The sequence below is a fragment of the Artibeus jamaicensis genome, unplaced genomic scaffold (assembly GCF_021234435.1).
Source record: "Artibeus jamaicensis isolate MK-2021 breed Jamaican fruit bat unplaced genomic scaffold, CSHL_Jam_final contig_473, whole genome shotgun sequence".
Classification (NCBI taxonomy): Eukaryota; Metazoa; Chordata; class Mammalia; order Chiroptera; family Phyllostomidae; genus Artibeus; species Artibeus jamaicensis.
The window spans coordinates 1,707,734-1,819,129 of NW_026521851.1; the positions used below are offsets into that span (position 1 = coordinate 1,707,734).

Consider the following 111,396-nt stretch of genomic DNA (forward strand, 5'->3'; position numbering starts at 1 on the left):
CGGCCAAAGATGGTCCCCAGGCCTGACCATCCCTGAGCCTGGAGGTGACCCAGCTGCAGGGCTGCCTTGCGGATGGCTGGACTTTCACCCAACACGATGCTGGTTTAGTTCTGCTTCTGTCCTTGCGGAAGTCCTTCAAGCCTTTGGGGAACACGTTCCACATAATGTAACACACAGTGTGCTTTGCACAAGGTTGCATTGCCGCATGAGCAGCTGGGGGCTCCACGCCTTCCCTTCCCGGGTTAGGTGGCTTCCTCCTACTCCAGGTTCTCCTCCACCGGGGCTTGGCCCCTCATTCACTTCCACGGGTCCTCCGGTAGCCTCCTGGCCCGGCCCAGCAGGCAGCGGGCGAGCTGGCCCTCCAGGGCCTGTGCAGCTGCTGCCATTCTGACTGCCGGCAGGAGGAGGCTGCAGTGACAGCGGGGAGCAGTTGGACCCTGCCTTCAGACTCCGCTTCCCTTCCTTAAATCCCAGTTACAAAGACAACCCACCCTGGGTCCCAGACAGACCGCCGTGGGCAAACTCAGTCCCGCCCCGGATTTTCTGGGTGCTGGCAGAAGCCAGTGACCAGTTTGACCCAGCTTCCTGAGCTGTGCCCCCAGCTCACGGGTGCGTGCAACATAGCTGGGCTCCTGCCTGAGCACTGCGCGCAGCCGCGGAGAGGAAAACGCAGGAGCTGGGCACCCCTTACTCCACGGCCAGGCGAGTGGGTGCCTCCTTCTCTTCTTGTAAAGCAAACAAGACATTGTATTGGGAGTTTCATCACTGCAGAGATAAGGGGGTCGAAAGGTATGAACTTCCTGTTATGAAATACTCTCTGGGGATGTAATGCACAGAAAGGTGAATACAGTTAATGACGCTGTACTGCATGAGGGAAAGTGGCTCAGAAAGTAGATCTTAAACGTTCTTACTGCAAGAGAAACGAATTTGTAACTGTGTGTGCTGATGGATGTTAACTGGACAACTGGACTCTTGCAGTGATCATTTCACAATATATAAAAATATCGGATCATTATGGTATACACCTGAAACTAATATAATGTATGTCAGTCAGATCTCAATGAAGAAAAGTTTTTAAATAGCTGTGAAGTTCTCACAGTAATATATAAGTACTGAGTGGATATTTGTGCAGTAATTGAATAAAATAACATGCAAAGCGAGTGTAATCACTCTCATCACTGAACCCACTCCCTGAGATGGTTTCTTTTATACTTTTCAAAGGAATTGTTAATAACGAGGTGATGATAAGCTGCCCTGGGGAACGGGGAGGTCAGTTTCATCTTTGCTTAAACTCCAGATGCGAAAGTCAATTCTATAAAAGCTAAGTGTGCAAGCAACAGCTTCTTGCTTTGCAAAACAGGGAAAGAATTCCTCCAAATTGGCAGGAAACCAAATATTAAAGAACTGAACTCTAGCTGGGATGATCGTAAAATCCAGCTGAAAACTTTACTGAAGTATCAGCTCTAAACACCGGGACCTGCTCCTGCCTGCCGAAGGGGCCATTGGATGACCTGAAGGCCCCCTCCCAGGTAGGGCCCTGGGCGGAGATACCCCAGGCAGCACCCCGCCCCACCCCCACCCCCAGCCCTGCCCCCAGCCGCCGCCCCTCCCCCCCCCCGGAAGTCCTTGGCACGATCGGATTTGTGGAAAGCTGCTTTGTTTCATTGTCCACTTTCCCCTTCCCGCCAGGGTCAAGGGACTGAATGTGAAAATGGCTACTAACATTTTCGACAAAGTCTTTGGGAACACCGCTCTCCTTACCATATAAAACCTCAATTTCCCTTAGGGTAAGGTCAACTGGCCCCCTTTCTTTTTGGAAGAGAGGTGAGGTATAAAATATATGATTTCATTAGATATAATTAATTGTCCCAGAAAAGCCTAAGTCAGCTTTCCTCTGGGCAGATGGTGACCCGTCTGTGTATTTAGGACCAGGATGTTTGCCAAGCAAAACACCGCTTGGTTGAACCGGCAGGAGCGAGGCCCTTCGCTTCCTGGGCAGTCACCCACACCAAGCTCTCAACTCCCAAGGCCACCAGGCTTTCTGCTAGGTCCTCTGCTGCATTTAGTCCATTGAGCTCGGTTGGGTGAGGAGGGTGTAATTTGGGAGGCTGCCAGCCCTCGGTGGCCTCCTCTGTACCTGTGGCCGGTCTGTTTTCCATTTAGTGATGCTTTGTCCACGGTGGCCCATGGCTGGCCACGCAGCAGTCGGCCACCACCCCTGGGCCCCCACTCAGCAGCTGCAGGACTGGAAGGGCTATTGCCTCAGGGTCCGGGATGGCCCGGCACCCCACACAGCCCTGAGAGATGGGGTCTCCTCAGAGACCTGCACCCAGCCCTGAAAGAGCAAAGTGGCCTCTCCTACGACGTCCCCTGGCCATCCACCCACCAGGGTTCTGCCGCCCGGCCCAGTCCTGTTTTGTCACACCCAATCCTCCTCCTGCTGCAGTCCCCTGCCCCAGCAGGCTGGGGCAGAAAGCAGGCAGGAGCCACAGCAGGGCTGGGAGGGAGGAGGGCTTTGTAGCCGAGACGTGAGCTGTTGCCCAGAGCTCTGCTGATCAGGCCGGGTCAGCTGGGTCCTGGAGGCTCCTCCAGGCCCAAGAGCCAACAACTGAGTCCAGCTGGCCCCGCAGTGGCCAGAACCCTAACCCACCTGTGGCGGGGCCTTTGTGCACAGACCCGCCCTGCGGTCAGGACCCAGAAGCAAGGCTGCCCGCACCCAGGTCTCAGCCAATGACCCAGCTCACCCAGAATTTCTTTCTGCTTCCTCTCACCTTCCCCATTCCTCCCTAGATGACTTAGTTCCAAGACTGTCCACCCAAGACTCCCGGGTTAGAATACAGTGGGTGCAGTTCCTCCTTCTTCCCCTCTAAGCTCACTCCAAGTCCAAGCCTTCCCTCAAGGAGACCGACTGAGCCTCGTCTCCGGTTCTGTCTGCCGCCGAGCAAACCTTGTCCTCTGTGGAAGACCTGCTGCCTCAGACGTTGCTTCTCTGTGGAGACAGGCAACAGACCTTCCTGCTCTGTTTGGTCACCAGCCTCTGCTGGGGGCTGCTGGGGGTCCCGACGCCAGTACTTAGAGTGGGAACGTGCTTGGAGGCAGGGTCTTTATAAAAGAGATCATGTAAAAATGAGGTCATCAGGGCCCAACTGGGGGCACAGACACCCACATGTGTGCCAGAGAATGCGCACCACCCTGAAGGTCTGCAGCCCCGGGAGGGAAGCTGCTCCCTCTCGCAGCCTCGGGAGGAGCCAGCCCTGCCGACACCTTAATCTCGGACTTCTAGGCTCCAGAACTGGGGGGAAATCCATTTCTGCTTCAACGGCCCCTGTTGTAGTTTTCCGTTCCAGCCGCTCCAGGACACGGTCCCATGTCCTCACGGACGAACCCAGCACTTTAACCTCCTGGCCCACAAGGAAACCTTGGATTTTGTGTTTCATTTTGTTTCGGACATTTCAGGACAGGCGTATGTGTGCAGCTCTAAACGTCGATGTCCCCTGTCACTGTCTCGTGTTAGTGTGGGACATCAGCGATAGCGGATGAGGCGATGCTCTGCTTTGTTCCGAAGTCCGCGGTTCCCGTCAGGGTTCACTGTAGGTGCCGTACATGCTGTGGGTTTGTCCAGTGTTTAAAAACCCCTTTACATCACCATACACAATAGCTTCACTGCCCTAAAAACCCTTGGTGCTCCACTCATTCATCCCTCTCTCCCCCCAAACCTGAAACCACTAATTTTTTTTTCACTGTCTCCTTGGTTTTTCCTTCTCAGAGACATAGAGTTGGAATCACACAACATGCAACCGGGTCAGATTGGCTTCTTTCACTTGGTAATATGCATATTTTCTCTCCTTGTCTTTTCATGGCTTGATAGGTCATTTCTTTTTAGTGCTGAATGATAGTCCCTTGTCTAGATGGACCATCATTCATCCATTTACCTACTGAAGGACATCTTGGCTGCTTCCAGGTTTTTTTTGCATGAACATGTTTTCAACTCCTGCGGGTAAGTTGAAATACCAAGGAGTGTGACCACCGGATTGTAAGAGTATTTGAAAGAAACTGCCAAAGTGCCTTCTGCAGCAGCTGCACCATTTTGCATCCGCACCGGGGTGAGGGTTCCTGCTGTTCCATGCCCTTGTCAGCACTTGGTGTTGTCGGGGGTCAGGATTTTGGCCATCCTCGTGTGTGTGTAGTGGTGGCTCATCATTGTTTTAATTTATAATTCTCTAATCATATATGATGTTGACCATCTTTTTCATATGCCATCTGCCATCTGTGTATTTTTTTTGGTGAGGTGTCTGTTTAGACTCTTTCCCCCCATATTTAAAATTGGGCAGTTTCCTTAGTGTTGAGTTTTAAGAGTTCTTTGTGCATGTTGGATACCAGTCCGTGATCAGATGGGTTTTACAAATATTTTCTCCCCGTCTGTGGCCCCTCTTTTCATTTTGGTAAGCCTGCTCTATTTTCAGACACTCAGGAGGGGCAGTGGGGACAGACACCTGGGTCTCCGGGCGGTGCTGTGTGTGAGCGGCGGGGCATGTCTCCTGGCCCACGCTCGCGGGGCAGCAGGCCGATCGTGGGCCACAGCTAGGCAGTGGGAGAGAGTTCCAACTGGAGGATCACTTATGTGAGGTGGGAGTGTGCTGGCTTCCGTTGCATTTGCTCCTTCCATCCATCTGTGCCTCCACTGACGTTTAAGGTGTGATGATACCCTGTATGATTCTAGGCATTGGGAGAGCAAAGATGAATGGGACAGAGCTCTTGGCTTCAAAATACTCACAGGCCAGTCTGGGAAGTGGACAAAGAAATGGGTCATTTCAGTGCAGGGTGAGAAGTCCCCCAGCAGAAGGAAGGCGGGTGAGTGGGGTTGGGGGTGGCTGGCCATTGGGTGGGTGGGTGGGGACAGGAGGAAGAAGGAGGGTCAGAGTGAAGGTCTCTTCCGTGGTCACCAGGGGCCCCTGGGGCGGCACCAGGGGCAGCCCCTGTCCTGCTGAGCCTTTGCCCAGGAGCGTCCCATCCCCGAAGGACAAAGGGGAGGTGGCCCTGTCCCTACCCCACTCTCGCTCTCACAGCCACAGCTTCCTCTCTGTCACTTTCATTGGGTGCCTTGGTCCCCAAACAGGAACTGCTGCAGGCCCAAGGGTGAAGCAGCTCTGGGGCTGGGACCAGTGGCCTGTGCGTACAGAGGGACAGCCCACAGTGTGACCCTGAGGGCAGCAGCCCCGCCCCCCTCACAGCCAGCCCCGCCGAGGGTCCGGGCACAGTAGGTGCGGGCCTGCCCCTTCAGCCTGTGTGTGTTCCTCCCCTGTCCCTCCCCTGAAAGGTGTGGCGTGTTCAGTGACCCCAGAGAAGTGGAACAACCCCACAGTCGCCACAGCTGTGAGAGGGAACCAAGGAACTTCCCACTTGTGAGGCTGTGCAATCAGCCATATGGGGACGATCTTTCCCCACTGTGTCTCAACCTGAAGTTCTTTTACCGGGAAAGGAGATGTGTCCTAATGGTCAGGGGCAGGGGGTCCTTCTCACCGACCCCTCCACGTCGCCATTGGCAGAGAGAAGCACGGGGAAGACACTGCGCTTCCTTCCCAGCCTCCCTGGGTGTAGAGGCTCGTGTCTTGGGTGTTTCAAGAATAGGCCGTAGGACAGTTTCTGCCGATTCCTTTTTCACTTACCTCTACATCCTTCTGAAGGTGACTGATCAGGTGAGCGACACACCTGAAGTTAGAAGTGGCTGGAGCCGCCAGTGCCTTCGTGGTGAGAAGGGACAGCAGAGTGGAGCAGGCCCCAAGGAGGCAGGCAAGCCCAAGTGCAGCGCGCTCCTGCCAGCGGCCCCTCTTTCTTGGCCTCCGCACCCGGCTCAGCTCAGGCTCCACGTCAGTGAAATGCAGGTTGGATGTGATGTAGGCAATGAGCCAGCTCATAACAGTGACTACAAAAATGTATCTCTTTTTTTGTCCTTCCTTCCTTTTTTCAGTCTTTTTTAATTAACATTTTTTTCAGTTACAGTTTACATTTGATATTATTTTATATTCATTTCAGGTGGACAGCATAGTGGTTAGACAATCATATCCTTTATTACAGTGTTCCCCCTGACATTTCCAGGGCCCACCCGGCAGAAAGCTGTGGTGCCCACATATGGTGGAACATTACTCAGCCCTGAAAAAAGAAATCTTACCATTTGTGACAACATGGAACGACCTAGCAGGTATTATGTGAAGGGAAATAAGTCAGACAGAGAAAGGCAAATACCAGATGCTTTCACTCACAGGTGGAATCTAAACAACAAAATAAAGGACAAGCAAAAGAGAAATAGACTCAGAGATAACAGGATGGACCCGTGCCAGAGGGGAGGGGATTTGGGGGGCTGGGGGAAGGGACAGGAAGTACAGGCTGGTGGTTACGGAATAGTCGTGGGGGTGCAAAGTGCAGTGCAGAGAATGCAGTCACTATTGTAATGTAACACAACACTACTGTGATGTAAATAAATGGAGAAACTGTCGCAGGTGGGCACGAGGAACCAGGTTCTTAGCGATCGAAACAAAGAATTGAACCGAACATACGGAGTTTATAGCAGAGAACATGGGAGCAGGCCAACTCCAAGCGGAGACTGACCTCAGGGGCTGGAGGGACTCTATTTTTATAGGGCGGATCCTCCCTGGCTAGTTTGGGGGGTTTTACTGCGCATGTACAAGTCGTAGCATTACTTTAAAGCTACTGCGCATGCGGTCTCCCACGATTTTCCTTGATTGGCCACCGAGAAGGGTCATACAAGGTTACCGAATGGACCCTCCCTTCTCCTGGGGTCCCCCTGTACTAGGTTCGCCTCGCTCACCCACCGCCAGGGGATTATAGCTCTCCATGTCAGAGAGTGATAAAAAGGAAAGGAATTATTTATTCAAGTTCTATAGATGTAAGAGTAATGACTTGATGTCTTCATTAAAATCCCAAAGTCCCTTAACACACCCACGAGCACACATAGTCCTTCCTTCCCCGCTTTGCCTGCTCTGGGGCGCACCGTATCTGAGGAAAAGAAACAGAAGTTCACGGCTCAGTCGGCCCTCAGTTCTTCCCAGTAGTCCATGCTTGGCTGGCAGGCCTCCCTCGGTTCCCAGCACCGTCAGCTGTGTCTCCGGGATCTCCAGTTCTCAATCCAAACCCACGTGGCACCTTCTCGTGGCCCACCAGCGAGAGTCCTTTCACCCCTTTCCTTCCCACAGTGTCTCTCCTGCATTCTTCCAAACTGCCAAGAGAGAGCTCTGCATGGCGCCTACATCTTGCTTTCCGGCTTCCTAAGCTGCGTGGCAAATGGAGACCCAAAGCTGCGTAGTTCTTCTTGTCATGGCTGCCACACCAGAGTTTAAATCCTAGCACCAATCTTCCTCTGCAGCCCCATTTTCCGACCTCTCCCACAATCGGCAACACCTGGCAGCATTCCCATGTTTTCCAGCTTTTCTGGGCCGCCATAATAAGTCTGGGCAGGCGTGGCCCCATGGCATGGAGCCAATCATCTCCAAGCTCTCACGCAGGCTCTGTAACCAGGGGGAGGTGCCTCCCAGTGACATCCTGGGTGGAAGTCACTTCCATCCCTCTGGCTCAAAGCATGGCCACAGCTATTTAACATATCCATGAATTACAGATATGTTAAAATGACTGGTCTAGAGGTCATTTGCGAAACTGGTGCTATCCAAAACAACTCTCAATGATCCTGCTCCATGAGTCCCATCCCCCAGTTCAGACTTGTGGGGGTGAGGACATCCCATATTTTTAATATTTCCTGGACACCCCGAGTTCTGGATCCCATTACAAATCCTTCTTTGGGGGGGCTCCCTGGCTGCAACTTCTTACAAAATGGTTCATGTTGATGGACAGGAAAAATCATTGTTACTAAGAGGGCAATTCTCCCCAAGCTGATCTACAGATGCAACCCAGTCCCAATCGAAACCCCATCAGATAATTTATTGTTCCGATGGCTCTCATTTCGCTGCACATTGGCCTCGCTTGTGGGGAAACCTGTGCCCAACCTCAGAACCCTGGTTGAAGGCCAGACTGACGCTGCCTGACTCAGGGCTGGTTCTGAGTTCTGACGAGGTCGGAGGCTCCTGGTCGGGGCCCCACACACCTGCAGCTAAGGTTGGTTTTCTTCTGAAACCCACGTGCTCTGTGATCCCAGGAATTCTCCGACTGGAAGAACTGGGGCAGAGCCTGCCACGTGTGTATTAGTAAACACGTCACATTCGGATCGGTTTCCTGAGGCTGTTGTAACAGAGTGCCACAAATTTAAACAGAAATGTATGGTCCCACAGGTCTGGGGGCCAGGCGTCCAAGATCCAGGTGCCTGCAGGGGCAGCTCCTTCTGAGGCTGTGAGGACGATTCCAATCCCTGATGAAAGGAACACAGGCTGAGGGATGCTGAGGCCCCGGTGTCACGGATGTCCTAAATGTGTGCAGAGTAAGAGATGACATTGGAAGGCCAAGTGCAGGGCTGTTTGGGGGAAATCTGCGTTGAAATGCAGAGGCTTGAATGCATTGGGGAAACTGGCATTGTGGGTCTCCTTTGTAACAGGTTAGGAAACTGACCCGTATTAAGAAAGTTCTTGAACAGGATGATAAGAAAGCCTGAGCAATGCAGCTTTTGGGGAAGTTATTGTAGCTGGGCCTCCTGAAGCATCAGCCCGTGACCCCACCCCCACCCAGCAGGCATTGAGCGGTCTCTCCTGCCCTCTAGTGTCCTCTGGTGGAACTGCAGCCGGGGAGAACCTCCCCGAATAAAAGCTGTCCCACCACCTGGAGAGCCCAGGCTGTCCCTGTTGCCTGGGCTCATCTCTCCCCACCTGTGCTTCAAGTAACCAGGAAGCCAGTCCTGGAGCCTGTCTTTCGAGCCTTTTTGGCCATTCTACTGTGTGTGTGTGTATCCTCACCAAAGGGCATGTTTTTATTGATGTTAGAGAGAGAGAAAAGGGTGTGGGGAGAAGAGAAAGAGACAGAAGCATCAATCTGTTGCCTCCTGTACGTGTCCCGACCAAGGATTGAACCTGCAACCTTCTGATGCTTTTGGTGCATGGGATGTCGCTCCAACCAACTGAACTACCCGGCCAGGCTTAATTGTGTGTTGTTTTAACAAAGGTCCTCGTAGGGGTTGTCTCCATGGAGGGGACTCTGATCCCTGGACCGGTAGCTTTAGGCAGTGTCCCGCACCCTGACTCACACGGAAGGGGGGCGGCCTGGGGACTTCAGAGCCACGGCCAGGCAGTAACCATCCTTCTGGCCCCGTCACCCCTCCTTTGCATCTTCAAGGTGATGCTTGAGTACCCACTGGAAGAAGTTTGCACAACCATGTTGCCTCTTACATTTTTATTTTCTTGCGGTTGCCTAGTTACAAAGAGATAGAACTGCAAGCGTTCCATGCTGGCATTTAAAACATAAGACTGTGCCCTGGCTGGTGTGGCTCAGTGGGCTGAGTGCCGGCCTGCAAACCAAAGGGTTGCTGGTTTGATTCCCAGTCAGGGCACATGTCTGGGCTGTAGGCCAAGTCCCCAGTAGGGGGCACATGAGAGGCAACCACACATTGATGTTTCTCTCCGTCACTCTTTCCCCTCCTCCTCTCTAAAAATGTTAAAGACTGTCAGACATGTGTCCAGCAAAACCCAAGTGCAGCAGTGATTTCACACCCATCACGGGGGGTTCGAAGAGGTGCAGTAAGTCCTTTCTCTCTCTGTCGTTGTATTCCCAGTCAACCACAAAATGCCACTGTAATGTGATGTGTCTTTGTCCTTGAAAGTCTTTGACTGCCCACCCTGGACTGATCAACCCAGACCTGAGGCAAAGGAAAGAGTCCCGGAGCCTGTCAGGTGGTGGAGACCACAGGGCTGGGTGTAGACGGGGCTGCAGGCAGGGCTGCTTCGGGGTGGCGGGGTCTGTCACCCTCATGCTGGGAGAGAAGAGAGGGGATCCGGGGGTGTCTGCAGCCCATGCTCTGCCCTCTCTCCCGAAACCCTCGAGGAGGAAGAGGCCCTGGGGACCAGAAAGAATCACAGACCCATCCCTGCTGCAGGCTGGACACACCAGAGGCGGCCCCTCCCGAGCACTAGGGCGGCCCCTCTCCTGCCTGGCACCAGGAGAGCCAGTCCGAGTGGACGTGAGCGGGCATCCCTTACCTGCCCTCTCACTGCTGGCGCAGCCATTTGCGTCGCTTCCTGCTCCCCGGCTCTTCAGGGGCAGCTGCTGCCTCCTGCTACACACCTGCCCCAGGTACAGCGCTGGGCCTGCCCAGGCCACCCTCAGACCCTGCTCCATCCATCGGAAATGATGAGACTGCTCATTTCACGTCAGGACGCCGAGTGCTCACATTGACGTTTTGGGTGTCAGGAGACTGAATCCATGGAGGTGAATTTTTATATTATATTATTTTATTTATTTTTAATTTGTTGATTTTAGAGAGAGGAACATTAATTTGTTGTTCCACTTATGCATTCCCTGGTTGATTCTTATATGTGCCCTGATTGGGGATCGAACCTGCAACCTTGGCTCTAACCAACTGAACTTCCTGGCCAGGGCTTTGGAGGTGGTGTTTTTAAACTAAGTCTGTGCGTGGGAACAGTGGAGGCCTCTTAGTGGGCAGGGCGGGGGATGAGCAATTGGACCTGTGCTCCTCAAGGGAGACAAGGTAGCCGCTGTGTTCAAGTTCTGGGGCGCCGGGACCCATGTGTGCACACAGCACGTCTGTCTGAGACCCAGCGCCTCCCTCTGAGAAGTGGTTTGGGCAGTTACGTCCCTGCTCCTTCTTTACTGGACTCTGTGTGTTTGTGTGTGTTAAACTGACCATGTGAGTCCTTTCTCTCAACCTGTCACCTGTGGCCTCTGCCTTTAGGACCACAGCACAGAGACTCCATTTGCTCCCAGGAGGGTGGTGGTTAGAATGACCTTGAACATGGGTGTGAGACAGCACAGCCTTGCCAGGCCGTGAGCACACAGAGGCCACCCGCCTCATGGCCCCCAGAGAAGCCTACAGCGGAGGGGAAGGCCGAGGGGGGAGGGGAAGGCAGAACTGCGCTGGGTCGGCAGCAAGCTCCTGCAGGGGAAGTGGAGCCTGCCAGTGGGCGGGGACCCCCCACATGTCCCCACGGGCCTCTGCAGGGCAGCCCTGCAGAAAGGGCAGCAGGAGGAGAGGGCATCCCACCGACTGCTTGTGCTGCTCAGGGGAAGACACTGCCTCTCCTATGTCACAGAGGGGTGTAAGGGGGCCGAAGGAGCAGCCGCAGGTCCCCATAGTCCAGGCAGCTAGGATGAGGAGGCAGGAGACCCTGATGGGACCACCAGGAGCAGGACCACCCTTGGAGGACCACCTGCTGTGGAAGGCCAGCCTGACCCCATGCAGTCGGGCTGCTGGGCAGTGGGGAAGGGAGTCTTAAGTAGCAGGTCTGCAACCCCAAAGGGTCAGATCTGGGACTGGGGGGGAACTCTGTGCAGGGATGGGGAGCTCACACTCCCGGATACAGCTGAGCCTGAGCCCTGAGTGACAAATTACCGAATGGAACCAGAATCCTCCGAGTGAGTGTGTTGCGCTGTCTGGCACCGAAGGCTCCCCAGCTGAAACCACAGTGAGTCGGCGAACCCAGCGGGGCTGTGCTGCACCTTTCTGTGCATCTGAACCCTGCACTGCACCTTTCTGTGCATCTGAACCCTGCACTGCACCTTTCTGTGCATGTGCGTGACTCATGCCTGCCAGTCACCTGTGACTAACATGCACCCCAACTGGACATGAGCATGTGCGATGTGATTATAAAACAGGTTTTTAAAAAACGAAGTTACAGGTATCTTCAAATATACTCAAAAGTAGAGGTCACAGGATTGCAGACTCATGTGGCAGCTAGAGTTTTCGCAACCCCGGTGTATTCACTTCAGGATGATTTGAGGCTAAAGGCTACGGCTGGGGTGTGGGGATCTCCTAGGAACAGAGCAGTCCAAGGGATGGCGCCAGGGACCGTCCTCCCGAGGCCCAGAGACCGGGGAGGCGGCAGCAGCTTCTGGGACTCTGGGGCGGCGGGGAGGGGACACCTCCAGGGAGGACCAGAATCTGTTGTCGCCCCTACTTTCTATTCCATGGGTGTAGCTGGGAGCAGAAACGCTGGGTCAGGTGGGAACTTCATTTTCAACTTTTTGAGGGACCACAACATGGTCGCCCGTGATGGCTGCACGACTTCATGCTCACTGGCAGCGTGGCTCCAGTTGTGCTCCGCGGTCCCAGCCCTCCCCTGCTCAACACGTGATTTTTCTAGCTAATCATGGGTTTGATTTGCACTTCCCTAAAGATCACTGGTGTTATTAGCATGTTGTCATGTGCTTATTGGCCATTTGTGTATCTTCTTGGAAAAAATGTCGATTCACACCCTTTGTCTGTCTTGAACTGGGTGTCTTTGTTATCCTTCAGTTGTAGTTCTTCACATACTTGGGGTACTAACGGCTTTCAGGTACAGGATTTGCAAATAGTTCTCTCCTGCTATGGGTTTTTTTTCACTTTCTCCATAGTGTCCTTGGATGCACAAACTTTAAAAATTTTGATGAAGACCAATTTGTCTGTTTTTCTTTTGTAGCTTGTACTTTCGGTGTCATACACAAGTGATCATTGCCAAATCCAAGGTCATGAAGATTTTCCCCTCTGTGCTGCCCCTCCCCTGGTGACCGAAAGCAGTAACCAGCAATCAGAACCCACAACCCTGATCTGCGAGGAGGTCCTCGTTGCCTTCCCGGCTCCAGCTTCGAGAAGTCACACTAGGAATGTGGGGCTGGGGGAGGGGCTGGTGGCCACAGCTAAGGCAAAGTTGAACTTGACCAAAATTTACTTGCATCCCCAAGCTCTCACCTGGGTGCTGGGAGACCTAAAGTCCCAGTGTCATCTGTTCAGACAGTTCCCACCACTCCCGCTGTGGCTTTAACAGAGGGGTGGGTTCACAGAGCCTCCCACTCTCCCTCTAGACTAGATTTTCTGACCCGAATCAAAGACTGGAGATTTCAGCCTACCTCTAAAGGTGTCCCCTTCCAGACTCTCGCCTGCATGCTGTGCTGCTCCCCCCGAGGGAGCCGTTTCACAGGGGGCACCTGTTCCCTCCCAGATGGCGATGGCGGCTCTGAGTCCCTCATCCTGCAGTGTCTAAGCACTACACACTCCCACCCGAATCAAAGGCCTGTTCACTGCACTGTCAGTGTGCCTGGCTCGGCTGGGGGCTCAGAGCTGACCTCCACGGGCAACTGCGTGTTCCTTCTGGATGGGGGAGGGGGCAACAGCTCACTTTCAGAACTGAACCAGGAGATGGAAATTTTTCTAAAAAATAAAAACAACACCCAAAAAGGTGGTTTGGGGTCTGTGACCGAGTTCACGTTCAAGTCCCTTACAAGGCCCTCAGACTTCTGTTGGCTTGCCTAGGAAACCGCGCAGCCCATGACACTAGGGTCCCAGGGGCTGGCCGGTGACTAAATGGTTCTTTCCACTGTGGACCAGCCTCCCAACGTTAAATTCCTTCAAGGAGGACAGAGGAAGGGATAGTAACAGTTTTTTTTATTTTCAGCACTATTTATACAGCTGTAAACTCGGGGAATTATCCACACTGGTATAACCTGGGGGAACAGTTAGTAAGCACCTTCAATGGTTTCCACAGTTTAAGAATTCACCATTAAAAAATGAAGTTATAAAAATCATACAAAATCATGACACACATTTGATATGGAGGGCTTGATATGGAATGATAAATACAAAAAGAAAGTGAAACTAACTTATGGGTTGGGCTATATAAACCACCCATGGGTTCCCCAAACCTTGTGATTCTCGGGGACATATTCGCCTCTGAGAAGACAAACTCCGATTATTCCCGGGAAGCCTCTCTCCCGATTCCGGTGCCCATGGGCTGTGGCCCTGGCTGGGATGTCAAGGAGCAAAATGGCGAGCGTGTCAGTGACGCTGAACTTGTAAGGCCACAGGGCGGGGCTTAGGGCGGGGCTCAGGCCTGGGAGGTTTGCGCACCCCTGGCGTGCTATGTTGGGGAACAGTTCCGGGGCTCTGAGGCGGGGCATACGACCCTTATTTGGGCTGCATATGCTCGTCTGAGGGTTTGGGGTGGCCAGGGGTGTTCTGCTTTTGTGTAGGTACAGACTTTCCCGTTCCAGAAGCTCAGGGCCGATGTTTTGGGGAACAGTGAGGGGCACATTGTTGAGGCTCAGGCTGGCGGTCACCCAGCCAGCAGGCCAGACAGTTTTTCATCTGGACCCTTTGACATAGGGTGTTGCTGCGAAATACTCGGTGAGGAACGAAGCACTCTCGTCTTCATTTGCGCTCGATGCAGTCAACTCCCAGGGTGTTGTCAGGGCAACGGCAGGTCCTGCCTCCCGGGGTGGCCAAGCAGAGGTGGGTGCAGCCACCATTGTTCACTGCGCAGTAGTTGTGACCTGGAAAAGGCGGCAATAGCAGGGAAGGCTGTGCCAAGCACCCAGCTAAGCTCGTGTCCTGGCTGTTTCCTCGTCCTCCAGGGTTTGCCAGGCAGGCCAGGGTCCCGCCCGCTGCTCTGGGGGCTGCGTGGGTCTCGGGGAGAATGCTCCTCCTCTGAGGGTAACACGGAGTCGGAGTTTCAAAGCACAGAGTGCCCTCCGTCTAGCTTGCCCGGCTGGCTTTGCCCTTGACTGGGGGAGCGGGGCAGCCTGGAGGAGAGTGTGTTAGGGGACAGGTCCTGAAGAGACAGCCCAGGCTGCGGAGCTGGGCTGCTTAGATGCCCCCAGCTCTGCCGCGGTCAGCTGGGCGCCTCTGGGCAAGTGGCTTCCGTTTTCCTTCCTTATCAAGTGAGCACAACTACAGTACCTCCCTCGTGGGCTGCTAAGAATTAAGTGAACTAAGGAACATGGAGCACTCGGAAGGCTGAGTGAGTCAGTCTATGTAAAGTGGCCAGCTCACAGGGAGGTGTTCACGTTTGTAATTGTTTTGATTATTAATTATTGTTGCTTTAGACTGAATAAATGGACTTTCCAAGCAGCAGAGACCCTAACACTGACATTCCTGTTTGGAACCTGAAGACCACCCGGCCCAAGATTCAGTACCTTTCCTCACCCCTGCCCACCTCATTCCCTCCTGTTTTCTCTTTACCTGCCCCCCCCCCCCCAATAAGGAAGGCCCTTGGCGGAAGGAACATAGGATCAGGGCCACCAGAGGCTGCACCGGTAGCAGCCAGAGAATGGGCTCTGAGCTGAGGGGCCCTTGGCCTTGAACAGTCAGAGCACAGCCCAGTTACCTCGGGGACACTGAGGCAGGGCAGCGGTGATGCCGTACAGCCGGGCCTGCTTCTGGGGGTGGAAGGCGTCCGTCTCTTTGGAAACAGCAAGATCAACGGCGATCACGGAATTCCTGCAAGAACGGAAGGGCAGAGGTGGAACACGTCTGATGGCTCCAGCGTTCTCTGCAGACCAAACTCTCTCTCGTAGTTCGGGGAGAAGTCGGGGGCTGTGAACAGATGCACTGGCCTTGCTTTCTAGCCCTCGCTCCCTCCCTCCTCTGGGTTGGGTCAAGCCTGCAAGTTTCTGTCTCCTAAAGCAGGACAGCGATCAGCTGGCTTTCCTCCCCACCCTGGCATTCAATTGCAAGCTGGGAAACTGGCTCTCTACACAGACGGCCCTGGCCACAGCGCTGGCTGGCTGAACCCTCCTCTTTGCAGGAAGGAGCTCTGGTGCTCTGCAGTTTAGGACAACGAGGAAGTAAAGGCACAGAGTGGGCATGGAGCCCACCAGCCAAAGGGCCCCAGGCCAGTGCCTGGGGAAACAGCAGACCTGCCCGGCACTCAGCAAGCTCAAGTTCACAGAGTGAAACCGCCACCCGCCCTGCAGCGCCTGCATTATAAGTGGTGGCCCCCGCCCCCCCCCCCCAGGAGCCCCGTCTCGCCCATCTCTGACGACCAGAGGGCTGAAGCGGAGGGGGCGTCTCGGAGGCGAAGCCGAGAGGCCAATGGGACGGGCTCAGGGCCCCCGAGGCGGAGGGTGGCGGGGCCTGCCGCTGACGTACGTCTTCCAGTCCGTGTAATACAGATTCTTCCCCAAGCTCGTGACCGCAAAAGGATACTGGAGCCCTTCGAGGACCCTGCGTCGGCTGGGCTGCCCGGGCTGCAGGCACTCGGCCCGACTGGTGCCTGTGTGAGGGGAACAGGCCGCTTATTGTTCGCACAAGAAACGGCCCCTTTGTGTCAGGGGACAAGAGTGGCGAGGGCGAGGGATCTGGCGTTCCAACAGCGGGTCCCGGAGAACACAGGCGGCGCGCTCCTCAGCACAGGATAGCTGTGCCCCGTGGGCCATCACTGCCTCTGCTGGGCGCCCAAGCCTGGCTGTGCCCGGAGCTGTGAGAGAAGCAGGGACCCATTCCTGGAGCAGGGGCCCCACGGGGACGGCCAGGACGCGGCCACCAGCCGGCTGTGGCTCACATCCGATCCCCGAGGCCTCTCCAGACCCCTCCCCGGATTACGGGCTAAGAGCCAAACCTCTCCGCCGGTCCACAGCTGTGCAGGGCCTGGTGCCATGCCCACTCGGCGACCAGGCTGGGCTCCCTTTAGCCTGCACACTTTGCCCCCATACACCCCAAGTGCAAGACGCGGTCCCTGCACCCCGGCAGCACCTGACAGCCCAGACCAGGGCAGTTCTCAACAGGCACGAACGGATGACTGATGTTCGGCCCCGACTAAGCACCCTGCCCACAGCCCTCGCCCGGGGTGTACCCCAAATCTGCTGGGGGGCCCGCATCACAATGGTGCTACTCCATCTCTCTTGCTCCGAGCCCTGCCCTGCCCCATGGGGACGAATGCAAGCTACAGGATCCTAGGTCAGGCTCTGGGGTGGGCGGACTTTTTTAAAGAACCAAATACTAATTGTTTCTGGTTCCATGGGCCTCGAGGAAAAACAAGGCCACTGTGTAGAGGCATCACGCAGCCAATTAAAACACAGCACTTGAAAATGTGAAAGGGTCCCCAGCCCCCAGGTTGCACCAGGTGGTGCAGGAGCAGGTGGCCTGGCCCACGGGCTGCCGTTTGCTGAGCCCAGACTTCGATGGGGGAGACCCCACCCAGAGAACATCAAGCCCAGAGAAACAATGAATTCCAGAGCAAGGGTATGCCGCTGCTTTCGTGCAGGAAAGAAAAAGTTATGCCCTTTCCCATCACATCCTCTTGAGGTACAGCCTGGGCTGGCTCCGTGTGGGTGACACTAATTGTTTGGCTTAGAAAAGCCTGCCCCACCCCAGGGGTCACCTGCGTCCACCCAGCAGAGCTGGGACGAGTAGGCATCGAAGGTCAGCCCATTGGGCAGGCCCAGGTCGTCGCGCACGAGGACCCTCCGGTTGGTCCCGTCCATGTAGGAAGTTTCGATTTTGGGGCTGTCTCTGTTCCAGTCTGTCCAGTACAGGTTCCTGGGGGAGGAGAAGGCAGGAAGAGGAAGAGAAATGATGAAGACGCACGAGAAAGCACACTGAAGCCCCCAAGGGGCAGCCTCGGACGGAGCCGTGAGCAGACACGAGGACGCAGGCGCACGGCCCTCGGGGGCTTCCCTTGAACTGGTGGCTCTGTGAGCACTGAGTCCCCTTCCCTCAAACAGCCCCGTAAAGTCGTTAAAGGAGAAAAGCTGAACAGAACGCCACAAGTGGCATACACCTGTGGGAGCCCCACGTGCGGTGACCACCCAGGGAGGCCAGCACACCCGTCCTTGGCAGAGGCGGTGGCAGCCCCAGAACCAGGGATGTGGCCTCAGAGTGTCCAGGAGCCCGGGCCGGGTGTGTCAGCCTCAGAGACCGCAGCAGGAGAGGGAGAGGAAGCCCGAGGCGCTGGCGAAACCGTCGGAAGGGGTCTCCTTGGCTCTGGGCGGCCCCCAGGGAGGGCCTGAGGGTGCATTTACACTCAGTGCCCTGCTGAGGTTCGTCCAACTCAGCGGCTGATCCACGTTCAACCCACGTGGAAATACCCAGCTCACAAAGTCTCTTGGGAAAAGGCGTGAAAGTGGAACGTGGTGTCAAGTCCCCGACGGTAACTTGCCCACCACGGCCGTTCACGTCAGGAGGAGGCGCTGGAGTCAGAGCCTCACCGACACACCCAGGGGACGGGAGCAAGGACAGCAGACACACGCAGACGGACAGCACGCACCCCCTCACGGAGTCCGTCACGATGCCTCTGGGGTTCACCAAGTCGGTCTCAAACAGCACCCGGCGCTGGGTGCCGTCCAGCTTTGCCACTTCTATTCGATCGAGACGAGAATCTGTCCAGAAGAGGTTGCGGCCGAGATGGTCAAGGGCAATGCCTTCCGGGCTTCCGAGATCTAGAGGCAAACGCAGAACAAGCCTGATTTCTTGAGCAGGCAAGAATCAGGTTTTCTGATCGCTTCGTGCTGTTTCACATGGTGTCCAATCCTTGCATTTCAAAAAACAAACAGGAATGTGACATGCTTGTCATTATAAGGTAAGCAATACTCAAAGTGGCAAATTAATAGATGCCACTCATTCCCTTGGTGGACTGACCGCCTGTGCACCACACTGGAAACCAGGTCCAAACGGTGCTGAAGCTTGGTCCTGCCTTCAAGGAGCCCACAGCCAACTATGAGTTCTGGGTTCCTTGGGAGCACAGGGAGGGTCCCTGGCCTCAGCCTGGGGAGACCAGGGAAGGCTTCCTGGGGGAGGTGACATTCATGAAGCTGGCTCCTGAAGGACCAACAGGAGTCTCTCAGGCAAAGGTCCTGGATAAGGGTTTTCCAGGTTGTGGAACAGGCTCTTAAGTCTAAAGAAAGGTGGACATGGTCTGAAGTGATCTGTGTGTAATTCTGTGTGGCTGGAAACCGTGAGGGTTGAGGGTGGCCAGAGATGAAGCTAGGATGCCTGTGTTAATGAGCTTACAGCTTATCCCACAGGCAAAGGGGAGGCACAAGAAGATACTAAGATGAGTAATGAAACAGATTCACCATATTCATTAATATGGGGGGAAAGGTCATTTGAGTAAAAATACATGAGGTATTAGGAGTAGAAGAAGGGGTGTCATGGATCCAGAGTAATACTCGGGAGTCTTCACTGAGCTGAAAGTAACTGATCTTCACGCAGGGGCTGCCGCAGGGCCAGCTGACGACAGTGGGCACCTTCGACGCCCACCCAGCTCCTCAGGTGCTCAAAGCGGCGACCGCCTCCCAACTGTAAATGAAACCAAAACCCTACCAGGGTTTACTGGTGTCACTCAGGGTCCCTTCCCCTTGTCTGATTAGAGCGTCGAAGGTCACTTATTGTGGCCAGAGGCGGAAGCTGCCCTCCTGGTGGGGTGTGGGTGTGAGGAAATCCTCGGGCCCTGTGTTTTCTTTCCCATCAGCGCAGGAGCGAGCCAGGCCTCAGCCCCTGCAGCGGCCTGCACCGGACGGCGGGCACGTGTGTGACTTCAAGTGCTGGAAGCGCCAGGGCCTGAAAGGTGCCTACCGCAGGCAGTTTACTAAGAACTAGAAAGAGCGCTTGAACGAGATCTTCATTATTCAAACTCAAAGTGGAGATTTATAAAGTACGGAATTATTTCCAGTGCCCCTAGAGGCGAAGGTACAGTGAGCCTGACCTGCGAAGGCCCTCCGGACGTCCAGAGGGACCCGGAACACGTAGCTCCGGGGTCCGTCTGCAGTGAGCACACCCTGTGCGGGCGGCGGGAGCTGCTCACACACACAGTGAAAGGGGAGAGGCTGCTCAGTGGGAGCCTCTTCACAAGACCCCCTGGAAGCCCTGGTCCTGACCTCAGGGCCTAAAGCAAGCAGCCCTGGCCCCCTGCCCCTCCCCAGCCAGGAGCCACTTCTGTGGGGGCCACAGCACCTACAGGGGCCTGGGAGCGCCACCCCGCACTGTGCGGTGGGAGGGAGGCGTGAAGAGGGCAAGGCAGTTTACTCAGGAAACAGATTAGGACACATCGGAGCTTTTTTGCTAGGACTTTAACTCAAGGAAAGAAAGAGAAGCCTAGGACTGTAGGAAATAAGGAAGACAAGATACAGAGAAGCCCGCCGCCACGCTCACTGGCCAGCGATGTACCCACCTGCACCATGATGAAGGCTTCAGTGGAAGTTCCTTGCTCTCTTTTTCACTAACAAAAATCGGTTCCCTTCCTTCTACAAAGGGAAGGGTTTACTTGTGTCCCTACAGTGGGCCCCACCTGAAATGCTTCTGATGGGCCTTACAGCTTTCTTGGACAATTATCAGCTTTGGAAGTGACCGGAAATAGGGGCGAGGACCTGCACCCCTCTCCCGCTGGGTTTCCAAGTCAAACCACAGACCACAGCACATTTACAACAGAGAGAGACGGGATGCAAAAAGGCGTTTCCAAACTTCTGTTCGTTAAACCAAACCATGAAAACTAGCAGATGTTGTTGAAATAACACACTGGCTTCCAAAAAGGACGTCGCGTCTGCGTCCAAAGCCAGTCATGTTCGTCTCCACCTCGGCTGAATGCCGGTGGCATCACCTCTTACCAAAGAGGGAGCCAGGAAAGGGAAAAACGCCCCAAGGGCTGCTCCACTGGCAAAGGAACCTTCTAGAAAATCAACTGTTAGGGAATGTTACACAGGAAAGTGGAAAAGCTTCATTCTGCCCCAAGTAAAGAGAAATACCGAGTGAGGCTGTCTCCTTTGAAGACCTAGCTTTGATTTGAGGGTTCTGCAGAGGACGCAGGAGGATCTCACACAAGCTTCACCAGCATGACCACGTCTTTGGATGGAAAATTCCTGATGAAAGTCAGCTGTCCTCTCCAGGACAAGGGGATTTTTACAGAGCCCTCGGATTTTTGTTGTAACGGTCAAGTCTTCAGTGCTGACAAAACACACCCATGTAGAACAGTGTTGACTTGCTGAATGTATGCATTAAAATAATGCACACAGTCCTTGGCTGACCACGGCACTCCTAAGTTAAGGAATTGAGGTTAAACGTTAAGGGGTAGCAGCCAAACCACCGCGAACTTGGCTGTCAGTTGTGCAACAAAGGCAAGTCAGCAAGAGTTCAGCCTGCTCTGCTGTGCTCCTCTGGGGCAGTCTGAGCCCACGGGTGCAGGGTGGGCAGAGAAGAGACTCCCACTTCCCTGGGGTGACATGATGACCCCTTACCGTGAACAGTCTTGGGAACAGACTCAGATATCACGGGCAGTGCTGGCCAGTATGCCTGTGACCCTCCGCCTGTGTGGTCCGTGTACCTCTGCTGGTGGGAGAGCCCTAACGGAGCACGCGGCGGGCAGACACTCTGAGAACTAATTCTACGCTCAGCAGCCAGAGGGAAAAATGCACATCCCAGCTGAATGGTTGAGGTTGGCCTTTACTGTTCATTAAAACTGGCTCCACAGTGTCAGAGAAAGGCACAGGCTTACTCAACTTTGATTTTAGACTAGCAACGAATCCCAGCTAAGGTGTTCCTGGTTCAAGGACAAGTCCTCGGAGGACTCCCCAGAGAACGCTGGAAAGACCCAGCCCCTCGGACGTCTGGACAGCCCCTGTGAGCGATGTCCACTCAGCGGAAGACAGGCCCTCCCTCACCCACCTTGCCGGATGACGGTGGTCGGCTCCCCGCCGAGCAGGCTGGCTCTCCCAATGGAAGGCTCGCTGATGTCGGTCCAGTAAACCATCTTGTCCACGCAGTCGAAGGCCAGTCCAATGATGACTTTATCCTGGAAGCACAGACCAGGGGTGAGAGCAGGCCACCCTCTGGCACCTCAGTGACCCATGCGCTTCTGTGCCTTGTTTTATTAAGTGTCTTCTAGTCTTCTGTCCACTTTAACATGTTTATTACTGACTTATGTAAGTTCTTTGCATATTTCAGATAAAAACCTTTCGTCATCTACCGATGTGTGTTTGTGTATGTAATATTTTCTCTCAGTATATAGCTTACTCATTCATTTGCTTAAGCGCTTTCGAAAAAAAAAGTTTTTAGTATTTAGTAAGTCCAGCTTATTATTTTTTCTCTTATGCTATTTGTGTGTCATCTAAAAAATTCTGCCTACCTGAAGATCATTAAAGAAAGAAACGTAAGACATAAACATTGGGAGGTTACAAAAACACCCTACTCCAAGCCAACATGACTGTTAATGTTGAAAATCCTGGGGAGTCTATAAAACCATTATAACTAATTATTGAACCTAACAAGGTTACAGGATACAAAGTCACTATAAAGTTATATCTCTACTAGCAAAAAATAAAATTTGAAAACAATGTTTACAATGGCATCAAAAACAAAGCATTTAAGAATATTTTTAAATGTGCAATATTCTACACTGAATTTACCAAACGATGCAGAGTTAAATTAACGAAGACCCAAATAAATGATGAGATAATCAGTGTAGTGGGTTATAAAACATGGTATTGCTGAAATACCAATTCTCTCTCAATAGAGTTAAAGATTCTAAGCCATCTTTATCAAAATCCCAGCAGGATTATGTTGGGGATGGAGGTGGGTAGAAACTTATAAGCTTACTCTAAAATGTATCTGGAAATGCAACGTGAGGCTCTGGGGACCTCGGAGGTGGAGGAGCAGGCTGACCTTTGGTGGGAACATCGGGGTTCTCAACAGACACTTTTGCCTCAAGACTCAGGTCCAGGAGGGCACCAAGAGGCTCACCTTACACCACATACAAGAACTGGTTCAAATGAACCAGAGACCTCAATGCTACAGCTGAACTACAAAACTCTCAACAGAAAAAACACGGCAGGGGAGCCTCATAGCCTTGGACTTGGCAATGATTTCTGGGATGGGCCATTAAAAACAAAAACAGATAAATTACACTTTATCAGAATTAAAAACATCTGCGCATAAAAGAACACAGTCAGCAGAGTGAAAGGCAACCCCTGAAAGGGGAGAAAATATGTGCAAATCATGTATCTGATAAGGGGTTTAATATCTAGAATATATCAACAACTCCTACAACTCAATAATGATGACAACAAAATACAACCTAATGACAAAATGGGCGAAGAATAGGAATAAACATTTTCCCAAAGATACACGAATGGCCCACAAGGGCAGGAGGAGATGCTCTCTGTCACACATCGGTAGAGAAATGCAAATCAAAACCGCAATGAGAGCATTTCACGTCTGTTAGGGTGGCTGCCGTCAAGAAGCAGAAAGTAAGGGCTGGCAAGACTGCAGAGGACTGGAGGCTCTGGGCTCTGCTGGTGGGAATGGAAATGACGCTGCCGTTAGGAGAAATGGAACAGCAGCAGGTCCTCGGAAAATTAAAAACAGAGTTACTGCATGATGCAGCAATTCTACATCTGAGTTATACCCAAAAGAAGGGAAAGCGGGACTCAAACAAATATGGGCACGTGCGTGTTCATAGCAGCGCTACGCACAGCAGCCAGACGGTGGAGGCAACCCTGTTCTCCGATGAACGAACGAATAAAATGCGGCACGTCCACATGACGGAATACCATCGGCCTTGAAAAGAAGGGAATTCTGACGCCTGCTTCTACATGACACACCTTGAGGACATTACACTGAATGACGGGAGCCAGTTACGAAAGGACAGACAGCGTGTGATTGCCCTTACACGAGGAGCTTAGAAAGGGCAAGTTCACAGAGCCAGAAGGCAGACGGCCGGCTGCCAGGGGCTGGGGCAGGAGGGAGAGCAGAGTTTGCTTTGAACGGGCATAAAATATCAAGTCGGGATGCTGAAACGTGGTGGGAACAGAGAAGTAATAGAGTGTGACGAAGACTGCATGACGCCGTGGATGCGCTGAATGCCACCAAGCGACACAGTTGAGATGAGTACAGTGGTGATAAATGAAAAACCCAAAGCACACAGCGGACACTCGCCCTGGGCGTTGGTCCCTCCCACCTCCACTCTCAGCTTCTCAGAGCGTCAGGGACACTCAGCCTCTCCCCTTGGTCTCGGGGAGATGACTTTCCCAGAGAACTGACCCATCCCCATGGCAAGTGTGTGCAGGAGGCTGCCCAGGAAGAAGACAGGCCTCCCTCCGGGTTCCTGTCTCCAAGGCAGCAGGACAACACCCAGGCCACGCACCAGTGTGTGTGTGTCGCACATATGCTGAGTGCCACGATGACAGACAAAGCAGACAGGCTTCTCTGAGAGGCGGTCTGGCTACTCCCTGCTGTGTCCCCAGGTCATCTAAGCGTCACCGAGTACAACAAGCCAGCACTCACCGGGGCATGCAGCAGAGTCTTGGCATCCATCTTCCGCATGGTGCTCCCCTCCAGCGGGAGGCGCTCTATCTTCCCAGTCTGGGCAAAGAGTAAGTGGGTCCCGGGGGGCAGAGGGATCACAGTGGGAGGAACCAAGGGTCCCTGGTGAGTCGGCGGAGCTACTGTACTCAGACCTAGGGGGCAGGAGAGGTCAGTGAGCAAGGCCCAAGTGCAGCGGGAATGCACACCCACACACGCCTGTACACACTCATGCACACACCCCCACATGCCAGGCCATGTCACCTGCATGCCACCACAGACCACAGGCACACAAAGATCATTTTCAGTCTGAAAGCTTGGGAGCAAAAAGACCTCACGGGGCATTTGTGAAGAAGACAGTGCAGGGCTGAGTGTTGCAGAGACAGAAGTTATCTCGCTGTGCATGCCTGCTTTGGACACGGGCCACAACAGGGAACAGCGACATGGCAGCCCCAAGAGCCCTGTCCACAGGGAGCTCCACACGGTGGACACTGCTGAGCTTGGTGCGGGACAGACTGTCAGTGAACTGGCCCGCATGCCCTGGTCCACGGTGGGTGGCCTCAGGCCCCGAGTGGCCACGTGCCCTCTGGCCTTTCTGGAGCACGTGACGACCAGGGGCTGCCTCGCCCTGGGGCTGGGCCCTGCCTCCTGCCTGCTGGCCTCGTCTCGGAGCATGGCTCCCTGGCTCACCTGACAAGAGGATCTGAGGAGGAAACAGTCAGCTCTTCTGTAGGGTAAGGGGCACCAGATGGGTATCAGGGCACCTGGGTCCCATGGCCACAGCTGCTGAAAACTGCTTGCATCCTACATGGCCTGGGGCCTCCACTGTGGGGGAGGCTGGGTCCCAGGGCAGGAACAGTTCCTCCCCGCTGCCTGAGGGGGCCAGGCGCCGGGGTTCCCACCAGCTGGGTCCCAGTGTGGAGGCGCTGGAAGGCCCGGCCGCCCACTCCAGGGAGTCACTTGGGGCACATGTGCCCTCTCTGCTGCCAGCCACAGTGTGGCTGCCACAGGGGTCACTGGTTTCTGGCACGCAAGGGGAGGAAAGGGTAAGGGGAGAGAGAGTGAGGAGTGCAGAGAGGGAGGGAGGAAATGGGGCTCAAGCCAGGGGAGCTCTCAGGACCGAGGGAGGCAGAAAGTGACAACTGTGTCCCCGGCAGGACCCGCCAGAGACGCTCACAGACACTGGGAACGCTGGTCCGCAGGCCTGCCTGAGGCCAGGCCCAAGCACACGCTGCCCCCAACTTACAGGGGGGCCTCATCCTGGTCCTGGTGCCCTCCAGTTCACGGCCATCGCGGTCCACACACCAGCAATAGCCGGTGCTGCTGTGGCACTGCGTGGGCACGTAGTTCCCGTGCTCGTCACACTGGGGCACAAACAGCCCCAAGGGCAGGGGGCGCTGTGGGCCCGTCACCCCTGCTGTCCTCAGGATGTGTTCCTGCTCGAGCTGGCAGCGGGTTTTCTCCACTTCTGTCAAGGTAAACAAAGGGGAGACATCAGCCGTGCCTTCCTCGGGGTTCGCGGCCACGGCTGCAAGTCCCCCACGCTTAACTCGGAGCTGCCTGGTCAGCATTTGGTCGCCCTTTACCAGTTTTGTATCATTCAAAACATCTTTGTATTTAATGGCCTGAACGGTCAAAAAGACTATCTTTGCATTTTCTTTTCTCTCCTTGGCAATTTTCCTTTTATAGGTTGAGGCAAAATCAACACAACATGAAACGAACAGTTTTAAGTGACCCATTCCGTGGCATTGAGGAGTGGCCGTGCTGCGCTGCCACCCCACCCAGTTCCAGCACCTCCCCCCCCCCAGGGACACCCACACCTCCGAGCTGTGGCTCCCACCCCGTCGCCCGGCCCCCACGACCGCCAATCTGCTCTGTGGCCACTGCGAACGCGTCAGAGAAACGGAATCCCACGACAAACGTGAGCTTTTGTGTCGGCTGTTTTCACTCAGCAGAAAGTTCCCGGTCCGAGCTGCAGCCTCCTTATCAGCACACACTTCCTTCCTCCTGTGGCTGAACAGCGTGCGGCGCGGCACATTCTGTTGGCCCTCCCGTGCACGATGGGACGGACAGCACTGCCATTTGTTTTAAATTTAAAAAAATGTTTTTTCTTAAATTTGTCTTTAAAAAATCGAACTTCTTGACTACCTACACTGAGTCACAGTCAAACATTTGGGGGCTGAAGGCAGAAGGCACACTCAACGACGCGTGTGTGTCTCTTTAACGACACACTCACGTCTGGCGCAAAACATGGCCTCCTAACTGGGCAACTCACATCCCAGAGCCGGAAACACTCCTGGATCTGTGGGGAGTTGCTGATAACAAGCTGTGGCCTGGAATAAACAACTCCCAGACCCTATGTGGCGCTGCGGCTGGTTCCACGCGGCCAGAGTCCGGCCAGCACAGGGCCAGGCTGCGGGTGCCCCCCACTTGTCCTGCATGGCGGTACCCACACCCCCCAAACAGGACCCTGTCAGCTGCCCCCCTTCCGGGCCTTTCTGTGGGCTGCTCACTACGTGACACCCCCACCCCTTCCCCAGTTGACCCTTTAAACTGCTCGGCGTCTCCTCCCTTCCTCCAGGGCTCTCCAGGCTCTGTCACCACGGCTTGTCACAGGGACCAGTCCTGCCTGGCCTCCCTGGGCCCATTCCAGGCTCCGAGGCAGCCAGTGACTGCCTCTCCATGGCCCAGGAAATGACCGCAGCCCGCCCCCCGGCAGCTCGCCATCTGGAGCGAGGAAACGGTAAACGCGTGATGGTGCAGCCGAAGTGTTGCCAGAGGGGCCCAGGACGGGACAGACACGAGGGGAGGCCGAGGTCCTCTCCGAAGGCGGAGCAGGCGACCTTCGCGGGGAGATGCGGCCACACAGACCTGGGGCAGGGCTCCCCCAATTCTTTCTCTGAGTGGGTCATGGGCCCTTTTACAACTGCTCAACTCTGTGGTTATGGCATGAAAGCAACGGAGCTTAGCACATTAACATGAGTGTTTCAATAAAACTTGGTAAAAATGGGCACTAGGCTAGATTTGGCCTGTGGGGGCTGTGGCTGCCGGCCTCTGCTCTAGGGCATCAGTTGTGTTGGGGGAAGCTTTATATAAACATGCTAATTCGTATATTAATGTAGTACTATGGTATATACTGTAGTGATAGAATATTAACACTATATATTTCAAGGGTTTTTTCTCTGAGAAATGTTTGTGATTCCCAGCTCCAGCGCTCCTGCTGTTATCTCGAGCACGTCAACGGTGCAGGTGAAGCTGTGACCCCTCAGGGGCAGGACGGTGGTGGGAGCAGTAACTAGCCTCACAGCAAGGCTCTGAGCGGCGAGGACAGCGTGAGGCAGCGCTGAGGGAGGGAGCGTTCAGTCCCCGCCCACTGTCTCGGTGACGCACCTACGTGAGGCTGAGCATTCAGTCCCCGCCCCCTTTCACAGTGCCACACGTTCATTCCTCACTCACGCCGGTGCTCTGTGCACATGTTGCCGATAAATGTTTAAAGTACTTTTGGCCACGTTGCCAGTTGTCTGTCCGCTGGCTGGACGTGGCTGCCTGTTGACAGTGACAGTGAGCCTGCCAGGGAAGTGCAGTTGAACCCACTAAGGGAACACTGTGTATGCTTCCTCTCTTGTCCCAAAGGCTAATTTAAAACAAAATAAAACAAAACATTTCATGTAACAAGAGCCAAACAAAGCCAGAAACAAGCCATCTGGTTACGAATAAAAGTGTTGGGTTTTGTTCACTCTGAAACAGAGGGTGCTTACTTCAGTATCTTACATTTGTACAGGGTTTTAGCGTTCCCATATAAGCTGTCTCCATTCACAGGTTTCACTGAATTCTCACTACAATCCCATGCATCAGGCAGCCATGCTCTTTACACCAAATGAGAAGGGGCCACAGCACCGCGAGTGGCTCAGCTCAGGCCGGAACCAGAGTCTCTGGGTCCCTGGCCCCGCCCCCCACTCTCTGCACCCACGAAGGCCGACGCACACTAGACACGTTGTCAGTGGTAATATTTGCATGCTGGCATAACACACTTGCCAAAATTATCTGCAGCCCACAAACTCATTTCCCTCCCATCCACGTCTGTCCACAGTGCTGCCTTTCCAACGAGCAAATGGCCTATTCTGTGTGCACTGTCCCAGACCTTAAAGGGAATGGGGCTGACGGTTTTGTGTTAGTTTAGCATGGTGTTTGGCTGACATTCAAAACCTCCAGCGGTCTAGAATTCACAGGGGAATGAAAAACCTCAATAGTGACTCAGGACCTGGAAATTCATGAGTTAGGGACAGCTGGGACATCCTCGGTTTTCCTGGGACAGTTCTCAGCCTGGCCAGCAGCTCTAGTGGGAGCCCCGGGCCCCACGGGGAGTTTAAGGGCTGGGGGTGGGGCAGGGGATGGGATAATACATGCATTTCCTGGCCTTGTTTCTGGTTGATAAAATGATGATTCAGGCGGGGTTCTTTTTACTCACCTAGTTTGATCTGCTCAGGAAGAAGCATTCAAGACCTAATACTTATCTGGGAACAGCGGGAAGTCTAGGGTGACTTTTTTTGAGGTTGGGGACAAAGAGTAGGAGAAGAAAATGAAATAGAGGAAGTCAAGAAAAACCCACATTTTCAATCTCTCGATTTGTATCCCGGTCACTTGCCTGGTTAAATGTCCCCACCTGTGCTATTTTAAATAAGTAGCACTCGCAGCATCTGATCTACTTTACTGCTGGGTGCAGGAACTCGGGGAGGGGCCGGTGGTTCAGTTCCTGCTGCACAGTCTACACCGCCCTCCCCGCCAGGTGCCACTCTGCTCCTCGTGGCCTGTGCACGCACCCTCCAAGGAGCTCACATGGCGTGACAGCCACGCCTGTGCTCTGCTGGGGTTCAGACTTCCTGGCTCCTGGCCTCATCCCATCAGCTGCCAGATGGACAGTTATCAGTCCAAGATTGCCACATTTCCCAGAACGGGGATTTACCACTGAAGGAGACAGTGTCAGTCTGATGTGGTCTTTGTCCTTACCTTCCCAGGGGTTTACTGAGAACACTGCCAGATGAGGATGAGAATGAAGACACCTCTACTCAGGAGCTGTCTTCCGGCCCCTTCCGGACCCACATCCCCAATCCTGACAGGCAGGAGAGGAGAGGCAACGCCCAGAGTGGGGAGTGAACTAGCAGCCAGAACAGGCCGAAGGTCTGTGGGAGCACAAAGCCACGAAACCGCAGGAAGAGGAAACGCACCCCCAGTCTGTGCACAGCCTCACCACGCAGAACTGGCTCCTGGGTCCCCCCACTGTGCCGACTCTCCCAACATCCGGCCAGCACAGGGCGTCAAAACTACTGTACTCGTGATATTTCTTGAATCAGGAACGCCGTGGCCCCTTGCATCCTGACTCTGCATTATAAGCATTTACTGAAACTTGCTGGTGCCCTGCGAGCAGCAAGGGTCAGAGCTGGCAGGAGGCCTGGGGTGCCCAGGACCCCATCAGGGTGGCGCTGTGAGTGGCTGGCCGATCCAAACAGGCTGCAGTGGGTGCAGAGGAGGGCACCTACGCCCTGTGGTCAAGGGCCGGCCTGACACAAGGGCGACAAACCTGCTTGTTCCTAGCGTGCACGGCATGGGGCTGAGCCCAGCAGCCAAGGGTGAAGGCTGCAGGCTTGCAGGCTAAGTTCCAGGTGTTGGGGAGGGTGGCAGACAAAGCCCCCAGGTTCAGGCGAGAGGCCCTGGAGGAAAGACAGGATGGAGGAGCTGCAAGGCTCAGCCGTGACACTGCCAAACGGACACGAGGGCCTGGGACAGCTGGAAGGCCCAGAGTCACCGGCAGGGTCACCCGGGCCTGGTTTTCAGGCCCGAGCCGCCCCTGGCTGCCTACCCTCCTCTCCTCCTCAGTATTCCACCGCACCTTCTGTTCAAATCCTACCCATCCTACAAAGCTGTTCAATCCATCCGCAGCTCTCTGGGCTCTCTAGCCCCTGGCTACACCTACAGGTTCCCTAGGAGTTACAAAGGACCCCGCTTCCTGCCCACTGATAGTGTGAGCTCCTCCTTCGCAGGGACCTTACTGTCCCCGGGCTGAGCACAGTGGTGAGTGCGTAACAGATGCTTAAGCAACAGTCACACCTGGTCCTGGCTGCGCTGCCAGTTAGCTGGGGGCCTCGGGCAAGTTCGGTCTCTCTAAACCCTCCTCCACTGACTAAGACCAGTCATCCCCCAGAGACACACAGGCCAGTGATGGGTGCCCCGGGCACCAAATGGGGAGGGTGTTTCGGGAAGAAAGGTGGGATCAACTGTGCCGGTGCTACTGGGAAGGTGAGGTCTGAGATCTGAGAGGTGGGCGTCATCGGGGTCCAGCAGGAGCGGGAGCGGGTCCAGCATGCAGGTGAGGGCGGGGGCACAGCCCAGTGGCAGGGGTTCAAGAGCAACAGGGACTCAGGAAAGAAGGTAACCCTCCCATTTTAGAAACTAATTACGCACAGAGTGACTAGACAGCAAACCTCCAAATCCGTGGAAAACATTTACAACAAAGTGCAATGACAAAGAGTCCTGTGAACCCCAGACACAAGCAGGGCAGGCCACAGCAGCAGTCACAGGGGTCAGTGCCTACGAGGGCAAAGAGGCGGGAAGCAACAGGCCTCGGAGAATTCTGGGAACTGGTGAACCCTAAACCTTTAAGAGCTCTCAGAAAGCGAACAGGCATGTAGCCCCTGATGTTCGGAGGGCTTCCCTACCCACCTGGGACTATCTGCAAAGCCTCAGGGGGCTGTCTCCAGGAATTTTCAACAGCGATCTGACCTGCAGGGGCCCTGCCCTCAGTGGAAGAAAGTACTGGGAAGGGAAGCTCAATCCAGCAGGAAGAAGACATCAGGGACAAGGAAGGGGACAGAGCCAGGACATCTGGAAAGTTGAAGTATTTTTAAGAACTTTGCCAAGAAACAAAAGAGGAAGCTCTGCCAGTTAGGAGAGGTATTTGAAACAAGCTTCTTTCTGATAGTTCAGGAACACAAAGCTTCGCATAAAAATAAGCAACAGTAAAGCATGGAGGTCAAGTCCAATACAAAGTGACAATAAGCAAAAAGACAAAGAGTAGAAGACAACCCTACAGACAATGAAAGCACAGGAAAGATACGTGGATGGGACAGATCAAAATGACAACCTTCTATTATTTCAAAACAGAAGCCAAAAGAGTAAGAAAATGCTGTAAGATATGAAAGAACAAAATGAATCAGAACTTGACAAACTCCGAAATGAGGCAACAGAATTAAGGAAAGAAGTGGAAATAAAAGAAAAAAAGCATGTCAGAAATTAAGCCCAAACCAATAGGAACATAAAGTGAGTAAACACGAGACCTTATGCTTTAAGAGGAACAGAGGGTGGAGATGAGGAAAATGCTTGAAGCCAAAAAGAAATGCGATAGAATGAACTTGAGAAGGGGACCAAGACTGGAGACAGGCAGACAAGGTTCACCATGAAAAATGGGAGCCCCTGCAGAAGTAAACCAAATGGAGGAAAGAACAAACACTAAAACTGTTCATTCAAGGGGGAAAATCCTGACATTAAAAAATAAAGATTTGAAATGACACATTGAAAAAGCACACAGTGTAACTACTGATATAGACTCGGAAGGCCCAACACCAAGCCATGTTCTAGTAAAACTACTGAACCTCTTAAGGGAATGATAGAAGGTAATGAAATGAAAAAGTCCTTTGGGCATCTAGGTTAAAAAGGGAAAAATTATCTTTTGCTTATCGTTTGCATTTGTGACTGGCATGCTTTACGTCAGAAGGAATCTGAGACAGTCAAGGAATGAAAGTGAACCAAGCAATACTGTTTGCAGAAGGCCTTTCGAGGAATCAACCAGAGAGGAAGCTTCTGACAATCACGTAAACCAGAGAGACACTGACTTAAGGCCCGGCAACAAGCAATGTAGTTCCTCCTTGAACTAAGACCAAAGGAGGGTAGAAAGGGAGAGAATATATATAATGGCTACACATTTGGGCAATAGGGGGTACAGCCATAAAAATAAGGGGGGGGTAGGGGATGCGAAGAGCAGATGCAAAAAGCTTTTAATTGTTCTCAGAAATTGTACTGGTGGTGGTGGTGCTGGTAGCATTATTCTTAGACTGTTGAGTGAGCAGTGTGAGATAAGGAATTGTGGTCTATTCTAATCTCATCACCCACTGAGCTGTGAGAACCGGGAGTCTCACATGGAGGAAAACAGCTACAGATACCATCCAAAGTGGTTAAGAAAAACCCCGTAGTTGAGAATCTGAACTGCAGATATCAACGTGAACTCATAAGGTGTTCCTAGCTCTGTGTGAGCATCCCTAGTACCGAGATCCTGGTCTTCAATACCATTTTCCACGGAAAGAAACCAGGGCTTCATGGACAAGCGCTGGCTCCAGTTCTGAGGCAGGAAATACACGTGAGCCCCAACATACCTGTCACACCAGAGAGCAAGCAAGCCATCAGAGGCTACTAGGACCATGTCAAAAGGACAAGGGGGGGAGGAGGGAAGGGTTTTCAGGAACTACTATAAAGGACATATAGACAAAAAAACCAAGGAGGAGTGGAAGCAAGGGAGGGAGGTGGGTTTGGCCAGGGTTGCAGGGGGAGTGTGTGGGGGGTGGGGGGTGGAAATGCAGACAACTGTAATTGAACAACAATAAAATAATTTTTTTAAAGAAAGGACCGGGGACCAACTAGAAGAGGTTCCATGGGCCAAAGATGGGAGGGACTCTGAGCAACTCGGAGTATAATAATGACAACCAATTGAGGCCCCTGAGTTTATAATGGTATTAAAAAACTAAAAATGAGTCAGTCACTTTCAGCGGCTGATAAGGAATCAATCTGTTGTCCTGACAACTAGCAAACAAGGGAAAGACCCAAGCATTTGTCCTGCTTTTTATGAAATGTGCCCCCGGACAACGAAAGGGTGTATGAGGGGAAGAATTTTTTAAGTACTCCAACTAACAAATGACAAAGAATCAACAGAATCAGACTATCACGTTTTTCACCACCCAGGAGAAATGAAAGGATCTAAGCAATGCACACCGATTTCAACCTGTACATGAGACCCGACAGATCCAGAATCTCACTGTTCGTTTGCCACTCTCTAGAAATTAATGGACCCAGGCCATGATCATAAATGCCTCCTAAGGTCAGAAAGCGTGAGGCGAGCAGACTTTATGTGCTTCGGGTGTAAGGTGATGTCCTACCTACTGTCTGGCTGAAAGGGCCGAATCTGAGTCTGATCAAGCCTCTGGACCCAGCTGTGAGTGTGTGCCCATCAGAGTGGACAGGCAATGCGACGAGCAGCAAACTCCAGCCTGTGGAGAAGTGCATGGCTCAACATCATGGGTTCTTCAACACACAAAATGCAGGGAAAAGAAGGCTGGAAGAGGGAACCACTGGCAGGAAAGTGAGGAATGCTACATCTCCAGTGTCTAGGAATGCACACTAGGATGAACTACGAAGAAGTGCCAGGAAGTGATTATTGTAGAAGTTGAGGTGGCAGCTACTTTGGGGGAGACGGAGGCTCGGACCGGGACAAAGCACCTGGAGGGGCTGCTGAGGCTGCTGGGCAAGTCCTACTTCTTGCCTGGACTGGCAGCTACAAGGGTCAACTCAAGAGTAACTCCTTTGAGCTATACATTTGTTATGTATGACTTTCTCTATCTAAGTTTCATTTTATAATGAAATGGTAGGAAAAAAAGGGGATATGAGAAGAGGAAGTGGATGCAGTAAGTAAGTCCAGGAGACCCTTCTGAGGAATTAAACTACAAAGGGAGGACGGAAATGGGACGGCGTGAGGGGTGGGGGGTTGGGCTCAGGGAGTCTCGTCTTCCAGATGAGAAGTATCACAGCTTCTCTGCAGGCCAGCTGGAATCGCGCAGCGGAGCCAGCAGCTGGGACACCGGGACACTGGCTTCACCTTGGACAGCTGTCCGGCACATTAAATGAAGGTTGACCGGAAATTTATAATTTCTAATTTTATTTAATTTATCAATGTAATTTGACTTTATAGTTATAAAACAAGTTGATCCTTAGATTTACCCATAATAAAAATAATCTAAGCCAACACAGGAAGCCTTAGCATGGTTCTCTTTTAGCCCTGGTTGCTGTAGCTCAATGGATTGAGGACAGGCCTGTGAACCAAAGGGTCGCTGGTTCGATTTCCAGTCAGGGCACATGCCTGGGTTGCAGGCCAGTTGCCAGTGGGGGACACGTGAGAGGCAACCACACACTGATGTTTCTCTCCCACTCTTTCTTTTAAAAAAAAATGGGTGGGGGGGAGAATGGTTCTCTTTTAAAAGCATCCAACTCAATTTTGAAAAAAATTCTTTATAAAAATGTTTATATAAAGGGTTCAAGAAATCTTTTTGTAAAACTAAGAAATTACTCGGGCCTTATGTTCCTTATTTATAAAACAAAGGAGATGAATTACAGAAGTTCTAGAGCCCCTTCCCGCTCTAACTGGGAAGTGCAAATTTTCTAACACCGGGTTTATTTGAAAGGAAGTTTATTTGAAATGAATGTTGTTACAAACAACATTTTGTGTTTTCTCTCCTAAGTGTTCCTCCTCCCTACCTGCCGGGACTCTCACTGCCCCTCCCTGTGCGTGTGTGCGCCCAGGAGGTGGCCCCGAGTGCCGGTGCGTGTGTGCCGGAGCCAGCCCTGGAGGGCGGGTCAAAGCCCACAGGTGCGGTGTGTGCCCTTCAGCATCGGGCTTCCCACATCCAGCCCAGGACTTCACTCTCCTCTTTGGCCCTCTCATAGCTCCCCGCATTCCCCAACTCCCGTCATGACTCTCCCCAGTCACTGTCTGGGTGAGGCCAGCGGCTGTATGGTCACCCAGTCCCTACCTCCTGCTGGTATTCTCAAGCTTATGCAGTCCCTTTTCCCCGTTATACGGTTGGCCTGTGAGTAACAGTGTCAGCAGAAGCAACAGGACTGCCGTGCCAAGATTAGGTGACAAAAGACTGGCTCCCCCCTTGGGTCCTCTCTCTCTCACCACTTGTTCTGGAGGGAGCGGGCTGCCACGTCTGGAAGACACGCAGGCAGCCCTGTGGAGAGGCCCATGCGGTGAGCAGCTGCGGTCCTCGGCCCCCAGTCCGTGAGGAACCGGGGCTACCGACGGCCCGTGGACCCACTGCCCCCAGAGGGACCTCAGGGGTGACCACAGCTCTGGCTTCTGTCTGACAACAGCCTCGAGAGAGACCCTGAACAAGACCCCCATCTACGCTCCTTCCAGGTTTATAACTCGCAGAAACCGTGGGACAGCAAATGTTTATTATTTGAAGCTAACTTTGGAGATAATTTGTCACGCAGCAAAAGATAACTAATATGCTGGCTTTCAAACTTCCTGACCATGACCCACAGAAATACAGTTCATTGGGCAATTCAGGACACACATACACACACACTCGGTCTCTCTCTCTCTCTCCCCCCCTCTTCTATGCACTTGTACAGGCACATGAACAAGCGTCGTTTCATGGAACAGCACTTACTGCTATCACACATTCCTACTACCCGCGCTCCACGGCCCCTGACTGCAGCCCCTCGTTCAGAGCCCGTTCCCGCGTGGGCGTTTTCTGTTTCCCGACCCAGGCCCCACACTGGTACGTTTATTTCCACACAGGCTTATATTTTCTGTACATGGAATCACACTGCACATATCCTTTATAAGTTTTTCTTTCTTGCTCAACATGCTTGTGAGATTTACCCATTAATTCTAGTTTATTCATTTTAAATGTTGCATATTATGTCAATGTATGAATTATACCAAAACTCATTGGTCCATTCTCCCACTGACACTCATTTGGATTTTTTTCGGTTACAAACAATACTATATTCCCAGTGCACATTCTCTCTCGAGGACATAACGACATGTAGACTTTCTTAACGGAACAAAACTGTAGACACAACCCCAGCGGGTAGGTGTTACTGGTCTTGTTATTGCCCATCTTTATGTCCCGGCCTGCAGGTTTGGGTTTGTCTGTTTTGTCAACACGGCCTCAGAGAGGGGACGAGGGGTCAGGCTCAAAAGAACAAAACAAAAAATAAAGTGCTGCCCCTTTTTGAACTGCAGATGTGAAGCAAGCCGAAGGAGATAATGAACATGGGTCATTTTTAATAGCCACTAGAATATCCTGACTCAACTCATCATGAAGTCTGCTCTCTGTAACCTGCCCATCGGAATCACGGGCAATACTACTGTCTTTACCCGTATTTTCAGGAACAAAAGCTGGCTCTGCCTGGTTCCTCTAGGCTGGGGGTCAGCAAACTTCTGCCAAGGGCCAGGTGGTAAATGTTTTAGGCTTTGCCAGCCTTTACAGACTCTGCCACAACCACCAGACTCTGCCTTGCAGAATGAAAGCAGCCACACAATACACATATGCTAATGAACACAGCCGTGGTCCAATAAAACTGCAGTTACAAAAACAGGAGGTGGGAGGGACTTGAACCATGACTGGTAGTTGGCTGATCACTATTCTAAGCAGAAGAAAGCAATTTAGACCAGCAACACATACAATTCTACACCAAAATTCTAAATTTTCATCTGATAGTTTTCTCCTTTCGGATGGGCAGCTATCCTAAAAACTGATCACACCCACCCAATCCTGCTGAGAGTGTGGATAAGTGCTGCCGGTACGAGTGCAAACAGGTGCATTCATTCATTCCTTCAGCAACTCTAGATAGCTGTGAGCACCCCACGGGCAACATACTCCACCGGACACTGGGGACGTACAAATAAAACACACATGTACCCTGTCCTCAGGGCACTGACAGGCTAGCAAAGGCGACAGACATTGCTTTAGTGATTAATTGCTCTAAAAAGTGGTGAAACAGAACTTCCAACTTCCGCCAAGATGGAGGTATAGGTGGATGTGCCGTACCTTCGCACACAACCAAGTTTAGGGACAACTAAATATTAGCATCAGAAAACACAACCAGAACACGGAAAACTGAACTTTTCAGAAGTCCGCTAACAACAAATTCTTCAGCCCGACCGGTAAGGGGCGAAACCGGCGTCTGGTGAGGAGTTGCAAAGGAGGGCTCGGTGGGACCCAGGCGCGGAATCCAGACGCGCGAATCCGGACGCGCAGGTTCCAGACGCAGGATTGGACCTGGTGAGCCACCGAGCGACCCACCGGGTGAGCGACTGCGGAGGAGACAGTGGGGAGGCAGTGCAGCGTGTTGACTGCGGTTGCCTGATTGCGAGCGAGCGAGGGAGTGGGCGGTTGGACCGGGCCCGGGGGTCCCCGTGGCTTGCGGCACTACAGGGCGCCGCCATTTCCCCGCTCTGACCACGCCCCCACATACAGCGTCACAACCCAGCGACCTGGGAGTCCAAGGCGCCGCTTCTCACATTTAAAGGGCCAGAACAGACCAAAAATGTCGCAGGAAGACCTCAAAGCTCCAGGAGATAAATCTAAGCGACGAAGAAATAGCAAAACTCTCAGACGCACAGTTTAAAACACTGGTCATCAGCTTCCTCACAGATCTGGTTGATTATAGCCACAAATTAGAGAAACATATGAAGGCTAAATTAAGGGAAATGGATGGAATTCCACAGGAAACCCATAGAGATGAAAAGGAAACTGGGACTCAAATCAATGCAGTGGACCAGAAGAAAGCAAATAATGGCCAAACAGAAAAGAGTCAAGGAGCAAGAATTCAAAAAAATGAGGAGAGTCTTAGGAACCTCCAGGACATCTTTAAACGCTCCAATATCCGAATTATAGGGGTACCAGAAGGGGGAAAGACACAACCATCAGTGGAAAAATTATTTGAACAAATAATAAAAGAAAATTTCCCCAATCTGGCAAAGGAAATAGACTTCCAAGAAATCCAAGAAGCCCAGAGAGTACCAAAAAGTTGGACTCAAGAAGAAGAACACACACCAAGGCACATCATCATTACATTAGCCAAAATTAAAATGAAGGAGAGAATCCTAGAAGCAGCAAGAGCTAAGGGGACAATCACCTACAAAGGAGTCCCCATCAGACTGTCAGCAGATTTCTCAAAAGAGACCTTACAGGCAAGAAGGGGCTGGAAAGAAATATTCCAAGTCATGAAATCTAAAGACCTACAACCAAGATTGCTCTATCCAGCAAAACTTTCATTTAGAATGGAAGGACAGATAAGGTGCTTCTCAGATAAGATCAAATTCAAGAAGTTCATCATCACCAAGCCCTTATTATATGAAATGTTAAAGGGACTTATCTAAGAAAAAGAAGTTAAAAAAACATGAACAGTGAAAGGACAACAAACTCACAGTTATTAACAACCACACCTAAAACAAAAGCAAACTAAAATGACAGCTAGATCAGGAGTGGAAACATAGAAATGAAGATCTCAAGGAGGGTTAGCAACAGGGGGAGTGGGAGGAGGACAAGGGGGGGAGAAGGTACAGAAAATAAGTAGCATAGACAGTAGATAGAAAATAGATGGGGGGGCAAGAATAGCAGGGGAAATATAGAACCTAAAGGACTTGAGACACATGGACATAAACTAAAGGGGGGTAATGGTGGGGATGGGGGGGCAGGGTGGAGGGGAATGAAGGGGGGAATAGAACAACTGTAACAGCATAATCAATTTTAAAATAAATAAATAAATAAATAAATAAATAAATTTAAAAAAAAAGAACTTCCCACTGATCTCTTACTGAAACATTTGTAGTGGCATACACACACCTGGCCAAGAAGAGCAGCAGTAGTTAAAAAGAATTATTAATACGACAGGCTGACTCCAGTCTGAGGTGTCCAACGCATGGTTAATCTCATGACAGATCCCATGTGCTCAGAGGACAGCACCCACCCGACAGGTGGGGTCCATCCGACAGGCCTGGGTGGGAGCTCTAGATCTAGGCCTTCCTACTGTGGGACCTCGACTGTGCCTTTACCTTGTAAGTTGCAGTGTAAATGGAGACAGTATTAGCACCTGCTTTAAAAAGGTCATGACAAACAGTGCATGAAACAGTATATGTAAAGCACTGAGCACATAGTAGGGTCTACACAAGTGGTGGTCAATTGCACTGGTCTGGCAGCATCCCAAGTCCCCAGCCTTGACCTGGGCAGTCACCATCCTCATGACCCAATGAGATTCCACTCAACTCTCAGGTCGGCAGGCAAACCTTAGAGGCTGCACGGCTCCAGTGTAACCAGTAATACGAACACTTCTGCGGAGGCCCAGCTGCCTCTCCCCGCCCCCTGGTGAGCCTTCACCCCGGCCCTCAGCCCAGCCCAGCTCTCTCCCCAGGACTCTAGGAACCCGGGATGGTTGGTGTTACGTGTGCATCTGACTGGGCCCCAGAGAGTCCAGATACACGGTCCAGCATTACTTGGGTGTTTCTGTGAGGGTGTTTCAGACGAGTAATTGTTAACTCCGAGGACTGAGTGAAGCAGACTGCCCTCCCTCGTGGGGTGAGCCTAGAAAGCTAGAACAGAACAAAAAGCTTGGCCTTCCCCAAGGAAGAAAGATGCTTCCCTCCTGACAACCTGAGGACGGGGCCATGGGCTGTTTCCTGCTTCAGACTCAAACGAAAGCCCTGGCTTTTCCAGGTCTCGAGCCTCCCAGCACCCACCCGGGAACGGCCCCATCAGCTCCGCCCAGTCTCCAGCTGGCCGGACGCAGATCTGGGGACTTTCTAGCCTCCAAAATCATGTGGGCCAGTTTTTTATAATAAACCTCTTTAATATGAATATATATATTTGTACACACATAGAGCTTCTGTTTCTCCGGAGAAGCCTGGCTGCTCCAGACCAGGTCACTGGGACACTGGACCCCAGGCTGCCAGTGCAGCGATGGTCCGTTTAGGTCCCTGCCTGGCGCCCCGAGGTTCAGCAGTACATGCAGGCGCGTTCACTGGGCCGTGCTCTGATCCCCCGCGTCCACAGCCCTCAGGACTCCCACGGAACCCACACTTCTCCACCTCGCCTTCCCCGCAGGGCCATGCCCTCAGCACTCGGCTCCGAGGATCCCAAGGCCTTACCTCCAGGCACACAGCGGAAGCCGTCTCCCTGGTAACCAGGTTTGCACTGGCATGAGAAGGAGCCTGGAGTGTTGTAGCAGAAGGCATCGGGGTGACATCGGCTCGGCTGGCATTCATCCACGTCTGCAAGACAGCCCCCAGGCCCGGGGCAATGAGATTTCTTCAGCAATTCCTAGTTTACAAGGTGACTTCAGCCACTTGCTCAACTCCAGGGGACCCCGTTTCTGATCCAGGAACAGCGATTTAGAATTCATTCAACGTTAATTATCAAAACGCCAAGTCCCTGGTTTCTGTTCTGTGCATTCACTAGTGTGTTTCACCTGAACGATAATGCTTTCAGGAAAAGTCAAGCTTGCAAACGGAACAGAGGGAAGACTGTTTTGTATCCTAAGATGATTCTTCTCATCATAAATGAGAGCTTCAAAAATGCCTGAGTGTTCAAGAAGGGGCTGGAAAGAGGTATTCCAAGTCATGAAATCCAAAGACCTACAACCAAGATTGCTCTATCCAGCAAAACTTTCATTTAGAATGGAAGGTCAGATAAAGTGCTTCTCAGATAAGATCAAATTCAAGGAGTTCATCATCACCAAGCCCTTATTTTATGAAATGCTAAAGGGACTTATCTAAGAAAAAGAAGATAAAAAAACATGAACAGTGAAAGGACAGCAAACTCACAGTTATTGACAACCACAACTAAAACAAAAGCAAAATAAAAGGACAGCTAGATCAGGAGTGGAAACATAGAAATGAAGATCTCAAGGAGGGTTAGCAACAGGGGAGTGGGAGGAGGAGAAAGGGGGGAGAAGGTACAGAAAATAAGTAGCATAGACAGTAGATAGAAAATAGAAGGGGGGGCAAGAATAGTATGGGAAATACAGAATCTAAAGAACTTGAGACACATGGTCATAAACTAAAGAGGGGTAATGGTGGAGATGGGGGAGTAGGGTGGAGGGGAATGAAGGGGGGAATAGAACAACTGTAATGGCATAATCAATAAAAATAAATAATTTTTAAAAATGCCTGAGTGTTTACAGACAGATTAGTAACTGCTTGGCAGGAAGACCTCGGAACCCAGAGAAAGTGTACGTGCTCAGTGACGACGAGGCGGTCTCTCAGAAATTACGCTCTATCCCAGAAAAGCTTGGACTTCTCAGAAATACTTTGTGGTATAAAATAATCTTGCAAAACAAGGGACTGGGGCACTGTGTTGACAGCCACCTGCAGAGCACTCCAGCGGCCAGCGGGGACAGCTCCCAGGTCTGTGAGGCCTCTGAGGAGTCACTCACACACACCCCTGACTCTGTGCCCACTCACTCGATAAGGAGGTCCCACCCCTCCTGGAGAGACAGCTACAGCAGGCCAGGGGTGTGACCACACACATCTTACTAAATAAACAGCCAGACTGCAAGCTCCAAGAACACAAGGATGGTTTCTTCATAAAAGACAGGTAATCTTTTTCAGTGCCTGGCAGATAGCAGGTGTCTAACTGTTGCCTGAACAAGCAAGTCACACGGACCAAATAGTAGGGGGAGGCCAGGTGTCTTCCTCAATGAGAACAGAAGCCAAAGGAAAACGCGTAGTTCCGACTAGCAGAGAGACAAAAATGCAGCTTTTACCAAAAGAGTTGGGCCAATAGCTCTTTTACACTTGGGCGAGTCAGGAATCAGCACATGGTAGGTCCCATGTAGGGCACTGCCCAGGTCATGCAGAGAGGAAAACCAGGGTCACCACGCACCTTGGCAGGCCCGGCCGTCCCCGGAGAAGCCTGGCAAACAGGAGCAGGTGTAGGAGGAGCCTCCGGTGTAGATGCACTGGGCCCGCTGAGGTATGTCGCAGTCGTGCAGCCCCGTGGAGCAGTGGTTGATGGGGCGCTGGTCCACGTCAGCTTCGAACACAAGGTGCACAGTGTTGGCAGGGAGACGCCTGTGCTGTCCCCGGGCCCCTCCCGGGTCCTCTATACCCGTGGTTTAGTCCCCTGGGTGGGTGGTGCCTGGACCCCAGAACTTCGGCATCTCTCAGGCTTCACTCCCTGCTCCCCCTGGGCTGGAACCCCCGGCTCTCCTGCCTCCTCCCCCCGGAGCCACCTCTGGTCTCTCCTGACACTCAACACCAGGGTCATCCACCCAGCCTGGCTTTCATGCTCAGTCTCAGACCCAACGCCCCTCCTCTGGATGTGGAGGTGGAGCGCTGTGGGCACACACACTTGCTAGGGCAGCTCTGCTGGGGGGTGTTTGGTGGTAAGGCCCGAGACTTCCGCACGGCGCTGCACCGTGGTTCACCGGGCAGGTGAGCCCATCGCTGTGAATCCCGAAGCCAAGGCCAGCCTTTTCCCACCAGGGGACGAGAAACGAACTTCCAGGGCAGTGGTGAGGCCTGGGCCTTGGGAGGAGGCGGCCCTGGGTTTCCAGCAGGGGTGCACATGGCCTCGCATGGACCCCAAACTCTCAGAGCCTCCGTTCTCCCCAGTGGAAGAGGAGTTCCTTGCAGCAGGCTGAGCACAGGGGGCCCAGAGAATGGGACTCCTGTCATCTCAAGGTCCTGATGGGAAGACCCACGGAATGAGGGCTCGGGAAGTGGGTGGGGGACACGGAGGCGCGCCAACAACCCCATCGGTGCTCTGGCCTCGAGAGAGAAAAGGAGGGGCTGAGTGCGCGGGGTGACCCCAGTGGCTGGTTCAGTTCTCTGCGGCTCCCACGGCACCATTTAGCTGCCGGTCTTAGGGCTCTTAGGCCTGGGACAGGGTCCGGTGCCTTGCCACCAGAAACTTTCCTTCCCTCCCAGGAAGGCTCAGTGTCTGCCTGATCCCGGCGGCAATGGGTCTTCCCAAGATTAATCCTGTTTATCTTGCCTCCAGTGCTTCGAGGCAGAGAGCTGTAAGCACTGCCCAGGGACAGGTCAAAAAGGGGACACTCTCCAAAGGTCTGTGCCAAACAAGAGATCAGCAAGTACTGGCAGGTGGAGGCCCAGCCTGGGCACTCAGCAGCTTGGATTCCCAAGTCCAGGTTGTCGATGGACTCCCGTGAGACCGGCACCATCACACCACCCACGTCTCAGGGGCCAAAGGGTTTTAAATTGCTACCAGGGGTCCCAGCTCCTGTCTGACAAACAGGAACCCAGGAAGCTACTAGTCCAAGGACACACTCCTGCTTCCTGGACCCTGTTCTGTTCTCTCCCCTCCTGTCATTCCCAAGGCTCTTCCTTTCTCCGGGTACCCTGCCCCCCACTCCTTCAGCTCACACAGTGGGAACGGGGCCACTCACAAAGAACTGTGACCCAGAAAGGTGGGTGGGAGAGGTCTATTCAGACAGAAAACTACAAGCAGACGGACCTCCCTGCACTTTCGTTTCTCCTGCTCTTCCAGGGAGCGTGTGCCATTGACAGCTTGCAAGCAATCACTTTTTGTGCCTGCTCAGAGCCTCCCCATGCCCCATCCTTAGGGACGGAGGAGGCCCTCCTGCAGACGCTGGAGGTCGGGGGGTCCCCGACCCGACCACCCTCTTCTGGGCGTGTTTCCACAATCCTCCAGTCATTTACAGAAGAAGGTAGTTCATAACTTAATTTTTTGAAATCACATTTTCCTTTCTGTAAGACCACTTTTCACGCTAAAGGGATTTTCTTCTCAAATAGGCTTTTAAAAGTCCACTTCACAGTTTACTTCTATCTTTTCCATTTTTAATATAAATGGGGCATTTTCTAGCTATTGTTTCCCATCGATGCCAAGGAAAGTCTTTCCTTAGGCCCTTGGGGGCCCAGGGAGCCCCCCGCCATCCTCACGCAATAGGACTTTCTGGCGGCCTACTGATTGCGTTCACTCGAGGAGGAGTCGTTTTAAAACGGGGACAGCCACTGCCCATCACAACAAGAGAGGAGGCGCCACCCCAGCCCCCGAAAGGAGACCTGATACACTGGAGGGGACATGGGTGAGCTGTCCTCAAGCTCCTGACCCTGCAGAGAGGCAATTTCCCTTCAACCAATGGGACGCTGCCTGATGGAGGGAAAAGTTTTGGAAAGGAGAGATTTGGGCTCAAAATAGGAATGAAAAATTACAATTAAATTGTAAGGTGGGGTTTCACTTTTTAGCACTGCACCTGACAGGGAAGGAGCAGAGTGGGTAGCTAGCTCTGAGATGCTGCCACCCAGCTGACAGTGGTCCCTGAGACACCCACAGGCCCGGTGGGCCGGGAAAGGAGGGAACGAGGGAGAAGGGAGGAGGAGATGCTGGGAAGGGAGTCACGCGTCAGAGGGCACAGGAAGGGCAGGGTGTGAGGAGCTCTAGGTGGGCTCACGTGGCCTGCGAAGAAGATCACAAAAACGAACGCTTCAAAGTAACCCTCCCCACAGTGTGATGGGGGGAGGGAGAGCGGGAATGCTGGGTGAGGCAAAGCTAAGCCTGGCCCCACCGCACCTGACGGTGTGCAGGTGTGTGCTGCTGTTGCATGCGCCGTGAAGACGCCTGGTGCGGGCGCAGTGGGACCTGGCATTTCCCTGCACCCCCTGCGCCAGGCCACGCATCACAGGACTGAGTCTGGGCAGAGCGGTGCTGGTGCTGTCACATAAAGCTGACTGACAGGTGAGCCGAGGCCAGTCTGTTACGTGAACACACTTTGTACGTTCCAGTTAGCCGTACAAGTTACCACCCGGTGGAGGAAAGCCACAGGTGTACAGAAAATGGCAGGTATGGAAGTCACAGAGCGGCCCTCCCGTGGTGGATTCCAACGAGCAGGCGATGACCTCTGGCAGCCCCAGCCCTCACAGCCGGCAGGGCACGGTGCCGGCTTCTTACACAGCCCAGGTCTTCCTCACTCATCCCTGCTTTAACCCAGAGAGAAACCTTCCCGGCCCAGCCCTCCAGCAGGGAGATTGTCTTATGGATTCCAGGAGAGAGGCACTGACCACTGAGTTACCCAGTAAGTGGCAGAGCCCTGTGTTGGCTGCCCTGGGGCTGACTTGGTTGGACCCAGGGAGCCATGTTCCTGCACAGTGTGTCTCAAAGGAGCATCCGAGGGGGGAGGGCCCAGGGGACGGAGCAGCGTGGGGTCAGAAGGCAGAGAGAGAACTGGGAGGCATCCTGGTGCCAGGTCTTGGTTGATCTAACTTCATGATCTTCAGGTGATTTTCACACTTGTTTCTGAGCCATGGGATCCATATCTCGCTCATAAGGGGACACATACAGAAATGCAAGCATGGAGGTTGGGGCCAGAGGCCAGGAGCCTGCCCACAGCCTCCCTGTAGCCTCGCTGGCAGCTCCTGAGGCAGTTCCAAGGGCTCAGGGGACACAGTGAACCCATGACCCAGTCCAATCTCCTCATCTTACATGTGCGGCCCAGAGGCCCAGAGAGGTCAAGTATATTCCTCAAAACCCAGAGCCTATGAATAGACACTTGCACCACCACCCTCCCCCACCCCTCCAGTGAGTGTGGACACCAGGAATGGCTGGATCCAGTAACTCAGGACAACATGCCCCACACGTACCTGTCCCAGGACCATGCACTTCACCACGCAAGGGATAAAGGATCCACTACCCAAGTTTGAGCCAAAATGTAATATAAATGCTGCTACCAAAAAAAGCAAACCTTTGAATCTCCACCTCAAAAAGCAGAGAGGGGCCCTGGCCAGGTGGCTCAGTTCATTGAAGCATCATCCCACACACCAAAAAGTCGTGGGTTCTATTCCCAGTCAGGGCACATACGTAAGCTGCGGGTTCAACCAGTCACTGTTTCTCTCTCACAGTGATGTTCCCCCCTGTGTCCCCTCTCCCCCCCTCCTCTCTCTCTAAAATCAATAAACATAGCCTCAGTTGAGGATTAAAAAAAAAAAAACAGCAGAAAGGGAAATCAGGCCAAATACACAGAAATTGTTGTTCTCTATTTTTTTAAAAAAGAGATGTAAGTTTAGCAGAGCTGAAATCTCAACTCTGTGCAAAGGGGACTGGCTTCTTTCAACTCACAGATGTTTGGGTCATACTCCAAGTATGAGAACTGCCTGTTCCCTTCAACGCCCTGTGACCTCGGCAGCCTCAGGCGGAGCAAACAGAAAGCACACCCCGGCTGAGCAAACAGCGAAGAAGGGCAAGGAGAGGGTCGCTGGGGCCGTAAAGGACCAATCTGCTTTGAATTGGGAAGAAATGCTCAATTCAGAGGGCCCGTCCAGCACACTGCCCTGCAGACTGGAAACATCCAAGAATCTTTGAGCTTAAATATCCTGGAACCCATAGTTCAAAGTGCAGCAGTAGGAAAAAGCAGGAAAAGTCAAACAATCTTGTTCTTTGTGCATGACGCATCATCGTCATCACCAAATCATCACCAACCTAAAACATACCTGGCCTAATTCACAGTCTCAACTCCTTTACTTTGTAAAGGCTAAGAAGTTATGGTACCACTGTGGTTTGCAAACTTGAAATCCAGCAGTAGGAGGCCCCAGATGGACTTTCAGATGTAAATGAGGAAGAGGACAGCCCGAGGCGGGAAAGGACCCTCGGCCTGTGAGGTAGCTCCTCCCCGTGAATCCCAAGGCCATGGAGTTAGGGGGAAACCAATCTAATTGTTTTCACAGCTGTTCAAAGAATAATATGACTCAAAAACAGATCCTTATTGTTGTGAGAACGGAATGGAATACGAAGCCAGCCGCAACAGGTGAGGGTGGGCGCCACCAGTGGAGCAGTAACAGCGCTCGTTCCTTGAGCCTGTGACTCCCCGGGAAGTCAAAGGACAGGGACAAAGCCGATTCCACTTTGGAAACGGGCCCCCAAGGGCAGAACCCAGCGCCGCCACCCTGGTGACACCTTTCCACAGGCACCGACACACACCCCAGGACGAAAGAGTCAGAGACTCTGAGCTCCAGGGCTTACCCACACACGCCCCCGCCTCGGAGAACCGGTAGCCCTGCTCGCACTCGCAGCGGAAGGTCCCCGGGTGGTTATTGCAGACGGCGTGGCTCCCACAGGCTGAGGGCTGTTCTGAGCACTCGTCGATGTCTGCGGTGAATTTTTAAAAAAAGAACACTCGTTTAAACCTCTTCACATCGCTACACACAATAAGACAGAGATCACTCTTGCCCGTGAGTGTACCTGAACCCAGGCAAAAGCCCAAACCGATGGGGCTCAGCTTTTTGAAAATACACTGCAATGAATGTTTGTGTGAAATGATTCAGACAAGAGGTCTCCGGCAAGATGTGAGCTCCGGGCACAGCCTGGAGGTTACAGAACAGAGTTAGTTCTTCCTGGGGCGGCTGCTTCCACCAGCGGGAGCAGGGTGGAGGTGCAGCTCATTGAGTGTGGACTCGGCAGCTCATCCTCAGCTGCTGAAGCACCCGCAGGGGCAGCAAAGCCCACTTGGACTCCCCTGCACCCGTGCCGCAGCTCCCAGGGCGGCGTCTGGGCACAGTGGGCAGATGGCAGGGCCCGGAGGCTGTGACGCCACCCCCAAAGGACAGGAAAACCTCACCCTGGGAACGTTTCCAAGCTCCTCTCGCCCCGGGAAGCCTTAGAGAGGGAACTAGTGTGTTTTGAAAAAGAGGGCCCTCGACCCTCACAGCCCACCTGGAGAACCACCGGCAGACGGGGTGTGGGACCTGCGGGGGGCGGTCCTGGCCCAACCTCCACCTCCATGCAGGTCCACACAGAGGACCCCAGCTGGCGACCCCGGGCAACTTCCCCACCCGTGTCTCACGGTCCTTGCAGTTTGGAAACTCTCCCTAAAGGCTGATTTAAATCCCCCTCCTCTAAGTTGAGGCCAGGACTCTCTCTCTGAGGAGAGACTTCCTCTCGCACAAATCACTCCCTAACCCAACAGGGAACTCCTGGATTATTCTCATAATTAATTACGACTCCCCTTTTGACTATTTTTTTCAGAGTAGCTACTTCTCACGTTTTCAGCAACTCCAAGTTTCTCCAATCTGTCCCCCCCGAAGGCCAGGCCTCTGAGAGCGGTGTCGGCGCCCGCCCGTTTGTGAAATGCCTGCACACACTCGAGTCACCCCCTGACAGATCACCCGACACGGTCCTCACAGACGCCCAGGTGGGAAACACATGGAAGCCATTCTGCCAAGCGCCAGAGCTCTGTGGTTCAGCTGGAAGTCTCCCCCAGTTCCCGGGGAGCGGCGCCCACCAGCCCTGCAGACGGCACCTGCCGCGTTATCAGTGCTGCGCACACTGAGTCCCACGGGCTCACACTCAGTCTCTCCCCTAAGGCCCTCTCCCGGCCAAAATAACACATGAAGTGATCTGCTTAATGCAATTTCCGCCCAACAGCCCAGTGTCTCAGCACATTAACGCGTGGAGGCGTGTCCCAGTGACCCAGAACAAAGCCTGGCCGCGCTGGGAGCAAACCCACATTCCACCATGCTAATCTGCCAGAACAAGGACTAACCACAGGACAAAGGCAAGCGCACACAAGGCCACCTGTCCTGTCGGGCGAGGACACCAGAGGGTTTTCTATGACAGTGGCAGGTCACGTCAAGCACAGCCGATCGTGCCGTGTGCAGCGAAGCACTTCACTGGGTCAGGAGCCATCCAGGTGCCCCTCGGTGGCAGATTACAATTTAACAGCAAACATGCAAATATCAGGCTGTCCATGTGAAAACAGTTGAAGTTACACTCTAAGTTCCACAGGAAGACCGTGTAACACACAGCCTGGGGCCACACACTGAGTCCCACTGCTGTCAGAGGCTCACTTGAACCAGCCTCAATTTCCCATCTGTAAGAAGAGGAACAGATTTCCCACACAGTAGGATGGCCGCCATTAAAACATCAGAAAACAAGTGTTGGCGAGGAGGCAGAGAAACCGAAGCACCCAAGTGCCCACGGACAGACGAAGGGGTTTAGAACACGTGGCATATGCTCACAACACCGGAGAACCTCCCCGCCTTCCAAGGGAAGGGAGCTCTGACACACACTCCGGCACGGACGAGCCTCCACGAAGCTACGCCGGGTGAGGGACGCACGGTCCAAAAGGACTGTTGCTGGGCGACCCCACAAACACGAGGTCCCTAGAAGAGGCAAGCTCAGAGCACGCGGAACGCTGGTTGCCAGGGGCTGGGGCGGGGGAGTGGGAGGGGGTTTAATGGGGAGAGAGCTTCGGGTTTGCAAACAAACAGGGTTCTAGAGAGGGTTGGTGGTGATGATTGCACGGCAAGGCGAAGAATGCCGCTGCACTGCACACTTAAAAGTGCTTACGTGGTAAATTTTACATGACGTGCCTTTTACCACAATTAAAACAACTTTAAAAAGACAGAAGTGACTATCTCATTACAGCAGCCGAGTTAAATGGGACGGTGTCCATGAAGCAACTCACACCAGCGTGCCTGAGGACGTTAGGCTCTGAGGGCTGCGAACAGCGCGCACTTGAGCTTCCCTTCGCACCCGTGCGGAGTGAGCCTTACAGATGCTGCTCTGCGGCTTACAGTCGGTGCACTGGACCGGCCCCAGCATCCCCAAGGGGGCACCGAGTGGCACCCCAGCAGTGCTCATCTCAGGAGCCACACCCCCTCCCAGAGCGCTGGACCCCGGGGCGGGGCCTCTTCCTCCCGCCCGTACCCCGCCCCCGACGTCGGAAGCGAGGCTGTACCGTAGCAGGTGCGCCCATCTCCTCGGAAGCCGATGGAGCATTCGCAGGTGAACTGGCTCCCGGGACCAGGCCGACAGGCAGCGTTGGTGTCACACCCGTGCGTGCCGAGGTAGCAAGGGTTCTGCAGGGCGTCCGGGGAACCTTCTGTGAGGACAGACACAGAAACCTCAGCACCCGCGGGCTCCGCCTCCACAGAGGGAGGGGCAGGGCGCAGGCCCGCAGGGTCCCGCACAAGGCCGCCGCAGCCGCTTCCACCCCGGCAGCATGTCTGCCTCGCGCAACTCACAGTAAGGTGATTTTGCCATAAAAAAGTCAAAATCACAACACAAAAAAGAGGGGCATTAAGGACATTTCAATTTGAAAAGACCTCTTGGGAAACAGAAACTACCTGAGCACAGCTGAGCGTGTGCAGGGTTGGACACCACGGGTCTCGGGGAGGCAACCTAAGTGCTCAACGGCTCCCAGCCCGGACCTCCCCTCTGCTCCCAGGCCCTTGTTTCCAAACGAGAAACCAGCAACAGCAGGGGAAAAACTGTGGCATCTGGAGGAAGTGCTGACCGTTTTAAAACCACGACTATTTAACTTCTCTCTCCCACTGAAAGCCCCGCGGAGGAAGGGAACGCGCACAGGCGGCCTTTCGCTCTGGCTCCAAAGCCAGTTCAGAGGGCTCACGGGGGTCCCCAAGTGGGCGCTGCAGGTCGGAGAGCAGTTCACCTCTTTTTGCAACAATGTTGCTATACGACCAATGAGGTGCACAGTGACAACGTTTGTGGGAACGTCGACTTAGGGCCAATTAGGTGTACAGTGACGAAGTTTGCAGCAAAAATACCGGGTAGGAGACCCACCGCCTCAGGGCTGCAAACTGCAACCCTCGGCCCACGCCTGCTTCGTGAATCAAGTTTCACGGGAAGCCGCTGCACCCGTTTGCCTGCCTACGGTCTCCGGCTGCTTTTATGCTGAATCTGTGACAGACACTGGGTGGTTTGAGCCACACCCTAAAATAGTTATGATCCGGCCATTTAGCCAAAACAGTGCCAACCCCCGATGTCTAAAGCTGCAGTTGTCAATTCCGCTTCATGGGGCTAAAACAAGGACAAACTTGACCAGCTGGAGAAGCGACCTGGGTGTAATGAGAGATCCAACATGACCAAGGAGAAAGGCCTGTAACGCCCGGACCCCCAATATGCAGAACCCTGGGGCGTGAGGACTGGGACCGTGTGAAATCTGACAGGGAAGCCGCAGTAGCTCCCCACACGAAAGCTCCTTCCGCACAGCCAGAAGCACCCACGGTGTGCCGGCACAGGGCAGAGTGTGGTGGCCTGAGTGCCTGGCCTTCATCAGGTTTTATTCAGATTTCCTCGGGCCCTGAGCACACATTCCTTTTGGGGTTGGGTATTAGAGTGTTTTAAAAACCCTGCCAAAGCCAGCTGCAGCCTTGATGGCCGGCTCTGTAAGATAACTCACAGGTGACCACCCCTCACTCCACCCCACACAGAATCATGAGGAGGGCCAAACACGAATGGGTAGGCTTTCTAACAATCACAGATTACAAGACGGTTTTTTTTTCTGTTAGGAGACATTCTTGCACGATCTTCTTCTTACTGAGAGTAAGAGACAGAAAACTGTATGTCACAGTTTGCAAACAGACGTGCAGCCCCACGATGCCCAGGCCAAGCGGCCGTCTCTCACCCCGCACGGGCCCGATGGAGTTGCTCAGGGCGTAGCGCAGGATCTTCTCCTCCTGGTTGTACAGGACAAACACGCTGTCCACCGACAGCTGCTGGGTGCTGGGCGGGGCCAGCCTGGAGCTGTCGTGCACGCACTCCTGGAAGGTGATGGTCTGGCGCCACTGGTAAGTGTAGACGCTGGAAGGGGCAGCCCCGTCCCTCGTGGGCTCTGTCACGGTGTACTCGCGGGTGGAGGAGGACGTGATCACTGGGGGCAGGAGGGACACAGGCAGGGAGACAGAGCAGAGAGCGTGAGGAGGCAAGAGGCTCTGTCCAGGGCCTCACAGCCGTCAGCAGCATCCCTGCCGCAAAGCCTCAGGAAGGGACAGCAGGAGCAGTAGGTAAACGCGATGGTTTACTTCTACATGTACATGGAGACTCCTTGGGTGACCAGGTTTCCCACACGACTATTGGTTTATCTGTATCTGTAAGATTTGTTGCTTTTCCCCATTAAGTGCCTCTCTGTAAGTTCCTAGGCTGCCCAGAACCAATCGAAAGATTTGGGGCTCCTGGGAAGAGACAGGCCTGAGGTCACATCTTGGGTGTGACCTCACACACAACCTGTGTGATCACAGGCCAGTCACTAACTTCTTTAGCCTCAGTTTCTTTTGCAGCACAGGCTGGGATGAGGATGAGATGACATAGGTGAAGTTTCTGGAAATGGGCCGATACAATTAAGATCAACTACCATTTATGCAGAACCACCACTCAACTAACACAGTGCTAACTGCTTGATAGAAGTGACCTCACGTAGGATGCAACAAATAGCGGTTACTATGTATAATCCCAGACTAAGTAATTCACTGAGCGTTTAAAAATAAGACAGGAAATGCATTTCAGTAGCCAATTACTGACATATTACTAGGTGCTGGGAGCAAACCTCAAAGGACAAGAAAGACAGTCTTCTCTCTCTCTCTCTTCTATCAGAAGAGAGCCCGGCTTTTCACCCCTTCCGTGAATGTCTCTACTTCTTTTTTTTTTTTTTTAATATATAAAAGACTCTTTATATTTGTGTGCTCTACTGCAGTTCAAAATAAAGCCAAAGGGTAAATAAAAGATTAATGTAAGCTGCCTCCCATCCAGCTCCCACGTGCTGGGCTGCCAGAAACACCGTCTGCCTGCAGGCGACCGCAGGCTGGGTTCCCACCACTCACCCCACCTGCCCATCACCCACCTTGGCCCCAGAGAGCCCGCCAGACCGCAGAGCCCAGGCAACTGGTGCAACTTCCTAGATGGCAATTCAGTTGCCATCTGGTTGCCCAGGCAACTTCCTAGATGGCGATTTAGTACGAGCCTGGAAAAAGTTGTTACTGCTTGACTCAGCACTGCTATTTCTAGGAACTGAGTCTTAGAAAAGAATCAGAAATTTGGTCAAGATTTATGATAAAGATGGTTATTTCAATTCATTATGAGAGGGAGAAATTGGAAATAACCAACTTTTAGAAAATAGAACGGTTTAAATTAGTAGCCATACAACAGCATCCTATAAACTCATTAAAAAGTGTTTTCAAAGCCTACTTAATAAAACCATAAAATATTCGTGATTTGACATTAACTGGGAAAGTGAAGATAGGAGAATGTGGTGTGGCTGCGATTTCACTAAATAAAGACTGTGTGTCGGACTGTAGATTACACAGCAGTGTTACGTCAATGTTGAGTTTCCTGATTTTGATCCTTGTACCGCACCGAGTAAAAGAATGCTCTTGTGTTTAGGAAAGTACGTGAAGTATTTAGGGGATAAAGGATCACCTTGTCTCAGGGGAGGGGAGGGAAGTGGGGGAATCAAACCAGAAAGAAAAAGAACTCACAGACTCCCAGACACGGACGACGGCGTGGTGACTGCGGGTGGGGCCAGGGGGGTGGAAGAGGGTACAGGGGTAAATGGTGATGGGAAAGATAAAATTAAAAAAGAATCACTATGTCTACAGCTTACTCTCAAAATATGCACGGATGTGAGACAGAGTGATGAATGTGGCAAAACGTTGACCACTGATGGGGAAAGCTGGGGACAGGGTGTGTGGAAATTATACGATTTTCAGTTTTTCTATAAATTTGATATATTGAAAATAAGTTAACTACATATAGATGTATAGCATAATAAAGTTATGTTACCATTTTTTGAAATTATATAATATGTTGAGATATTTATGTTGGGATGTTATATGTGTTGGGATGTTTTTTCTATATGTAACATTCAATTTTAGTAAGAATTATGTCCTGGTTTTGCGACTGTAAGTTACGCTTATCTTCTGCTTGTGCTAAACTCTGGCGCGAGTGTGCACCGTGTCTGCCGTTAGGGGGCGGGTGGCTGTACGGAGGTATTGCCCTGGGTCTCCCTCTCCACAGGGCTGCGGCAGGTCGGGCTGTCACAGCGGCGGCTGGGAGCCCTTGGGGGCGCCAGGCTGTCCCCTCACCATCTCGGGAGTAGTGGTAGAGCTCCGTGTAGGGCTCGATGTGCACGGAGGAGCCGACCGCGATCTCCGGCACGCGGCCCTCCAGCTCCGTGTCGATGGTCAGGTGCCCGTGCTCGTCGATGCCGCTGAACCGCTGCTTGATGACCAGCTTGCCCGGGTGCCCCACGAAGGTCACCTCAGCCTGGCGGGTGAACTCACCCCCTGGAAAGCAAAGTCAGTCTGTCACCTTGCCATCAGGAAAGCCACCCTTGTGCCTGTCCCTGGCTCCCCGTGCTGGTCACCGAGGTGATAGGACCACACCTCCCCCGCAGGTGCTTCAGTTTGGTTGGTAGAAATGGGGCTGGTGGCACCTGAGGACAAGGGGGGCACATCCATGTGACCTAACTAAGTCACACACAGGGAGAAGCTGCTTCCCAGCCACAAACCAGCATTCGAGAAGGGATGGCTCAAGGGTTATGCAGAAAAAAGCAGGGGCCCAGGGCTGGACAGCCAGCTGCGCTGGGTGCTGGCTCGGTGCACGGAAGCCGCTGAGCCTACAGTTCCTGATGACAACAAGGGACACAGTCTACGTGGTAGAAACAAGAGGAGATGAACTACGCAGCGATGTCAGCCACGTCCTGGTCAGCAGCGCCAGAACCAGCCCGGAGCGCACCGCATGGTGCAGGCTCAGAGCCCCCGGGGCTGTGCAGGGCCGCAGCCCAGACTGGCTGGGAAAGCACGTCCCCTCCTCCCTCTCCCACGCGTGCCCACGCCCACTGCCGTGGGGCATGGCCAGCTCGCCCCAGCCCAGAGTGAAATCAGCTGGCAACCCTTGAGCTAAAAATGAACTTTACATTTGTAAAATTTTTTTAAGTCAAAATGTCTCGGGACATGTGAAAATTACACGGCATTTAAATTTCGGTGCATACTGATGAAGTTTTACTGGAACACAGTCACGCCATTCCTTTGCATCTTCCCCACGGCCGCTTTCTCTGGACAGTGACCGAGCGCAGTGGCTGCAGCAGAGGCCGCACAGCCCGAAGTACTTGGCCAAGCGTAAACCATTTACTGTCGGGCCTTCTGCAGAAAGAGTCGACACTCCCGCTTTGTAGCGGCTTCCGGGCGACAGCCCGCTGACCGCACGGGTGCCGGGCAGCCTGGAACTGTTGCAGCACGAGGACTTGCCACTGTGGGAGCGTGCAGACTCCCTGGTCCGCTGCAGCTGTGGCGTGACACAAAGCCTCGCCCCACGAGAAGCTGTGCGGGGAGCAGTAGGGCCTGGCCTTGGTCTGACTTAAAGCTCTGCTGTGTGTATACACGAGCAGGGAAGTGGTTACCAAACTCGGATCTAAAGCCTGAGGAACAGGGAGAAACCCATCACGCCGTAAACTGGATACCTGATGGGCAGGTGCCACCCTTTTCAAATAGGTAGCCTCTCCTTCCTTACAATGGCCACACTTCGGGAAGTTGGTGTCTGTGGTCTGACTTTTGGAGGGTACATTCTAGAAGCCCTGCTTTCACGCCATGGCTGAGGCTCCAGTGAGGCTGCGTGGTGAGGAGTGGGCAGGGCTAGGCGGGCAGGGCAGCGGCTGTGTGCCCGGGCCCCAGCCAACAGGCTCTCGCTCCTGCAAGTGGCCAGAGATGGAGGACGAAGGCTCTCCCCCGGGCGGTTCCCAGGAAAGGGCCTCCAGTCTGCACCAGCGGGCAGAACATGGGAGAGGCCACCACTGCCCTGGGGACTCTGCCCCCAACCATCTGCTCTCGAGTGACTGTTAGAGGCTGAGCTCCGCCTGCCAGGGTCAGCCGCTAAGAAGCTTCAAGGAGACTCAGGCTTCCTGACTCTCGAGGAACGTGTCTATCAGCTGGAAGCGACAGGTTCCTTTCTTCCCATCAGACACTGAGGAAAAGTCGAACACCAGTTTCAGATTGGTTTGGACTGTAGAGGCCACTAGATGAGCAGGAGGAGGGACCTGGGAGCCCTACCCCTGGGGTTGTGAGCAGTTAGATGGCATCACCTGCCCACTGGGGACTTCTGAACCCCCGGTCTGACACAGTTCTACAGTCTTAGTTAATACCCACGAATGACAAAATACCGATGATTTTACCACATCTTATTCCCAGAGCCACAAAAGCTCATTCTGTTCCTGGCAGAGGAGCGTTCCCTTCCCGTTCATCCCCAGGCCCCCCAGGGCCGGCTGATTTTAACGTCCGGGGCACATACCGGTGATGCTGAAGCCGTTCCTGAATCCGTCCTGCTCCACTGCGAACATCCACCCAATGATGCCACCGATGGGGGCCAGGGGGAGCAGGGAGTAGCCCACGGCCTCGGGGGTGGTGCTGATGGCCGTGTAGGAGCGCCCGTCGTTGGTCACCACGTAGGAGTGCAGGTCCGTGTTCTCAAACACCACGGGCGCCGGGCTGCTCCCCACGAAGACCCTTCCTTTCACCTTGCCGTTAACTCGCTGCGGGGAGCCTGAGCGAGAACCAAAGGAAGCAACCAGCCTTTCGCAAAAGATGCCAAGCCTGGTACCTGTCCCCACAGGGCAGAGCAACAGAACAGCACTGGGGGCTGGGGCTCTGAGGTCAGCGGGGGTCCTTGCTCTTGCCCGAAACGCAGCACCCATGCCCATGTGTGTGAGCCTGAGCAACCCCAGGGTCCCACCTCTGCCTCCCATGGGCGCTGCGTGTGACAGGAATTCCAGGGCATGAAAGGTAATCCAGGAGAAGAGCAGTATCATGCATGACCCAGAATTAGGGGCCATAAAACTGATCACTCTGGAGAGTGTAAGGGGCAGAATTAGTAACGCCACTGAACAGGAGGGCTGCGCTGGACGGTCCTGGGAATCTGGGACCTTCGGTCGCCAGCCCTGTAACACCTCAGTGAGCATCTCTGGCTGAAATACAGCACCAACCCCCGGTCAGGGCTGCTAGTCCAAGTCCCGGAGCTTCCTGCAGCCCCCGCCAGCACGCTCCGGAAGGGCGGGCAGGTCCCCACGACCATACCAACAGACCTGCTTGTGGGTGGGGATAAGTGTTTGCTCCACTCAGACAACTGGGACTGACGGGAGACCCACTGCAGCAAAGTTCAAAGCTTTCTTCATAAATTGCCAAATAGTGTATGCAAGGTACTGTTTTTGTTTTAAAAGCTACATTAACAAGGAATGTTGACAGACCCCTGGGTGGGACTAATCGGAAAAGACGCCCCCGAAACTGCGCACAGTGGTTAACTCAGGGTGATGCGTGGGCTTCACTTTCTGCACTACATGTCTCTATAGTGTTCGCATATTTATAACTTGCATATACTTACTGTTGTTTAATCAGGAAAAGATAAGCTCTAAAGAAATTACGTTGTTTTTATAATACTTGAGTAAGGGAACCGCAGGCACCATTTGACCTCCACGGCAGAAAAGTCTGCTCTTTTAGAACAAGGCTCCGTTGTGGATTTTCTGCAACTCCAGCTCCTCGGTGTGCGCCCCTAGGGCAGCAAACGCACCTGCACACAGAAGTGTGCACGCAGGCGCTCCTGGCTGCCCTGATCGTGACAGCCGCAAGGGGAACCACCCAAGTGTCCACCAGTGGGTGAGTGGAAGCAGACGTGGCGCATCCGTGGTGTGCAGCGTTGCTTAGGGGGAAAGGAACAAAGCCCTGGGACCCGCGGAAACACGGAGGGGCCGCGAAAGCATGAAGCTGAGCGAAAGAAGCCGAACACAAAAGGTCACGTGCTGTTGGAGTCCACTCACACGAAGAGTCCAGAACAAGAAAACGTGTTGTCGGAGAGCTGCCAGGGCCTGGGGGCCTGAGGGGAACCTAGAGCAAGTGCTGTGGGGTGCGGAGGTCTGTCCAAAGTGATGAAAATGTTCTCAAGTTGGGTGTCCATGACATCCGTGCGTCACCCTGGACTGTTCAGGTTTGAGCTAGGCTAAATTCCATCGGCAACTGAGTGCGCACATCTTATTTTTTTCCTGGGGTTAGAAATTACTAGGGACAGGGCTTTCCCACCCAACCCCCCGCCCAGCCTCCGCGGAGTCTTCGTGCGAAGTGGGTTCTCGGCGAGGTTGCCGAATAACCCTGGGCAGACGCTGGCACAGGCCATCGCGACTGTGTCCAGAAGGCCTTTGGCTCCCTCGCTGTCTGAGCTGCTAACGGTGACTGCGGAGCGAAAGCCACGTGACACATGGCGTATTGCGGCACACAGACTGTCACGCCAGACGAACATGGAAAAGCCGCATCCCCAAAACAGTCGCAGACACAGGCAGGAAAGCCAACTTAAGGAAACCAATTTTTTTCAGCCAAACTCTGAGCTACAAAAATGTGTCAAAGTAGCAAGAATCCAAAAGATATTTGAACCACATAGAATCCACCAAATATTTAAGCCACGAATTCTTACGGGGCGTGTATGCAACGCTAAAACACAGGGTGGGGCAGCTTCTCGCTGCAGGGCTGCCTGCCAGACACACCACTCAGCACCGCCAGCTCCGACACTCGGCCCAGGAGGAGCTCCTGAGACCCTGCTCTGTGAGAAGCAGCTTGTGCTGTGGATTCTGGAAACTTCTCCCAGATTTAAAGCCAAGCATAAAACAAAGAAGCACAGGCTCACTGCTCCTGGGGTGTGTGATTTGGGAGAAAACAGAAAACACAACTAAAGAAGTTTAAAACATCCCCCCAAATTAGCGTAATGATACAAAATTTTCTTTCATTGCCAAAGTTAGTATTTTACAAAACTCAGTTTATCTCATTGTGACTCAGAAGGAAACTTTTTTTTAGTAAATTAAAAGGCTGATTTAACTATAGCTATGGCAGATAATCTGAAAAGCAGGAAAACTTTTATTTGTGAGGCAACTGAGTTTCCTCACTAAAAACAAGGAAATTGAGCGGTGACAAGTGGGGTGATTTGGCATCCGCAAGGACAGATATCCAGGATGATAGGGTATTTGTTGCTTTTGTTTTAAGTTGAGTTTAGGGCCCCAGGCTGCCCTAGAGCTCATTCCGGGTGAACTATTACCTGGAGTCTCCAAACTCCCATAACCGGCTAAGCATCTCTGAGCAGCAGTCTGCCGGGTCCTTTTAGGAGCAGAGCTCAGAAGTGAGGTCGGCCCCCAGCTGGATGCAGCGTGGAGCTCGCCACACTGTGGGGTCAGCGCTAGACTCCACTGTGGTCACCTGCATGCTCTGCCATTACCCAGGGGCACAAGGAGAGGGCGAGACTGGAGGGACTGGGGCGGGGGAAGACCCCCCCACCACCTAGGGTGGTCTCTCCAGCTCACCATGGCCCCGCTGGGGTTTAACCACCATGCGACAGTCAGGTCTGTGAGCAGTGAGTGCCCACTCAGAGGTGTGACAGAAACTGAGGACAATGAGAGGCGCTGACAATTCCTGGTCCAGGCGGCATAATGTCACCACCTCAGCCTCTGCCCTGTCCATCGTGGGCAGCTGTTTCCCTGGCGGAGAAACAGCTCTCGAGGGAAAGGGGGCCTCCCAGAGGACCGCCCCTCGGCAGCCTGAGAAAGACCAGGGACAGAGTGCAGAGAGCCTGAACTGGCATCTGGGGAAAGGCAGCATTTCAAAACAAGCGCAGAAAGGAAACTCCGCCCCTCCCCCTCCCCACGAATGACCGAAGAAAAGCAAGTACCTTTAGCAACACACTGCCGGCCGTTCCCCATGTAGCCGGTGACACAGGCGCAGCAGAAGCCAGTGGCGAAGTCCCTGCACTCCGCGTGCACGGAGCACTGGTGTCTGCTGTTGGCGCAGGTCGGGCGGGAATCCGTATTGTAGCTGAAAACTGCGGAGAAAACCCAGAGCGCCTGTGAGCATGACGGGCACCCCCTCCTGCAGGGAGAGCTCGCGTCTGCCGAGGGAGGCAGTTCAGCGACAGGGCTGCCTGAGCGGAGCTTCTTCAGCGGTGTGCTGGCGGTACCACTCAGACCACCAAGGTGTGCAGGGCCAAGGGGAGTGTGGAGATCTCGGGGGTGAATTATCCAAAAAACGCTGCCATCAAATCTGCGGGGGGTCCCTGCAGCAACGCTGGGCCACCGCGCCAGTGCCAGTCTGGGTGTGGCGTCCATCTCAGGCACTCAGGAACACCAGCTTCACACTTCAGGGAAGCCTTAAATTTTTGTTTTTACTACTATTTTTTATTGTGGCAGAATTACATAACATAAAATTTATCATTTAATGGCTTTCGAGTATTCTGAAACCTTTTTTCCCCTTCCCCCCCAGGGGATAACTCAGAAGTTCTTATTCTCAAAAGCTGATTAGAAATAATTTCTCAGTCATACCTGCTTTAAAAGCCTTTCACTCAGGTTCCATTTATTAGAGTTAGGAACTAACACTCATTATACTTAATCCAGAGGAAATTAATTTCAAATAAAGCTCAAAATCACCAGAGAGGATAAACTTTCAGAGGGGATAGTGGTCCAATTTACAACTGACTGTTAGGAGTAAAGATAACAGTAAAGTCTAACCCAGGAAGATTCAATTAGTCCTCTACGCTCAGAAGGGAATTCCCAGAGTGTATAAAAATGGCGTTCAGAAAAAGGTAAATGGATTAAGAAAAAAAAAACGAAAACCTCAGACCAGACAACAGCCTGGCGAATTCCAGAGGGGGAGGGGGTGGGGTGGGCTGAAGAAGATAAAGGGGATAAATGGTGATAAGGAGACTTGACTTGGGGTGGAGGACATACCCCACTGTCTACAGATGTGTAGAACTGTACACCTGAAATCTAGAATTTTATCGACCAATGTCACCCCAAAAAATTCCATTAAAAAATAACATAGTTTAAAAAACAGTGGCGACACAGGCAGTAGTAAGGTGCGTCCCAGAGGGAAGGGGGTCCAGGCCAGCTCCAGCCGTCAGTGGGTCGCTGCACCCAGCTATCTGAGGGCGACCGTTCAGATAACACCAGGAATGCACCTCTGGCCCCAGCAGACGGGCCTTTTACTATAAGCAGTGAAATTACTGGGATAGACGGGCAGAGAACATCTGTTTCGGACACATGCTGGGCTCAAACTGAGGCTTTACTAGTACCAAGCGATGCACCATCAAGTGTTGCTAGGGCCAGATATGACCTCACTTCAATGCGAGGGCTTCACAGAGGAGGATTTCAGAGACACGTAGGTAGGACGAGGGCTCAGATCTCAACATCTGCAAGGAAACCAGCCAACCCATCTGGAGAGATCCCTCCGAAACCCAGCTGCGAGGGCAGAGTGCCATGCACTAAGGGGTGTCAGCATCACCCCAGGAAGCCCAGGGAGAACATCGGGGTGCAGCGTGGGGGGAGAAGCCCTGACACATGGACCCATGTCCTCATCATGCCACTGAAGGGCAAGGTCCCCACTGATGCGCCTCGGAAGGAAGCGAGCCCAGCAGTCCGGGCCACCAGATCTAGTCCACGCTCTGTGATTCTCCGGAACAAACGTGCGGCTGTCGGCTGTCGTTAGAAGAAATACAAAGGAGTGACTGTGTGCAGCAGAGGAGGTTTTCTGAGGGCCTTAGAACACTTCCCAGTAGAACAGCAGAGTCACAATAAACAGTATTTAAAGGCTTGGGCCATGCTGACGACAGGAACCCCAGTGCACATTATACGGCAACCCGAGAGCAAAAGTTAACGAACACAGTTTAGTTTGGACGTCTTTTGTAAGTCAAATCAAAGCATACCGGTTTTCCCTCAAAATGGAGCAAAAACCTGATATAATACGGCTGGCCCGATATAAAGTAGCAATACGGTTGTATTGCTACTTCATAACCACCTTTAAAGAGCGGTCTGGCTCTCCCTCCGTGGGGCACGCCCCGCCTTTGCCTCCAGCTGTGTTTCCCCCACCCCCTGCCCAGGCCCAAGCTCCCAGGGCCCTTCTTTTGCCTCTGGAACTTGTTTCCTGAGCCCACAAAGGCCAGCTGGCTCCCTTCATCCACGGCTCACTTATACCTCTGTGACTTTCTAAATAAGCTTTTGCTTGCATTTGAAAAGACGGATCTACTTATTTTGTATTTTAAAATCTTCACAAACCAACTCTGAAAGTGACAGGAGCTGGGAGGAAAAACAATCAACCATTCTCGTTCCAAAGCCAAGAGGAAATAAATGTCAAAGATAAACCGCGTCAACAGCCAGAGGAACTTCTAAAATGTTTTTTCAGGTGGGGGAATATAGTTCTGACCTCAGAAATCACAAATAAGAAAATCTGACTTTGAAAGTAATTCTAAAGCACTTTTCTCCTCGAAACAATCGGGAATAAGAGGGAACTTGCAGTAAGAGGACACGGTCAGCAGTCTCCACCGCCACAGGCCTGATCCCAGACCCTGACCCTGTCCTGAGCCTGTGCTGGCCCGGGGCCTGTCCACCATGCTCTGCACTGTGCGCTCCCACCTCCCAGGCTCTCATCCTCAAAACCCACCCTGGAATGCACATCACAGGCAACCCACCAACACCGGTCCTCTGTCCAGAAACCCAAGTGTCCAAGAACGAACCAACTGCCACGTGGGCGGCCTTACCCACTTCCGTTTCCTCGACTTCATCCACATCTATGACCTGCGGGTGCTCCTGGGGGAACCTCGCTGAGGGCAGCTGGAAAGACCTGGTCCTCTCGGTGGCAGGCCCAGCAGGTCTGTCGGTGGCCAGGCGGCGGGGGGACAGGACCCTGCGCACGTTGGGTGTGCCGGTGTCCCCCCTTCTGGGGGCTTCATCGGGGAAGGATGTGGTGCCCACGTCCTCCGGGCCCAGGCTTGTCGCCGAGTGGTAATCCTCATCATCATACTCTTCTCCATCGTCCAGTCTGAGGTTCACGTCCGAGGACACCACCCCACTGGCTGTGTTCAGAGTCCCAATCTCAAACACCCAGATGCCCGGCTGCCCAGAGTTGCTGCTCCTAAGAAAAAGAACAGACTTGGAAATAGGCCCCGCTCCCCACGCAGGAGCGCTGGGGATCCCTGCTGATCTGAACCCAGCTGGGCTGGAGGGGGGAGGGGGGAGGGCAGACTGGGTCACCTGTGGTCAGCACAGAGCTGAGGTCATCCAGGCCAATGGGTGAGGCTGTGTCCCAAGGGACACACACTAGCAAAGGCTTATCCCAGCCACCTGAGGGGAGCACTCCATGGCACTGCTGGGCCTTAAAATGAGACTGTGCTGATCCCTGGTCACGTGCCCAACTGCAGGCAAGCTGTTGGCTCCAGGCGTTCACTTATCCATCATTCTCTTCCCATGGCACGGGGTGGCAAGAAATATATACAGCTGACCCTTGAACAACGCAAGGGACAGGAGCACCAGTCCCATGTAGTCCAAAACCACATCTCCCCAAGACCTCTGACTCCCCAAAGGCTTAACTACTAAAAGCCTGCTGTTGACCTTAAGCCATACCAATTACATAGTCGTTTAATACATGCTTTGCATGTTACCGTGTTATGTATTAGGTACTGTATCCTTACGATAAAGTAAGCTAGGGAAAAGAAAATGATATTAAGGAAATCGGAAGGACAATACATTCAGTGTTTACTGAAAAAATCCCCATATAAATGAACCCTGCCCTTCAAGCCCCTGTTGTTCAAGGATTAACTGTATTTGGATTTTTTCTGTTTCTGGCAAGCCTTCCTGAAGTCCTGGTGATCTCTGGAGTGATAAGAGTGTCTTTTTTATGCTAATGAGTGGCTGGGGGCTGGGGACCCTAGATAGCATCTGGATGGGGCCTGCCTCACAGAAAGACCTAGAGGAAGGTTGGAATTTTCAGCCCCACCCTGACTTCCTTGAAGGGGAGAGGGAGTGAGTCACAGCTCATCGCTGCAGTCAAGGATTTAATCAGCCCAGTAATAAAACCCCAAAGGCTGGGTGGGCTTTGGGGCCCTGAAAAACAGAGGTGCTAGGAGGGCGTGCCCCCTCACCCCCCCCCCCCGCAGGGAAGCTCAGGGGCCCTCTCCCTCCCACACCTTGCCCTGGGCCCTCCTCTATTTGCTGGTTTCAGAGTCGTTTCGGTATATAATAAGCTTGGCAATACTAAGGTAGTGCCTTCCTGAATTCTGTGACTTGAGGCGTGGGGGGGAGCTTGCAGCCAGGAACTTGTGCCTGGCTTCTCAAGCGGGGGTGTCTTGTGGGACTGAGCCCTTCCCTTGTGGGGTCTGCGCCGAGCCCAGGGGCAAGTTCCTGTCACAACTGAACTGAATTGTCGGACAAGCCAGCTGGTGTCTGGTGAGTCGGAAAATTGGCTGGTGTGAGAGAGAAGCCACACATTTGGTGTCCGAAGTGTTGTGAGTGAAAACAGAACAGACTCGGTTTTTCTTAGAAATCCATCTCTACCAGCGTGTGATCTGGGGCCGTTTCAGTCAGCCTTCTCACACTCAAAAACGACAGTGTAAGGCAAATGAGGTCCAGACTCTAAAGCCATTTCATAATTATAACACGATAGAATAACCCTAGACTCTACTTCTGGCTGCACCATTTTTACTCTTATGAGATTGTGCAACCGGAACAAGGGACATACATTACTTGGTGGAGGGCGCTGAGCAAAAGCTGGGGCTGGGACAGGGCACGAGGAATGGAGAGTCCTGCAGAAACAGGACGTCTCTTGTGAGAGCTGGTTGTTCAATTTTAGAAACTTGGCAAGCCAGTTACTAAACACAGCCACTGTAAAAAAAGTGATGTAAAATTACAATGAAACTTTGTAAATAACAACCATAACTTACAATGAAATAAGTTATCTTTTTACAAAGGCAATAAATAATCCAAACTCATCAGGTCTGAATTATGTGACTTTTATTGGCTTTCTTGAAGTTACGGGTCTATTGCACCTGCGTGGTAAGAACGCCACTGCGGCTGGTCTTTCCTCGTCTCCGTGCCGAGTGACACGTCTGGGCAGAGGCACCCGGCCAGGGCAGGAGCTTTGCCACCACGGTGAGAGGCCGGCCCTGTGAGTGAGGGCTCTCCTACGCCTGTAAAGCCAGCTGTTAAGCAACTACCAGTCACCAGTGAGTGAAAGGCAAAGGAGTTTTAGACTCAATTTGACAGTATGAAACTGGGGGAAAGGGTCTTTCTTTACTTTTCAAAAAATGTTGGTAGGGCAAAGATTTGAATTTTAGAGAAGGCAGTCTGAGCTCCCGCTCCCCTGTGGCCACACTCTACGACAGAGCCCGATAGAGCACAGCCCGATAGAGCACCGTTTCTGGTGTCAGATTCCCTGCCTGGTCGGCTGGGGAAAAGGGTTTCCTCAGCCTTGGGTTCACAGAAGAGACAGTTTTGAAAAACTTTTATTTCTGACTTTCTACTTAGAGATGAGGTGGTAGAAACTGCTTCAAGTGGGGATGATACTTAAGAAACAGGACCCCCGTTCATTCTAAGAATATATCCCCTCGAGTTCATCAGAAAAAGAATAGCACATAATATAAAAACTACGTACAAAATTGCGATCCCAGGGAACACTTTCAGGTTATGTTCTGTAATGCCATTCCAGTATCCTTCATAAAAAATAAATAAATAAAGTGCTAAGGTTGTTAAGGGGGAATCTACTGAAGAACAAAGAAGCATACTTGGCCAAATTTCCAATCGATTCCCTGTCATTGGCAAATATATTGTAAACTCTGTTGCTGCTCCACCGTGACCCCAGTAGCTCCTGGCTGAAGGCCACCATAGCGGGGACCTGTCTGTTGTCCTTCTTGGAGAACGTCGTGGTGAACTGCAGCCCGTCTTCGGGGTAGAGGAAGATGGCGTAGGAGCTGGAGTCCGAGGAGGCAAGCACAGCCTGGAACGTGTTTCTCTGGGAAGACGGGTTGAAGTTCAGTTACTCAGGCAGGTACCGACCAGACGGTCCGAGAAACACCCGGACATGGCAGTATTCCCACCTCATTCTAAGAGAAGCACTTCTGTAGCCCAGGACCCAGAAGGACTAAGTCGTCCAGGGCAGCGCCAGTTAAATGTCTCTAAGGCTAGGGCAACATGCCATTTTCTAATGAATTAATGATTACCTTTGCATAACTGTCACCCTAAGACTAACCAAAAATTACAGAGATGGTTCCTCCCTCCAGATGGTGGCCTGAAAATCTCATGTAATTTAGCAAATTTGTACCCTCAGTGTTTGTTCCCACTAAACACACTAGACCCCATCCCTCGTTTAGCACTTGCTCCTGAGCCCAAGGGCCATACAGAGCTCTGGGCGAAAACTGGCCTGGATCCCAATCCTCAGTCCTCCTTGGCGTGTGACCTCGGGCACAGGACTAAGCCCTGTAAGCCTCGGTTCCCACAGCCGTTAGAGGCAGATGAACCACCTCCTTCACAGACAGGGCGGGAGAGCAGGGGAGAGTGTTCCCTGCACAAAGGGCCTTCCCTGTGGACCTGGTGTAGCCCTGGGCCCCTGAACACGAGGAGTAAGGAGACACGGTCCCTGCACATGAGAACAAATGTACGGGCTGGAAGGCAAGACTGGCGTGTGAACAAGACATCGCAAAGCGAGGGAGGGGGGACAGAGGCTGGAACAGTGCTCCAGCGCTGTGGGTGCCGTGGGAGGGCCCGCCGACGCCGGGGAGGTGGGCATGCACCGGGCTGACCGAGTCCGCATGACCACCCGCAGAGGGGACAGCGCGGGCAAGGCACCGCTACTGACCAGTAGCCGCTGAAGAGGGTGTGCAGGGTCAGGCCCAGAGGCAGGGGGGGCTCCGTGCAGGGGGCCGGACGTCTGTCACTCCGAGGAAGAGGACACAAACTCGAGAAATGTACGGCTTTCAGCAGCGTTCACGAACAGCGCTAGACAGATGCAGGGGACGAAGCGGAAGGTGTCGTGCAGGCCCACCGCGGACCTCCCACAGGGTGTTCTGTGCCAGGAAAGAGGGCGCTGCCGGAGGGCGGGGCACTGCCAGGTGAATCCAAATTGAGGTGGTTTCTCTGTGACAGGGCTTCGCAGAGGCACCAAGAGGGAAATCGAGTTGTCGGTTCCCCCGATGCATCTGGCCGAGCGTGGCCCTTTCCACAGGGCTGCTGGCCAAGTGTTTCCTGTGCTCATGTTGGGACACACCCGTGTAACTGCAGTGCTGTGTTCTGCCGTGCCTAACGGGCTCCCATGTACAGTGCACTCCCATGTACAGTGCGCACCCATGTTTGTGCGCATTATACACGGGATTGTTATGCCTATTATTATAGCCATGATATGTAACCATTATACCCACATATAATGAGCATCCTTATTTTCCTTCAAAAATGTGGATAAAAGTGTGCATTATATACGGCAAAATATGGTACTTTCGGGCCTTTCCACATTCTCCCTACTGTGTAATCCTATAAAAATTAAGTAAGGTGGAGCAAAATTCTTTTTCCGGGGAAAAACTGGAGCACGCCCTGAGGAGTGGCTTCAGGTTTAGGTGACCTACTCAGCTGTTGGAGCTCGCCCACCACTTCCAGGGGCTCCTGACCCCTGGGCCCCAGAGCCACTTGCCCCCCCAGTTCTGAAACAGCCACAGGGTGCAAGTGGCTTTTGTCTTTTTTTCTTCACATCTTTCAGGGCTACTTTGTTATGATAACCTTAGGCTTCACAGCAATAGCGTCTCACTGAACCAGGAACGACTTCCCACTGTCCGACCCCTGCAGGAGCCTTCATTGACTCGCCACTGAATCTCCGCATCCCTGGGACACCGAGGCAGAGCCCTGCAGAGAAGGCCCTGGGGGCTTCCGACCTGTGATGATGGCCTACTCAAATCTGCTTCCCACTCCCGTCTTCATCGGTGACAGAGCCCGTGGCACATCAGAGTGGCGGACTCCAGACCAAGCCCGCCTGTTGGGCACCACTCACTGGTACCTGGGAGAGCGCTCACCTTGCCTTCCTGGGCGGGGTCCTCGCTGGGCCCTTGGTAGGGGGCCACGGAGTCCCAGGTGACGACCACCACACTGGTGGGTTGGAAGGAGACTTCCGGGAACCCTCTCCGGACACACTCCCCTGCCAGCCGAGTGACGGAGGGCGACGTGTCCTCCCGATAGTGCACCTTCCCTCGGCCGCCGGTCGTGTCCAAGTCTGCCAGGAAAGGTGCCAGGGACCCGAAGTTCGGAGGGAAGAGCCCAGGGTGTGCTTCCTCCGCCGGGGGCTTGCTTGTGGCAATGAGGCCGTTGGTGGTGACCTGCGCAAAACCAAGCCCAGTTAAAGGGCCGCAGACATCACACTTTCCTCCGGCATGACTGAGCGCCCACTCAGAGATCACTGCCACAGGAGCCCACAGTTTGCCCCTGGGACAACAGCATCAGCGCGTTTGCCTGGGCAGACAGATGTCAGAGAGAAGGGGCACAGGGCAAGAGGCACAGCCCCGACGCTGGCACGCACCAGTCCCGCACCATGAACAAGTGTCTGAAGAGCCTCGGGCTTCCCTGACGTGGGGTTTGTATCCTGCAAAGGGCCATTCAACATCAGCAATTATTAAGTCCTTCATTAATTTACTCAACGAGCTGAGTAGTCCTCACAGGCCAGGTCCCCTGGGCACTGCACGCACTCTGCCTTCAAGAGCCCACCATCCGGAAAGGCGTGAGAACCACGGACCCTTGCAGAGGATGATGCAAGAAGTGAGGAGTAAGCCCTGTAGAAGTGAACCTGCATGGGCATCATGGTGTCATTGTGGTGAACGATTTAATGTCTTGGAATAACAGCTAACACGTATTGAACGCTTAGCACGTTCTAGCCGTCACTGTAACACCTAGTTCTCAGAAGAACCCTGTAAGACTAGGTACCACTAGTACCCACATTTTTCAGGTGAGGAAAATGAGGGGAGTGGATCCCTTTGTCCACAGTTACCGACAGTGGGATGTGAACCCAGGGAGGCCAGCCCCGCGCTGGCTGTCCTCACCACCGCACACGTGGACGTCTGTCTGAAAGTCGGTTACAACTGCCTGTGAGACGGCATCCCAGTTCTCACGGGGGGCACTTGGCCTCCTGCACAGCCACGCTGAGAATGAGGCTTTGACCCTGCACACGATCTCATCACTGTGCAACCCACTGAGCGTACAGAACCGACCCCACTGGCCTTTTTACTTCAAGAATCTGTGAATTAAAAAAAAAAAAAAATCCCTACTCACATGGGAGAGACTTTGCAAACGGCACCTCGGTTTGCACTTTAAGAGGCTGTGGTTGGGGGCACACCAATGCCAAAGGGGACACTCGGCTGCCCAGGAGATGTGAAGGCCTGCGGGTTTCCCACGTCACTTAGGTCCCCCCCTCCTCCACCCACATCCGTACCCTTCAGTCACTTCAGACCTCATGACTGGAGGGGAGGACGGGGCGGACAAAAAGGACAGGAACTGACACCGGTGCAACTTGCCGAGAACCAGGTGAAAAGGGAAAAGGCTCCTTGGGGTGGAGCCGACCCAACAGGAGTTGAGGGAGTGGACCAGCACACCCCTCTTTCTGTCCAACCTCACGGGCCGTGAGCGTGCAGGGGGCGTCGCCTGGGAGCGTGCAGTGATGTTCCGGACTGCGCGGACAGGCTGCAGAGAAGGTCAGGGGGCAGCCGGCCCAGCCGGCGGTGCCCCACCCCCACCCGAACACCTCCCAGCGCGGCCTGGCGGCCAGGGAGCCGGAGCGTGGGAAATGGCTCGCTTTCTCAAGACACCAGAAGTCAGCAGTCACCAGCTGCCAGCGGGAAGTGACACACGGGGCCACGGACAGACAACTTAGTTTTTAAAATCTATTTTCCAGTGAAATTCAAGTCAGTCCAACAGTTTTGAAGACTCCCAGTGGCTCTTACTGTTTGGCATCTGGGCCTGGAATGTTCCTACTTTCACAAGCAGTGCTTTCGGAACCAAGTCTGCACCCCACTGTCAGGAAGCACTGCAGACGCTTTGGACAAAGACCAGAACCCTCATTAGTATTCGTTTTGGAAAATGATTTTCAGCCAGTTTTCCTACACATTGAACTCAACTGCCTGTGCTCATAAAGAAAGATGCCATTACAGATAAACGTCACGTGCAGAACACCGGAAGTCTCATGTGCACCCCAGCTTTAAACTCCACCCCCGCCCCCAGGAGACTTTCATTCTCCCAGAGACACTGTTACCAGCAGGAAGACGCACCAATTCCCATACGTCTGGGGCCGGTCTCACCGGACACACCTGCCGAGCACACGATGCTCTCCGTGCCTTTTCTCCATCATCTTAAAGCACCGCCCACCCTTTCCACAGGAGGGTGAGGGCACAAAGGAAAGGCACCGAGGAGGCCAGGAGGCCCGACCTGGGTACAGTCTCCAAAGGGACTAGGCTGGGGACCCTGAAGGGACTCACACAGCCACCTCCCCTTTGGCCCAGGGCTAAGGCTGTCCCCATATTGCCATTCACATAGTCACTCAAGCCAGGACCCTCAGGAGTCAGCCTTGATTCCTTCCTCGTCCTCAGCCGAGTCCTGAGTGTCCTACCTCCTGAGCATCCAGTACTTCCCCCACCCCGCTGCCACCAGCATCCTCCCCCACCTCTTTTGGTCACATGACAGGCTCTGCCTCACCCTTCAGGCCTCAGCTGAAGCAACGACACCTTCTGGGAGAGCCTTCTCTAACCCTCGGGGTAGGCTCCTCGCCCCTCCTTCCCCTCCCTCGGGGCTCCCTGAACCCCCATTTCTTTCTCCACCTCCTATCTGTAAGGCTTCCGCTGTCTGCTTGCTGGCTCTGGCTGCCCTCCCCACTATGCAGTCCATCCCTCATCCATCTCAGTTGCTCAGGTAGCTGAGGATCTCACAAGTGGCCTGGCACGTGTCGGCCCCCAGCCTTCCTCACTTCCGCCAGGAAATGGGGCAGGGGATTTCCTGCGGAATATGGTCCACATACCGAGGTCTTTCTAGAGATTATGCCTGACCGAGTGCAAGCCGTGGGGGGCCGAAGCATGAGGTGTTGCTGCAGTTCTTTCCCCTGGCAGGCAGCACCGACACAGAGTCTGCGTGAATATGGACCAATAACTAGAATCCGAGCAAATCTCTAGACCTACCTGCCAGTGTACAACAGTGAGGGGACAAGAGAATGGGCACGTTAAATGATCTCGTAGGGTCGAGATCAGTCAAATTCAGAACGCGGGGCACCCTGCAGGACAAACGCCCAGTCTAATAAACACACTGTAAGAAAAGTACGGGTGGGGGGATCTTATAGAGTGAGGAAACCCTAAGAACCATAGCTCCCAGATGCAACGCATGGCCTCTGTCTGGATCCCGATTCAAACCAATCACCTAAAAAGCAAAATATCTGGAGGTTGGATGATATTAAGGAATTACTACTTATTTTTAGGTGTTACTGTGACTTTGCAGTTTTATTTTAAAAACAGTATTTCTTTAAAAGATATGCTCTGAAATATTTAGAATGAAATCAAATGTTTGGGATTTGCTTAAAAATAATGCAATTTAGGTAATGAGGAGATATTAGCAACAGGTGGATAGAAAGCAACCGAGACAAGCCATAGCCTGGCCAGTGTGGCGCAGCTGGTTAGAGCATCATCCTGTGAACCAAAAGGTTGCGGGTTCAATTCCCAGTCAAGGCACATGCCTGAGTGGCAAATTCAGGCCCCAGTCGAGGCACATACGGAAGGCAGCCAAGCGATGTCTCTCTCCCTCTTCTACCCTCTCTCTAAAATAAAAAATAAAAACAAAATTGTAAGGACAAGCCATGAATTGATTCTTATTGAAGCTGGTGACTCCCAATAGTGCGTTCTAATATTTTCTCTATTTCTGCATATATTTGAACTGTTCCATAATAAAACATTTTTGTAAAAAAAAATGGTAATGAACAGAACTGACCTAAAGTTTAGCAAAGAAAGGCAGCTGGCTTTTAAGCCCACGCCAATGTCCCATCGTCAGGAGGGGGTCCCGTGGCTCCGTGTCAATCCCTGGCTTCCCCAGACAGGCCCAGCACCCGATCCCGGCCCCTCCCTCCCACCAGGGATTTCCGGGAATGTTCATTGCACTGAGTGCACCAGACTGTGACAATGAGCAGAAGGTGTGGGTGAAAGCAGACTCAGCAACTAATCAGAAGTTACGGGGGGAGGCCGGGTGCGGCGCTGAGTCCAGAGATGCAATGTGGAACCCTGAGGACTGCACAGCAGGCACCAGCGCCGCTTTCCGTCTGTGCTACTCAGAAATGACCTGGGTTATGGGGCCCCGTGTTAGTTTTGATATGGATGTTGATGGACACAGGCCAGAGTTGAAATAGGTGGGCTGGGAAGACTTTTACATTGTTTACACTTAGGCTCCAGTGGGCTGGTTGGCTCCTGTTACTGCAAAGCAGCAGGAGTGTGGATTCGGCTTGTTCCCAAAGCCTACCCTGCCCTGAAGCATCCAATTCTGGGAAACCTCCACCAGCGCCTGAGGAAAACTAGGCGTCCTGGAAAATGTCACCTGCTGAGATACCGTACATGGAGGCAGTCCCTGCTCTTCCTCCCTCCATGGTCTGCTTGCTCTGAACAGCCCTGACCCTTCACCAGGCCCAGCCTAAAGCTCCCCACCTCCGGAGAGACAGCACAGGGAAGGGGGAGAAAGTCTGGGTCAAAGAACAGAAGATCAGAACCGGGCTCACAGGCCAGGCTCTGTGTCCTCAGTGAGATTTCAGAGACGGCAATATCTAAGCCTCCAGCAGATGCAAGAACTTTCCAACATGCTGAACCAGAGCTACAAACAGATTGAGTAAGACCTGGTTCCAGAGCCAGAGAGTGGAATGTGAAAGGCAGCAGAAACACCACTGGCCAAAGAGCAACCGCGTGACTGAGCTGAGCTCAGCAACCAAGAGTAGCTGCACCCTCTCCCTCCCACCGGGGATGCCTGGAAACCTTCTGATGCGGAGCAACCAGACCTGCAGTGACCTCACTCGGAGCTGCCACTCCTGGAGTAGGCAGACCTGGTGCCCCCAAGCCAGGAATAACCGGGCCCGGAATCCTCAGCTCCACAGTTATGCAGGAGACCCCTGCAGCCCCAGATCCGAGTCCAGCAAAATCCTGTCAGTGATTGGGAGGCCACCGTGGAACCCGCTGGGCAAAGCTATGCGGCAGCACTGTGCAATCCTGCAAACCCCTACATACTGCAGGGCCGGCCAGCCGTGGGCCCATTCCCAGATGCCTCCACGGACACACGGTGTCACGTGGGCATACCACTCGCTCTCAGTGTGGGCAGTGTCTGTGTTACCTCCGCCAGGGTTTCCTGCGCACCTCTACCTTCACATGCTGCTGCGCGTTTTGTGCCGACTTGGGGTGTAGGGTGGGGGGCAGACAGGTCTGGTCTGAGAGGTTCCTGTGGCCTTGCAGCTATAGACGAATGATAAAAGATGCCCGGGATACACATAATCAGGTATGATAATTTTTTGGATAACTCTAGGATCCAGAATCTGGGCCTCAATAATAGAAATTTAGAGTACAAAGGTGCGTGATAAAGGATTATTTGTGTTTTCCTGGTTTGGGAGGCCTGTTACAAACCTCAGTCCAGGTGACTGGTTAAGCTACAACACGCCTCACCGACTTCCTCTGCCTTTTTCACTGCGTTACTGCAACTCTCATTTGTTTATGACTCAAGTATTTGCAAAATATGTTTTGTATTTTGCTGTATCATGAGAATAATACCCATTTGGCTGGTTGGTTTGTATGTTTAAATACAAATAAATAAAATGTCTATTTTACAGACATAAATAAACTGCGTACACTTCTGCAAACTCACTGTGGTGTTTCACCTACTAACCCATACGCTCTTGCTTGCATCTAGGGGGCCCCTTTGCCTTAAAGACCCCTACCCGGCTTGAGCCCTTGGCAAAGTGCCCTTTCTGCTGTGATGCCTTCTGGGTGTGCCCCGGCAGGGTCACCACCAGCTCCTTTGTGCCTCTGCAGTGGCCTCGGGTCTGACTCTGAGCCGACTGGACTCATTTGCTGAGGGCACCAGCACATCCTCCCTGCAGGTCACACCCCTACAGGTCAGCCTTATGGATTGAACGTGTCCTGAGAGGCCCTTCTGTTACATTGTTGCCTCTGGGTTGCTCAGACTAACCAAGTACTGCCCAGCTGAGGTTCTTGTAAGTAATATACCAGCTCTTTATGGAAAAACAGCTGCAACCAGCACAGGAACCAATGTAAATATTGCCCTGAAATCTCACTTACAGTTCACACTGGGAAAAAGAAGTTCCTTAAGCCAAGGTGAACTTCAGCTCCGTGTGCTACTAACAACTTCATGCCCCTTAATGCAGAGCACATCCATTCCGCAGCCGAAAGCACCCCAGGGTGACATGCCAAGCATCACATGACTAACAGCTGGAGCCACTTATGTGCAATTGTTCCAACCCGGCTCAATTAATGAGAGGATGGACAGAGCTATTGTTCTTAATGGGGGACTGTCCCCACTTAAAGGAACACTTTCTGGCTCATCCCTTTACAGGATGAACCTCAGGGAAAAGTCTAAATGCAGCTACCCAATAAATTCGATGGTGTGTGGGCTTCCTTACATTAAATGCAAACTGAAACGAGACAACAGCCACGTTTTTGGTTTAAATGAGTCTGGTTGGGGTCCGCGGGGCAGAAAGCGGCCAGCAGCAGTGGCAGGAAAGCCTTCCCCCAAACAGACGCAGTTACAGAGCGCTGGAGGTCGCCACAAACGAGAAACAAATGGGCATTTCAGAAAAGCAGACGGCCACACTGAAGAGACACTGAAATCACATGAAGTTGCAAAAGCAAACTCCTCGGGGGGGGGGGGGAGAAAGCAGCGACTTAAGGCAAAATAATTTAGGGCGAAGTACTGGAAGGCAACAGACATTTACTGAGTGTCTGCTAAGTTGGAGGCCCTTTACTAAAACTGTTGGCATTTTTTTAAAAAACTCATACAACCATTCCTCTTGTCACACATCTGAAATAGATCAGGAAATAACAAGAGACTTGATTTAGCTTAAAGGCACACCAGACAGCAACAGAACCAAGATACGAACGCACACCTGCTCTAGCCCAAAAGCTGTGTGCTGCCTGTGTGTTTGAGGGCCTAGTTCGGATATTGGGAGCAGAGGCCCTGGAAGCCACAACGATTCACGGGACAGCACCACAGTTTTTAGAGATAGGACAGCTACGAAAAGCTGGGGAACTAAAAGGGCCTAAGGGAAAAAAAAAACTTGCTAAAGGAGCCCTGGAAATCATCGATTTCATGTTCCACAACCAAGGGGGAGGCTGTCTGACTTCAGCCTAGAACCCGGAGGGGCCTGGGACCTGACCCGTCACAGCTCACAGGGTATTTCTACTCCGGTTATCGCATTAAACCGAGTAAAGCGAGCATTACTATCATCTCATTCTTCGTTTGAGGAAAAAATGAGTTTCAGTTTGTAAGACTCGCCTACAATCTACACTAGAAGAGCCAGAACAAAACTATTGACTACAAATCACGAATGTTTTTCATTAACCCCACAGAGCCAGAGAAATGGCTGAGGCTTGAATCAGGAATAGAAACAAAAGGGTTAGCAGATAAAAATAAGGGACAACCTACAGTAATAGTTAAGAGCTGACTCAATGTTTGCCACTTAATCCAGTTACTATCTCATGGAAGACTCTGGATCAGTTACCCATCTCTTCTGCAAGGATTCTCTAAGATTACCTTCCAACATTTTTAAATGGTTGGGGGTCTTCGAGTTTTAACTTCTGTCCGTCTGTCAGAAAAGAGGAGTGGCGGTGTCTGCCCTCCGGCACCCCAGAACGGGCATGGCTGGGGGGAGGACAGGACCGGTCCAAAGCCCCCATCTCTGGGGAGGAACGTGCTCCCCCTGAGCACCTGGGACGCAGAGGCCAGGTGTGTACCTGTGCCCACTGGAGCAACCGAACTCCCTTATTTTGGGTTACACGAATTCCTTCATTTGAACACGATCCCTTAATTTGAAACCACAGGGAGGTTACAGGGAAAAGACGAAGCATCGCTCGCCTTTCCAGAATGACCACAGGTCCACGTAACTGACCCTGTGTCAGGCCGCAGAGATGAGGGACAGCTCTTCTTCACAGAAGTATGCCAGCTAATAAACATAGGAAGAATGATGGAAACAAGCAGGGAACAAAACAAAGTAAAACACCATTTGGCAACCCTTGATTTAACACTGATTTGGGCAAAGATCATGAGTGAATACCAGAGCACTGGGTGAAAGGGTGATGGGGGAGGGGCAGCTGATGGGCTCACCCGTCACCCGGAGTCTGCTCACTGCTCACAGGGAGAAACCTAACTGGACAGATGGGACCTGGGTGTCTGTCGTCTCTGCAATGCCGGCAGCCGGCAGAGCAGCAGCCCAACATCGTTGCCTCCTGATGTTATACAACATGACGTGTACGGCTTCATTAATGAGGTATTCCTGTTACATAATGCTTAACCTACTCAAAATACAAACACAAATAGTTCAATTAAAAAATGAACAAGGAGCCCCGGCTGGTGTGGCTCAGTGGATTGAGCACTGGCCTGCAAACCAAAGGATCACTGGTTTGAATCCCAGACAGGGCACATGCCTAGGTTGCAGGCCAGGTCTCCAGTAGGGAGGCACGTGAGAGGCAACCACACATTGATGTTTCTCTCTCTCTCTTTCTCCCTCCTGTCCCCTCTGTCTAAAAATAAATAAATAAATAAATAATCTTTAAAAAGTTTTTTAAATGAACAAGGATATGAGTAGAGATTTCTCTAAAGATATTCACATGGCAATCAACACGTGAAAAGATGTTCAACACCATAGGCCATCAGGGAAATGCAAATCCAAACCGTGATGAGACAGCACTTCCCACCCACTAGGACAGCTGGAGTCAAGCCGTCCCGATAGCAACAAGTGTGGGTGAGAATGCAGAGAAAGTGGGAACCTCACGCATTGCTAGTGGGAATGTGAAATGGGGCAACCGCTTTGGAAAACAGTTGGATAGCTCCTCAAAAGTTAAATGGAGAGTTACCATAAGACCCAGCAATTCCACCTCGGGGTATATCTACACCCACGAGAACTGAAAGCAGACATCCACACACAAACTTGTGCACAAACATTCACAGCAGCATTATCTTAACAGTCGTCAGGGAGAAACAACCGGAGGTACAGGCGGTTCTAAGCATGAGAGGTCCATGTCGTCGGCTGGCCCCGGTTAGTTAGGAAAGGACTGAGCTGGTCCCTGGAGGGCGGAGGAGGGCCTGTGGTGGAGTCGAAGAACGGGCACAGGGCCGAAGGAAGACCTAGCTCACTTTTCCGGGAAGCATTGCGGCCAAACCGGAAACAAAGCTGGAAAGGAAGCACGAGGCCCTGACTCCCTGCCAAGGAGTCCACCTTCCTCTGAAGCGAGAATGGGGTGGGGGTGGGGCACCAAAGGAACTGAACGCAGCTGGACAGCGTCACTGCCAACGTGGCGGCAGGGGTAAGGGGCAGGGACCTGCTGCGGAGGCGAAATGAAGAACCAGTGGTTCTCCGAGGTGACCACTCCTTTGCCCAACCTCGTCTTTGTGGCCTGTCATCAGCGTGTGGTCCCCTCTGTCCCCCTGGGTGCACTGTCTTCACTTGGTTTCCAGGGCTCCTCCCTCGCTTCTCCTCCTACCTCCTGTCGGTCTCCCCGCACCCCTGACCTCTTCTCTGTCTGCACCCAAGTCCCGTGCTGGAGTGCATCTAGTTGGCTCTCGTTTCAAACGCCGCCTACATGCCAGTGGTCCCAAATCGACATCCAAACTCCAGGCTCACGTGTCCGACTGCCCACTCCGTCCCAGGCTCTGGGGTCCAGTAGCACAGCACCTCCGAAGGCACCGTGTCTGCTTATTCTCCTGCTCCTCCCCACTAGAATGCAAACTCCTTGAGGACAGGGCCGTTTCTAAGTGCCCACGGAGTGCCCGGCCCATCGTGGGCGCGTGTTAAAACAGTTGTGGAGGAACTGAATGAAGGGAGGAGGGTGTGAGAACCCTCACGAGGTGCCGTGACCAAGGAAAGGCAAGTGGCAGTGAAAGGAGCCCAGGCTGGTGGGAGGCTGAGGCTGAAAGGAGCCGAGGCTGATCCTCAGGTGCCGTGTGGAACCTGCAGTGGCAGGCGGACATTTGGGTGGAAACATCTGGCACGGTTGTGAAAATCTGAGAGTGGCCCTGGCCAGAGGCATCGTGGGGCAGGCGGGTGAAGCGAGATCTCCAAAGAAAGCAATAACTGGACAAAAGAAACACAAGCCACGCCCTGTGGTTCCAGGGGCCTTCTAGTGGATTCGTGGGCAGAGAACAGCCAAGACGAGCAAAGGGAAACATCTGCAAAAGGGCACCGTGCACTGAGGGGAGCCCGGTGGCTTGGGCTCCTCGCTGACTCTGAGCTCCCCCACGTTCAGAGGACTGATCCTCTCTCACAGGACATTGGGATCACCTGTCCCTGTGGCTTCCTCTCCACTCTGACCCATCCCTGAGGGCAGGGACCCTGAGGTCACGGTCGGTTGCTGTGTTTCAAGCAGCGAGCCCAGGGCCCTGCACACCCACGAGGCCCTTGGTAAACACTGGCCCAACGAATCCAGTTTGGAAGTGAGCGTCCTGCGCTGGCAGAGAAGGTGGGGCAAACACGGGAAGAAAGTCAGAAGGTCTTGAAGGCTGAGTTAAATTTACCCAAGGAGAGATTCCTGTGCGGAAATGGTACAATGAAAATCTGTTTGTGAGGCAGGGAGATGAGTCAGGACAGAGCTATAAACTTATTTTTGCCACCAAGAATAAACTTTTATTATTTTTCCATAGCATGGCGGATTTTAATTCCAAAACAAACCGAACAACTAATTCATCTTTCCATTTCTATGATAAAGACATAAATAATTTAATATGCAGTAAAATCACGTTCTAAAAATTCTCCTGTTGGTCTACACAGCCAATCAGAGCTACTGATCAGTAAGAGAGAACCGGCATTAACAAACTGAGGTGATAAAATTCTAGTCAAAGGAAGAAAACGTTTCATCTTTCTGTACAACCTCACAATGTTCCTGAAGAACTCGCCCCCGGGAGGTCAGTTCATCGGCCAGGGCAGCAGGCTCACAGGAGCCCAGCGGCTCGGGGCACAGGCTGGCTCGATTTACAGACTGGTCCACTCCCCACTCCCGTCCAGGATGGGACCCAAGAATGCTGTCCTCACTGCTGGGGCCGTCCTGACTGTCCTTCCGAAACTAAGAGGTTCGTCCCTGGGGAGAGCCAGCCCTGCTGTGGGCAGCCTGCCGTGGCCTGCAGCGTGGCTCTTCACGCGCCCCCACGGAAGGTCCCCCCTCCCGCCTTTGCCGGCTCTCAGACTGAGCTCCTGCGACCAGCCACTCTCCCCCGTTTTGGTCTCAGGACTGCTTTACACTCTCGAGAATTATTAAAGACCGCCCCCCAAAAGCCTGGGTTTATATAGTTCAGGATTTATCGTGTCACAACTTAAAACTGAGAAAAATTTAAATATTTATAACTTAAATAATGAATGCGTTGTATGCTAATGTAAATAACATTTTTTAGGAAAACCCAACTCAGAAGAACTTGGAGAGAAAAGTGTCCGTATTTTGCACTGCTGCCAGCGGATGTGCCACGTGGCGGGAGGGAGGCAGCTGGGCCCACAGGCTCTGCGGGTGAGCTGTTGGGAGGGAGCCGTGGGTCCGGCAGCCTCTGGGGACTCCACTGCGGGCGAAGGAGAGGGAGTGGGAAAAGCAAGTGACACCTTAGCATTATAAGAAAAAGTGTTTTGACCCTGCGAATTTCTTTTTTTTAAAGATTTTGTTTATTTATTTTCAGAGAGAGGGGAGAAACCCATCAATGGGTGGCTGCTTCTCTCTTGCCACCCCACCAGGAACATGGCCTGAAACCCAGGCATGTGCCCTGACCGGAAATCGAACCAGCAACCCCAATTCGCAGGCCAGCACTCAATGCACTGAGCCACACCAGCCAGGGCATGGCGAATTTCTTGATCGAGCCTCCAGGACACCCACAGGTCCCCAACCACATTTTGGGAACTGCCACATTAGACTGTTACTCACGGGCCTGAACCCACTCTCAGCCTGTCTCTCTCTCCCGAGTTCCCCTTGCAACGGGCATCTCGAGGCCCCCCCTCTGTTCCCAGCCAGAGTGCTCGCTGGGGGGTGTACTGGCTGCAGGGCATCTCTGGTCCCTGGTTGGCCCAGTGCCACCTCCTACCCCCACCCTCCACCCCCGCCTTCTCCTCGCATGGTATCATGTGTGACTGGTCAGAAATCCGGTTGGCGCGCATCAGAGATCACCTCTCAAGTCTGCCCTCTTCTCTCCTTGCCCTCCCCTTCTATAAGCCCTTATCTGGATAAAACCAGCAACTTGTGGGACTGATTTTCCTCCCTGTCTGTTTGTCCAGGCTGTCGTGCAAACCACTGCCAGACTTGCCTCACTAAAGGTAGGCTTGCCTTGTGAGCAGGTCCAGACAGCTGCTGCGGCCAACCACCAACCTTCTGGCCGTCGGTCATGGCCCTCATGGAGGGCACTCCATGTCTTGGCCCCGTGCTTCACCCCTCCCGGGATTGGTGCCCGCAGCCACCGACTGCGCGGCTCAGCCACGTGACCTGCTTCAATCCCTGAGGCGTTAGAGGACCTGACCCAGGCAGAGGCTCGGAAAGGCACTTACGCACTTGTGTTGACTCTGAGCAGCGGACAGCCCCCACTAAGACACACAGGCTTAGGCTGGCCCTTCGAAGCAGCGCTCTCCAGTAGAATGTGGAGTGATGATGGAAACATTCCACAGCAGCACTGTCCCAGGTAGTAACCACCAGCCACAGCAGGGTATGCAGCATCTCAAATGTGGCTAGTGTGACTGTGACCGACGGGCTGAATGTTTATCATTTATTTAACTTATCCAACTGAAAATAGCTACGTACAGCCAGTGGATACTGTATTAGACAAAACAGCTATGGAGGATGAGACAGCCCTGGACAAACACCAAACCACATCACCCCCACCTGGCCCTGCCACGCCGCCCCAGATCAGTGCACCCTGCTGCTTCAGACCCGGGAGCGATAAGGCTTCTCCTGGTTGTCTCTCACGCAGCAAAAGCAACTAATATCTTCTATCTCCTGACCCCACCCACCTATTCAGATAGACACTGCCTATTGCAACAGGCACGCCCAGCTCCTGCCGGACCCTATTCCTCACTCTCCCCAAACAAGCTGAGCTCCATCCATCCTCCTGGACCCACCCCTGCAGTCTGTCCCTCCTGGAACAGCCTCTCCATCCCCTCTCCCCCCACTGAAATTGAACCTGTCTTTCAAGTCTGAAACCTTCTCTGTGAAGTCTTCCCGGACTGGCTCACAACACTCCCTGAGTCCATCTCCACGTGTGCTGGGCTTGATGCGTGAGAGTTTTGAGTCAGACACACACAGACTTGGGCTGTAATCCTAGTCTGGGCACACAACTGGTGGTATGGCCTTGGGTAATTCCTAATTATTAGTATTATTTCTTCATCTGAAGGAAGGGGGGAGTTGTTGTGGAGTTTCGACAATATAAAATCAGCAAGTCCCTGACAGGGGTAGATGTGCTCATCCAGTAGTTGTTTTCCGTCTCCGTGGGTGGTCCTCTCGGTCCCCAGCCTGGTGTCCGCGAAGGTCCGGACCGCCTGGCTCACGCTCACACTCCCTGTGCACTCAGTTTCCCCGTCAGGGCCACACGAAGGCTTCCATCCGCTCCAAGAGCACCTACACAGCTACAGGGAGGGGTGGGAGCCGGCCTGGGCCACCTCCCAAGAATGCAGCCTGCCTCCCCAGGGCCATTCCTCCTTCCAGGGCAGCCCTTATCCCGTGGCTGATCACTGCAAGAACCCAGAGGCCCGGGCCTCTTAGGCGGACTTGAGATCGCTTCTAAAGGCCATCGCAGCTCCAGAACAGCCAGGGAGCTGGCTGTGACCTCTGTTGGGACTGTGCTGCAGCTGAGGCTCCCCTCTGCTCCACCCTTCTTCAGTCCCCCCCTCCACAGGGGTGGCTCTGAGGCGCTCCCCCAGTGAAATAACCCACCTGCTAAGCTGCACCCCAGAGTCGGCTCCCTGGGAACCCAACCTGTAACACAGGCATGAGATCCACAGTAAGCGTGGGGATTTTTTCTCACCGAAATGCCAAATAAACCCATGCAGTCCCAAAAGGTAATAATGTTGGACAGGAATCCATTTTTAGCAATAAATTTCCCAGGTCTTTAGAATGCAATGGAGCTAGTCTGACACCATAAGTAAAGGAGGGGCAGGGGGTCCCATATTTAGCGCCAGGGTTCTTAACTTGGGGCCCAGTGGCCCCCATGGGGGCTCTGACTACAGTTCAGTGGGTCTGTTGACTTAGACAGAGAGAAGAAATTTCATTTCCTTTTTCAGTGACCCCTCACTGGTAGCCAGCATCTCCTTCCATTGAACACACAGGCAGCAATGCACAGCAGTAGTGGCACTCAATGACCTCGCCACTGGTAGGGACAGACACTCTCCTGTCACTGCAGGGGTCTCCAAAGTTGTTTACAGACCTCGTGACCCCGAAAGTTCACAATCACCTGACCCACTGCTGCATCTCGCTATTTGTTGCGGTTAAAAAGAACCACATATGTAACTTCACAAAAATTCTGTTTTAGTATTTTGATCGGTATTTCAATATGGTTAATTTCCTTGGCTCTCCTGTGGATTTTTTTTTTTTTTTTCATTTAAAAACATTATTCTAAGAAGGGTCTCAGGTTTCACCAGACTGCACGAGGAGGTGAGTGCAGTCAACCCGCTGGTGACCATCCCTGTGCAGGGAGGTTTTCAGGTCTGGTTCTGTTTAGGCAAAGCGACCAGGTCCACGTGGGTGTGGCGAAAGGCTCACTCCTCCCGGCGCAGAGCCAGTCCCGGGCCGGGCAGGACCGCCTCCAGCTGCGGCTGTGTGGTCCCCCTTCTGGATGCACACAGCTTTACATGAAATCCACAGGGGGCGCGGTGGCGGGCGGCAGCGTCACCGAAGGCCTTGACCTGCAAGACGGTGGCCCCTGGCCAGTTCTGAGCGGGCTCCAGAGAGCCAGAGGTCACCTGGCCCCGCTCCTCAGCCGGGGCCTCCAAGGTGACCATGCTTGGCTACAGGAAACTGGATCACCGGGGAGGTCTGCTTCCCCAGCCCCAAACTCGGACGGAACCAGCTCAGTCAGAGAGCAGAATCCCTGCGGGGCACAGCCGGAGCTGGAGCATACCAGCGTAGGGGCCGGTCCGCTCCTTTCCCGGCGCAGAGAGCCTCGCTGGGCGGTCTCTTTCTGCCACTGAGCCCCAGCTCGGGCCAACACCTCCCCGGAGCTTCCCCGCGCGCCTAGCCCCACCGGGCCGGGGTCCTGTCCCCAAAGCCTCGGGACAATGGCGAGACCGACTTCCCGGCAGCGATGTCCCGCACGGCAGCTGGGGAGAACACTCGGGCCCGGGGCCATAGGTCTGGGGTCCCGGAGGGAGTAGGGTGCACACGGGACCGCGCAGACGGGACGAGCTCAGCAGCCCCGCGAGCTCCTCGGCGACAGTGGCCGGGCGATGGGGACGTCGGGGGCTAAGGGTCAGGAGCGCACGGGGCTCGCTGAGCCAGCGCGCGCCCTACGTTCAGCGGCCAGCCGGCCGGTCCCCGCCCCCGACGCCCACGTCCGTCCGGCTCCGCCGGGGCCCCGGCCCCCGGCCTCCTTCCTCCCTTCCCCGCTCGGCCCCCGCTCCCCTGCTGGCTGCCCCCTCTCCGGCCGGAGCGCACTCACGTAGACCGAGCGGATGTCGGATTTGTCGAAGAACCGCAGCGCCGTGCTCAGTTCCAGGGCCGGGGAGACGCGGTCGTCTCCGGGTTCCAGCTCCAGGTCCCCGTGCACCGGCCCGAAGGGGAAGAGCTCCTGGCGGCGCAGGCAGCCCCCGGGCCCCGCCAGCAGCAGCTGCAGGAGCAGCGGCAGCGCCCACATGCACGAAGCCCGGCTCCAGCAGACCGCGGCCCACATGGTCCCCGACTGCGGTCCCGCTAACCCGAGCGGCTCGGCGCGGGAGGCTGGAAGGCGGAGATGTAACCGGACGCCCCTTGGCAGCCCCTCCCCGGCGATGGGGGAGGAGAAGAGGGGCCGAGGGGAAGGCCCGCCCGAGCGCAGGGCGCGCCCAATATCCGTGCGGGAGGGAGGGCGACACCGCGCCCCCAGCGCCGGTCCTCAGGGTGGTGGGCGCCGGTGGCCTCGAGTCCCGAAACCAGCCCGGCTCCCACCGGATGACCCTGCGGGAACGGGAGGTGGGGACAGACCTCCGAGCTCTGCACCGTGTCCCGAGCCCGGGCCGCGTCGTGGGGAGGAGGCGGCGGGCAGGCGCCCTGCGCGCAGTTGCGTCCCTGAAGGGTGGGCTACGTGCCCACCCCGAGGCGGCCTGGCGGCGTCGGGAGGTCAGACCCACGCGGTCCGAGTCTGACGCGAAGGGGCGTAGGTGCGGGGCCTCTCACGGAGGACCGGGGCCGGGAGCACGTTCGTTCACTATCCCTCCGTTCCCTCAGCGCCGTAGAGGAGGAGGGGGCCTGGGCTCCCGAAGTGGAAGTTCCGCCAAAACTGGGGTCCCCCCGTCTGGGGCAGAGTCACGAGTGTGTAACATAATTCAGTGTTAGGTGGGGTGGGGTCCCCACGTGCTAAAGGACAGCCGGGCGGGGATAACTGGCCGAGGAGAGCTTCGTGTGGGACGTGGGAACCCGGCCAGGCCTAAGCAAGAGGCTGGAGGACGGACCCTGGAAAGCCCAGGGCTGAGCTGTGGGTAGAGTCGAGGGCCATGGTGGGTGGAGGGTTCGGGGAAGGACTGTTCCCAGTGAAGCCTTTAGCATCAAACCTAGGGGTTTAAACTCGCCCTGACCCTCGGGGGGACTACGGGGAGTTCTTGACAATCGGAGGAGGTAAGTGGCGCCCGTGGCACCCTCAGGACTGGTTGGTTGTTCATCTGGCGCCGGGTTCCAGGGGGGACGGGAGGTCGCTGGAGGACACTGCAAGGAAGTGGAAAGGTCGAGGAAGGAGAAGATGGACATTGAGAAGCAATGAATCCGAGCGGCATTATAATGCAAAGAGTGAGGCGAGATTATGAATTTCACTTGCAGGGGTCGGGAGAAAAGCTAGAACTGGACGCAGGGTTAAAGTTGGAATCAGGGCTGCCTTTTGAAGGCAGGGGGCAAGACCTGGGACAGAAGGGGTTGCATGTACTCGATGCTGTGTCGACCTGGCGAGAACGACAGCCATCTGTTTTGGTCACCGGCTGTAACTGAGGACCTGGGACCCACTTTAATAATTCTCCTAATGAACAGCAAATTTCAAATACTATTTAGGGAGTGTGAGTCCCAAACTAGTAGAAAACACAAAGAACAAGCAAATGAAAAGCACTCTCTGAACAGAAAGTCTTTGACCTACTCATGACATGCTTTAAATTCATTGGTCAGGTCTTGACCCCAAGAATGAATGTACCTGTTGAAAAGGACGGCTGGTGGCAAACTGGGCTGAAATTTATAGGCAGCTTAGCTGCTAATGCTAATGGGGGCTCCTCCCGCCAGCCAGCCTCAGGGAGCAGCCTGTGCCTGAACCGCCTCCCTGCACCGTGTTCCCGCCCTCTGGGCCGGCCTTTATAGAGGAGCTCCTGAAGTCACATTTCAACCAATAAAAGTGAGATTTTGCCCATCCAACTGGAACTGCACAGCTACCTATACATCCTCAGCATCTTCACTGACAAATCAGAGCATCTCCATTCCAACCAATCAGGATAGTGCTTTGTTTTGGGGTGTTGTTTTGTTTTTGGGTTGTTTTTTTTTTTTGCGCCTACCAAATGATGAGGATTTGGAGTGTCATTTGCATGAGGATGGACCAATCAGGGACCAGGGGCTGGGACTTCCTTCTCTATAAATCAGTTCTCAGGGGATCTGCTGGTTGAGAGAGCACATTTTCCTTTGGCACAGAAACTTGCTTTTTCCACTGAAGCTTGCTTTTCCCAGCTGGAGCTGAAACCCAGGTGACATTGGCAAGCAGGAGCAGAACCTTAGCTCTGCTGTTCCGCAGTTGAGCTGTAACACGGTTGAGCTTTTCCACAGCTGTGCTGTATCATAATTGAGCTATTAGCACTGAATAAAGTCTTCCTCGCTGCACCCCAGATTGGGGATACCTGTTGACCTTGAATTGGCACGACCACCTGATTAAGTGGCGTCTCGTCTCTATTGCTACATTTTCTGCTCTTGCTGAGGAGTGATTAAGGCTGCCTGCAATCTTGCCAAATCCAATGGCTTTTCCTTCAACTCCCTCCCGGAATTGCAGCATTGAGCTCCCTCCCAGCATCACTTTCTGACTCTACCCCATGCCATCCATCTCCAAGCTTTAGGGCCCCAGCACCACTCCTTCCAACTGCCAGGAACTCTGAACGGAGCCCCCGCTTCCTCCTCAGTGCTCACCTGCCCACAGCCCGGACCCCATAACCCAGCATGCACCTCAGGTGCTTGCCCTTCAACCCCCATCCCCTCTGTCTGAGCCTGCTCTGAAGCTGTCACTGGTACCACAATGCCCTCATCCCTCCCATGAATTCTTGCCCTCTTTGGTACTCAGACAGCTTCTGGAACTCCTATTGGTCCATGGGATTTTCCTCAGCAAATATAGGAGCAACCGCAGTTCTCCACCTTGCCGGTTCAGAGCTGCACCTGGAGGCTGGCCTGGCTGAAGGCGGGCTCCGCTGTTTACTAGCCCTGGAAACCCGGGAGGTTTCTGAGACTCGGGTCCTCCCCACTGGCATGGGAAGTTCAGGCCTACAATCGGGACTGTGAGGAGGATTAAATAAGACAATCCATGAACTGTTCCAGCACGGGAAGCGCACCCTTAATATCAAACCATCATTACAATCTAAGTGTATGGGGTGTCCGAACTTTTGGTGTCTCTGGGCCACACTGGAAGAAAAGTTGTCTTGGATCACACATTACATACATTGTGACAGATAATCACAAAAAAAAATCTCATGATATTTTAAGTGAATGTACAAGTTTGTGTTGAGCCAAATTCACAGCCATCCTGGCCTGCGTGTGGCCTGCAGACTGCGTGCTGGACACCCCTGGCAGTTTTCGTGATTCTTATTATTTCAACATTTGCTAAGAGTCCACCATGAGTCAGACCCTGTACTGGGAATTTGAAATACCAAGACCATTGAGATGCATTCCTTTCAAGAGCAGCGCACAGCCCCTTGAGGAGGACAGACATAACAGGCACACGATCGGGTGTTAACTATGTTCTAACTGTGTTCTGACATAGCTAATACTATTGCACAAGCTAGTATCATCACTGCAGATGGGGGCAGATGAGGTTTGTGAGAGCTGGAAATACGCCCAGTTCCCAGCAGCTAGTGGAAGAGCCAGGATTTGAATCCCAGGGAAGGTGAAGCCAAAGCTGACATCCTTTCTGCTGCACCCTCCTGTCTTTCTCCAGAAGTTTCTCCCTCGATCGTCGTCCACACGATGTGATTTCTCCGTCGTTTACGTGTAATGCCCATGCCCCTGTTATATACGCTCCTGTTCCCTTGTGTCAGCAGCATCGACCCCCTGAAGTACGCCTAGTCCACACTGCGAACTACCCGTCATTTCCTGTTTATAGCCCCGCACTCACTGTGCACAGCCTGGTGTGTGTGTGTGGGGGGGGGAACGTGGCGTCCCTGCTGTGGGGGGCGTGGCGTCCCTGCTGTGCCGTCTACAGGACAATGTGGGCTGGGTGCCAGGTGCTCCTGCAGGATTCACAGTTTCTAATACATTTGGTGTGCAGTCAAAACCTGCATCATGGAACAATTAACTTTCTTAAGTCTACACAGTAATTAGATCTTTTTCTCTAGTCGTCTCACGTGTTTTTCACTGCTGTGTGCAAGGATCATGTGTTTTACTTCTTTTTTTGCATGTTTTGTTTTTAGAGTGAAGCCTTGATTTTCTTTTTCTTTTCTTTTCTTTTTTTTTTTTTTTAGATTTTATTTATTTTTCTTTTAGAGGGGAAGGGAGAGAGGGAGAGAAACATCAATGTGTGGCTGCCTCTTGTGCGTCCCCTGCTGGGCACTGGCCTGCAACCCAGGCATGTGCCCCGACTGGGAATCAAACCGTGATCCTTTGGTTTGCAGGCTTGTGCTCAATCCACTGAGCTATGCCAGCCAGGGCTGTTTTATTTCTTTTCCAAAGTTCATGGGACCTATCCTGATGCTGCCTGTACATTAATGAACATGATCGTTTAAGAACTTGATCGTACTTTTAAGAATCATTAGATATAGGTGTAGCATAAGCACCCACAGTTATAATAATATTCCAGTATTGTTTTATGTAAATTAAACCCTGAACTTTAGAGACCCGTACTCTTGCTGACTGCCAATGAGGCAGGAAGATAACATTTAGGAAGGAAGCTAAACCTATGAGAAGCCAAAGTAATGAAAGTCTAGGCAGTAAGGGTCACAGCAAAGACCCTTAAGTAAGGGTCACCGAAGGAGACATCTGTTCTCAACTCACTGTCCTGCGAATTTTGACCGCTGACCCACAGAGACATGGAAGATTCCTATAGAAACCAGACGTCCGATGGAGTTAATTGTGTTAGTGTTTTAATCCCTAAGGAATTCCTGTAATTCATGAATGAGATGGTCACTCTTTTAGTTCAACAGTTTACGGTCAATCATTACCTCAGATGAGAATAACAAACTAAATAACAAAGATGAGAATCAGGCAGGGTTTTGATAAGGAGGTTTGGGTGCAAGGTACTTTGGGGAAAAATCTACCTGTATGTTTGGTGTAGAAGATGCCGGAGTTTTCAGGATTGTGGAAGAAATGGGGCTACGTGCTAGGGGAGGCCTGTGGGGCAGTTTTACAAACTCCGAGAACTAAAGTGACCACAAAGGATGGTTTGAAGAGAAAACATAACTAAAAGCAGTTCAAGGCGGGTGGTCATACCCTAGAGCGATATTTTCCCTGCCAAAGGTCAGTCTTCACCTTAATCAAGCCTGTCTGTTGTCATTTCGCATCTAGGATAACACAGCTTTGCAATGTCGGGGTAACTTCCCTTTTTCCAGAGCCCTGGACACAACCACCTCTCCAGAGCCGAGACCGCCAGTGCCCTCCTGGTTATTTTCAGCATATTAACTATAGACTTTAACTATCCTGTACTTCCCTGTGTAAAGGAAATATGTGTCTATTACCTTACCTTTTATTCTATGCCAGAGGTTCCCCCTCTCCATCTCTGCTATCTCCCACCTCTATCCGTCACCAGTGGATTTCCTGGTACCCCATAATTTTTCCTCTTTTGACTGTAATGTGTAAAATAAGGTGATGAACTGCCATTCTCTGGAGCATTTCTTAATCCGTTGAGATTTTGCTTCCCAGGAATTCTCGTCAGTTTGGCTTAAATAAACTCACCAAAAACTCTACAGGTCTGAGTGTTTATTCCATCGACAGGATCAGGTTTAATCCTCCTATCTCTACATCCTGTTTTCCTCTGTACGTCCTGCTGCCTTATCATCATCAGACTTGCTTCACACACTGCCTGAGTTCTGCTGGCCTTTTGTTGTTGTTTTAATATTTTGCCTAGATTTTTGTAATTTTTAGACTTACATAAAAGTTGCAGGAATAATACAAAATTTCTCAATCCCCTTCACCCAAATTTCCTCAAGTATCAACATTTTACCACATTTGCTTCTCTCTCCACACACACACAATTTTATCTTGACTAGACTATTTGAGGGCCAGTTGTGAACACAGTGCCCCTTTAATTCTCAATACTTTCCTATATATTTCCTAAAAACTGGAGCATTTGCTTACATAGCCACAGTACAATGACTAAAATAAGGAAATCGACACTGCTCATGTATAGATATATAATATTTATAACCTATGATCTATACTCTGCTTTATGGATCTTATTCAGAGTTCACCATGTGTCAAAATGACATTCTTTAACAATGAATATCCCAAGCTGTGAATTGCTTTCAGTTGTCATGCCTTTTAACCATCTTTCTACGGAGTTCCTCAGTCATTCTTTATCTTTCATGACCTTGACATTTTTTAATAGTAGAGACCAGTTACTTTGTAGGCTGTCTCTCATTTTTGGTTTTTCTAGTGTTTTCTTTATAATTAGATCAGATCTTTTGCTTCAGTTTTGGTGGGAGGACTGCGAATGTGATGTGGCGTCCCAGTTCCCCGTGTCAGGAGACATGGCGTCAGCTGGTCCCAGCGCTGGGGCGGTCGTTTCGACCCCATCTCCTACACATCTCCGCAATGATACATCTACTGTGTTTTCTTTTGCAATTAAGGAGTATGTTGTAGAAAGTTCAATTTACCCACTAATTTTAACTCCGTTAATGATTCTTGCCAGAATCAATTATTATGGTGATACTTGACAATTGTTGCCAAATGCTTTTTTACTTCCTTTTGCCAATTTTTAAGTTTTCAAAATCGTGGTTAAACTATGTGCCATCTTAACTATTTTTAAGCGTACAGTTCAGGGATATTAAGCCCATCCACACAGTTGAGCAACCATCCCCACCAGCATTTCCAGAACTCTTTTTATCTTGCAAAACTGAAACTCTGTCCCCATTAAACATTAACTTCCCTCCCCCCCAGCCCCTGGCACCTGCCCTCTGCTTTCCGTCACTCTGAGTCTGACTGCTCTAGGGACCTCACATGTGTGGGATTACTGTATAGTATTTGTCTTTTGTGTGTATGGACAATTGGCTTATTGCACTGAGTGTAATGACTTCAAGGTTCGTCCTTGTTGCAACTTGTGTCAGAATGACCTTCCTTTTAGAGCGGAATAACATTGCATGTGAATTCCACAGCGTGTTTACCCAGTTTGTTTATCCCCCAACAGACACTTGGGTTGCCCCCACATTTTATCTCCTGTGAATAATGCTGCTATGAACATAGGTGTGCAAGTATCCGCTGGAGTCTCTGTCCTTTGGGGTGTATACCCAGAAATGGAATTGCTATCGTACGGTAAATTTGTTCTTTAGTTTTTGAAATAAAGTGCTGATTCCCACAGAGGCTGCACCATTTTATATTCCCACCAGCAGTCCACAAGCATTTCAATTTCTCCCCAACCTCACCAACACCTGTGATTTTCTGTTGTTGTTTTTTTTTTCAATAGCAGCCATCTAATGGATATGAGGTGATATCTCATTGTGGTTTTGATTTGCATTTCCCTAATGATTTGTGACGATTAGCATTTTTTCCTGTGCTTATTGGCCAGGTGTGTACCTTCTTTGCAGACGTGTCTATTTTAAGTCTGTCCTTTGTCCATATTGAATTGGGTTGTTTGGGGTCTTTTGTTGATGATGGTCATTTTTTTCAAGTTCTTTATTTTACAAAATTTCTTTTTTTAAAAGATTTTACTTATTTATTTTTAGAGAGGAAGGGAGGGAGAAAAAAAGACACATCGGTGTATGGTTGCCTCTCGTGCACCCCCTACTGGGGACCTGGCCCATAACCCAGGCATGTACCTTGACTGGGAATCAAACTGGTGACCCTTTGGTTTGCAGGCTGACACTCAATCCACTGAGCCACAAGAGCTGGGGCTATTTTGCAAAATTTCAGACCCCGAGAAAATTTAATAAAGAATGCATCCAGCCTTGACTGGTGTGGCTGAGTTGGTTGGGTGTCATCCCGCAAAGTGAAAGGTCACAGGTTCGATTCCCAGTTAGGAAACATGCTACCTGGGTTGTGGATTTGGTCCCCAAGGGTACGTATGAGAGGCAACGAATCAGTGTTTCTCACATCGATCTTTCTCTCCTTTTTCTTCCTTCTTTCCCCAGTCTCTAAAAAATAAATAAATAAAACCTTAATATTAAAAAATACATCCAAAACATGTTATTAAGATTTTCCTGCATTTGCTTTCTCTCTTTCAGTGTCTCTCTGTATGTTGTTATTTGTATAAACATTGGGAGCAAATTGCAGATGTCATGGCCCTTCATGCCTAAACTCTCAAGCACAAGCTTCCTGAGAACAAGCACCGTGATGATGGTTCGGACGTGTTAAACTCACACAGTCCCTCTGAGGCAAGAGACAGGAAGGAGGAAACTCTGGAGGTGCCCCAGGGCTAAGATAAAGGTCAAGGATACAGGACAGAGACCCTGTTCTGCTTTCTGGAAAAAGCGCTGAATCATAGTGAATCATGAATGCACCTGTGCAGAAGATGCTACACAAATTAACATTTTGGGACCCCCTTCCTCAGTGGACAATCAAGAAAAATCATGGGAGACCACAAGTGCTGTAGCTTCAAAGTGATACAACTACTTGTACATGCGCAATAAAACTCTGCCAGAACCAGCCAGGAAACGCCCGCCCCATAAAAATGGAACCCCTCCAGCCCCCGAGGTCAGTCTCTGCTCAAAGTTGGGCTGCTTCCGTGTTCTGTGGAGTGTATTGTTGCTTAATAAATCTGCTCTCTCTTTCTGCTATAAACTCTGTGTGTTTGTGTCAATTCTTGGTCCATGATCACCAAGAGCCTGGTTACCTGTGCCCACCTGCAACGCCATTATCTAAATAATGGTGTTATTTGTCTGCGCTCGGCAGTTAGAAAGGAGCGGAGCAAGGACCCTGGGCCAGGTCACCAGGGCGGAAAGCCCTGGAAGTCTAGCAAGGGGCAAAACTGGGAAAACAATGATCTCGCCCACCCTCGGGGTACTCTGTCCTCCCCTGACGTGTTGCTATTCATGGTAGACCCCTTTGGAGGAGCAACAACAGACCCAAGACTGGCCCCATGCGACTCCCCTGTGGGCCCCTGCTTGACTGCATGACCACGCCCTGAAGCCTTAACCCCTAGGGATTACACCCAGGCCTCAGCTGTGTTTCAGCTCCAGAAAAGCAGCAAAATCAGACGAGCAACATCATGGCTGCCCTCAGAACCAGCTGCATTGACTAAGGGCCCCCTGCCCTGGCACTGACCTATCAGTAGAGACCATGACCCTGAAAGGACGCACCGGGAAAGCTGATGAATATACTATTAGATCTTCCTCTGGGACCACCCCTAAAATGTCTACCCCTAAAAGCCTTAGGACCCAAGACCCAGCGCGCCCTCCCTCCCAGGAGCACACCGGTATCCCCTTCCCCCAACTCTCCCCCCAAACACAGTGCCTTCACCCTTCTCCCTCCTAAGCTCCACAGGCCCTTCTTTTGCCTGTAACTCGCTTCCTGAGCCCACTTACTCTACAGCTCACTTCCCTACCTCCGTGACTTTTGTGTGTGCGACTTTCTAAGCATCCTCTTTTACTTTGAGTCTTGGCCCTGAATTCTCTCCCAGCCAGAACTCATGTACTGAGGATCCTGGACTGAGGTCCGGCCCGACCCCACCGGTCTAACACCAGTGCCGTTCTCGCCGCCAACACATCCATGTTCAAATTTTACCAGTTGCTCCAATTACGTCATTTGTAATAAATATTTCATGGTCCAGGATCTAATCCAAGTTGTCTCATCCTTTTAGTCTTCTTTATTCAGGAGTAGGTCCTCAGCCTTTTTCTTTCTGTCTTTCTTTTTGGAGGGGAGGGGGTGGGTCTTTTGTTAGGAGAACAGGTTAGTAGTTTTGTGGAAGGAGCCTTCAATTTGGGTTTGTCTGAGAGTTTCCCTAGATTACGGTTGTGCAGTCTGGCGGCAGCACCACAGAACGGAGGTGCTGCTGTTCTCACTAGATCACGTCGGGAGGCATGTGTCATTTTGTCCCTTATCCGTGATGTTGACTCCAATCAGTTGAAATCTGGTGTCTCCCAGATTTCGCCACTGGAGTTTTAAAAATGTGTATTCATTTCAGGGAGAGAGAAAGAGAAGTGGGGAGAGAGAGAAACATCAGTTGGTTGCCTCCCAAGTGCGCCCAGACAGGGGATGGAACCCGAAACCCGGGTACGTGCCTTGACCGGGAACCTAACCCCCAACCTTTTGGGGTACGGACAGTGCTCCAAGCAGCTGAGCCACACAGGTCAGGGCTCCACTGGGTTTGTCTCAGAAAGTAAAAGAATTTAGTAATGTTTCAGTAAAGCACCAGAATTATCACTCTCATTCTTAATAAAGACTTTATTATCTTTTGTATTTTCAGGGTTTGACAAGCATCTGCATACAGTTTTGTTTCCAATCATGGACTTTCACATTTTTATTTAATATCAATATTCTTTTATATTTCTTACCTGCATAATTATCTGTGAGACTATTTTTATAACTATGTCATGTTCCAAAACAATGTTCATCCAAAGACAATATCACAGAAAACTATTGAGAGATTAATCTACACAGTTTACATTTATGGTTTCTCAGCCCCTGTTCTCAGTTTTCTTATTTCGACAATGGACTTCCATGTATTCCCTTAATTGCCATTAATAATCTGTACTGATCATTCTTCATTAATGTTTCCTGAGCACCTTCTGTGCACCTAACACAGTTCTGGGCACGGGGCGCACCTGAGAACAAGATGGGTGATAAAGGAACAAGTAAACAATTTACATCGTGTCGGGTGGCAGCGAGAGAAATGCTATGAATAAAAATAGCTTAGGAGAGTGCCGGGGTGGGTGTGCGAGGTCATGTCACTATTCAGATCAGAGAAGGCTGTGAGGGAGCAAGCAGCCAGGTGTGCGCAGGGCAAAGCAGCACAGCAGGCGGAGGTCTGCACGGCCAGGTGTGAGCCCTGGGCCACAGACGCTGGGTCCCTTAGCCAGAAGGAGCTCCCTCCGTAACAAGGTGGAAATGGGTGAGTGAGGGGTGGGGCCCTCGGCCTTGTCTGCCGCAGGAAGGGCTTTTGACATTTAGCAAACGCCTGGAAATAGTTCAGTAGGCAATATCAAACCCAAAGGGAACCAGCCCAAGTACCAGGGTACATGCTGTTGTGACCAAGTTCAACGGCTGCCTGCGGTCACAGAGAACACGGAAGGGAGAAGTGCAGACGAAGGGGGTCAAGGAGCGAGGTGATTCCAGTTGGAGACTCATGGAGACGTGACCACTGGAAAGGGACAAACGCAGCAAAATCCGGCTGTTTTCTCACTGAATTTCAGTACAGTCAGTTCTGCTGTAACACTGGCTTCAACACGCAAATCTGTTCCAACACAAATGATATTAGGAAATAATGCATTTTTGCATTTGCTCATGCAAAATTTTATCTTCAAAAATCACCAGATGTGCCCTGACTGGCAGAGCTTAGTAGGTTGTACGTCATCCCCAAAAATCGAAAGGTCACCAGTTCAATTCCTGGTCAGGAAACATGCCTGGGTTGCAGGCCAGGTCCCCGGTTTGAGGGCTTGCAGGAGGCAACCTATCAATGTTTCTCTTGAAAACCAATGTTTTTCTCCCTCTTTTCCCTTCTCTCTAAAAGTAAATAAATAAAATCTTTTAAAACAACACACCAGATGAACACAGAAAACCGCACCCAGTTGCACCGAGCAGTGAAGGAATCCACAAGGTGCCCAGGCACACGCTGAGGAAACACCAGCTCTCTAGCCTGGGTCCTGTCCATTACAGAGCTAGGAAAGGTCAACTCGCACCAGGAGTGAATTTCTGTCTTTGCTTTTACAATAACGCTGACTTCCCCACGTGGCCAGGCCGCCTCTTCGGCTTTCAGAAACTCCGCCAGGCACAAGAGCACATCCAGCTGCTGGTAGACTGAGAGGCCAGAGGCTCTTCAAATAAGTACTTGGATGGAAGCCTCGCGTCCACTTAAACTGCCTGGACCTAACATCCTCTGTTCTAGTTAGAAGATTTAAAACAATCCCCCGTCCACTCATTTCATCCCAAATATGGCGCAGCCCCGTGGCCAGGTTACGTGCCCCTTGGGGCTGTCGCAGAGCACGGGGAAGTTTACAAAAGTGCCATACTTTTCTTCCCCCAGGAACCACAGCACTGAATGTTCACAGATGTGGAGAGCGGCGGTGCGTGCGGGACTCTTTGGGGAGGCCTGGCCAACTCAGAGGGCTGTTTGCACAACAGCAGCAGCTGGCCCCTCTGGGGGCATTTTCGGTCCCTGGTACTCACCTCAACATCAAACCCAACCCTTAACGTGTCTTGTTATAATATCAGGGCTCAACATGGGCCCCGTTCCTGCCTCTCTGAGGCGGAATGAGCAATCGGGCCTGAAAAGCATATTTTTTCGTTTTGTAGTTGCATTTTAAATTAATGTTATCACTCTCCATTGTGTTTACTTTTCACTAAAATATTTAGACGTCTTTAAGAAAACCTCCCCTTTTTTATGTTGTAAAAATAATGCATAACTATTATAAAAATGCAAACATTCAGAAATGTATACAAACATAGAAGAAACTTGCCCTCTCACTTCCCCGAATCCCACATTCCAGGGATAATTTGGGTCCCATCTCAGGAACAGCATCTGGAGTCAGAGGGCCCGGGTGCAGCTCCCGCTCTGCTGCACTCCTTGGAAGGCCCTGGGCAAGTTACTTGCTCTCCTAATGTCTCGGTTCTGTCATCTGTAAAATGGGGACAATAATGCTACTGTCAAGGGAAGGTTGTTGGTGTGCCAGCAGGAATCCCCCACTTGGGGTGTGGTGAAGAAGGAAACTTTATTCTGTGCAAACAGCTCAGTCCTGATACAGTACAGCGGCGAGGCAGTCCTGGGGCCAGGCCCCTTTCAGGGTAAACAGTTCTGCTCTGCTCTGCTCTGCTCTGCTCTGCTCTACTCCTTGGTCTGCTGGGGCCTGAGCTTGCATGAAACAGCAAAACATCTTTGCTATTTCAGCTCAGCCTGGGAAATAGTCTCCATTCTGGGGTGGGAAGGCAAAGTGCATTCCAGAGGGAGGGGGAGGCTGGCTTATATAGAGAGAAATCCTTACCCCTGGTCCCTGATTGGTCTGTCGTTATGTAAATGAAGACTCCAGATCCTCGAAGTTTTATTGGTTCAAACAGGCACTTTCCTGATTGATCAGAATGGAGCCTCTGCAATTGGTCAGTAAAGATGCTGATGGGGCTATAGCTGCACAGCTGCAATAGATGGGGAAGGTCAGTTCTGCTGGTTGAAATAGGATTCCAGGAACTCCTCCCTGAGGCGGGGCTCAGGTGGCAGGAACAGGGTGCAGGCCTGCAGTTCAGTGCAGAGGCAGGCGCAGCCCCCTTTCTCCCTGAAGTGCGGTTTGTGTGAGAGGCCTCCGTGCAGAAATGGCTGCTAGGCTCTGTTTTATAAATCTGAGCTCAGTTAGTGATTAGGAGCCCTTTCTAGTAGGTGCCTTGGTTCTCAATGTCCACACTTACTCACCTCACAGGGTTGTTGTGAAATCGAACGAGTTATACATGCCAAGTGCCTGGAACAGTGCTTGGCACATAATAAGCACTAGACGTATGTTAATTATTAGTAGCAGTGGGAATATTATAAACACTGCATTACGTAGGCATAGGACTAACGGCTGCGACAGAGACCCCAAATTGCAGTAGTTCAGACAAGATAGGAGTTTCTCTTTCCAGAAGCGATTAGAGGAGTTAGCCCAGGTGAGCAGTTGTTTGAGTTCCATGAAGTTCTGACCCCTAGCAGGGGTCCTTGTCTACAACAGGTTTATCTCTGGGGTCCCCTGGCAGGAAGGGGACAGAGGAAGTGGATGACAACTAGCTTCCGTTTGAAGGCTGTGACCAATTCTGCTCATATCCTGTTGGCCAGATTGTAGACCTTCTATCCAATTTTGCTAAAGAGAGGCTTTGCCTGCTGCTTAAGTGCAGGATTGGGCCACATGGTCCCTGGGTCTTCACCCCACCTCCAGGCAGTGGGGGCAGGGGACACTGGACCTATTCCTAAAGGAGGTAAAGAAGGAATAGTGGCAAACAACTCAGTCTCCGCCCCCACACTTGTCTTCACTGGTACATTTTGTATGTACTTCTCTTGCACAGCGTTCTCGATCAGCAATAGAGGGGGTCTGGTGTACGACGTCAGTGGGCTGCATCCTGGGGAGCAGAGGCCCCTCGAGCCACTGAATGAGGCCTCGCTGATGCGCACTGACGTTCCTTTTGGTTTTTGCTTTTATAGACCAAGCTGCTATGTGCGTCCTCTTCACAGACACTTTTTGCAATGCCTTTTTTTATGCCAGCAGTTCTATAACATAGGTTTAGAGAACTGGGTTGCTAAGGAAGGGGGCATGTAAAATTTTGTTACATAGTGCAAAATTCCACTCTGAAAATATTGAATCAATTTGGCTCCCCCACAATATACGAGAGTCTTCATGTCTTTTTATCTGCAGAGGAGAAATCCACCCTTTCCCACCTGGCAACTTGGAGGAGAGGGGATTTAGCAACAATGTCCCTCCCACCCATAGATGGTAGCCCCTCTACCTCTGTCACTGGGGCACAACCCTCCTCACACTGATGGACATGGAGGGGACAGTCCACATGCAATGAGAGGTCATCTGCCAGAAGTAGGGCCTTTTGAAAGAAGGAACCCAGTAGCTGTGAGGCCCTCGTGAACAGAGGGCCAAAAAGGGAAAATTCATGTGAATTAGCAAGGGTAGGAGCTGGAGCTAACGGGAATAGGGACAGGGTAAAAGAGGTCTCCACTCTTCAAAAAGCTGTGCGAAGCTAATCGAGACACATGAGAATACACAGAGATACAGCAACTATGCAGTCCGAGAGCTGGACGCTGAGGCCTGGCTTTGCATCCTGGCTCTACCACTTACCTGCTGTGCAGTCTGGGCACGCTACTTAACTTCTATCTCGGTTTCCTCATTCATTAAATCGGCTAGTAACGACCTCTACCTCGTCTGGTTGTGAGGGCCAGTCCTTGCAGGTCAAGTGCTTGAAACAACAGCTGGTCCGTTCGGCATTAGGGACAGGTTTAATCTCGAACCATCACCCTCATCACTTCACTGTGCACCTGCACGTTGACTAAACTAACTGTATTTAGTTGGCGCACCAGGACCAAAAATAACTGTCCAGACTATCCTGAGCCTGTGCCCCTGCACTGTCAGCAGAGGGGGGGACAAGAGTCAGCAGCGGAGCACGCACACCCAGACTTCCATTCAGGGACAGAGTGGTCTCCTCGGGAAGGGAGCTCTCAGCAGCATTCGGTGCAGGCGGGAGAGACTTTGACCCACAACGGGCAGGAGAGGCCCAGCTCCACGCTGAGCTGCTGACGGTGTGAGCAGGTGTTAAGGGTTCCCACCTACTAGTTCCCACTCACCCTCTGAATACGTGCTGATGTTTAATAAGTAGAATCACACAAATAAAACTTCTTTCCTCCCATAGACGTGTATGGCACTGTTGTACCATAACTAGACATGGTTCCAGGTTACTATGAAGTGCATGTACCTTTTACAAAGCCAGAGGTTCAAAAGTGACTGCGTTATACGTTCTAACAGACCTCTAACACACTTTCTGCCTTCCTTCCCGGCCAGTGTTTAACTGGTTTCTCCACTTCCCACTGGGCGGGGCGGTGTGCAGGGCCATGTGCACGAGCAGAGGGTGCATTGCCCGAGCCTGGAGCATGTGCTGCCGCCCTAGAAGGCATGTGGACAGGTGGCCTGGCTGGCCCAGGCCCCCAGGCCCTGTGTTCATCAGACCTGCTCTACCCCAGGGCTGAGCCCCTGGGCGGCCACCCTAGAAGCAAAGGGAGAGGTGGACAGAGAAATTGTGAGTGATAAGGAAGAGAGAAAAACGAAAGACACCTAAAGCATAATTGCAGCCCATTGGAGGGAGGTTTTATAGCTCCAGGCGCCTTCCTGTGAGTTTCTTGGGGGCAGAAAGCAGGGGACAGAGGGTTCTGGGGCACAGCCCCACCCCTGGCTGCACGGCTGCTGGGTAGTCCCCCTCCCTCTTGACAATCCCCGGCACCCTCCCTCTAACACCAGTGGGTGGGCGCCCTCAGTTCTCCCCTCTTCCCAGTGTGCTCTCCCGCCGGACCCTTCATCCTCCCCCTGAGGCTTCATCTAGAAACTCTCCTCTCCTCCACCTTGTCCCGCCCCACCTCCCGCCACCCTCATCAGGAGTCGTAATTGGAGCTCACGTTGACTGAGCACATCCTCTGTGTCAGACACTGTATAATCCCTAACTTGTTACCCAATCATATAGTGTAAGTATGTACCCTTATCGGTATCTTATTACACACGAGGACACAGAGGCACAGAGTGCTTGCTTGGGGTCAGGAGGCTAATAGATGGCTGGACCGAAACTCGGATGTTTCATTCTAGAGCTTGACCTCCCATCACCACCCGCGACCCCACGCCCTGAGCACAGCTTGCCTCTGCACGTGCTTCTCCCTGTCTCCCGGCTGCCTTCCCTGCTCCCGCCTTGTTTCTCACAGTACGTGTGGGAAAGAATGGGAAGGAGACCCTTGACGGTGGAGTTGCAGGCACCGCCCTAGAGGGACCGTCTTGAACGTCTTTCTGCTCAAACCTTTGGATTTAAAACCAGACAAAATAATCTTTGAACTAAGCTTAAAGCGCCTTCATATTCCAAACAACTGTTTATGAAACGACTCCCGGACTGGAAGTTAAAGACATGCTTCATACCCAGCATCACTGTGTCAGCCTGTTGCCCCTACAGAAATCTGTTCTATTGATGTCATGGCCCCTTCCCTTTGTCATAAATACCTCTCTCATAATAAACCCATAATCTAGTAAGTGCACTGTTTCCTGAGTTCTGTGAGCCATTCTAGCAAGTGGCTGAGGAGAGGTCACAGGAACCTCTGATTTATAGGGGGTTGGAGGCACGGTGAGGACGCGGGCCTTCCGTTGGCGTCTGAAGACGGGAGCAGTCTTGTGGAGTGAGTGGCCTCTGATGTGCTCTCCAGGTAGTGTCGGAATTGAGTGGAATTGTAGCGCACCCAGCCGGTGTGGGAGAGTCCACTGGCGTGGGGAAAACAACCTGCACTGTAGTTATTCACACCCATGTCGCCTGCTCCTCTAACTACTAGCCCCGTGCGGAGCACACGGGAGTCACTGTGGCTTCGGGTCCCGGCTCTGCTGCCCTAGACAGTCAGGGCGTGCTGAGGAGTCTCCCTTCTTGGCCAAGATGGCACAGGGGGAGGTTCTTACGCCGAGCCACCAAAAGCTAGCAAGACAGTTAGAAGCAAAAAGCCGTCCCCTCCCTACCTCTGTACAAACTACAGGCTTGAGCGGGAAGTGGCAGGGCACCTGAGTAAACCTCTGTCCTTCTGCACCAGCACCTGCCTCTCGAGTTTGGTTCTGTTCTATTAGGCAGCTGAACCTGTGTTTCAGTTACAGCTCCACGGAGAGCTGCTGCACTCCACCCCCTCACCCCAACCATTAGGTCCAGGGGTTCTTGAGCACATCCCTGCAGGGTTTTCCCTCCCCGGCTCCACAGAACACCTGCTCGAGCAGCCTGGGGCAGGGGGGACGGCAGGCACCCAGGCTTTGGCGAGGGAGACCAAAGTTTTTCAGTTTTTCAGGCCAGTCATCATTCTGGCCTCGGCTTTTCTCGCTGTCTCTTCTCTCCTCTTTGGCTGTCTCACTGCATATCAGTATCTGAAGGGAGGGTAGTTCAGAGGGGGAAGTAAGTAGAGTTAAAATTCAATCTGCTATCAGATTTGATCAATGTTTTGGGGGGGGAGAAGTTATATTAAGTAATTTTTTATTAAATTTATGTCTTCCATATTTCTTATGAGATCTTCAAAATCTACCATGTATCAGAAAACAGAATACAAAACTTCTGTTTTGTCTATGTCATTAAAATCGTACATGGCATGTAAAAACAAAAGCTTTCAGCAGATGGCGCCAAAGTGTGTCTTTTCTCTACCCTCCTCTCCATTCTCCACTGTGTCCTAACACCTTTCACCCTCAAGAAAATTAATTTCTGTATCAGCAGACCCCAACTCTAGCTAAGATCCACAGCAGAAAATCCCCACTGAGATGTTTAGGGAAAAAGAGCCCCAAGAGTTGTAGCCTTGGTTGGTAGAACCAGCAACTTCCTGGTTTCCAAATTGTATATGGATTTTGTGCCAGTTCTGTTTGGAAGAAATTCATCAACAGGCCTGATCAGCCTCACCCCGCCCCCCACCCCATCTGCCATCTCTGCCGCCCTTTGACCCCGTCAGAGCAACAGCCCAGATGTTTCTGGGAACAGTGAGGTGCTGGGATCCTAGGAAGACTCTTGGTCTTAAGAGACTGGGAAGCATGAGACCGTGACTACCCAGGCCTCTCCTGCATCACGCCTCCCTCTGTGCCCCAGGCCACAGCCAGGACACAAACGGAGATGAAGGAAATGGCAACACCAAAGTGACAGTATTGTCCCATGTAGTCCCCCAAGTCCAGGAGTGGAAGCTAAAGAGAGTGAGAAACCAGACCAGCAAAGCCAGGCTAGATGTTTATGCCTAATACATCCATTTATTGCTGCCTCTGTGTGTGGCGTTGTGAAACCAAAAGGATATACAGTCCCTAGCCTCCAGGAATGAATGTTTAGGAGGAAAAACAGTTTATTACACTCAGTTGTTAGAGTCAGCTGGCTGCTGGGGGCTGGTGGTGGTCACATCCTTCTGCCCCTGAGTTCAGTGACATCATGTCATCAGGCTCAAATCAGCCACAATGGGAGGGTTTACACCAGGGAAAGCAGCGAACATTGTAAATCAGGGCTCCCGCCCCCAGGGCCCAGTGTTAAACCAGCACTGGGGTGGCTCTGTCTCATCGTCGCTCAGACTGCTTCAGTAACATGGAGCAGGGGCTTCTAGCTGGGAAGCAGTGAGAGGTGTCGTGGGTTTGGGTTCAAGGTCAAGCTCCCCACCCACTACCTCGGTCTCCATCGCTCTTTAAAGCAATTAAATTCTGCTTAGTTGCAGAGAAGTTTTGTAGCTCAAAGGAGATATGTTTATGCAAAAGGCCTAAACTACAATGAATTTTTCAGAGGTGCCCAGTATGAGCTGTAAAATGATGCCTGTCTCACCCCAGTGTTATGAGGAATACATAAAACAATGCATGTTCATTTATTTATTCAACCACGTTTACTGACATTTCCTGTATGCTAGACACTGCGCTGTCTGGGCAGTCACAGAGCTGAAAGGACATCTTCGTAGGTTAGAAAGCTTCTGTGTAAAAACGGAAGCATCTTGCCCTGTTTTTTTTTCCCTCTCAGCTTACTCCACGTCTTCCGTTCTGGACATACTCACATCTGCTCTGCCGCAAATACCACACTCGATGCCTTCGTTTAAACTACAGTCCACGGCATTAGCACGGAAACACAACCGTGACACAAGAAATGTCCTTGAAATATTCTGTTCACTGAACACAGGTAATATCAAAATTATCTGTATTTGTATATGACTCTGGGAGAGCATACATTAATGTAGTCACAGTAACTTTTTCTGTGTGGTAAGATGAGTGATTGTAATTGGCCTTTCTTCTCAGACGTGTGTTTTACTTTTTCTACAAAAGTTGCCTATGTATTGTTTTAGTTAAAAATAAAGAAATAAGGCCTGGCCGATGTGGCTCACTCAGTTGGTTGGAGTGTCATCTTGAAACTAAAAGATTGCAGGTTCGATTCCCGGTCAGGGGACACAGCTGGGTTGTGGGTTTGATCCCCGGTGCAGGCGCAAACAATTCCCAGTGTGGGTGCCTATGGGAGGCGACCAATGGATAGCTCTCTCTTTCTCTCTTTAAATATATTAAAAATAAATATATTTATTTTAAAATATAAAATAAAATTTTTTATTTTAATAAAAAAATAAGATTTGGAAATTAAGAAGCAAAAAAATGTGAGCTAGTTATTTCTTTTTTAAAAGATTTTTTAATTTATTTATCTTTAGAGGGGAAGGGAAGGAGAGAGGGAGAGAAACATCAATGTGTGGTTGCTTCTCGTGTGTCCCCCACTGGGAACTGGCCTGCAACCCAGGCGCGTGCCCCGACTGGGAATCGAACCGAGATCCTCTGGGAGTTAGCTATTTCTTACTGAATTTTGAATTTGGATGATTGCAGACGGGGAAGCTGAGGCAGGCGGATGGTAACTCTCGGGCCAGTTGGACTTCTTTCTCCAAATTTGTCATTATCTTTCTCTCTTTCCAAATGTGTTTGCTTTTGATGATTAGTGTAAACCTATATGCTCTGTAATAAGAGTCTCCTCTTTAATTATATTTCTGACTTTTTGATGTATATACTTAGTCTATTATGGTAGATTTTCTCTGACTCGTTTCTTTCTTTTCTTGTCTTTTTAACATTCAGCTGACTGCTTCTTGGTTTCTTTGACTTTGCTCTTTGAAAGGCTCCTGAGGTAAACAAGCATTTTTAGTCCAATCACCGGCCTCTTTAATTATATTTTTCTCATGTTTGCCTCTGACTTCTACCAGCTAATTTTCCCAGAAATTTTCAAGGATGAATCATAATTCATCAAAGCCATCATTCCTAGAATCAGAACTTTTTTTCTATTTGTATAGACTAAAGTAAGAGTTTCTCATACACTATTATTTCGTACAAAGGCTTTTGTCCTCTGGGGCTCAGTGTTTCCATCCGTCAAATGGATGTTTTCCCAAGTGATTTGATGGCTGTTTCTTACTGACAACATCCTGAAAAATCGGAAGGCCGTCCAGCCTCAGCAGACAGACCCGGCTGGTCTCTTTAGACGGCGCGTGAGTGAGTACAGCTGGGCCAGACGTGCTAGAAGCCAGAGCAGGACAGCCGCCTCCAGAGAGGCGGACGGAGCAGGCGGCCCTGGTAGCAGGCTGCCCTCTGTCCGGCCTTGGACAGGTCGCCTTACCAGGGCTTGAAGGCGGCAGGTGCCGCGGATGAGAAGAGGCCTGGCTACATCCGGACACCTCCTCGGCACTGCTTCCTTAGACCCGCCTGCGAGCAGCCGAGCAGCCTCGGGCAAGGCGGCCTTTTCCTGCGAGTACAACCGGAAGGGCTGTTCAGATCTCTTCCAACCTGAACATTTAGAAACAGGGAACATTTGCCTTTAAAGATCATTCACCATTTTGTTTAAAGAAGTCTTTTTAAAGATTTTATTTATTTATTTTTAGCAGAGGTTAAAGGAGGAAGACAAGGCAAGGAACATCAGTGTGTGGTTGCCTCTCTCATGCCCCCTACTGGGAGCCTGGACCACCACCCAGACATGTGCCCTGACTGGGAATCAAACCAGGGACCCTTTGGTTCACAGGCTGGCATTCAATCCACTGAGCCACACCAGCCAGGAGACCATTCACCACGTTTAAGGTTAAATTGGTCCATGCTGGCCAAGGCGTGGAAGTCACAGCTGGCTCCCCTGGGCGCTGGGACTCGGGGCCCCCCTCCCTCCCCAACCACCACCTGTCTCCAGGGTTCCTGCATTACTCCAGGCGCTTCTGCTGAGGAGAGGACTGCAGCTGTGCTCTCGGCTCGACCTATCCTCGCACAAGAGGAGCTGAAGTAAAGGGAATCCTTGACTAGGATGTGTGAGAGTGATCTAGCTGGGAGCCCTCCGGAGGGTGGCCGGGGACCAGAACGAGCTCTGGCCCTGCCCACGGGCGTGCGAGGAAAGACAGGGAGGGTGAGGGGAGGTGGGCAGAAGGGCAATTTCCTCTCAGACCCAGGCCGTTTTCTTAGCAGCTGCCCGTGGTTTCCTCAAGACCCGCCTATCATTGAGGTAGAACTCTTACTTAGGGGGCACAGGTGTGGACGGTTGTCTCCAGCCCACCCTGCTGGGTGCAAATGAGGATGCGAGGCAGAGCCCGTGGCTCCGCAGCCCCTGGGGCCTGGCCCGCCTCGCCCCCAGCCCCAGCCCGCCGGCTCCACTCCTGGGTGGCTGCGGGCGCAGGGGTTTCACTCACCAAGGCTGTAGTTTTAGACCTTAATTCCTTTAACACCCACAACCACGAAAGGCGTGGAGAACACAAGACAATTCCCAAGTTAGGAAACTGGGAGTCAGAGAGGAGGAATAACTTGCCTTGAGTCACCCCATGCCCGATTCAAAGCCCCATGGGACCGGTTCTGCCCCTCTGCCCACCCGGATCGCGCACCCCATTTCCTGCCCGCCGGCCACTGCATCCCCCCAGCGGCTGAGCGACCCACGCCGCGTTTCGTCTAAGGGCTGGAAAATTTGTTTTTCATCCCAAATTACCTGGCCGAGCTGGGCACATTACTACCTGTGTGCCGGGTGACCGGCCAGCAGGAAACCCACCTACCGCCACAGGTCCGCAGACCACAGGTCGGGGCTCCTGGAGTGACGCCGTGTCCTCAGCTTCAGTCACCTGTGTTTCAGAGCCTCTTGCAGCCTGAGACCACAGCCGAAATGTCCCTCTCTTCGTCTGGTGCTATCCTTCCGAGGACACCTCTTTCTTTCTGGTTTGTTTATTCCTTTCCACTATAAACATATTGTTCTTTTCGAACATGTGTAAACCAGGTCCTAAGCCACCTGTTTGAGTTATTCTTTCCCATGTGTATGTGAGATGCACATGTTGATAAACTTGGGGGGGGTTGTTTTGTGAAACTGTCTTTCATCACACACAGTGCCATCTGAGACTCTGATTGAGAGGGGACTCAAGACTTGAACAATTTTAGCTTAAGGTGAAAAGTTACAAGTCTAGCAAGTCATGTGCACATTAAAGCTTTTGTTTCAGAAACTACAGATGAGGCCCAATCTGGCTCCTGAGAAACGGCCGGCCTCCTGGGGCACTGGCTGGAGATGACCGCCTGGGCACAAGCGGAGGCTTCCCGGCCTTTTGTCTTCCAGGGGAGCAGAGGACCACCCCCACCTTGGGAACCGCTAACTGCCCAGGACAGGAATGCCGCAGCTTCTGAAGCTCAAAGCCCTGCCCGCACCTTGTTTGTCTCCCCCCACCCCCTTTATAAAAGATCTGACCAGGAAAGAGAGGGGAAGGTGGTTTCTTAGGGTATGAACCTGCCATCTTCTCGGATCGAAGGCCCTCTGAATAAAGCGCCCATAAAAGATTCAATCGCTGTCATTGCTTATTGGACTTGGTAGTGACAGGCAGCCCGAACTCTGGTGTCCTTTCCGATTACAGACTCGCTGTGTTGCTAAAGTTAAAGTCTGATACAAACGTGACTAATCATGGGTCCTTGGAGGAATGGGCTCATGTCTATCTTTTTTTTCTTTTTAACCTAATTTTTGTGAATGGGCCATATAAATAGCTATGTGGTTCAAAAAAATATAAAAACACACAAAAAGGTGGACGTGAGAGTCCTCCTTCACTGCTCCATCCCGTCTGCCCAGTCCCACCCGCAGCGAGCCACTGCTGGCCGTTTCTCCCGCTTCCGGAGTTTCTGACCCAAGTCCAGACACGCACAAAACTACCTGCCCCGCAGGACCACGTCTCCAGCTCCCGGGCTCTGGGCCCTGCGCCCAGCAAATCCTCCACACATACCTCTGAGTTTGATTATCAGGTGCGTACCTAGTAGACTAGAGGGACTGGAACTTCACAGGAAGACCTGCGGACGGGTGGACGCTGCCTGTGGACCCACCCAGGGCGCAGTCTGCCCGAGCTCTTCCAGCTCCGGTCCAGGACCAACCACTGCATCTGTTCCGTTTTGTTTTGTTTTTTAAGTGGATGTAAGCAAGTCATTGGTTGTTACAAGGATGAAAGTGGTGACTTCATGAGGGAGTCTTAGAACAGTGCCTAGCACCCCAGCACTGGAAATGATCATAACATTCCCTCTCATCTCCTGGCCACCACTCACCCCAAATGACCTGTTAATCCTATGTCCTGGGCTGAACTGTGTCCCCTGAAATTCAGATGTTGAAGCCCTAACCCACAGGATCTCAGAGAATGAGAGTATCTAGAGACAGAAGTCTTTGAAGAGGTCACCAAGGTCCTGAGGGTGGACCCTAATCCCATCTCACTGGCCACCTTAGACAGGGAGGAGACTGGAACACAGATATACACGGAGGAAAGACCAAGTGATGACACGAGGTCCCACCTTGTCCCACCTTCACTGGACACCTCTCAGGTCAGCCTCACCTCTGCCCTCCCTGACCTTTGGATCCTTGGCTCATAGTTCCTCTTTGTGCTTCAGTTCATTAGCGATGGTTTACTAGGTTTGCAGCACAGAGTCCCAACAAATACCATCTTAAAGAATGAGACCCCGACTCAGCCGCTGCCAGTCAGTGACTGCTGGCTGGGCTCCAGCCTCCCTCCTGCTCTGCCCGGTTGGTACATCCCTGCAGCCAGGGAGCTCTCACCTCTGGGCCTTCAGACAGGCTACCGACCACAACAGCTCCCCTCACTGCTGCTGACACCCGCCAGGCCTCCCTTTCTGGCCACGCCATTCAGATGCTCCCAGGGGTGGAGGCCCCTCCTCCTGCTTCCCTGTGTCCCACGGGTGTGTGTCTGTGTGCCTTGGGCTCTTCAAGACCAAGGCCAGGGTGGTTCCACCTCTGCATTGTTGGAACCTGCCCCAGGGCCTGGTGCATGGTGAATTTAATTAGCTGGGGAACTCTGTCTCTGGTGGCCTGTCCCTCAGCCCCTGGGGTGGTCTCAGAGGTGGTGGCCACAGGCCAGCATTGAGTCAAGTGGGATCCTGGCCAAGCCCAGACATATGACAGCTCATAGTGTAAATGCCTTTACACAATGGTCGTTGCTCAAGGGGCACTCAGACTGGGGTGGGGTAGAGCCTGCTGCCTGCTGGTCCCAGACTCAGAGTCAGCGCCTGGTTGCTATTGAAAGATGGCAGGCCGGACAGGGGCTCACCCAGGGCGTGGTGGGCCCCCGTGCTCACTGGACAGCCCTGTGCAGCTCAGTGCTCAGCGCCAGACGCAGGCTTCCCAGGCCCCTCTGCCCTCAGAGAGCTGCGCGCCTCCAGGGAAGGCCTCTGGCCTCCCTGAGCCTTTCCTCACGCAGCAGCCAGAGACAGCAGGGGTGCAGAGTGATGCAATGAATGGAACACTGTGCTTGAAATGTCTTAGTCTGACACCTTGAGGACGATGGTTACTTGGTTTGCTTGCCTGGTCTCCCTCGAGCCTGTTTGACGTCAGTCCCCAGCCTCCTCACCCCCACCTCCCTATGTCCTCACCTTGGGATGGTCCCAAACCCGCTTGCTGTCCCTGCTGACAACCCGCACAGCCTGTGACATCGGGCCCCCAGTCTCCCCCTTTACCAGACCTTTCTTTTCCTGCTCACACTCCCAGTTCCCACTTGTACCTCGAGCCCTCCCCGACTCTCTACTTCCTTCTCTTTCCCTCTCGGTCCTGTGACCCTCAGCCCTGGAGCTGGGAGTCACATGTCTCCTAAGGGGCTGCTCATCTCAGGGCATGTGCAGCTGAGTCACTTCTGTTGCAGAGGGAATGAGGTAAGAGGAGGTGGACGGCCCAGGCCGCAGCCCTCACCATGATGTAAAGGCAGCTCACGGCCCCTGTCACCTTGGCAGAGTTGTCCACAGCAGCACCATTCCCCACCCTAAGTGGGTGGCTTCTCCAAGACACAAGGCTCGGCATTCATGTGCGTGTCTTATATCATTTCACCGCCGCCCTGCGAGGCCGATTGTCTAGTCCGGACAAGAAGAGCCATGGTGATCTGCAAGGCTACGGTGGAGTCAGCGAGGGGAGTCCATCCTGGGCAGAGCCCAGAGCCTCTCACCTCCTGCCTGAGCAGCTCAGTGCCGGTGTGCCAGGGGCCTGCTTCCTCCTCCGGGGCCCCCACATACTCCTGGCTCTGTCTTGCACTCAGCTTGCTGCAGGAGACCTCCGGCGGCACCTAATGCACCAGCCCAGGTGGGGGGCGGGGGAGAAGCCTGGTTGTCAAGCTTGTCAAAGCACAGGTGGCAGTGTCCCGTGACCTAGCCATGCTGAGGTAGTGAGTGCTGGCAGCTGCGGCCACTTCGGCCAGAGGGCGGCTCTTCGTATGGCCAGAGGGGATGGCGTTCATCCTCCCACTGGCTCCCCAAACCGCTTCTCAACACCTGTGACTGCTTCTCCCAACTCCCCTGAGCTCCTTTCCCAGGCTTTCTCCTTCCCTCAGTTTAGTTGGCGCTACGCTGAGCTGGGCCCTCAGGTCCTTACGTGGAAGCCCTATCTCCCGGTGTGGCCTTTGGGGGTAACTGAGTTTAGAGGAGGACGTGAGGGTGGGGTTCTCAGGATGGAATCAGTGCCCGTCCAAGGACAGACACCAGAGCGCTCCCTCTGTCCACCCTGTGGGGGCACAGCGAGAAGGTGGTCGTCTACAGACCAGGACGAGGTCTCTCACCAGGACGGCACCGTGCTGGCAGGCTGACCTGGGACTTCAGCCCCTGGAACTGGGAGGAGATAAGTTTCTCTAGTGCAGCCCCCACAGGAATTATTATTCCTGGTGCTGTTTTCATGTTTCAAGACCATGATTAGCAAGTACTTTTCTGAGATTTGCTTCTAGCCGCTCCTGAACAAGTCGTAAATATTCCGTCTCCTTGAGAAGGGTTGGTCGGACAGTGTGATCCCAGGGCACCTGCTGGAACATGTGGTCCCAGCATCGCAGCCGCCCTGCCTCCGCCTCTTGCTCCCCTTTCTCTGTCTCCACGGCACAGGACACAGGAGGCTGCCCCTGGCACATGGACAGTGAACATATTTTTCCCTTTCTAAACACAAATCAGCCACTGTGCACACAGAAGGAAAATGCCAGTGAGGCTCTGGGTGTGCCCGGCCCACCACCCACTGCCTTGCATTTTCTGAGGCCAGCCTGTGTTTTTCCCTTTCAGCAGATTGGGCCTGAGCCAGAAGGACAACTAAAAACTTCATCCTCTGTGACAGGGACAGCACGGCAAACTGGGTAATGAGTGTCCCTTCACAAGCTAAGATTGGTGGGTGCACAAGGCAGCCTGAGGTTCCCGGAAGACCAGGGATCAGAAGTGACAGAAAAGTTCACTGAAGTTTTCCCAAATGACAACAACCCTAAAAGCCTACAGGACTAACAGGAACACATTGTGAAGATGAAACTCTCTGAATGTCAATAATAAAAGCAGTATCTGATCAATTGTGCAGGAGAAAAAACCAAGCTTTCTATTCTCTCTACAGAAAATGATACTGCAGATTCCTTCTTACATGAAGAAGATTACGCAGTCGGAAAGTGTAGGGAGGGGAATTTAGAGATGATGCCTCGGACCATCAGTGAGTAACAATGCGGCGTGATTCTGTAACCAGCAAAGACACTGGCGTTCGGGCTGCCTGTCAGTACCAAACCCAATAAGCAATGACAGCGATTGAATCTTTTATGGGCGCTTTATTCAGATGGCCGGTGATCCGAGAAGATGGCAGGTTCATACCCTAACGGACCATCTTGTCTTTCTGGGCCAGACCTTTCATAAGGTGGGGCTGGGTGGATGAACAAGGTGTGTTGAGGGCCTTGAGATTCTGGGGCGATTACGTGAGCAAAGCTGCAGCTTCCTGTTCTGGGCAGTTGGCTGTTCCCAGGGGTGGGTCTGTGTCTCCCTGGAACACAAAGGCCCGATGCCTCCACTTGTCCCCAGGAGGTCATCTTTAGCAGTGCCCCAGGAGGTTGGCTGTTTTCCCAGAAGTCAGGATGGGCCTTATCTGTAGGTTCTGAAACAAAAGTTTTAACATACGCATGACTTGCTAGACTTATAACTTTTTACCTTAAGCTAAAATTTTCCAAGGCTTGAGCTCCCTATCAATTCTTCTGAGTTTTGTGATGTTGATAGCACTGGTCAGCTTCTCAAATTCGTAACTGGTTGTTCTATATAAACATTCACTTTAGTACCTACTCTTGTATGTGCAGTTGTATTTTTATTTTCTTAAGGAGGGTCTCTAACACTGGAGAAGCTTCAGGGTCCACAGACACAGGCTGTGGCACCGCCTCTTGAATGCTTTCTCAGAAGCACTTCTTCCAGCTGCCCTTGCCCTTGCCCCTGCCCCTGCCCCTGCCCTGGCCCTCAC

The 111,396-nt window shown here is 52.4% G+C and overlaps 1 protein-coding gene across 1 annotated transcript; it reads right to left on the bottom strand.

Moving 5' to 3' along the window:
- Nucleotides 1-13,531: 13,531 nt before the first annotated feature.
- NID1 (nidogen 1) lies at nucleotides 13,532-83,722 on the bottom strand. The gene is made up of 20 exons (XM_037168174.2): nucleotides 83,420-83,722; nucleotides 67,603-67,902; nucleotides 65,332-65,558; nucleotides 62,314-62,687; nucleotides 59,458-59,607; nucleotides 56,050-56,301; nucleotides 53,850-54,050; nucleotides 51,398-51,643; nucleotides 49,709-49,852; nucleotides 46,993-47,118; nucleotides 41,881-42,030; nucleotides 40,146-40,268; nucleotides 25,413-25,634; nucleotides 24,149-24,321; nucleotides 21,533-21,659; nucleotides 18,144-18,315; nucleotides 17,259-17,416; nucleotides 16,028-16,151; nucleotides 15,264-15,376; nucleotides 13,532-14,430 (listed from the first exon to the last, which is right to left on the bottom strand). Exons 1-20 carry the CDS (start codon nucleotides 83,648-83,650, stop codon nucleotides 14,309-14,311), a joined length of 3,735 nt encoding a protein of 1,244 aa, XP_037024069.2. The 5' UTR covers nucleotides 83,651-83,722; the 3' UTR covers nucleotides 13,532-14,308.
- Nucleotides 83,723-111,396: the final 27,674 nt, after the last annotated feature.

Bases quoted from the DNA above. Each gene is read 5' to 3' on its own strand.
- NID1 (XM_037168174.2), bottom strand. From the start codon at position 83,650: ATGTGGGCCGCGGTCTGCTGGAGCCGGGCTTCGTGCATGTGGGCGCTG. The intron at 24,322-25,412 runs GTAAGTTGGGGG...CCTGCCCCCTAG, and splicing joins GACCAGGATGAGGCCCCCCT to GTCTGAGTACAGTAGCTCCG. The intron at 18,316-21,532 runs GTGGGTGAGGGA...GTTTGCCTCTAG, and splicing joins GACCACCGTCATCCGGCAAG to ATCTCGGAAGCCCGGAAGGC.